The sequence below is a fragment of the Mus caroli genome, unplaced genomic scaffold (genome assembly GCF_978045245.1).
Source record: "Mus caroli unplaced genomic scaffold, Mus_caroli_1 scaffold_1, whole genome shotgun sequence".
In the NCBI taxonomy this organism is placed as follows: Eukaryota; Metazoa; Chordata; class Mammalia; order Rodentia; family Muridae; genus Mus; species Mus caroli.
In genome coordinates, this window is record NW_028227256.1 from 76,839,049 (window position 1) to 76,983,227 (window position 144,179).

General features: G+C 43.3%; 2 protein-coding genes across 2 annotated transcripts; one reads left to right on the plus strand and one right to left on the minus strand.

Annotated features, from left to right (window-relative positions):
• Positions 1-5,089: 5,089 nt before the first annotated feature.
• Mrpl44 (mitochondrial ribosomal protein L44) lies at positions 5,090-12,173 on the plus strand. Its single transcript, XM_021168298.2, has 4 exons — positions 5,090-5,381; positions 8,684-9,152; positions 10,252-10,430; positions 11,687-12,173. The coding sequence occupies exons 1-4, from the start codon at positions 5,203-5,205 to the stop codon at positions 11,859-11,861; spliced, it is 1,002 nt and encodes a 333-aa protein (XP_021023957.1). The 5' UTR covers positions 5,090-5,202; the 3' UTR covers positions 11,862-12,173.
• Positions 12,174-24,561: 12,388 nt separating this feature from the next.
• On the minus strand, positions 24,562-87,388 carry Serpine2 (serpin family E member 2). Its single transcript, XM_021172390.3, has 9 exons — positions 87,207-87,388; positions 51,340-51,620; positions 46,766-46,993; positions 41,088-41,285; positions 32,964-33,162; positions 31,591-31,691; positions 29,615-29,701; positions 26,953-27,036; positions 24,562-25,203 (listed from the first exon to the last, which is right to left on the minus strand). Exons 2-9 carry the CDS (start codon positions 51,596-51,598, stop codon positions 25,166-25,168), a joined length of 1,194 nt encoding a protein of 397 aa, XP_021028049.1. The 5' UTR covers positions 51,599-51,620; positions 87,207-87,388; the 3' UTR covers positions 24,562-25,165.
• Positions 87,389-144,179: the final 56,791 nt, after the last annotated feature.

Below are 144,179 nucleotides of genomic sequence, written 5' to 3' on the forward strand. Positions count from 1 at the left end.
GCAACTGCTAGATTCTTGGACTTCCATTCACAACTGCTGCTGACCATTGTTGGGGAGTTGGACTACAGACTGTAAGTCATCAACAAATTCCCTTACTATAAAGAGACTACCCACTGGGGAAGATCCAGTAGACCTTGGCAGATTTACAAATTCAACATCTTCCCCTAGTCCCCATAAGAACCTGCCCGGCAGGGGTTCCTGGAATGCCTCTCTATGCAAAGGAGATAGTCCCAGTACTTTAAACTATAGCCAATGAAACTTATTCAGAAGAAAAATACTTCCCACCCTCCAAGGGTCATAGATAGCTCTGGTTCACCCCAAATAAAGTGTATGAGTACAAGCCCACCCTGAATAAAGCTATGCACAAAAGCTAAGATTGTCTAAGAGAGCAGTTTTGTTGAAGGCCATTGGAGAAGGCCTTTGTCTAAAAGAGCTGTAACACTAAGATCCTAGGAGAAACTCCATCCGCCAGTCGTGTCCCCTGTCCCCTTGTGTCCCCTGCTCCCAGCACTTAGGCACTCACTCCCAACTGGACAGGAATCTTGCAGCTCCCACCTGTTCCAGATTCCACTTTATCCTTCCAGGCTAGTGTGCAGCCACATCTGAACACCCTGAGTGGGGAAGAAGCTGAGGATTCAGAACCACAGCTGGCACTTGACATGGGGTATAGCCAGCTGATGCTTACCCATGGAATATTTATGTTGCCATTTCACCCAGTTGATTTGACACCAAGTAAAAAATTACTCTAAAACTTGGTGACTTAAAATATAGCCTTCAAAAGCCTAGGATGTAAGAGCAGAGAATCTGCTCCTGAGGTTTTAGTCAAGGTATTGCCTGGCACTGGTCACCCCATTTCTATAAGGGTTCCCTCAACACAGCTACTTCATGCAGAAGGTCTCCGTAACTACTACCACATCAAGACTTTTGCAGTATAATGATGCTGACATCAGATTTCTATTGACATTTATAGATTTCTAAAGATGTATTTATTTTATCATTTTACGTGTATTGTGTACTACATCTGTGCCTGTAGAGGCCAGAAGAGGGCATTGGATCCCCTAGAGATGGAGTTCCAGATCGTTGGGAGCCACTAGTGAGCTTTACTGGTTTTCCACTTTGGCTATTGTATCTGGAGTCAACTTTCCTAAAACTAGACTTTACAAATATGACTTCAGTAGAATAGTTTTAATTCCTTATCAAGACTTAGTTATTCTGGCTTTTAACCAGTTTTAACTCTAGTCATTTTATTTTATGGCAATTATATCTATCTGCAGTTTTCTTCAGGAGAGAATTTAAAGAACATTTTGGATCTGATTTCTTAGCTAATACAAGAGATGGACCGACTTCACATGGTTATAATTGCTAGTGTGCAGGCAAGCCTACTACAGATATCACCACCTTTGCTATTTTTTATCTTTTTGTGCACTGTATACCAACTGCTCACGCCATCACTGAAGGATTGAGTAAGCAAGGTCCCCAATATAACGGCTTCAAAGAGTAAAGTATTCATCAATGGTTAAAGCAAACTCTCAATACCTCACTCTCTTCTTCCTCAATATGACTCTGCCCACTGTTCACCTGATAGTGACCAACTGGAAACCAGAATGTTGACCCTTATAAAGCTTTGATCAAATTGGGATGGTTCCACATTTAAGAGCACTGGCTGCTATTCCAGAGGTCCTGATTTTAATTCCCAGCACACACATGATGACTCAGAAACATCTATAACTGTAGTCTCCTGGGAACCGATGCTCTGTTCTGGTGTGCAGATGTGCATACAAATGCCCAAATACATTAAGTACATAAATAAATAAATCTTTAAAAATTTAGGAACAACAGATCATTGTTCTTAGTGAAGTTCTTAATAGAAAAAATACAACAAAAATTTATTGTCCCTTCAAGTTTTTGGAACTGGATCATGGGCCCAAGTATTTGTCTTCTTACTATGTTAATTGAAACACAATTTTAAAAATGCAAGTTTTCTATGTTGAGATTTGTAATATCCCCCTAAAGCGTATGTGATAAAAATTTGGTCAGTAGTCCATTGCACTACTAAAAAAAAATAGTGGAGCCTTCATTAGTTGAGGCCTAGTGGGAGATTGTCAGTTACTGGGGATGGGCCTTTGAAGGAGATTTTGGGGCCTCTGACCTTTTCTCTTCATGAACTCTCTCTTATGTCTTAGGCATGAAATGAACAAGCTTTGTACCATTATACATTCTGCCATGTTGAATTACTGCCTTACCATGGGTTCAAAAGTAATTGTTGTACCTGATCATGAGCTAAACTCTCAAGAAAAACAAAAACAAAACAAAACAAAAAAACTTAACAAAACTTAGAATGAATCTCTCAGTAATAGAGAAGGGGGGGGGTTATTAGAATGGCTTATAAGCTGTGGTCCAGCTAATCCAACAATTGCTGCCTACAAACAGAAGGTCCAAGAATCCAAAGGTGTTCAGCCCACAAGGCTGGATGTTTCAGCTGGTCTTCAGTATATGCTGAAATCCCAGAGAAGTGGGCTCTAATGCTAGTGAAAAGATTGACTTGCCAGCATTAGCCAGAGCAAGCAGACAAGGAAGGCAAGCTTCCTTCCTCCTTCTCCTTTATACAGGCTGCCAGCGGAAGGTGTGGCACAGATTAACAGTATATCTCCTCACCTCAGAACTCTGGGTTAGCAGTGAAAATTCTCATTTCAAGTCATTTCATTAAGAAAAAAAGAAAAACCCTCGCAAATGTGTCTGGTCATTTGGGTTTTAGTTAATTCCATATGTAGTCAAGTTAACAACCAAGAATATACTAGTTTTAAGTGATTACATCAGTGGATTGACAGCAAGCTGAATGTAGATGTTAATTCTGAGCTTCATGTGGGTCAAAAGTGGGAGAAACTACTTGAGACATCACAGGTTATTTTTATAGTTGTTGTTTCTGAGAGCCTCAGCACACAGAGACATCACTTTAACTGAAGGGACTGTGGCAACCTGGCTCTAGCAGGCTTTGTCCTTCTTCTCCATTCCCTCTGCCTTGCTAAAAACCATTAGACTACATTCCTAAAGCTAGCCACCAAGGTCTATTCTTTTACTTGGTCACTTCCTCTTCCTAAGGCTGACTGCCAGAGTCCAGCTACGTAAGTATTGAAGGCCAGCAATCATTAGCCCCCTTTGGCTCATCTAATTAAAATACCCAATCAAAATGTATCATCCATCCTAACACGACCCCCCTCTTTCTCTAAAATTAAACTAAAACATTTGCTGCTGTTTTTCTGCCAGAGTCAGAAAGCAACAACTTTAACTTTTCTTCCCCACTTAATAAAGGATCTCTCTGTGAAAGCAGGTGTTTGGGTGTAGTTTGTTCCTAATCTGAGGTATGAAGGGGGAACTCCCAATGTGTGTGGATCTCCTTCATTAACTTTATTAAGCTTGAGATTACTGTTAATCCCACAGATGTGAGGAAAAAGACCCCTAACTCAAATCATTATGGCCAAATTAATTAAAGAAAGCAATTGATTAAAACAAACCTCTAAAATTTGTGTACATTGGCTACCTCTCAATAAATGTGGGGTTCATGAGATCCTCATTAGATCTAGGGAAAATAAGGGTTTTTTTGTAGTCCAAGAGTAGGGGGTTTCCAAATGGAGGATTTGACAGGCAAATAGGCAGAGTTGCAGAAGCAGAACACGAGCATAAGAAGTTGGTTGTAATAACCTAATTACAGTTAGTTATTAGAGTCAGAGATATGGCTGCAAAGGTGGTCATAACAAAGCAGTCATAACAACAGGTGGTCATAATAACCTTCTGAGACAATGGCATGGTTGGTGTTTCCTGGAACAGGCAGTATAGAACCATTTGTAGTTAAGGTTACTGGTGCGGCATAGCTGCATCCTCGGGAAACAGAGATTTAATCATAAACAGGTACCGAAAGTAGTTTGTCTTTACTGTAAGATAGCTTTCAAGTCCAATATGTAGGCAGGCTGGCTCATCAGCCACATTAACCAGCTTCAGGTTTTTTTCTACCAGTAAATGAAATATTGCAGAAATGAAAATCCCTGTGATTTCTTTGAATCCAGTTATACGATGGTCCATGAATTTTCAATGCTTTTGATACCATTTTGAACTGTTTTAGAGAATTTGCTTCAACCGGTTATCTATTGGAAGCACTTTCATAGGTTTAAATAAGCCATTCAGATTCTCCATCTTGAAGAAGCTCAAACTGGGCTGCATGGTCCTAGCATTGAAGACTCTAACTAGGCAGTAACATGTCTTGGTCTGTATTTCAAAGCAGGTGAAAATGCATGTCGGGGCAGGAAGAGAGACACTAGTCTTGTTTGGAAACCAATTACAATAACCAGAGAGAGGCAGGATGATACCTACCGTGGAAATAAATTAAAACATAATTTAGTAACCAGAACAAGCTGTTTGTGAAAGTAGGCACAATTAAAGACCCTGGAGTCTAACTGAGTGAGTGCAGGAGAATTGTTTCCCTTGTATAAGAACCATACAGGTGCCTCGCAAGGAAAAGATGTTCACCATAAAAACTATGGGAAAAGAAGCAGAGACGCTTCCATTTCTGACTTCAGGTCTTTCATTCATATTTTGTTAGGAAAGTTGCAAACGTTGATACAGATTAAAAAAAAACTTGTAATTTCACTGTTAATATTTTTATGCACCCCTCCTGGTCCCAAGTCTTCCCCTGTGGGAGGGGGGTAAGGTGGGAGGAAAGTAGTTGTTTTAAAATACAAACTTTAATTTTGGTTAAGTTAAACACACTTCTGAACGTGCTTTTGTAAGCGACACTTTTTGGGAAAGGTTGGGTGAAGCCTTAAACTTTGAAAACATTTCCTCAGTAGTGGCTGGAATGATGGTTTGCAGCTTTTAAGACTGGATGTAAACAAGAAATGTGTTTCTTGTGAAAATTTAAGTGTTTTATTTAGAACTTAAAAAACTAGTTTTTGTTCTGCTTTAATGAGAAATAAACACAAGCGAGACTGATAGGGTCAAGCAACTGTTTCTCAACAATTTCTGCACCCACACTTACAGAATGGGCAGAAAGAAGCACGTGCACATGCGCAGTACACTAGCCATGCTCCCTCTTCGGTGTCCTCCAGAGTTCAGGCCTCTCTCTGCTGCTGCACCAGTTTCCGGGGATCCGCGTTCGGGCTACACCGCTCCGGCTGTCTTCCTTCCGCCTCCCATTGCCTTGTTCTTGCCATGGCTTCTTCTGTATTCCGGTTGCTGCAGCAGGGCCCTCGCCGCCTCTTGGCTCCGGCCGTCCCCACGCTGGCTCCTCCGGTTCGGGGAGTGAAGAAGGGATTCCGTGCCGCCTTCCGCTTCCAGAAAGAGCTGGAGCGATGGCGCCTGCTACGCTGCCCGCCGCCGCCGGTGCGACGGTAGGCGTCTCGGGAGGGTGGAGAGGCTAAGGTGGCGGCGAGGACACTGGGCTGCAGGCAACTGCGCTGGGCACGTGCCTGAAGGCGGCATGGGGCAGAGGAACTGGGCGACAGGGGCTGGGCTGTCCCCTGCAGAATCCCACTAGCTGAATATAAGCAAATGGGGTCGACCAGAGGGAAACTGTTTGGGATTGGGATTGACCCAATTTTGTCACTTCCTAATCTCAGGCCAATTGGGTATTTTTTTTAATTTTTAATATTTTTTATTACATATTTTCCTCAATTACATTTCCAATGCTATCCCAAAAGTCCCCCATAGCGCCCCCCACTTCCCTACCCACCCATTCCCATTCTTTTGGCCCTGGCATTCCCCTATATTGGGGCATATAAAGTTTGCAAGTCCAATGGGCCTCTCTTTCCAGTGATGGCCGACTAGGCCATCTTTCGATACATATGCAGCTAGAGACAAGAGCTCCGGGGTACTGGTTAGTTCATCATGTTGTTCCAACTATAGGGTTGCAGATCCCTTTAGCTCCTTGGGTACTTTCTCTAGCTTCTCCATTGGGAGCCCTGTGATACATCCAATAGCTGACTGTGAGCATCCACTCCTGTGTTTGCTAGGCCCCAATTGGGTATCTTTAAGAGGAATAGGATCATCAGTTCTACCATATTGCGTACCAGGGCAGACAATTTTAGTTTTGTGTGTAACTGAATTTCATGTCCATTGCCTGGAGTAAGAGGATAAAAGATTAGGTTTTTGATCTAATTAATCTTCTTGCCTGGGGGCGGGTGGTGGACAAATCAAAACAGCCAACAACAACCTCAACCAAAACCCTGCACATTTTTATAAAGTGCATCATGCTTATATACGATCCTGCATCATGCACTTTCTGTATACTCTGTCTTTGTGGGCAAAAGTACACGAAGATCAACTTCATTCTTTCCTTGGCATTTGACTTCCGTTAGATTGTTAGAACACCAAAGAAGCAGGAACTGTCTCTAGTTAGCTAGTTATTCCTGAGCTGAGACTTTGATTACTATTTTAATATTGCCCTCCAGGAGAATATTAATCCCCTTTACACTAACACCAGTGAGAATACACCTTCTATTGCACAATTATTGTGGTTTAATAAGCAAGACTCAGAATCATGTCTTAATTTACATTCCCTTGCCCAATAGACAGGTGGGTATTTTAAGATTTTTTTTTATAAGGTATTTTCCTCAATTACATTTCCAATGCTATCCAAAAAGTCCCCAATACACTCCCCCCCCCCAGTCCCCCACCCACCCCCACCCCTTGGCCCTGGCATTCCCCTGTACTGGGGCATATAAAGTTAGCAAGTCCAATGGGCCTCTCTTTCCAGTGATGGCCGACTAGGCCATCTTTTGATACAAATGCAGCTAGAGTCAAGAGCTCTGGGGTACTGGTTAGTTCATAATAATGATCCACCTATGGGGTTGCAGTTCCCTTTAGCTCCTTGGGTACTTTCTCTAGCTCCTCCATTGGGGGCCCTGTGATCCATCCAATAAGTGACTGTGAGCATCCACTTCTGTGTTTGCTAAGCCCCGGCATTGTCTCACAAGAGACAGCTATATCTGGGTCCTTTCAGCAAAATCTTGCTAGTGTATGCAATGGTGTCAGCGTTTGGAAGCTGATTATGGGATGGATCCCTGGATATGGCAGTCTTTAGATGGTCCATCCTTTCTTCACAGCTCCAAACTTTATCTCTGTAACTCTTTCCATGGGTGTTTTGTTCCCAATTCCAAGAAGGGGCACAGTGTCCACACTTTGGTCTTCGTTCTTCTTGAGTTTCATGCGTTTAACAAATTGTATCTTATATCTTGGGTATCCTAAGTTTTTGGGCTAATATCCACTTATCAGTGAGTACATATTGTGTGAGTTCCTTTGTGAATATGTTACCTCACTCAGGATGATGCCCTCCAGATCCATCCATTTGCCTAGGGATTTCATAAATTCATTCCTTTTAATAGCTGAGTAGTACTCCATTGTGTAAATGTACCACATTTTCTGTATCCATTCCTCTGTTGAGGGGCATCTGGGTTCTTTCCAGCTTCTGGCTATTATAAATAAGGCTGCTATGAACAGAGTGGAGCATGTGTCCTTCTTACCGGTTGGAACATCTTCTGGATATATGCCCAGGAGAGGTATTGCTGGATCCTCTGGTAGTATTATGTCCAATTTTCTGAGGAACCGCCAAACTGATTTCCAGAGTGGTTGTACCAGCTTGCAATCCCACCAACAATGAAGGAGTGTTCCTCTTTCTCCACATCCTCGCCAGCATCTGCTGTCACCTGAATTTTTGATCTTAGCCATTCTGACTGGTGTGAGGTGGAATCTCAGGGTTGTTTTGACTTGCATTTCCCTGATGATTAAGGATGTTGAACATTTTTTCAGGTGCTTCTCTGCCATTCGGTATTCCTCAGGTGAGAATTCTTTGTTCAGTTCTGAGCCCCATTTTTTAACGGGGTTATTTGATTTTCTGGAGTCCACCTTCTTGAGTTCCTTATATATATTGGATATTAGTCCCCTATCTGATGGTATTTTAAGATTAATGAATTAAAATTGGAAAAAGCTATAGAAAACAAATTTAGATTTATGATTTTAAACTTAGATCTATTTTTCTTTTCTCTCTCTTTTAACTTTAAAGGATTTTATTGTGGCTTTATTTTTCTCTAGGAAAAGACATTTAATTTTCTCTAGGAAAAGACATTTAATTCTTGGAATTGTGTGTCTGTACAATATACCTGCACACACCAGGCCATTGTGTGAATTACCACTACCACTGAATTACAACAGCCTCAACCCTCGCCTGAGGTTATGAAATTTTGACACACTCATAAGACTAATATTAACTTATATAACTGGAAATTCAAGTGGACATTTCTGAGCTTTAAATAAATAGGATATAAACTAAACATAATTACTTTCAGTTTGTGGCCTGAATCTATATAGTTATAAATTGTTCATACGCAGGTAGAAAGCATAATGTCACTGTTAGAGCAGAAAGAGAGAACTTAAAAACTAGCAGAGCCGCCTAATGTGATGTGAACAATCTGTTTAATATGGCAGTTAAGCCAAAGGGAACCCCCACATCTTATATATAGACAGTAATGACGGACTGCCAGTGGTTATCTGTATTACTTTTTGTATTTAGACTCTTAGAAACCGACAATAAAAGAAACAAACTTTATTTCATTCCGTTATGTAGTAAAGTTACAGCACACCTTATGTGGTACCATGCCCTCCTCCTTACCGTCTCTTACTGTCTCTGCCTCCTCAGATCAGAGAAGCCAAACTGGGATTACCATGCGGAGGTACAAGCCTTTGGATCTCGCTTACAAGAAACCTTTTCGTTGGACCTTCTCAAAACTGCATTTATCAATAGCTGCTACATCAAAAGTGAAGAGGCGAAACGTCAGAACCTTGGCATAGAGAAAGAAGTTGCTCTTCTGAATCTTAAGGACAATCAGGAACTGTTTGAACAAGGGCTGTCTTTTTCACATCGGTGCCTCACACAGTTTCTTGAAGACGAATTTCCAGACTTGCCCGCCGAAGGCACTGAGAGTCTAGTTAACTTTCTTACTGGTGAGGCAGTTGTCTGTCACGTGGCCAGTAACTTGGCTGTGGAGCAGTTGACTCTCAGTGCAGAATTTCCTGTCCCCCTGCCTGTCTTACGTCAGACTTTCTTCGCAGTGATTGGAGCCCTGCTGCAGAGCAGTGGCCCTGAAAGGGCTGCACTGTTCATCAGGGTGGGTAATGGTTAGATGCACTTGTTCAGACAGGCTTCATGTGGACAGAGGGGGACGTTTCATTTTATCATGCATTCCTTTGCTAGATCTTGGTACAACTGACTGTTCCTACCCCCAAAACTTAGAAAAGCCCAAACTATTTTTGTGGTAGCTTTGTGGTGGTTATTTCAGTTTTCTTTTGCCAATACCCTGGAAAGCAAATAATAAATGCTGGGTTGTGAGTGCTGCAGGTTTACGTTATCCTTAGCTTTTTAAAATTTTTTGTTTTGGTTTGATTAATTTTTAAGGAGAAAGTGTTTATTTTAGCTCAGGGCTTAAAGATTTATTTATCTCGAAAAACCAAAAAAAAAAAAAAAGATTTATTTATTTACTTATTTATTTAATGTACATGAGTACCCTGTAGCTGTACTGATGGTTGTGGGCCGTCATGTTGGTTGCTGGGAATTTGAATTCAGAACCTCTGCTCGCTCCAGTCGGCCCTGCTCAGTCTGGGCTAAAGATTTATTTATTATTTCTAAGTACACTGTAGCCGTCTTCAGACACAACAGAGGAGGGCGTGAACCACCATGTAGTTGCTGGGATTTGAACTCAGGACCTTCAGAAGAGCAGTCAGTGCTCTTAACTGCCGAGCCATCTCTCTAGCCCTAGCTCAGGCTTTAAAAAGATGCAGTCTGCCATGGAGGGAAGGTGTGTCCTTGTGGGTATGTCCTTAGTAAGTAGACAGACACATGCTTCTACTTTGAATTTCAATGATTTGAGTCTTGAATTCTGAGGCAGGAGTCAGTCTTCTGGATAATTTTCATAGGTTGTGTTGTTTGACATCATTTTCTTGAGGTTTGAAATTGAAACATTTAAAGTTCTATGATTTTTATTAAAAGTACAAACAACAACAGCCTATGAGCCAGAAACCGAACATACTCTATAATCTCAACGTTTTAGTGCAAAAAGTTTCAGATTCCGAGCATTTTGGGTTTTCAGGCTGTATGGGCTTAATATGCACATTTGCCATTCATTGCCTATCAGTTCTTATGGTAAAAATGGATTTTGAATTCTGGCCATAATATTCTTTGTTCTAATTTAAATGTTATTTTACGCACAGGACTTTTTAATTACACAAATGACGGGAAAAGAGCTCTTTGAGATGTGGACCATCGTAAATCCCATGGGACTACTCGTAGAGGAGCTGAAGAAGAGAAACATCTCAGCTCCCGAGTCTCGACTCACCAGGCAGTCTGGAAGCACAACTGCTCTGCCTTTATATTTTGTTGGCTTATACTGGTTAGTAAACATTCATTGTTCACTTTTTAACTTTGATTGGAAGCCTTGAAGATAGACTTCCAGTTTTTAAGTGCTACTTCTAACAGTATTAAAATTGTATCTCTGAGCTGGGCATGGGGGTACATGTCTTTAATCCTAGGCTAGTGTTCAGGAGGTGGAGGCAAGCAGATCTCTGTGAGTTTGAGGCCAGACTGTCTATAGAGAGGCCTCCCAGAACTGCACCGTGAGACCCTGGTGGGGCGGGGTGGATAGGGTCATTATCTGGTTTTTGTTATTGGTGACGGTGGTGGGCTTTTTGGTTTTCTCTTTCTGCTATTAATAGAAGACAAGTTATCTGTGTTTTGCTAGTAGTAACTTTTGAAAATTTTATGTGTGTGAGTGTTGGCCTGCATGTATGTCTGCACCACATACATGTGGAGGCCAGAAGAAGGTGTCAGTTCTGGAACTAGAGTTACAGATGTTTATTAGCTGTTAGGTTCATCCGGGAAATCCAACCTGGGTTCTTTACAAGAACAGCCAGTGCTCTTAAGCACTGAGCCTTCTCTCCAGCTCCTGCTAAGTCACTTTTGGACAGCTGTTTGCTATAGATTTTTATGGGATATAAGCTCACCTTATATTTTCTATATAAAAAAAATACAAGTTTTATTTCTATCTTGATCTGTTCTTGGCAGCAGCTTCAACTGAGCCTCAGAGTGGAAGACAGGAGCTTTGCTGTCTACCAAAGTGTCAGCACATTTAGAGCCTTGTAGTTTTGTTAGAGATAAACCTGTCTGAAATGGATCTCAGGTTTTAAGATTAAAGTGGGGTAGAGGTATAGCTCAGTGGTGGAATGCTTTCCTGAGACAGAGAGAGAGAGAGAGAGAGAGAGAGAGAGAGAGAGAGAGAGAGAGAGAGAGAGATCAATTCAAGCAGTAGATGTGGACATTGAGTATCTTGGATAAGTAGATTAAATTTTGTGCAAATATTTTTCCAATCTGTGTGAAGATTTTCTAATCTGAGGGACTTGCCATGTAGACCTAACCGTTTCAAACTCAGAGATCTGCCTGTATCTGCCTCCCAAATGCTGGCATCAAAGGAGTGTGCCACCCTACCCAGCTCTAATCCTTGTGAACTCCTGATCCTTGTGCCGCCTTATGCTTTGCCTTGGAGGAACTGGGCCTCGTAGGTTGTTGTATTTGGATGGGATGGGGTGGAAGGCATAACTGCCTCGTGTGCTGTCTTCCTGTGCTGTAAATCCCTGTCTGTTTTCTTCCTAGTGACAGAAAGCTGATTGCAGAGGGACCTGGGGAAACTGTACTCGTTGCAGAGGAAGAAGCCGCGCGCGTGGCCCTCAGGAAGCTCTATGGATTCACAGAGAACAGGCGGCCCTGGGACTACTCCAAGCCGAAAGAGAGCCCAAAGAGAGCAGAGCAAACCAGCGTAGCCAGCTAGGCAGCAAGTGGGCGGGGTGACATCATCACCACTGAGCAAAGCAGTGAGACAGGGCCAGAGGGGAAGAGCGCAGAATACGGGAGCAGTGTCTCGGTGCTCTTCCTGGGCCCTACAGCTAGACAAGCGCTTTCAGGTGACATCAGGTGACAGGGATTTGTTTCACTTTTTTTTTCTGTTTCTCTTACACACTAGTTTATTACTGTGTATAATTTGTACAGCTAGATGTATTTTATTCCCTCCAGCTTTGGAGTGTAGTCAAATACATGCCATATGTGAAGTTTGTTTTAATATGAATAAAAAGCTATTCTTTGAGATGTCTTTCCTTTCCTTATTGGTGCAAGAGAGGCTGGAGAGGTGGCTGTGGCTGGGAGTGCCACAGGTCTGAGAGCAAAGGTACAGGGCGAGGGCAGGCCAGGTCTAGCTGAAGGGACAGGACAGCTAAGCAAGTGCAGGTGGCAGTTCAGGCTACATCATCATCAGATACTCAGCTGAGCCCCAGCGACAGTTGGGAGTCCTCTGCCTATTGGTCCTTGGTGCCTATATTTGGTAATTAGATGCTAGGTATGGGGACCACTGTAGCGAAAAGTGTCTGCCTCTTCCTACTGTCCAGGTGAGGTCTTTTGGGCTTGAAGTTGATTTGGGCCACTTTGAGCCCCAGAAGAGTAATAGGCCGAGATCAGGGTTTTTTGTTCACCCACTCCTCTTCTCGCCTAGGCACCGTGGGCTGGCTGCCTCTATAAAAGGCTGTAAATCCTGCTGGCTGGCCATTTTTCTTTGGCGTGTGTACCGGTAGTCCAGGGTGATGTCTGCACTGGCTGTTCCCAGGTTCTTAGTGTTTTGTTCAGTACTGAAGTAAAAGCCAGCATTGATTGCAAAGTTGCAAGGAAATTTTCCGTAAAACAGTAGAAAAGATCAAAAGAGCCCGCAGGGAGCAGCAGACCACATGACGGAAGACACTCAGTCGTCACGATTATTGTTTGTGGTTTTCCACTAAGGGGTCAAGAAAAGGAGTAGCTGAGTTCCTAAAACGTGTGCGTGGGTGCATTGGGCAAAGAGGGGTGTGGGGGTTAGTCCATCTAGGTAAAGGAGCTCGACTAGACTACCAAGTGTATTGTGAGAGGAGGAGCTGCTCATAACCCACCCAAGTAGCGCCCCAGGCTGGCTCTCCTGCCTCTAGTGTGTTCAGGAGGTTCTCCGGTCTGGTATCCCAATATGTCACTCCCAATAGATTATATACTGGTGACTTCTCTGTTTGCAGGAATAAGCAGTCTTACTGTGTGTGCATGGTAGTGCCAGACAGATGGTGCCATTTATGTTCACACAGGTGTACAGTTATACTCCATCCTCAAAATGTAGTCGAAATCTGCTTGTACAGTATCCCCTGAGGACACGGAGAGGGGGCTCTGCATTTATGTGTTATTACTATTGTACAGGACCCATTTTGGTTCCCAGCATTCATGAAGTGACTCACGACCCTCTGTAATTCCAACTCCAGGGTGTCTGACACCCTCTTCTGGCCTCCTTGAGTACTACATGCATGTGCCCATACGTACACGCTCATATATACTAAAAAAATGGAATGCATCTTTTAAAATAATGGAGTCTCTCAGGACTGGGTACAGTCTTTGAAACTTTTACCCAAAATAGGCTTATTACAGAAGGACACAGCCTGCTCTCACCAGCTTCCAGGCCCACCTGTATCTAACAATGCACATTTGTGTGGGGGGAAAGAATGATAGGTGAAAAGGAGGGAAGGAAATACTAGTGAGCTTTCAAGTGCTTTATGAAAGGGAGGAGGTTCCAGTGCACGCCTAGGGCCCACAGAGAGGGAACCCATTGCCACCTGATAAAAGCCCAGCTGTTTTAATAGCTTTAAAACCTTTCCTTGCTTTTTTTCCCTCTGTCTTGTTATTTGATTTCTGGATAAAAACATAGAATCTGAGTCATCTCTGGCACTGGGTGGAGACATGACTCTGCACTGCCCTAAATGTCCGAAAGTTACTATCTAGTAGAGAACTCTCAAAGGACAGAGACAACATTCCCTCCCACCCCCAACACACAGCAAGAGTTAATTCAAAAGGGTCAGTTGATCATATAGACCAGAACCCATGCCTCAGGAAAACTCTTCCAGACACTAGAAGATACAGTAGTTAGCCTCTTAAGCGATACAGTGTCATATAGTGTCATTGTAATGGTCTCATCAGCCAGTCACCTGGGAGAGTTTTCTTCCTCAGTAGCCACTGTCATTATTACTCTGTAATAATCCCTGTCTGTCTTCTACATGAAGCCCTGTGTTTCTTCTAAGTTCATTTGACAGAGATCACAAGGGTAGGGGATGATTGCAGGCCAGAGCGAGATTGCTATAACATCGAGTTTGTTTTGTATTGTTTCTGGTCTCTATAGGTCTGCCCCACTTTGAAAACAAGAGCCAGAGTCCCCAGGCCTGTGACAAAAGTCTTCCCAGCATTCATTCTGAAGCTAGAAAGAAACGCCTTTGAGATGAGAGACAGTATGGTTTAATGCTGCGGTCTGAGCAAGGAAGGCCTCCAACAGTGGGGTGGAGAAGGCAGCTAGCTGCCCCAGCAGCCTCAGCCTCTGCTCAGTCACATCTCAACCCACCTGAAAAACAAAACCCTCTTGCTGAGTCTGGCCAGAGAGGTCGAACCTGTGTCTTGTGTAACAGACACATTATCAAAGCTAACAGAGACTGTTTCCAGAGGGCATGTGAGAAGAATCTACTTGGCTAAAGCAGTAGGTTTAGTAAAATGTTGATTTTTAATTTGTTGAATCCCATTAGTAGTTAAGGCTGGCCTGGAACTCATCTTCCTGGTTCACTGTTTCTGTTTTTAATTTTAGTTTTTTTGTTTCATTTTGTTTTGCTTTAACTTCAGTTTCAGTTAAGCGCAAGGATAACAGACCATACCCAGCAGTGCAGGTGTCGTTAGCTTGCCATCTCCATGAGTAAGCTTCACAAAAGTAGCTCGGAAACACCATGGAGTCAGTTACATCCATGTAACACAAGACAACAAGCATGATGAACAACGCCCCCCACCCCCAGCACGTGCAAAATGCCACACCCCACCTAGAATCTGTTGCAGGTTTCTTTAAGTAAGCATTCTTCTTAGTCTTTGGCGATTTCGCTGGCAAACTCAGTGAAACCTGAGTTCTGGTCTAGGACAGTTTGCAAAACTTTAACCTACAAGGCTGACGGAGAATTCAATCCCCAGTAGCGTCTGGTGACCTCGCTGAATTCCTACCCACACTTGTCTTGCCTATCTTTGGGTACAGGATCTCTGTTCACTTAGGTCTCTAATTTCATTATGATCCCATCTGCATGCTCCCAGTGCCATGCCTTCTGGTGACATGACAAGTGATGATGGCTACAGAGATGACTAGAAAGCATAATAAACAATGTGCGGGTATTCCTTCTCTTTGCCTCCCTCCCTGCTCTTCACTGTATAACAGTGGTTCTTAATCTGTGGTTGGAGACCCTGTAGACAAAGTGCTATCTCCAAAAATATTTACAGTATGATTTATAGCAGTCCAAAGTACAGTTACAAAGTAGCAATGAGAATAATTGTATGGTTGAGGGAATTGCCACAACATGAGGCTCTATATTAAAGGGTCACAGCATTAGGAAGGTTTAAGACCACACTGCCCTCCAACCTCCCAGTCTGCTAGGGATGAAAAGTTGAATTCCTAGTCTACTTCCACTTGCTTGATATTGGCTGAACTCAGAGAGAGGCAAAAGGAAGCAGTTTGGGTGTAAAAACCGGCTTGTGACACTTCCCTTCAGCCTTTCAAGCTGCTAAACCCTGTACATGGATGGATAGATCCACACAGGGAACAAATGTAACTACAGTATATATAAAATAGCCTGCAAGCAAAAAGAGCCATATTTTTCATAAGGAATATACTTTCAACACACTTCTAAGTAAACAGTCTTTGAACTCAAGTTGTTAGGCTATATTTATTTTAAATCTTTTTTTAAAAACCACTGAAATGCAGCGATGGGTTGGAACATGCGGAAAAATCAGCATTTTCCATAGTTCCATATGAAATCGCTTAAAATGTTGGATCCATCTCTACACAACTTTTCATGATCCTAGAATAAACTTGATACCTGAGTAAGAGGAGCGTGCGGGCTACAGGCTGTTGAGGAGAGCACTGGGCCACGTTCATCCAGTGCTGACCCAGAGTGCGGGCTCTTTGACCAATGCCTTATCCACACTGTCTAGGCAGTCATAAGAATCTCAGGGAACGGGGGGGGGGTGGTACGTGCCTTTGAGGCTAGCACTTGGGAGGCAGAGGCAGGCAGACCTCACTGAGTTTGAGGCCGCCTTGGTCTATGGAGCAAGTTTCAGGGCAGTGAGGGCTACACAGAGAAACTCCCTCTCCCCCCCCAAAAAACCCCACAAGTGTAAGGGAATTAAGGGAATTGTTGAATTATAAAGACAGTGATTATTTGGCACTGGAGAAAGATAGTCATTTATTACACTTTATTATGTATTATTATATATCCCCTGCCTTTTCTCACTCTATTTTTTTTTTTTTGAGCCCAAAAGTTTCTACACCAAAAGTGGAAGCTCAAACCTCTAAGCGTATGTAAGTCCTGTTACTTTGCCTATTATGGATGCATATTTTACTATATGCATATAAAAAACGGAAAACATTATTTTCAACGTCCTAGGTAGCCACAAGAGAATGTATTTTATAGTTCTGGTTAAGAAAGGTACAAACAAGAGCTATTTTTATAGCTTCGAATACCCAAGATACAATTCACAGACTACATGAAGCTCAAGAAGGAAGACCAAAGTGTGGGTACTTCAGTCCTTCTTTGAAAGGGGAACAAAATACTCACGAGAGCAAATATGGAGAAAAAGTGTAGAGTAGATACTGTAGGAAAGGCCATCCAGAGACTGTCCCACCTGGGGATTCATCCCATATACAGTCACCAAACCCAGACACTATTGTGGATGCCAAGAAGTGCTTGCTGAAAGGAGCCTGATATGGCTGTCTCCTGAGAGGCCTTACAAATACAGAGGTGGATGCTTGCATCCAACCATTGGACTGGGCACAGGGTCCCCAAAGGAGGAGTTAGAGAAAGGACTGAAGGAGCTGAAGGGGTTTGCAACCCCATAGGAAGAACAACAATATCAACCAAGCAGACCCCATAGAGCTCCCAGGAACTAAGCCATCAACAAAGGAGTACACAAGGCTCCAGCTGCACATGTAGCAGAGGATGGCCTTGTTGGTCATCACTGGGAGGAGAGGCCCTTGGTCCTGTGAAGGCTCAATGCCCCAGTGTAGGGGAATGGAGAGCAGGGAGGCAGGAGTGGGTGGGTGGAGGAACACCCTCATAGAAGCAGGGGGAGGAGGGATGGGATAGGGGGTTTTCTGGAGGAGGGGGGGCGGGAAAAGGGATAACATTTGAAATGTAAATAAATATAAAAAAATCAAAATATCAAAAAAAGAAGAAAAAAAAGGGGGACTATTTTTTCTTTTTTAGTCCTGGCCTGATCCTGACCACAAGATGGTGCTCCAGGCCTACAGCACAACTTAGGATGTCACAAACCTAGTGGGGACCACTGTCTTCCTCTTTGGAAAGAGAGGATGTGTGAGTACACAGCATATGATTATGTCACATGACTTTTCTAGGCCCCACACAGCTTTTCTACTCTATGGAAGTGTCTGCCTGAGCTAGCCCACTTTGGGATAGCCAAAGGATGCTCTCATTAGGAATCTGATGTGTGCATACTTCAACTTCATCGCTGATGCCGCGATGTGAGTGTTGGGCTCTTTATTCCCCCTTTCACTAGCGAAAGGGGAAACTGCACGGATGCTGAAAATATAAAAAAATTAAAGATTTTTAAAAAAATTTACTCTTCTACTGGAACGTCCACTCAGACACCATGAGCTCTCTAGACCTGCATTCTGATGTCTGCTGTTTCCAGTCCCTTCCAGCTATCCTGTACCATCTTTCCAATCCTGAGTTTGTAAAGACTTACAACTCTTGTAGTTGAAGGCCTGAGACCCATGGCTCTTGACATTGGGTATGGGAACACACAAAGTCCGTTGCTCTCAGCAGATACTGAGGATGGCTTGATTGGTTCTCATCTTGCAAACGAAGAACACCCTCCATCCCCTGCCCACACCAGAAGAAAATTCATGCAATCAAAAGCTTCAGGCCAGGAGTGGTCCTGTAAGTCTGACATCACAGACAGCACAGACACCACAGGAGGTGGCAGATCTGAGTTCAAGGCTAGCTTCAGCAATACAAGTTGGAGGCCTGCCAACTCTGGAAGACTCCAATATACTCCCTCTCTATTTCTTACCCCTCTCCCCTAAAGTCGTTATCACAGATCACAAACTGATTGTGGTGAATCAAGTCCCAGCACTCAGAATGAGAAATGCTGAGGCCAGAAGTTCACAAGTTCAAAGCCAGCCTGGGCTACACAGTAAGACCCTATTTCAAAAGAACAACAAAAAGTAAGTTAAACAACTCACAGTCACAGGCACAAACTTCTGAAAAGGGAATGCTCAATTGGTGAAGATTGCATTTACCGCTAACTCTTGTGTATTCAGCTGCCTGCCATTCACTAACAATACAAAACTAATGAGTTAAGAAGAATGTTGGGCTGGAGAGATGGCTCAGTGGTTAAGAGCACTGACTGCTCTTCCAGAGGTCCCAAGTTCAAATCCCAGCAACCACACGGTAGCTCACAATCATCTGTCGTGAGATATGATGCCCTCTTCTGATGTGTCTGAAGACATCTACAGTGTACTTATATATAATAAAGAAATAAATCTCTAAAAGAAAAGAAAAGAAAAATGTCCTTGGAGAAAAAAGTAATGGAGAATTATAGACTTAACTGTCCCTGGCATTGAGGAAAGACCTGCATGACTTGATTATTCATAGAGTAACTTTTTGACAGAGTCATGGTATATTAAAGTTGCAAAATGTTCTAGTAAGTTTGATTCATTCTTATTCTTTCTCTGCAGACAAGATGAGGTCATCTACAGATGGAGAAAAGGTTACTTTAAAACCTGAGAGTATCTTGCTGAAGATACATCCCCAAGGCCTGGAGACATTCACAGTGACCTGCAGCGGATGAGACAAAGGTGGGGAATGCTCAGCTGACCACACCAACACCGATGGACTGAGTACATAGAGATGCTTATGGGGAGCCTGATGGGTGGCCGTGGGGACTCAGTTCTTGGCATTAAGACAGTTGTCGCATCCTGGAAGGGCTGTTCCTCAGCCTGTCACATTCTTAGCTTAGAGCTGGGCTCACTGACTCCAGCTGGAGGCTGGGCTCACTGACTCCAGCTGGAGGCTGGGCTGCTAAAAGTTCACTTCTATTTTGCCACATGATATTCGGTTAATTAAGTGTTCATCAACAGTTTTGTGGGTATAATGGAGAACTGCCACTTCAATTTAGCAAGCTTTTCATTTAAATCACATCTGTATCTTTCCTCAAGACTCAAGAGAGAAGGGGAAAGTGGTTGGTTTGGCAAATGCTGGAGGGGATGTGGGTTGTTGGGATTGCAGATTAACCCAGTCACTCTGGAAATCAGTGTGGAGAATTCTCAAAACGTTAAAAATAAATCTGCCATCCGACCTAGTTATACCATTCCTGGGCATCTGCTCAAAGGCCCAACATCTTACTCCACAGATTCTTGCTCAGCCATGTTCACCACTGCTCTGCTCACAGCTCCATGGCCTTCATGCAATGAATGGACAGTAAAGATGTGCTACATATACACTATGCCCTTTATGGATACCATTCAGCTGGAAGAAGATGAGCTCATGGACAGGTAACTGCATATAAATGGGTGGAACTAGAAAATCATATTGAACAAGGAAGCCCAGACCCAGGGAGACACATACTGCATGTTCCCTGTCATCGGAGGTTCCCAGCTCAGTTATTGAGGTGTGAATATAGAACCTGGAGTAACTGCACAAACCAGGAACGTAAAATGGGGGCAGGGGGACTGAGGAGAGGGAAAATTGGGGTGGGGGATAGTTAGGAACAGGGGAGGGAGATAAATACAGAAGGGGAAGAGTAAAATAACCATAAGGATGTCTGAGAGTTATGAGGAATCAAAGTGTTATCTAGCAACCTAATACCTATAATACATGTGAGCTGCATATACATACATACATACATACATACATACATACATACATGTATACATAAATGTGCACTTTTATTTATTTTTGAGTCAGCATTTCTCTATGTAGTTCTGGCTGTCCTGGAATTCTCTCTGCTGGCCTCAAACTCAGAGATTCACCTGCATCTGCCTGGCAAGTACTGGGATTAATGGTCTGTGCCACTTTACCCAGCCACCTATATAAATGCAATGTTCTCATGCAGGCATACCTTGGCAGTAACCAACAGCTCTCTAATTGAAATTAAGACTCACTCAACAAGAGGGAAGCCGTGCCTGGTACTAGGAACCTAGCCAACTACCTAGGGATAGTGAAGTTGTGGATCCTGAAAAACGTACTACTACTACTTTACTAAACCATCATGATCCCCAACTATACTCTAAATATTACCCCAATACCCACAGATAAGTGGAGACCTCACCCCTCATCACTCATTTGCAGCAGGAGCCCATTACAGAAAACTACAACTAAAAATAAATAAGTAAATAAATAAATAAATTGCAGAGCTGTGAAACCCAGTCCCAACTGATACATCTACAACACAACTCCTGCATCTAAGACTCCATGAAGACTGTGGAAGACAGGGCCAATTAAGAGCCAGAGGTACAGGAAGTTTGCTAAGATAGTGTGTCTCCTGGAGATGAAGATTCAACACCATGGCTGCCTAAACATGACCTGAACAAGGAAGGCACCAACAGACATGCTAATGTAGAAGGAGGAAAGCTAATAAGCTCTCAACCCCAAAGAACTACAGGCAACCGAGGAAGCCTGAGAGAGGGAGAAAGACTTCCCCAAGGAAGAGCACGTTATCCAATAGCAAACAGTGAGTCTCAAAAAATACATAAAAGAAACATTACATATACCAAACATGTTGTGTTTACATAGGTAGGAACACACACACACACACACACACACACACACACACTAGCACTTAAAGAAGAGACCACAAATCTGAAAGAGAGCAAGGAGGCACATGGGTGGGCTTGAAGGGAGGAAAGGGAAGGAGCAAATGATATAATTATAACATCAAAAAAAATTAAAAACCTTTTTAAGAGTGCAGTAGTTTGGGAGTCTTCAGGGAGGGTTTTGTTCCCTGGAGATGTAATTGTCGAGTGCCTGCCTAGTACATACAAAGCCCCAGTAGCACATGAACTGATCATGGTGACCCATGGCTGTAATCCCAGCACTTGTGAGGGAGAGGCAATAGGCCCAGACGGTCAAGGTTATCCTCAGCTACACAGAGCTTGAGATCCTGTCTGAAAAAGAACAGCAATGGCTACCCACCCTGTGGCATCTTCAAGTAGATTCTCAGTAGGCAGAGAACACATTTCAACATTCACAGGAAACTTAAGAACATGCCTATCACCAGATCTCCTCTCTCCCACAGGTCACCACTGATGGGTCCTGGAAGGGAATGTTTGGTGCCCTGTTGACGCACAGAGCTACTGTAGTTCTTCAGACCCCTTCCGTATGAAGCTCAGAAGTCACTCAGTTCTTCATTTTCAGAAAACAAAACAAAACAAAACAAAACAAAACAAAACCAGCTACAATATCAAAAAGCCCAAAGTGACAGACATAAAGGATACTCCTTGGACTCTATTGTAAAGTTCTGGATGATTGGAATTTTTTTCCAGGTCACCTGTCATTATTTACTTCGTGGGACAAACTCTTGATAGGCCAGTAAGACATCAGAGCATCTAGCATATCTGGGTCAGTGTCTGTTCTCATTTTCCAGTGTCCCAGGCAAAATTGAAAGTACCCGTCTCATTAAGTGACAGAGAGTTATTTCACTGGCAGTGGGCTCCATTTTCCCCTAGGTCTACCATTTTGTTACTTTAAGAAAATTGCAGCTGGCTTCTTGCTCAGACTCAGTGTGGCATCTAATCTATGGTAAATCATTCGCTCAACCATGTCTACAGAGTAAAAGTAGTCTCTCGCAGGCCTGTAATTTTCCTAGCAGTCTCCGTATCTTAAATGGATCCCAGTTTCCCTCCAAGGAAAAGAGCTTTCAGAAAATTGATATTTTTGAAGACAAGGCCTGCAGACTCATTGGCTTAAATATGTCACAAGGGAAAAGGCTACACATTAAAAAAGATGAGAGGAATATTTCCCCTCTGGGTCCAGGGATTGCTAAGATTTGATTCTAGAAGTCAGCTAGGAGGGGTGTGTGTGTGTGTGTGTTGTATAGAGGGAAGGTAGAGCTGGAGGAGTTGGGAGACTAAACAAGAGGACAACCTGGTAGCCTGACAGCATGACTTTCCAAGTCCTGACCATCACTGCATTTTGAAACGTTACCAGACACTTCAGAATTTAATATAACCAATTAAGTATGGCCAATGTACTCTTGGAGAGTACACACTAAGACCATTCCAGCATCTCTATATAACACACTAGGACTATTCCAGCATCTCTATACAATATACAAGGCTCATTCCAGCATCCAGCCAACTCTGTTTTTTTTTTTTTTTTTTCTTTTGGAAGGAGCACTGATAGAGTTTGGAGTCCAGGTACTGTTTGGCTCTGTAGACATTTGAATATCTTCTCTCTTGGCCTCATTTCGATTTTGTCCTGCTTTTGTATCTCATAAGTGCATTTGAAGTGCAAGCAATTGCTATGCCAAGACTGTGTCTGCCCATCCCAAGTTTATTTGGGAAAAGAACCCCTCCTCAGCATTTGACACCTGGTAGACACTTGTGAAGTTTAAGTTTTAGGGGTCAACCTGCCTGGAAGAAAAAATTTATACCCATGTACATGGTGAAGCATTGCTCCTGGGTTTGTCTGCGAAGGTGCTTCCAGAAGACTGGCATTTGGATCAGTGGACAAAGGAAGATCCACCTTCACCTGGGGATGGCATCATCCCATCCATCAAGAGAAAGCTAAGCTAGGACAGTACAGGGAAGGCAACATTTGCTCTCTTCTGGAGGTGGGACACTCATCTCCTGACTGGACATCTGAGTCCCAGGTTCACAAGCCCTTGGGCACTGATAAGAGTTATATCATAGTTTCTCCACCTTGGGCCTTAGGATTTGGACTGAGATGTGTTGCCATCTTCTTTGGTTCTCCAGCTTACAGATGGTGTACTGCTGGAGTCTTGGCCTCCGTAATCATAGGAGACAGTTTCTGTAAACAAACCCCCTCTCCTGTGTCTCTCCCTGTAGCATACTAGTTCTTTACCCAGAAGGCTCCAGACAATATGCACATGAGCCAAGACCACACAGAGGAAGACAGTACATACCTTCATTCCACTGCCACTGCAGCTACACTTTTAAGTAATTCACAACGTATTAATGACTTAGGGTGGAATAAATCCCATAAGGACTGGCTTTAGTAGGCATTACTAACAAGGAGCACATTTGGTAGAATGTATGAACTATTCAAAATAGGGTTTTGGCATTGACTTCTCTTTCTTCTGTGGCTGTAAATACACACAATTAAGTAGTTGCAAACAACATAGTTTACTATGTTTACAAGTAACGATTATTGTAAACAACAAGGTGAAGTAGTGTTGAATATGACTGACATTTTGATGTAGAATAAGGCCTGGAGCTCCTGGGCTTAATAAAAACAAATTTCTTCAGTTTTTGACAAGAAGAGCTTTAAATAGTTTTAATTTTTTTTTTTTTTTTTTTTTTTACATTTGGGGTGTGTGTGTGTGTGTGTGCATATGAAGGCCAGAGAACAACCATTGGGAGTCAGTTCTCTTTGGTCCTCCACGTGGGTCCTGGAGATTGAACTCAGGTCCGTCAGCCTTGGCAGCAAGCTCCTTTACCTGCTAAGCCATCTCACCGCTCCAAAGTTGTCAACTCTTCTGATGACAGCCTACTTAAGACAGGACCTCATTTTAAAATGCCCTGTACATGGTCACATACATGTAATGTTTAAATCCCATGTGAAAAATTATCCCCTCCTGAATGAAACAAAAAATTGCAAATTCAAAAGAGTAACCCATTCCAGCTGATCACCAAAAACCAAACATTTACCGTGACTTAGATCTTTGAAGTTACAGAGGTCTCCAGAAATTTCCTTCTGTACTTTATAAAGAATAAAGTCTGTGGTGCTTTAGCTACTGCTCCAGTGAGCCACAGCTGAGAGTAGAGCTGGGATGGCTGTAACAGTCGCTGCTAGAGAAGCCCTATAAATGGAGAAGCACCGGGCCGAGGCACAGTGACTGCTTGCCATGTTGTAAGAAAAAGATCAGAAAAAGTCCAGGGGCTCTGAAGCTCCTTCAAGCTACCTCCGGAGAGAGGTTTCTACTTCCTACAGCAGTAGAAGGCTGAAGTAAGGGTTTTGAAACGGCTGTTGTTTTTTTGTTTTGTTTTGTTTTTTTCTTTCTTAATATTATGTTCTTCAAATGGAGAAATGGCCTCTTTTAATTTTTTTTTTTTTTTTTTTACTACTTGGAGCACTATTTTTTTTTTTTTTTTTTTTTTTTTTTACTTTATACAAAATACAAAAATGCCAATCCAAAGAGTACAGACCAGTAGTGACAGGCATGCGGCTTGACAGCAAATGGTGTCCAGCGAGACGTTAGTTTTCCAACTTTATTTTAGTGAACACATGCAGTATATAAAACAACGAGAGCAACAGCAACAGAAACAACACACGAAGAGGCTACGGCTTTTGCTAGCTCCATCCCTTGCCACCCTCAAGCCTTTGGGTGGAAGTGACAGGAAAAAGAATTAAAAAGGCAAATGATATTGTTTTCCATAAAAACATAAAAACTACTATAAAATGTCCTTTTTTTTTTTTTTAACCTCTCCTGCCACACTGATTAATCCTCTCCTGGAAAGTCACACATATAAACAGGAATGAAACAAAGATGTTGAACTTGACAGACAGCAAATACTCGAGAGGGTTGTTAACCTAGATAACTGATCAGTAGTTTAAAGAAATCTAGACATCGTGAAACCCGCCTGTTCATCCTTCAGTACAGCATCCCAGGCATCCAGCCCTTTCTTCTGACACAGCCCCGACCAGAAACACTTGCGTCACTTAACTGCTGCTATGAACCAGTTTCAAAAAAGAAAGCAGTGTATAAAAATATTTAACAGAACTATGAAAGATGTGGGGAGGGAGTCTCTCTTCAGAGCCAAGTCATCTTGGCTTTGCGTGGCTTTCCTTTGTCTGTCCTTCAGGGCTTGTTCACCTGGCCCAGGAACAAGATGGCACCTAGAGGGTTAAAGAGAAATAATGTCTGACATCATAAAATGAATCTGTGGTGCGAGATGGAGAGTGCTGCATGCTGGGGAGAGAAGGAGCCATGACTATCCTGTTGCTCAGCTGTGCCATTCCATAGAACTTTCTCCAAAGGCAGGAATAGTCTCCACCTTCACTGCGCAAGCGATGCCACAAGAACTACTCAAATGAGGAGCTGAGTTGAGGACAGTCTGACTAAGACGTTGACATTTTAATTATGTGTCATTTTAATAGAGTTTAGGTTAAGTAGCCACAAGTGGTTAGAAGCTTCAGTGTTGGACTGATCAGGTCTGATACATAATGAAGACATATCAAACATGAGATAAAAGAATAAGAAACTATACCTTCTGATTAAAATAACAGCCAAAGAGAACACGCATCAGCACCCATAGTGCATGGATGTGAAGACAACCTTCCCATAAAGGCAGGTTTGTACTTCACAATTAAACACAAAGGGGAGAGCTGTTACTATCCTTATCTTACTTTAAAAAGATCTATTCTGGTTATGTATGTGTGTGCCTGTGTGAGTTTATGTGTGCTGAATGTATGTGGGTGCCTACAGAAGCCAGGGGGCATCAGATCACCTGGAACTAGAGTGACATGCAGTCGTAAGCTGCCTGACATGGGCACTAGGGACAGAACCCAGGGCCTCTGCAAGAGTGATAAGCACTCTTAACAGCGAAGCCATCTCTCCAGCCTACAATCCTGGTTTTTGTTTTTTTGTTTTTTTTGGTTTGTTTGTTTTTTTTTAAAAGTTATTTATCTTTTAAAAATATTATCATTTAATTAAGAAAAATTTTCATGTAATATTTTTTGATCAGTTATTTTTTAAAAGATGACTTTAGTGGGCTGATGAGATGACAAAGTTGGTGAAGTGTTTGCCATGGAAACATGAGGACCTGGGTTCCAGCCCAGCCCCCACAGAAATAGACAAATGTGGTGATGCTTACTGTCTATAGCTTATAATCTCTCAGAGACCAAAAGGGTTTCAGGGGCTGGCTAGCCAGACAGCCTAGCCTAATCTTCAAGTCCTACGTCCCTATCTCAAAAAATCCAGGATAGATGGCACTGAAGGAATGACAAACAAACCAAATTTGACCTCTGTCCTTCATATATGAATATATGTGCACATGCATCCATACAGCTGTCCCCACTTACTTACAACATACACCCCTACACACATAGCACATACTCCATACATACATATATACATACACACACACACACACACACACACACACACACACACACACACACACACACAGAGTAAAGATCATAGCCCAATTTAATATAAGAGCTGTGGAGCCAAGATCTTTCTAATGGACAATTCCTAAGGCATTAAATCTGAGTGACCCCACAGAAGTTGAAGAAACAGAGTTTGTTGTGATATTTTTAAAACTATGAAAAAAATTTCAATGGATGTCAAAATTTTCAAAGGGCATGCTGCACCTTTTCATGTAAAAAACTACCACCTTCTTCCAATTCTACAACCCGAACAATAGTTAAAAGGTCCCACCAAACTCTGCAACACAGAGTTCATTTTCCTGCCTCTTTAAAGTGTGTGTGTGGTGTGTGTAGGGGGGTTATAGTATTGGTAGTGTCTCCTATAGCGGACATGAAGAAAACAGATTAAGGGCCACACTGATGGGGTGCAACACTAGCTGCAATGGATGGACCTTTCTGCACACAAACCGCAGGCGATAAAACAGAAGAGCCACTCACCTGTGGGATTGTGTCGGATGGAAAACAGGAAAGGCCTGTCTACTATAAACCAGGGCGGTGATGACCTTGCAATTAGGATTGCAGCTATGGAAAGAAGAAGAAATTATGTGTTATCCAGTAAGTACCAGGGCAGTGATGACACCCAGAGGCTGGCGTCTGAGGGTACGTTTGCTTTGTCTTCTAAGCTGGCATGCTATAATGGTCTCAATGGTCACTATTTATTGGGATGGCCTTTTCAGTTACTGTCTCACATATTCCATAAAAGCCCCATCTTCACAATAAATGCTCTTAGCTTTCATAGATTTATGGGGAGTGAATGACAAACACACTACAGCTCTTGGGACAGAGACTGGCACCAAATGAGCACCCAGAGAATATTTGCTGTTATTATAAGCTATTTTTACTCACACCATCTGCTGTGCTGATAAAGCCTCTGGACCTCTTCAACCTACCCACATCCTTTCTGCATATCAAAGGCCAGCTCAGAATGCTTAACTGTCGGCTCTGTGTCTTCTCCTTTGGTACATCATTTAGATGCCCTTTGTGACAGCAACACAGACTGCTCATCTGCACCTGCTATATTACACCACCGCTCGCTTAACTCATTGGCTGCAGATATCTGACTTAGAAAACAACTTTTTGTTATTCTTGTAATATAGTGGGGATAAAACCCAGGACAATGTGACCACTAAGCAAGTCATTTGCTACCAAACTACACCCTCGCCTGAAAGAAAGGTTCTTTAGACATGTAAGTCTTAGATCTGCCTACTTTGACCAATGGCTGGCCCTGTTTAAAAAAGACCATGGTAAGGCTAAGGAAAGAGAGAAGGGTAGTATAACTACTAGTGTCTGGCACACTGGCTCAGTATTTTGAAAAGCATAAGTGATGTGGCTTGCTCTTAGAAAAGGAATACTGGGAAGTCATGCTGGGCAGACTGCTTTACCCAGAATCACAGTTAGAGAGCATGCAGTGTAGACTGGTGACACTCCTCCATTGAGGCGCTAGGCTCCTTATATGACTACACATGGAGACAGGCACCTCACAGAGTCTACTAAGGACACAGAAGGACCTAAAGGTGAGGCACCAACCCAACAGGCCTGATATCCTTATTACCATGGGGAGGGTCTCCAGGGACATGACAAAACCACATGAGCACACAAGTCTCATGAGCACACAAAGACCTCAAGAGAAGCCAACCCTGCTGCCACTCCAACCCCAGACTTCTGGCCTCAAGAGCTGTGGGAAAAATAAACATCTGTTGTTTAAGTTCTCTGGTCTCTGCCATCGTTAGGGGACCCTGAGCTGACTAATTCAGCGGCCGAAGCCTGCTGACACACAGCCCCGGATTTGGTCTAGCATTCTGCCGTAGTGGTCTTGAAATCCCTAGTAAAATTTAGAACAAGGGAGTCTACATTCCCATTCATACAGAGCTCCTCTACAAATCATGTCCTGACTGGAATGGTAGTTGGCAAGATGGACAAATCATTTTAACATGAGGCCGTCACCTAGAGAAGACAAAGGGTATTTTTTAAAAAAAAAAAAAGAAAACTAGTATTCCAGGTCCTTATGTTAAGTGCTATTTTAAAGCAACAGGGAAAAAAATAAGCATTTATTGTGGAGGTGATAGGTGCTAACTCTGTAGAATAAATGATAACTTTGTTGCATAACTAGAAATAGTCAACTGCCCAGCAGGATGTTCAGTGAAACTAGTCTATGAGTTTACAATCTCATAATCCAATCTTCTTATCTCAAAACATGAACGATTGATGGTATTGCTGGTGCTGGTAGAGACAAGCTTAGGTCTTCCTTCCTTATAATCTGCCAAGGGGAGAGATGCAGATGTTCTAATGATCAAAGAAGGCTGCCCAGCAATCCTGGTGCAGTCCTGTAGACGATGCTGATTCTTCACATTGTCCTGGGGAGACTGGAGCAGCTATGCTCCTGTACTTGCTGTTGCCTTTCAATCTAAAGATGAGCCTTTCTGGTTGGTAAAGTAGCCAGATGTGCTTTTTCCTGCTGAGAGCAGGGACCAACATGCAATGGTACTAGGGCTAGGTCTACACTACCAACCCCTGGTTTGATAAAGTTGTATTAGAAGACTGGGCGAGCCATATCTACTCAGTTGCATGCCTCTCTGGTTGCTTTCTTGCTGTATTTGCAGACTTGAGGTTTTGGGCTGAAGACAGTGAGGGCTGCATGGCTGAAATAACATGCTAGCTAGCTCTTTCCAGGGAAATGGTACCCCTTTCCTAGATGAAATTCCTACACTAACATGATTTATTTTTTCTCAGTGTTAAGTGTTCAAACCCATAGCCTTGTGTATGCTGGGCAAGTACTCACACCACTGAGCTACACCCCTGATATCAACATTGTCGTCATCATCACCATCATCATCAAACACTTTACCCATACTCATTGGTGTCTCCAAGGCACCTTCCTATCTCTTCCTCAACATCCTTCTCCTCTTCCTCCTCCCTCCTCCTCCTCCTCATCATCATCATTATCATCATCATGATGAACTACTTCATCAGTTCATACTCATTACTGTCTCCCAAGGGTCAGCTCTCAAGACTCCCTAGAGGTCTGCTGAGCTGCAGAGTGAACCTGGAGTGTGTCTGCTTTCCTATTGGCCGTGGCCTTGCCACGTGAGCCAGCACTTACTTGTTGCTGCCGAAGCTTTGGTTCCATCTTCACTGACTTCAATTTTTGCTTTTTGCAAGATGTGAGAGACATAAAGGCTCTCTGACCCTGTTCCCAGAAAACACAAAATCAGCACTTCTTTGATGAGCATGCCATCTAGAGTTATCAGGAGTAACCTCAAAGCCACGGCAAATTCCAGCTTATGAAAAGGGTCAGAAGTAACTCGATAGTCCTGCAGACTGAGGGTCGTGAGTGGCTGTCACTTGCAGTAGATTTCAATTTCTGCTAAATGATTTGCAATTGTTACTTCTGGGATGGATTCCCAGACCCTAAATGTTTTAGTGCCTCTAATCACTTCAACTCAGATAATTATTAATTTTATTTTAAAAATGAAAAGAACAAAGATCTATAAAGATGCCATTTTTTTTTCCAGAAGTAGAAAGACAATAATATAATCTAACTCGACTGTCTATCCCAGAGAGGGTTTCAGATGGGGAAACTGAGGCTCACAAGGTTAAGAAATCTGTCCCTAGTCCCACGGTTAGTTATGCGCCAGAAGTGCTGGCTTTCATAGCCACACTATCTGCCAGCACAGCAATATCAGGAGGGAACTCCTGGGAAGGGCCAGGCACAGAACTGTAGCTGTGTCTTGGGGATCCTCCAGTGGATTCAGTTCTCTCAGGTCCAAAAACAACTGCACAATTCCCAGGGCTGCTACTACCCAAAAGGACACCAACTCTTGTCAGCATGAGCATGACGGGATATGGGTCTGATAAAAAGAACAAAAGAACTTCTCTCTCTCTCTCTCTCTCTCTCTCTCTCTCTCTCTGCCACCTGATTTTGCATTGTCTGCACAAATAGCCAGCTCTAACATGGTTAGCTGAGACCAGGTGACTGTTTATGTGGCTCAGGTCACCTACCAGGTTAAAGAGAGCAGCTCAAGAAGATTCAGGGTGCTTGGTCCTCCTACTTAGTATCCAGACTATAACAGGAGATTTTTGAACAAGAAGTGCTTCTTTCTCAAAGTTTATTAGGCCAAGGATCCCATTAAAATAAAGGGTGTGATTCAGGGATCTGGATCCGAACCAAGATATGCATTCCTAAGAGGATTTTGAACAGGTTATGCTAATGTGCTGGGCTGGGGACCAAGAATGAAAAGAGCATGGGAAGATGGATCAGTGGAGCTTCAGTTCCATCAAAGGTGTGAGGGTGGGTTAGGGGTGAGGGGGCAGGTGCTTCTCCCACAGGAGATATTTAGATACTCTTGAGCACGCAACTGGGGTTGGTAATAAAACTACCTCTCTACCAGTCAAGGGTTAAAATACACACCAGAGTACTTTGCATGTCCAAGCTATAGCTCGTCATTGGAAATTGAGTTCTAAATGTAGACGTCAGAGACCTGACCCATTCAAACAATTCCAGGCCTAATGGCAAATACACAAAGAGGATGCTAGGTATGTGTTATGAATAGCTGCTTGGGTGAAGGACAGAATACATTTCTGGATACAAGGCAAGCCTACAGTAGTTGCTCTGTGGAAGTAAGCTAAATGTTTGAGAATTCAAAAATCTTAAAAGTTTTTTTTTTTTCCAAACCCAAGGGAAAATTTTATATTTAAAAAAAAAAAAAGAACAACGCAGTCCTAATTAAGAGGCAAACTCAGGGGTTACACAGGTCCTCAGCAGTAGAGCACTTGTCTAGAAAGCACACAGACGTGGGTTCAAGTCTCAGCATCAGGAAAGGAAAAAAAGCCAAGTGTTTGGGTAAACAGGTAATACAGTAGTCCTTATCCTGGTGGTCCCTCAGGCCTCAGATGAGATGCAGGAGGAAAGGACGAATGCTAACTGAGCCGTTGGCACTCAACAGCATCCTTTGGCAATGCATCAAACTAAAATTAGCACAGGTTTAGGGCAACATACTCCCGATTTTCCTATTTCTTTTTTTGAGCAAAGAAGGACTGTAACATTTTCTTAAAATTTACATTTTAAACTTGACATACTTGTTATTTTTGTAAAATTTGCCTTTGATGGCTCAAACATCTCAGTAATGCCAAGGGCTTTCAGTGGCTCCTTCAGATCTGTTTGTGCCACAGCTGTGAACCTACAGGAAAGCAGAAAATATAGGGGAGGATTAAAACATGCTGTAAATGATTTGAACATGACAAAATCAGGGCATAGTTTGAAACAGGCTCTTTAAGTAAGACCTTGTCGTCACTCTGAACTGCAGCCTGACTTCTAAACCTAACAGTTAAACGCCAGGTAAGTAGACAACACACCCTCTTCTTACTCACAATGAGCATGGCCATCCAGGTGTGACAAGAAGACCATACCAGAGATTTAGCTAAACATTGTTGAGTGGCTTTCTAGAAGAGTACATTTAACATTTAAGATGTCTTTATTTTTATCTTTTAGGTGTATAAGTATTTTTCCTATATGCATGTATGTGCCTGTACATCTGGCCCCAAGGAAGCCAGGAAAGGGCATCAGATCCCCTGGAACTGGAGTTATAGATGGTTGTGTGACACCATGTGGGAGTTAGAGACAGAATCCAGGTCCCTTGCAAGATCAGTGAGGACTCTTAACCATGGAGTCACTTCTTCACCCCCTCAGGAGGAGGACTTCTGATATTTGTAGATTACTACACATCTACATTTGTAGATTATTACATTGACTATTCAAGACTTAAAAGTTATTAGGATTCTCTGTTTCCACTAAGGTGTGGATAGAAACTCTGGATTGTGGGAAAGCTGGTAATGATGAAAAGTTCACAGAAAGGAGACAGATTTCCCCCCCTCCACACACACACTGGAGAGAGGAGGTGTTCTTTGAACTGTTAGAAATGATGATGCACACAGGATTGGGTTTGCTTTTACCCTAGTCTCCAGTCATAACATCAGAAATTCCATCTATAATTTACTTGAGGGGTATAAAAGGAAAGCTGCCTTAAATACTGATGGAATACAGTCTCATGGGCCTTGCTTGGCCTTTAACAGCTTCTAGCAGGTACCTGAAGGATCAGTGAAGTTTGTTGTCTCCTTCGACTACTGTGTTCTAATCCATACCATATGAAGATATGTATGTATTTTTCAATTCTCCAATGGAAAGAGATATGTCAGAAGTTGTCACAGAGTCATGAAGACTTTGCACTCATGGGGGTTCTAAGGCCAGGGCTGCCCGCTCTCCTTTAGTATCCTTGTTGTCTCACCACAAACAGGCACTGCAGGTTCTCAGAGAAAGTATTCAGAAAACACAGCCTGGTTTTCTCTAAAGCACATTTTCCATAAGACCATCTTAGCACCCCGTTTCTAGTATACAATCTGATAGCTATCCCCTGAGAAGAACATCCTTTCTTTTTAAGGAAAGGGGCACTCACTTGGGCAGGACCAGCTGCATCCTCTTGGGTACCATGGTGTTCATCCAGCTATCAATGGTCTTGGTAGTGATGTGAGGGATGATGGCAGACAGTGGGGTGGAGCTCTCTGTTGGCAGGGCGATCAGCATGCTGATGCTCTCACCATGGTAGGGCAGCTCAATGAAGTTGTACCATAAGCCATTCGGGGTGCTAGTAGACCCTAAAGAAACCAGAGGCAGATCTAGTTTATGCCTAATGACTTCTGAGGGGGGAGGGGCGTGGCTGGCGGTCACCAAGGAAGCTGTAGGAGAGAGACAGTAATTCAGCCTGCAAAACTCCCTTTGCTACAAATAGCTCCCTCAGAAGGACAAAGATAAGGACAATGACTTCTTTCTTCCCTGGTGCAGAATTCTCTGTCTTCAGTCTAGACAGAACGCCTCTGGGCACCGCTAAGCTCACTTTCATTCTGCTGAGTTGAATGTAAGTAGACTATTAGACTGTTCGGTACTCGCCGCACAGTGCTTCCTAAGAAGTTAACCTTTATACGGGCAAAAGAATAAATTAAAGCTACTTTTGAGTTTGCTTTGTTTTGTTTTGTTTTTTACATTCTACTTTATTTTAGAAAATACATGGCCTTGTATTTAAGGTATACAATATGACAGTTAAGGCAGGACACGGCAAAAGCATTTCTACGGTAGAGCCAACTAGCACACCCATCATTCCTCATAGTTTCCGGTTTTTAAATAAAAAAAAAAAGGAGGGAGCTAAGTGAGTAGCCCAGTTTCTTCTCTCTTTCCCAATTACAGATGCACTATGACCAGCTACCTCAAACCACTGCCACCACCAATTATAGGTATAATAGACTATATCCTCAAACCACGAGCCAAAACTAAACCCTTCCTGCCTTTAGCTGCCTTTGTCAGAAATTTTCTTATAGCAACAAGAAAAGGAACTCACACAGCAACAGAGAACAGCCAGAGACAGCAACTGTGCAGTATGACCGAGCAGTCAAAAAGTCCTTGTTGGCATTCTAAATCGATGGGACAATTTCTCAAGCATGTGTTAAGCACTAAACCTTTAAAGATGAGCTCCGTGAGCTTGAGGAGGTGCCATGGTCTCCCCATGCCATCCGTCTACACAGATGGAAATATCAGAATATTAAAGTATGGACCACGAGGTTGCTGAGATGATCAAATGAAAAAAAAATTATAGATGCAGTAGTAACTAGGGTACCCATGGGCCCTTTTCTTCCCCTATATGAAGTACAACAAAGAGAGAAAAGAGGCAACAAGTTCTTAGTATTTTCACTGTTTTTTTCTTGGTGGCTGGCCTTGTTTGTTTGTTTTTGAGGCAATGTTTCGCTGTATAACAGCCCTGGCTATGCTCTGTAGACCAGGTTGGCCTCGAATGCACAGAAATCTCCCCGCCTCTGCTTCCTGAGTTCTGGGATTAAGAGTGTACACCACTACAAGCTGGAGAATTTTGAACAGGCCACACCTCCAGAGAAGAAGAAAGGAGATCAAAGAAAGAAAGAAGCCAGCAAGAGACAGAAAGTGAGCAAGCCCTGTTCTGTCATAAGCACTTTTAGCTATAAAACACCGTCAGCTGAAGGCACTAGAAGAGCTGCCGCCATCATCTTCCAGGGACAGCTGGGATCTCTTCTCCCCAAGCAGAGATTGCACTGAGTTGTAGGACAGCCAAGGAGCCCAGTGCCATCGGACTCAGCTCTGAATTGCTGTGAGCTCACACCAGTCTGGATTCCAGGCCGGGACTACCCAAGAAGCAAAATGAATATACTTCGTCTTTACTTTTAGCCTGAGTGATAAAACGGTCTCAGTAGAAACTGAAAACTCAATGAGAAAGTGGGAAAATACCCCCCACTTCCTAATGAGCCCTTTAATCCTCGAAGAAGACATCAAGTCTCTGGCTCTAATGGGGCTAATTTTTAGAAACTGTGAAATGCAGGAAGTAGTTATTAAATTATTGCTCTGGGGCAGAAAAGGAAGACCTGGAGAGAGCAATTGCTGCAGAAGTGTGTATAATTCAGCTAAGGAGGATTGAAGCTGTGAGTGATGCGAGTATGAGTATGAGCTGGAGTGGGTGGGAGCTGGGGCGGTAAGCAGGCTCACACCCAGCCTTGACTGGATACACCATTACTGACCAGTAGAACCAGCACAGTTAACTATTCTGTGTAGTCACACATTCACTGGACTTTGACCTTTTTCTACCTCTTCATTGGACCCCAGGACTGGGTGACCACTGTCAGCAGGTAGGCTACATCTGCCCATATCCATGCTGAGCTTGTCATCTTGAGAAGTTGGGAGATGGATGGAAACCTGTGCTCTCTCTTCCATCCCAGGGACTACAGTACAGCTTCCCCTGCCCCCCATAGCCTTTTACAGAGGGCCAATATGAGATTGAGAGCACAGGTTTAAATTGAAGAACCCAGATTCAAAGCCAATCTGAATAGCTCCTTCAGTCAATGACGTTAGTAAAACTCTGCATGACAGTACACACATGCACGCGCGCATACACACACACACACACACACACACACACACACACACTCAGCCCAAGTCGGCACATAGCACCGACTTTCATACTGATGGGAGCAGCTTTGTGGTCACTGACCCATTTCTGAAACACAGTCTTGCTGGAGATTCCAGGCTGACCCCAAGTACGAGATCCTTCTGTCTCAGCTAGATGTGGGGATGACAAAGCACAGGACATGAGGTGTTTAGGTGCCTTACGTCTTGAAGGACTGGTTGGTTACTCCTCAGAGTGTAGACACAGCTGACTTACCATGGGAAACCACCCTGCAGCAGAGGGTGTGACATCTCCCTGTTAGGACAAGTCACACAGGAAAGGGTATTTGGAGCCAGGGCATGGGCCTCTGGCTGTCCCATAGATATTTCTTTTCAAGCGTCATATCCTAAGCTGTCTAAAACCTGACATCTGCAACAAAGTGCACTGTGCTCTTCTGGGAGGAGGATCTCTGTGGTGTGTAACACATGAAGCTGCCTCCTCACTCAGGAAAGGAACAAGGAAGCTTTCTCTCTTAGATGAAAGATATAATTAGTCAAGAGTCAAGTATGAAAAATGTGGATACTTTTCCTAGAAGATCCATTAGGCCTAAGAGCTTTTATTCTAGAAAGGTCCTTGTCATTCTTTGATCCCTATGGTAAGTCCTACAAGGAAGGACATAACTGAACTCACTGAAAAGCTACTAATGCTTCATGGTTTGTAAAGTCAAGGAGAACAGTTTAAATACTTCCTATGAGGAAAGCATTATAAATGGTTGTCCCTGTAATGACCTTTAGCTACCAGTGGGTTTCCTCATCCTACTTGAATAGAAAGTGAAAAATGTATTTGGAAACAACAAACAGATCCTCTTGAGTATGGTTGTCTACATCACAGACTGGAGTCCAAAGCAGGCCTGGAGACAGCTTATGGGGAAGAAACAAGGCCCAAGAACTGGGTGAGCCAACAGAAGTGCTCTATTGGGAGATCTTGCAGGCAAGAACAGAATACAACTAGTCTTGGGAACTACAACTTAGTAGACAGCCAAAGGGGATGTACTATAGGTGGATGAATATGAGCTGAAAACAGAGAAAGAAGGAAACTGGTCGACAGTGGAATCATCCCAGTTGGTACAGTGCCTGTGACAGAAGTATGAGGGTCTGAGTTCAATTCCCAGTACCCATAGAAAAGTCCAGATAGGGTGCCAAGCTTGCAATTCCAGTTCTAGGGAAGCAGAAAGAGGTGGGTCCTGGAAACTCAGTGACCACTCAACTTAGCTGACAGTGAGTATCAGGTTCCGTGAGAGACCCTGCCTCAAAAAATAAATTGAAGAGTGAGTGATTGAGGAATATACCCAATGGGGACTTCTGGCTTCCAGACACACCCTCGGACACAGGTGCACCTGCATAATATGAGATGTGTACACACACACACACACACACACACACACACACACACACACACACAGAGCAATATGATTATTTGTTGTGTCCCCCCCTCCCCGGGATAAGGTCTCTATAGTATAAATTCAAGCATTTATGCTGAACATTTTTAATAACTTTGATCAGCAATTCCCATTTAAGCAAATTTCCTGTAGGAATAATGATAAAAGCCTTCACAAATGTATGCAAAAGAAAAACTCAGTGATTATTTATTAGAGGAAAGAAGCAACTGACTAGCCAGAAAATATTATGTAAGTTTATACCATGAAATAATGTGCAGCTAAAAATCAGTCTTGTAAATCCTAACAAATTACTGAAAAAATATTCCATGATACAGTAGCTAATGAACCAGATAGATTACGGAATAAACACTGCAGCGTAATCCTGTGAATGCAAAAAGGCTTCAAAATACATTTCACATATTCATAGAAAAGGTAAAAACTATGTGCCTAGCACTTAATAGAGGCTTTTCCCCTAGGAAGTGAGGCTATTGGAACCATTTTCTTCCCACTTTATACATGTGGCAGCTGGCTTTGCAGCAAGCGAGCCTGAAATGCTCTTTCACTAAATAGCACTTCAAAGCTCTTTCTAAATAAATAATAATAATTAAAAAGGGTCTCTTCTTGAAGGTCTCTCTTAAGAGGCACAAGTCAGAAGTATTTCTCTCCCTCTTAATTTTCTTTCATGTTGCCAGGCGGGTCTCCTCAGAGACACCAATGACATCTTGGGAGAGAAGAAAAGTCAGATTCTCTCTGAACCGCAGTGTTTCAGCAAGGGGGCCAAGACTTGGCAGAGGCCCAGAAAACACCCAACAGAAGGCCCTGTGAGTCATGTGGGTTCTGCCCACAGCAGCCTCTTGAGTCCCGGCTGGTAGTGTTGGCAGAAGATAAGTATATATGGGCAGAAAGGACCAACAGGCTAAGGGGTCTGCAGTCATAAAAATAAATGCCTGATTGAGCCACTGAAGCCTGCTGGACCCTCCTCACAGGCCTATGCATATAAGCTGATCTTATTCTGATAAGCTGCTGTGGTGGCAACCTGTGGATCTAGGGGATGTATGACAGTCTCACATCCCACAGCCCAGAAGGAAGCCAGACTCCAAGCTGGAATTCCAGCTAGACCCAATGACAGACACAGATAGGAGGGCAAGAAGGATGAGCCCAGGCTGCCCACTGTACTGACTTGTAATGACAAGAGGCAAGAAGAACACTTACATAGTCTATCCTGAGCTCTCTACAGCAGTCACAGTGGGCCTGAAGCAGTCATGCCATCAGGCTGGGTCATCTAAGCACATCTTAATGAAGACATTCTATAAGGCACAGGAAGAACATGGGGAAACTGCTACAGATAGGTTATAAATGGTGGTCACCACTCCCAGCTTTGTGGGGTGGGTGACCTAGAGGGAAAGAGCCCCTGATTGCATGCTCAGGCTGGGAAGGAGCTGAGACCCAGAAGATTTAGAAAGCTGCAGCCTTGGTGTCATTGAGGGCAGAGACTGGGAAGTTAAAGCCACAGCCTTCTCTCCTCTCTCTTTAGTCACCTGCTGTTTCTATACTGGCCACTCCCATAGGAAGCCAGGGACAAAGGGAGCACCATCAGGAAGACTCAGCTGCAGACCCTGAGGTGAAGGAGGTAGGAAAGGAGAGGGAATAAGGGAAGGGAGATAGAGACACTCATTCTCACATTCTCCTCTCCCCTCCCGACCTCCCTCCCTCCTTGTCTGTGTGTCTCCTTTCTCCCTCCTCTCTCTATCTGAACTGATAAAATAGATTTATATCAAGGATGCCATTTGGTAGTAGTCTTTGTCTAGCCTGCCCAAGGTCCTGGGTTCAATCGTTCACATCTGTGAACAGCTGTATGTTCTTGGACAAATTGGTTCTGAACTTTGTATATGCCCTTAACTGTTTCTCTTTGAGAATAGATTATATAGTCAAGAAGAGCATACTATATTCCTATAAAAATTTTCATGTCTGAGTCTCCCAGAGGAATATCTAAAGAAGCATCGTATTTTAATCTCTTGTTTTGAATTGTAGGCCCACTGTATAGATTTTATTTTAAAATAAAGCATTTCTGCCTGGCTATGTACTAGGATGCTGTCAGAATCCCAAGGTGTTCTCCAGCAGCCCAGCCCAGCAGGGAGGGCTCAGTGTGACTTGCAGTGACTTTCAGGCAAAAGGAGCTACTTCCTATGCTCAGGTATTTGGGATAAACTTCCTGTGGCGTTTAAGTACACGATATTTTTCAATGAACACTTATCGAATAGTACATTTGGAAAATGTGCTCCCAGAAGACTGCTGGCTGACAAGATAGAAAGTGTTCTGATAATACACTCAGGAGCCATGACTTAACTTCTACCACAGGGAGCCAGCGCCATGGTCACCTGGATGTAAGGGTGATTGAATATGCAAAAGGACATATTTAGGGGCTGGAGAGATGATGGCCCAGTGGTTCAGCCCAGTGCTCTGCCCTTGTAGAGGATGAGAATTCAGATACTCCAGCTCCAGGGTATCAGATACCCTGGCCACTGTGGGCATCTGTATATAGGCATACACAGAATTAAAAGACAATTTTTTTTTTTTAAAGAAAGATACAGAGAAATGAAAGGGACTATTTGGGACCCAGGCGCCAGGATAGACTGGAGAATTGAAAGCTGACATATAGACAGGAAAGAGGAAACGTAAAAGTCATGGTTATCTGTGCTATGGAAAGAATGTTATCTATAGGAGACTCTTTCTCTATCTATAAGGTTGATGATACACGCTCACTGAAAAGAAAATTAAGGGGCTGGAGAGAAGGGATGAAAGCTTGCTGTGTAAGCAAGAGGACTTAAATTCCAATCTCCAGAAACCACATAAAAACTGGGAGACAGGAAGATCGTTGCAGCATTTTGGCTGTTAGCACCAGTGAGAGATCCTCTCTCCAAAGAAAGAATGTTAAAGGCTACAGAGTAGGACTCAATGTCCTCCTCTGGCATCCACAGGATGCACACCTGTACATGCACACCTGTACACACATACACACATACACACACACACACCCCCCACTCACACTGACATGCATACATCCATACACAGGACATTTCCATTTTAAATACGGAAATCCTACCACTGTGAGCATTTTACTGAGCCATTCCCCAAGACATAACTGTATAGACAAATGCACAGAAAGAATTTTTGTAAGCATGGTTCATCTGCATCTGCTGTTTTATAACCTGCCTTCGGAAATCAGATACACAATGCATAATCTTCCGATTTATGTAGCTCTGAATCTAATTACCTCCTGCATCCCAGAGCACAGTCATGTCTCAGGATCTACAGCGTTTAGCATGCTAAAACCCCTCACATTCAGTGTGGTCTTTCCATGTAGCCTATATCAATCCAACTGAATATTTTAAATCATCTGTACTCATAATACTTCATGCAATGTGGATTGCCACACCATTATTCTGTTTAAGGACAATGACAAGGGAAAAGATATCTGTCTGTGTATGTTTGATATACAGCCAACTTTTTTTTTTATATATATATTTTCCATCTGAGGTAGGTTAAATCTGATGATACAGAACCCAGGGCTCTGAATGTAGCTTTGTATCAGGCTTCTATTTATTTGCCAGTGTGTGACTATTTTCGAGCAGTCAGCTCTCTGGAGTGTGGCTGCTGGGAAATGATATAGAGAAAGTCCTTCAGATAACAGGTCCCCACCACCAGTAATGCTCAAGGGGCCTGCCCATCTTATGCAGTAGCCGTAAGTGGGATTTATTAGCTTTCCTAATTTCTGTGAGAAGTAAAAGAGAAATAATTTTTATTTGGCAATGTAAGTGTGCTAAGGGTGACTTGATAGATTCCTTTATATGTTTAATGTGTGTATGTGTGTGTGTGTATATACATATATATGTATATAGATAGATAGATAGTTAGTTAGATAGTTTTGTTAATTATCTTTTCATTCTACATTTTCAACCCAGAAGCCTACACAGGTGACATGTTAATATATAACATTTTTACATGGTTTTAAGAAACCTCCCAGAAACCTCACCCCGCTCTGGAGTTCTGGCATTCCAGGTGTGAACCATGTCTCCCAGCCTTTCCCCCATACAAAGATCTGTTTTTGAGGAAAGCGTGCCAGAGGCCTTGCCTTTCTGCTACTAGCACATTAGAATAGACCTCACCCAAACCGCACTCACCGGAGCGGAACACAGAGAGCTGAGCCAACATGGGTACTTGGTAGGATTTCCCATCACCTGCCACGAATGTCCGTTTCTTTGTGCTCTCGGGTTGAAACCGGGACTTCCACAAACCCTTGAAATACACTGCATTAACGAGGACCAGCCTGGTAAGGGCACCATCGATCAGATTTGGGGAAAGCAGGTTATCAATCATGCCTGTGAAGAGCAAGGGAAGAATATCAGCCATGGAGGCCACACCAAAGACAAAGGGCAGCTTGCTGCAAAGACACAATTAAAAAAAAATTTTTTTTAAAGACTTAAATCAGACATTCTGATCTCATGTAGTCCAGGTTGGCCTCAAACTCTATGTAGCTGAGAATACTTGAACTTCTGATGCTCCTGCCTCTAACTCCTGAGTGGTGGGATTTCAGGGTGTGGCACTGTGTCCATTTGACACTGCAAGTTGGATTAAGCAAGTACTCTACCAACTGAACTATGGCAACAGCTTCTCAACTGGATTTCTAAAGCACACTTTTTACACTAATTTTTTTCTCATTCAAATTTGAAAATTTTAAATAAAACTTAACATAAAATTGCTAACAAACAAACAAACAAAAACCTTTACTAAGAGTTAACCAAACTTCAGCTCAAGAAATCACAACTAGTTCCAGAAGTCCCTTGTTTTAGAAAATGTTTATGCATCTAGAATAAGCTATATTTAATTAGGGACTGTTTTAGATGCTTTTACTGACAACTGTCATGTGGCTGCTCATGAGGGTCCTAGGTGCTCATGAGAAAACTTGTTTTGGCTTTTCTTTGTTTGTAAGCCAGTAGGCTCATGACGTCTCCAATCGAGAATCGAGTAAAAGTTCTAGCTTGTGAAATGTCAGAGTTAAATTTCCTTTCTTCGAATTGTTCAGAAATGCTTGGAGTCAATCCCCGGGCCTCACAAGCCACCTGACAACTCCAACAAGAACTGAAAAGGAATACCATGTCACTGTTTAAGGGCAGGGCACAGAGGAGATGGAGTTAGCCTATAGGAAATGACTTTGAAGGCAAGTATTCTCCTGCTGGGATGCAGGATGCTACACCTCATTACATCATTAGTGAAGGAACAAACAGGCTCTTCCCACTTCAGAGTGTTGGAGGGGTCCTTCAAAGCCAGCCATGCTTGAAGTCCAGGTTTCTTGGAAGGTTTAAAGGTGTGTGTGTGTTGATCAGGCATTTCTTATTCACAAAGCTTTTAAAATTTAATACAGTTGATTTTGGTCCATATATATATATAAACAAATAATATACATTCAAGTTATAATACACAAAATGGTAAGAGTAAAATCAACAGCTTCCAAAGAGGCCAGATGTCTAAATTTAGCTGAGAACTCCATGTCTCTTACAACGAAGCTCAAGAGTGAGGAGTCCTAATACTGTCCCTGGAATGAGCGGCATTTTGGTTTGTATATGCTCAGTCGAGGGAGTGGTACTATAGAAGATGTGGCCCTGTTGAAGTAATGTAGCCTTGCTGGAGCAGGTGTGTCACTGTGGGTATGGGCTTTAAGATCCTCATCCTAGTTGCCTAGAAGCCAGTATTCTGCTAGCAGGCTTTAGATGAAGATGTAGACTTCTTAGCTCCTCCAGCACCATGTCTGCCTGGATGCTGCCATGCTTCCTGCCTTGATGATAATGGACTGAACCTCTGAACTTGTAAGCCAGCCTCGATTAAATGTTGTTCCTTATAAGAGTTGCCTTGGTCCTGGTGTATGTTCACAGCAATAAAACCCTAAGACAGAAGTTGGTACCAGTGACTAGGGTATTGCTGTGATAGGTCTGACCCCATGCTTTTGTTTGGAAGAATGTGGATTTGGGGACTTTGGATTTGGAAAGCAGTGGAATGCTTTAAATGGGGCCTAATGGGCTATCCTATTAGGAATATGTAAGACTTTATTACTAAGAATAATTTCAATTGTGCAGACCTGGCCCAAGAGGTTTCAATGAAGAATTTCAATATGTGGCCTAGAGTCTGTTTTTGTGGTATTTTGGTGAAGAATGGGGCTACTTTTTGCCCTTGTCTGCCTGAGGCTAAGGTGGAGTAACTCAGATTAATTGCATTGACAAGGGAAGTCTCAGAAACACCCATCATAGACTTTGTTCTCTGGGTTAGTCTCACGAAAAGCATTTTAAACAAGTGTAGCAAGCTGAGAAAGGAAAAATATAAAACATAGTTCAAGTATTAAAGGGTTACCAGGAAGTGAAATGGAGTTGAATCCTGTGTTCAAGGAGATAACAAATTAAGGGAGTGGGACTTTGGGGCAAGATCCTACCCAGCTGAGTTAGGATCCAGGCATGGTGGGACACACCTTTAATCCCAGGAGATAAAGCCAAGCAGATCTCTGAGTTCAAAGTCAGCCTGAGACAGAAGAACAAGTTCTAGGTGAAGAAACTTCCCCTGCCCTGGTACCAACATCTGCTGGTATTCTTACGAAGCCTGAAGCTTCTGTGCCTCTTGTGTGGTGACACACAACTGTGCCGGAGCTCCACAGGGAATCAGGATGGTAAGCATTCCAGGCTGCTGCAAGCATGGTGGGCTTGGGGTGTCTGTGATGGGAGGATGAGAGAAGCCTCTGTATCAGGGAGAAACTGAGGCTGTCATGGACCCCGAGTCAGCCCTGTCACAGGGTGAGCAGAGGACCCTGGCGCTAGCTCTTTCTGTGGGAAGCTCATCTCTCCAGAGGAGCTTAGCAATTTGGGGGCAGGGGCTGTTTGTCTGGGGATCTGTGGGGGTGTTTTGGTTGAGCTGGCAGTGGTCAGGCATGCCACATGTTCTGTGGTGTTCAAAACAGTCCCACACAATGAGGTGTGCCTCACTTAAAAAAAAAGATATATTTTCACTACTTTTAACTATGTCTTTATGTGTATGTCTCTGTATGGATATGAGCACACGAGTGTAGGTACCCATGGTAGTGGGTTGTTGGGATTCCTCTGGTCCTGAATTCACAGGTGGTTGTAAGCCACCCAACACGGTTGCTGGGAACCGAACTCTGGTCCTCTGCAGGAGCAGCAAGTGCTCCTAGGTGCTGAGCCATCTTTTTCAGCTTCTACTTTTAACTATTTCCATTTTGATTGCTGTGGGACCCGTTTGGAAGTTCACCAGGAATTCTGCGCCGTGATGTTTACAAGTTGCATCAGGCGGTGATGACAGGTGGCAGTAAGATCTGGGAGTCACCCTCTTCGAGAAGCCCCATGTGGCTCACTGATTTCCAATTATGTCATGATAATTGCTAATGACAAGAGGTGAAAGAGAGTTCTGCTAGTTATTGTAGCAGAAAAGTCTCAGAAACAGCCTGGTTGGGCTTATACCTAACAGTGAGATCCAGAAAAAGTCTCTTGGTTTGCCTAATTTTTAAAAAAATGTCACCAGCAATGGTGACACCTTATGGCTCCTCGGGTCATGGCATAACACACCTGACTTACTTGAATAATGCCAGTTCACACTCATCCTACAGAATTTGGCAAAAGATACCTAAAGGAAAAACATGTATCATGGATTCACATGTAGTTGGACTCAAAGTTATAGCTATTTAACCACAACTATAAATTCCTGTGGCTGCCATGATATTAATTTTTAAAAATAATCTATAGATTATATATTATCTATGATAATATCTATAGGTAATACCTATAGATAATACCTATAGATATTATCATATCTAATATCTAATAGATAATCTATAGATAATAGATATTATCTATGAATTTTGTCTCAAGCTAGAAGGAGGGGGTTTGAAGGCTAAGAATGTAGCTAATTGGTTGAGGGCTTGTTTAGCTTGGTGCAAAGTCCTATGTTCCATCAGGAGCCCTGCCAATAAACAAATGAACAAACTAACAGAGGGAGCTGGGTCTGATGGAGCTGAGAAACCCTGCTTGAGGTTCCCAGCACCTCAGGGGTCAGGGGCTCCATCAAATGGTACACCAACATGATGTACTGTTACCTTTTTACGGTTAAAGAAGGCATAGAGTGCAATGACATGACATCGCATAGCCATCATCAGGACCAAGAGTCACTTTTGTGTGTATCTATTGCTGACTGCAACCACCAGAAATGCAGGATCCAGCAGCCTAAAATCAACCCGAGACATACACGGTCTCCCGATTGCAGCATGGTTTTGGGAGTGGACTCCAGATCATACAGCAATTGAGAAAGCCACTGGTTCTCCTCCACTCCCTGTACATCTTTCTTCTCCCTCTTCATGAGCTCCTCTGAGGTGATCACATTTTCACATGTGTACATGTGTGATGATGGGTGGTGGAGCCTGACTGGAGGTACCCTGCTCATCCCTCAGAAATTCTTCCCCAGTAAGCCAGGGAGTTAGAGAACTGTTGTAACTATTCATTTTTAAAAAATACTTTCCTATTTATTTTAATGTACATGAGTGCTCTATCTGCAGGTATACCTGCAGCCAGAAAAGGGCATCAGATCTCATTATAGATGTTTATGAGCCACCTTGTAGTTGCTGGGAATTGAACTTTGGACCTCTGGAAGAACAGCCAGTGCTCTTAACTGCTGAGCCATCTCTCCAGCCCCAGGAACTGTATTCTCAAATGTACCTCTGGGTAATCTAAGGTCATAAGAAGCTTGATCCCAACGGGCAGGGTTTACCAAAAGAGTACATTTCCAATCTTAGTGATTCTTAGGGTTAGTCTGACTGTCACCCGAACAGAACCCAGAATCATCTGGGAAGAATGAATTAGTAAAGTATTGTCTTTTACTTATTGACAGTTTTAATTGAAGCAGGAAGATCCAACATGAAAATGAACAGCACCGTTTCCTGGTTTTATGGGGACTGTGTGGGAGCAGGGAGAGCTGAGAACCGAGCTTGCATTTATTTCTCTCTGCTCATGAGTAGGGACATGCTATGAGTAGTTAGTTTAGACGTTGGCCAGACTTCCCTGCCATGATGGTCTATGATCTGGAATTGTGAGCTAAACTAAACCCTTTCCTCCCAAAACAGCTTTCTGCCGGGATAGTATATCATAGAAACAAGAGCAGCACAGCCTTGTTTGGTTGTGGTAGGCTCCATACTCCTCCTGAAAGTCTCTGAGACTTCTGGCCTACAGGTTAGTAGGTTAGGAACACCAAATACTGGCAAACTCCTCCATTTAATGAGAAGAGACATCTCTAACAAGCAGTCATCATGTGAGGTTAAAAAACGCCATAATGGGGGGGGGGGGGTCAAAACGGTGAAATCACAGGCCAAACGGAACCAGTGAAGGGCACCCACAGCTGGGCAATGGCAGGTGAGACTGGGGTTATGAGAAAAATAAAGCCAAAACCAAAGCATGAGAGGGATGCTCCAGGGCAAGGAAACACTAGGTGAAAAACCAGGCAACCCAAGCAAGGAAACCAGCCAAACAGACACAAGCCTGTGGGTGAGGGCTTAGGGGGCGGGCATGGCAGTCTGAGGAGAGATGTGGAGGGCAGTGTTCTTTTCTGCTGTCTACCCTGCAGGAGGAAAACCCTACCAGTGACCAGTGGTAGCCATGGGAAGGCAGGCCGACTCACCCTGGCCCATGGAGAATGCGGAAATCCAGGTAGTTCTTGGTGGAACAACCTCTGGTCTTGAGAACTACAGCCAGAATTTCCATGTCCTACCCTCTCGTTCACCAAGAGTGAACCCACACAGAATAGGAGAACCACTCACCCCTGGTCTCATTTTTGACCCAAAAATTGATGGACTCAGAGGCAGAGGCTGGGTCCTGGAAGTTCACATTCTGCACTTCACACTGAAACACGTCTTTGTTCCTTAGTGCAAAAGGCACTTCCATTTTAAAGCCATTCCTGAGAAACACAGCATTGGCCACGGTCACAATGTCTTTATTCTTCTTGGAGACAATAGCCTTGTTGATCTTCTTCAGCACTTTACCAACTCCTGAAGGAGAAATCAGAATTATGAGAATGTACATATTAAAAAAAACATCCTCTTGTTGGGCAGAGTGGGTCATACTTATAATCCTAGGAGTTGGGAAGCTGAGACAAGGGGATTGTCATGAGTTAAACTTGAGGTTATCTGAGGCTACATAGTAGGACCCTGTTCAAATAACGAGACTATGGAGATGGTTCAGTAGTCATGTGCTTGTTCCATAATCTATAAGGACTGGCATTCAGATAGATTCCCAGCACCCACATAAATGCTGGGCAGGCATGGCAGCCCACCTAAAATTCCAGCCTTCAGAAAGAGGTGGAGATGGGAGATTCATCAAATAGCACTGGCTAGCTAGACAAGCCAATTTGGTGAACTCAAGGGAGAGACTGTGATGGTTTTTCCATGCTTGGCCCAGGGAGTAGCACTATTAGAAGGTGTGGTCCTACTGGAATAGGTGTGGCCTTGTTGGAGTAGGTGTGTCACTGTGGGCGTGGGCTTTAAGACCCTCATCCTAGGTGCCTGGAAGTCAGTATTCTGCTAGCGCCTTCAGGTGAAAATGCAGAGCTCTCAGCTCCTTTCTGTCCTATGCCTGCTTGGATGCTGCCAGGTTCCTGCCTTGATGATAATGGATTGAACCTCTGAACCTATAAGCCAGCCCCAGTTAAATGTTGTCCTTTATAAGACTTGCCTTGGTCATAGTGTCTGTTCACAGCAGTAAAACCCTAACTAAGACAGAGACCCTGCCTAAAACCTTAAGGTTGGGGGCAATCAAGGAAAAAACTTGATATCTGCTTTCAATCTTCACACAGATGTACATGTGCTCTTAAACTCATACATACAAGTAGACATAACACACATATGCACACTCCAAAAAACCCCCGTATCATTTGAACCATGGCGTGTAAAGAACAACCAAACAGGAGTTATGAGAGGCTAAATTTGCTTTGTAATGGGCCTCTGTCTCTGGAAGCATGGATAGTGTGAAAATAAACCACACAATTTCTTTTAAGACAATTGTTCCTGAACCCAGCAGGCATGGTACGTTCCTCTTGTGATCAGCATGAATGCTGGTCTCCTCTGGGACTGGCATGAAAAAACTGAACTCTGGCCATGGGAGACATGAGTGGTCAGAAGCATCCTCATCCAGCTCCCTTGCCTAATATCCTTAAGCACTATTTCCTTTTCTTGCCAAGGATTTAACAATGTGATTTTTTTTTTCTATTTGGAGAAAAGAAAATGAATAAAATAAGCATTAGGAAGACTATTACAAATTGTCATGTGCTTCCAAGCAGAACACTGTGGTTTTTACTTGATATTGAGCTTGGAAAGCAGAGAAATTAATTTTATGGCAGCATAAGCTTTATTTTACAGGAGCCATTCATTCATGCTCCATTTAGTTTGGGGGCATGAAAAAGAGAGAAAAAAAATATGTCATAAGGATGAGACGGGTTTCCACAGGGAGCCGGATTACAGGACCGCACTAATCATCCGGGGGTTTTTCAAAATTATAGTGTCCTTAAAATTCCTGTCACAGTCACCTTGATGATGCTTCAGGGTTGCTTTGTCATTCTGAAAACGCATCTTCCTCAGCTTTCACGAATGCCAGGGCCACGACATGCCCTGGTCTACAAGGAGGACTTTACATCGTGGGTGGGTGGGGCTTCAGAACCTTCACTCACCTTCACAACATGCTATGGGGAAACCATTTTTACAGAGAACAACAAGCTTTGTGGGGAAGGAGGGAATAGGGTGTCAAAAAACACCTTTAAAGCCATGTGCCAACCCTGGCACTTTTGGCTTTACTCTCTCTACAAGTACAGTTCCTCCTTGTGATAACCAACTGCCAACTTGGCAGGATCTAGGACCATGGAAGAGTTCAAACTTCTAGGCATGCTTGTAGAAGAGTTTCCAGACTGGGTTAACTGAGGTGGTAAAACTCAGGCGACACCCGGGAGATCTCTGCACCAAGAGGTACCATCTCCTGAGCCGGCACCTGGGTACCAGGCACTTGTTTTTTACTTCCTGACTGGGGCTACATGACCAGCAGCCTCCAGTTCCTGCTCTCCTTTTCTCTCCAAACTGGGAACTGAGCTCAATCTTGCCTTCGTCCAGATACTTTTGTTCCAGCAATAAGTAAGACTAACTAATGCACTTCTCAAGGGAAAAGATCGTCTTCCACATCCTCATACACACTCCAAATAGTCTCACTTCTTCCTGCCTCGGTGAACATCAGCTACAGCAAATCCTCAGTCTGCGCTCCAAAAATAGCCTCCGACATGTTTAAGTATATATGAACCCTGACATCACATTCTACATCCGACTGTTGGCGGTTCTGGAGGGAGGAAAGGTGGAGGTGGACTGGTAGTAAACAGGCCAACATCAAGGAAGGCATAGATCTAAAATCATGGTGTATCAGCATTGGAACCAAACTAAACCTGAACAAAACAAAATGAGATGCAACACCCGCCAGTTGCTATTTTGGAACTGTGCTGGCTGACAGGCCCTGGATGGCAGCAAGAGCAGCCATAAATTTAAGCAGTGAGTCATAAAGGCGGGATAAATCACCAGAACTCTGAACTTACAGGGACAGGACATCATGGCCGAAGAATTCAGCCTTTCCTTACCTCTAACAGGTAGGCAGCCTGCAGAAGCAGGCCAAGTTTATACTGCCAACAGAGGGCACCACTAGGCCTGGTGTGGGTTCCACTGAAACACAAAGAAAGTGGGAGCAGCTAGAGCCAAGGAAAGGCGTTCCTCCACCACTGAACTAGCACTCTTGGCAGCAAGAGTCAATGCCAATGCAGTCAAGAGTCCTAGAATATCATCACTAGAGAAGGGAGGGAGAACGTGGTGAGAAGGCGCCTTCACTTTTCAGTGAGGTAACTGGCGCCTGCCTCATTCACGCTCAGTGTGTGTGACAGCAAAGATGAGCTCAGAAACAGTCCCGTTCTCTCGGGTGCCAGGGCTATGGAAAGGGACACAACATTAGTGAGCTAACCCTACAGGGAAATCCTACCTGCACACACAGGTTCCTATGGCTGAAAAGACAATTCAAAACAAGTTTTGCCTTTCAATAACACTGAGCCTCTCTCACCGGGCCTTACCTGCATCTGTTATTGGTTGTTTTTTTGTTTGTTTGTTTGTTTTTGTTTTTGTTTGTTTGTCCTTTTGTGGAACTAAATACCAAACACAGGGCTTTGTACATGTAAGGCAAGCCCCCTGGCACTGAGCTACATCTCCAGGTTCATTTCAACGTTCTGACACAGGGTTGCTATAGAGCCAGACTGGTCTTGAACTCTTTCTTGATCCTCCTGTCTGGCTTCCCAAGTGCTATGATTACAAGCATATGTTAGTTACCAATGTCCAGTGCCTGGGCCTTAGTGCCTTCTGTTCTTTTCTTTCTTCCTTTCTTATTTTCTTTCTAGGTCATTTAGCTTTTCACTTCTGATTTCTAACTAGCTTTAGATCAGCAGACAAGGTGGTTTGGGCAGATGCCTCAGTCAAGGCAGGAATGCCTTTCCATGCTTGCCACAGAAGTTCAGATCCCTAGCATCTATATAAAACCTGCCTGTGTGGTGGTATATGTCTATTCTATGATCCTAGCATTGGGGAAGCATAGGTAGGTGGATCTCCAGGGCTCATTGGCCCGCTAGTCTTGCTCACTTGGTAAATTTCAGCTTCAGTGAGAGACCAATAAGAAGCATGACAGAAGGAGACACCCAACATGCACTTCTAGTCTCCACACACTTCCTCACCCAGATACATACACACGTGAACTTACTCATACCAACCCCACAAAAATTAATGAACTTTTATAAATTAAAGGGACATTCCCTGTGCCTTCCATCTAGTTTTACTGAGTGGCGTGGTGACTGTATTGGGAAGTAGTCATGGGTACAGTTCTACAGAGTTCATTCTGATATGACTCAGTTTTCATTCACACTTGGTGCTCGCACAGTTCTGGGCACATATATCACTCCTGTAGACTCACTTCACCCCCATCCCTATCAATCCAGAGCAGCTCCACCATCATAAGGGTTCCACATAGCCAGTCTCTAGTGTGGACCTGTTTTATAAGGATGCCTATAACACAAAAGATTTTCCTTAAGAGAGAAAGCATTAGTGTTGATAGACAGAGAACACAAAGCCCAACAGCTACAGAACCTAAAGAGTAGCTCCTAATGTCGGGCATGCTATGTTCCCTCTAGAAGACCCTGGCCTCATGTTCCAGATGGCAAAGTATGATGTCTCTTGGCTGCCCTGCTTCTCTGATTAGGCAGAGACCAAGCCATGACCCTTCGCCTGCAGGATTGCGGGCAAGGCCTCACTGATGAAGGAGAACACACACACACCGTTTACATTATATCGCATCACCGTGGAGAGCTGCTTCTTTGTCTTGCCGTCAGCCCCGAGCTGCAGCATGCCCAAGACGGACGCGATCCCATGTGGGGAGACAACAATGTTCTCATGAGGCCGTGACTTGATGATCTGATTGAAGACCTGGATCCCTGTGTCGGAGCCTAGTTCCTCCAGCGACAGAGAGTTGAACTGGGAGTACACAGAGGATAAGGTCACTGTGGTCAAGATGAAGAAAGGACAATGCCAATTCATGGTTCCTTCCAACAAGGACAGCCTAAAAAAAAAAATCAGAACTATATCACTCTTTTGCAAACACAAAGGATGAGTACACTGTGCTCAAGTAGATCTCATTTCCTGTGCTCACGATAACAGAATGTTGTGCTAAGTTAGCCTCTAATGCATAGGGGTTAGACAGACAGGGCTGGAAAGAAGTCAACTTCCATCTGCTAGATCCTTAGTATGAACTAGACATCACGCTATAAACCATTATGTAATTCTTGAAACTGTCAATCATATAAAGCATTATTTTCAAGGGTCTTCTATATGCCAAGCTCTTTTCTAAGTAGTAGGCAGACAACTGTAAATCTGATGGGTATGACCCTGGTCTTTCTCAGCCTGTCCTTCTAGAGGGACATGGAGAAAATAAGCCAGAAAGCTATTAGGTAACTTCAGAGAAGACAAAAAGCCAGGGTCATAAAGCAAAGTGATGTGGGTAAAAGAAGGGCCAGGGGAGGGTCTCGTCATAGGGAATGCCACCTCTGCGGAAGGAACACAGTCGAGGACAACTGAAGATTGAGAAAAGAACCAGCCATGCATGGACGAGGGCAGGGAGAGCCAAGCGAAAGGACAGCAGCACAAAGGGCTTGGAGGAATAGTTGGGCCGTGTGACAGACGCCAAGGTAGACCCACAGCAAGGGTCACAGGAGACCATGTGGAGAGTTTTAAACAGAGGGGATTTTCTTAGGACCACACAGACTTGATTCTTTCACTGTACCACACACAGTGGCCTGTTAATTAAAACAAATTTTGGTGGTAGCTTTAAAGCTACAACAGGGCAGAACAATTGGTAAATCCATAAACGGTGCGGATGGCATTGCTTTCCACTGAGAACTTCAATTATGGCTGTTTGCTTTTAAATATGCTTCAGTCCTTGATTGCCACTGACAGGGCTTTCTCTGCCTACGACAGGAGGCAGGAGTTTATGTGTATTTATGGGAAAGCAAATGCTCCCATTAAGTTAGAACTCCACAGCAGCACTTAGTGAAAACAAAGGCAGAATTTGTGATGTTGCTAATTTGCTCTCTACTTTAGAGGCCTGAGGTTTTACCAAGGCACAACTCTCCCTGGGAGCTACTTTGATCCCCTTGTCACCTGTAGTAGGTTACAGAGGGAAGTCATTGAAGAGTCAGGTGACCAGGAGTGAGTGGAAATCAGTGACCTTGTGGGAAAAGAAAGACTGTGGGCGGGGCTGGGTAAACTGCTTCTTCCTGCCTTCCTTTCCATGTTTTGGGAATCTCCCACACTATGCGTGGCTGACCCTCAAAAACCACTTGTGGGCTTAAGCCCCAGGGACGAGGAGAGCAATTCTGAATTTTATTATTTTTCATTGCATCAAACCAGCGTTGACTGAATATGGTTGAGGAAATGCTTGTATTGAGTCATGAGCGTCCCAGTGAACTCCAAAATTTGTCCGAGGAAATGCCATCATCTAGGTGGGGCCAGGAACGTCAGCACAAACAGAACCCCCCCACCTGGCTATCAATATGTAATAAGCCACTAAGGATGTACCATTCAGGCACATGTTGTAATTTTCTTACACGTTGTGAAATAGGTCCCTTCTAAAAGTTCTCAACAGTTGGGGCTTCTCCAGAGCTTAGTTGTAAAAATAATTGTATAAACTCAGCCTGTCTGAATTCACAATCTGTAAGTGACCTACATACACTCCCACGTAGCCCTCTACTGTGGTCAGTGGTGGCCGTATTTTGACTCTGGCACCTTGGACCGGTTCTAATACCATGACAATTGCTCGAGTTTCCTGGAGCCTGTTGGACCTTGGAGGGCTTCCAAGCAGTGACCATGGGAGCTTTGCTCACTGCTCCTACAAGCTAGCCCAGATTTTCCTTCTTCACTTTCTCCCCGTGGGGGTCGAGTTTCCTTTCTGAAACTTGACATACCACAAACGAATCGCAGATACAGAGAATGTGTAGAATCCTTGTATCCGCCAACCTCGTCAATTTCCATTACTGACTCCTAAGAAACTCTGTTGGGTCAGGGAATGTTTGAATAAATGGTTGAGTTTGTACACCCAAAAGGCACAAAAGGACATGTTGTTTTTGTCACTGGTAGCTGAAAGCTGAGGGGGTGGGGGATGGGCGGGTGCTGAGGAGGACAAATGGAAGTAAAAATCTTAAGAGCCCCAATATCTTGGCATCAGCATGCACAGTCTCCCAAACAAAGTTACTCTAGTTACCAGAACTTTGCTCAGTTATGACTTTTTTTTCTTTTTAAGAACAGTTTCATTATACTGGGGGTGTTTTTCTTGGTTTCTTTGATGGGGGAAGTTTTTGAGAGATGTCCACATTCGGCTTCTTAAATGCACACTGGGCAGTTTCCAGGCTGTGTGAAACTTGGGATCAGGGCTGTTATTGATGGATGTTCTAGGCCTACTTCTGCTTGGCCAAATTTTCTCAAATATAAACTCACTTGGCTTGTACACACGTCTAAGTTCATGAGCCTGGAGGAGAGAGATGGATCCATAACTCACTCCAGGCTTGCATAAGTGCTAATAACAAATGATACTCATATGCTCAGAGATGCCAGTTAACACGAAATAAGTGTGGCAAGTTTTAAAAGGCTTCGTCTCAAGATCAGGGAGAGCCCAGCCATGGAAGAACGCAGCAACTTCCTGCTTACTTTCACTTTTAAAAGAAATCACTCTTCAAACTTTAGTATGAGAGAAAGACTAAGTGTGTGGCCCAAATGTACCGGGAACTGTGGATACAAAGTTCATAAATCTGTTCTCGACTGTCTCAATTTCTCGAATAACGTTTTTACAACAATAAAAAGCAATTCACGTGCTTTAGGCCATCCCTGAGGGAGATCATATGCCTACCAATAAAGCTGCTGCCACAGGCACAGCCTTCCGAATGCTGGCTTTCTCCTGCTCCAAGGCTTTCTCCCTTCCCAGTGAGGGGAATGTTCCTGAAGAAATTGGGTAGTGCTCTGAGTGTTAAGCATGGCTTAGTGTGGTAAATAATGGGCTGCTAGCTTTGCAAATGCCAGACTCAAAATGCATACTTGAAAATGTGTCACTTGCCCATGGCAGACGAGAGGGAAAAGCATGCCATAGACCCTATGGCTTCAACTGTTACTTCTACACAGGCAGAGCTGAAATTTCTGCTCATTTCACTCTCAAGCTTTCGGCGGCTCGCTCCCACATTTCCGTCTGATTGGTCATGGCACTCCTTTGACCTAGGGGGGTGGGATGGGATCCTCCATCGGTGGGCTATAGAGACCATCAGTTTCCCAGTTCTCCTCTTTGGGGGCTCTTAATGGCCCTGGGCTTCCCTTTACTTTTCTGTTGTTCAGTTTGAGACGAGCAGAGCTCTTTCAACTCTTCCAGACAGTGTTTTAAGCCTTCCCTGATTGCCTCTGATGCCTTCTTCACCCCCTCTCTGCATCTCTCATTTGGCTTCTTTTCAAATTATCCCACCTCCTTCCCACTAGACAGGAAGCTCATAGAAAAAAAAGAACCAGCGGCCTTTAGAGTCCTGGGGCCCACAGGGTCTATTTAGAGCTGTATCATGGGTATGCACTAAATCAGAGGCAGAAGTGAGGGTAATCCCACTGCTCAGAGCTTGGTTTGAAGTGTAGAATTTCCAAAATATTTTAGGAAACTAAAATTCAGGAGACAGCACATTCAAGTCTGGATTTAGAGTTACAGGAAATGTGAAAAAAGAGAGGGCTGGTTCTGCTGGGGCCCCAGTCTCACCACAAATGTCTTGTTTCAGGGCTGCCCCTCTGGGGCCTGGTCATATGCCTTGATTTCTGCAGCCCTCACTGCCTTCTGCCTGAGAAGCTGCTGTCTACCCCTAGCCTGCGATGCATAGGGACCTGGAAACAGAGCCCTAGACAGCCTCATTGCTGACCTACTAAATAAGAGAATATGAGCTAGCCCTGCAAACAGTGGCACTTGTTTTCTACTTAACAAGCTATTTTTATATAAAACATACCTTCTCTACAGCACAAGCAGATGATAAATACCATGTCCATGTGTTCTACTTAATATAGCAGGTTTATGGAAATGGACTAGTGTGAAGAGAACATGACAGAGATCTACAGGCTCTAAGACTTTGTTGCTTCTCTGCTCTGGGGGACCCAAGAGTGTCTAAAGAAAGAACAGTAGTCTATCCTCCACCACTTGCTAACATACGCTGGAAGAGCTAACAATAATAAACTACATGTGAATGCATGCACACACACAACACACACACACACACACACACACACACACACACACACACACACACAGACGTATACATACTGTATTATGGAAAATTTCAAAAACACATAAAATACATGGAAAAATGTAAGTCAACAGTATTTGACATTTAATAATGATAATGACCAATTCATGGCTTATCTCTTGAAAGACAAATATTATGCTGAAGCAAACTATAAACATATAACAGCACTCAGAATCATTCTAATATATATCCTAATTAGGATATAAATTCACAATATCATTATCACCTAGCAAAAGTCAGTAACTCTTCAATATGTCAATTATCAAGTGTTCACACGGTCCTGATTGTATTCTATTATATTTTGAATTTTATATGAATCAAGGTAGTCATAAGCTCTAGCCATTACAAGTCAATAACCCTCTTGCTTTTTAAGAACATCAACAACACAAATTCTTAAGATGCTTTATCTTTAGCTTTGGTTCTAATGCCACGGGAATTTGGTAACTGCATTCCTCTGTCGTATGTAAAATGGATAGAGTCAGAACAGGGTTGTTGACAGCAGAGACAGTATGGTGTGAAGAAGAGAAAAATTTCTGCCTGGAAGGCTGTCAAACGCCCACCCCACCCCCCACCCCCCACCTCCAATCTAGAGGCTAAGCAGCTCAATTCATTCTTTGGGTAAGACCACTTTGTTCTTTTTTTTTTTTTTTTTTTTTAATATTTTTTATTAGGTATTTTCCTCAATTACATTTCCAATGCTATCCCAAAAGTCCCCCATACCCTCCCCGCCACTCCCCTACTCACCCACTCCCACTTTTTGGCCCTGGCGTTCCCCTGTACTGGGGCATATAAAGTTTGCATGTCCAATGGGCCTCTCTTTCCAGTGATGGCCGATTAGGCCATCTTTTGATACATATGCAGCTAGAGTCAAGAGCTCCAGCCAGGGTACTGGTTAGTTCATAATGTTGTTGCACCTATAGGGTTGCAGATCCCTTTAGCTCCTTGGATACTTTCTCTAGCTGTAAGACCACTTTGTAATCGTGTTGTCCAAAGTAGTAGGGTAAGGAGACTGATCAACTGCTCTCTTTGCTTTTGTTTCATGATTGTTGCCCAGGTACCTTTTTTATTAGGGGATGCAACATGGTACATGCTGTAATAATTAAGTTTCCTCCATTCACTGGTAGGAATATAAATAAAAAGAAAACCTGCATAGCTGACTACTCTGAGCTTGTGTGTATGTGGTGTTAAAGCTGGGACAAATGTGCAGAAGAGTTCTCATTTTCAAAAAGACTTTGTGAGAAAATTCTGAGTTCACTAGAGTATTGTTTTGTTTTCCTGTCATTACAAACTCATATTTTTCAACATCTTCTAGGGGCTTGATCCACTGTAAATATTAATTCTTGTTGAGACTCAAAATAAGTCACTTCAAGTTGATCCTTGAAACATCCAATTTGATGGCATAGTGTCCTCAGCTTCCTTGTCTTCTGTTCCTTGGGTTCATACAGTCAGTCATTTCTCTGGCTCTTTTTAGAGTAAAACAGTATTTACAGATTGTAGAGCAAATATCTTGTGTATTCTATGGATGCATTAATTGTCAATTAAAAAACTTATGGCCTATAAGAAAGGGTAGAACAGAAGGTGGGACATCCAGGAGGCAAACCAGATTCTGGGATAGAGCCAAGCAAAGGAAGTTGGCCAGGGGAGATGTGACAAGATGGACACATGGTACCTGGGCACATGTAGTGGAGTGGCAGAATGTAGGTTCAAAGTCTTGGGTTATTTTAAGTTATGATCTAGTCAGAGTAGAGCTTAGCTACATGGTCAAGGTATTTGTAAAGATATTTCAGGTCTCAGTCTTATTTCTGGGAGTCTGGGGCTGGCAGGAAGAACTGGACCTAAGAGATCGCATTTCATAAATCCCATAAATGATAGCAATATTGGGAGACAGAGACAATGAAGCGCCCACATTTATTTATGTTGTTCTCTGGGGTGTATCTAAAACTTGCTTGCACATGAATTGTCTTGCTTCCCAGGGCTAAGAAAGCCATAGGAGGCTCAATGGCTGAGGCCAATATAAGAAGTCAGCTGACATTAAAAACTGGTAAGACTGACCAAAATACAGCACTGATGGGTAAAATCAGAGTTTCCTGAATTCTTCCTATCATAAAAAGAAGGGTCACAACAATGCCACACACCTGGAATGAGCAACTGACAGTACCGCAAGGAAGGTTATGTTGTGTCACACACACCCCAGCCCCCCCAGCACTGTATCTCTCCATAACTACTTCTCAGCCTGACAACCAACCAACTGGGAAAGCTCTGCGGTTCTTCTGGTCTCTGTTTCTAGGATCTTAGTTCTTCAAACCTAGATGCTCCCTCATTGATTGTCTCTGTCCGCATTCTTCTGAAGGTGGCATGATCAGTAAGAACACACCTGCAGCCGGGCGTGGTGGCGCACGCCTTTAATCCCAGCACTCGGGAGGCAGAGGCAGGCGGATTTCTGAGTTCGAGGCCAGCCTGGTCTACAAAGTGAGTTCCAGGACAGCCAGGGCTATACAGAAAAACCCTGTCTCGAAAAACCAAAAAAAAAAAAAAAAAAAAAAAGAACACACCTGCAAACTACCCTGCATGAGAAGGATCCCAGCTCCCTACAGCTTCCGTTGAGGACAGTTCCTCAAAGGAAACATTAAAACTTACACGGGTCTGTGACGCTCAAGCCGTTGGGCCATGTATTTCCCAGTAATATTTTTGTCAGTAGAAAACTGTTTCAAACAAACTCTCCAGAGTGTTTCACAACAGGTACCCTCTAGGAGTCAGGCTGTGAAGATTTAAGCAGGGGAAACTGTTTATCCACAAGTAACTGGAGCTAAGATTATGAAGCCAAGGAGAGGCCAGCCTTGAATATGGTTCCATGGAAGTGAGATTTAAAACCATTGTAAGTCATTCCTGAAATCATATGCCCCCAGGCTCTGTCTTTGTTGTACAAATAAGATCACATTCTCTTAAGATAGCTGAACCAGAAGATGGAGCAAGCCAGAGCACACCATAGCATACATCTCTGATAAGTCCCCAGCAGGCCATATGAGTCAGCATCTTTACAATTCAGGGAGGAACAAACCAGAGATGTCAGCTGGAGCTGCTGTGGCTTTAAAATGCTTTTCCAGGTCACTATAAAGAAACTATAAAGTTTCTTCATACCTTTTAACCAGAATCCAACAGGTATGCATGTATGTTCAACCAATTGGGTCAAGAACTGACGTAAAAATGCTTAGGATAGACACCTTTCAACCACTGAAATGAACAGAAACGATGGCTTAAATAAGGAGGATATATAAGGTGGACTCTGACACCCAGCGCCTTTTACCTGTACATATTTCATTCTGAAACTTTCCTTTGGGAAGAGGGAGAAGCTAAAGAAAAGGATAGTTGGGGATTTGTCTGCTGTGTACTTCCAAAAATACTTGTTCAGGAACACTCTTTCCCCCTATTTCCTTCAAGTTTTTGGAATAATTTGCTGAGGGCTCAAATCCAACGTCTGTGCCCTCACCAGGGGATGCAGAGTGAATGAGCCTCTTCATGAAGCTTGCTTTCTCCTCTGGTGTGTGCCTTCCTTCCCAGTTTCCTTGGATGGTTTAGCAGAAGAAATAGAGTGGCAAGACATATTTGGGTATGAGGTATAAAAAAAGAAAACAGTGGTTGTTAGTGGTGGGATGATAAAGGTGGTGTATATTCTCCACCCCCTCAATCCTCGCAAAAGAAACACACTCATAATGGTAAGATATGCCTTTAAGTGTGCAGACTTTGGCCATTAAATCTATAATGCTTTAGATGGGTAATTTCCTCATCTGGCATCCAAGAGAAGGTCCAGGACTATAGTGATACAGACCAGTGACTCACAGTCTTTATTGCTGGCATATGCAATAGTGTCTGGGTTTGGTGGCTGTTTATGGGATGGATCCCCAGGGTGGGGCAGTCTCTGGATAGTCCCTTCCTTCCATCATAGCTCCAGTCTTTGTCTCTGTAACTCCCTCCATGGGTATTTTGTTCCCTATTCTAAGGAGGAACAAAGTATCCACACTTTGGTCTTTGTTCTTGAGTTTCATGTGTTTTGCAAATCATATCTTGGGTATTCCAAATTTCTGGGCTAATATCCACTTATCAGTGAGTGCATATCATGTGAGTTCTTTTGTGATTGGGTTACCTCACTCAGGATGATACCCTCCAGATCCATCCATTTGCCTAGGAATTTCAAAAATTCATTGTTCTTAATAGCTGAGTAGTACTCCATTGTGTAAATGTACCACATTTTCTGTATCCATTCTTCTGTTGAGGGACATCTGGGTTCTTTCCACCTTCTGGCTATTATAAATAAGGTTGCTATGAACATAGGCTATGCTGGTGCCTGGCAAATACAGAAGTGGATGCTCACAGTTATCTATTGGATTGAACATAGGGCCCCCAATGGAGGAGCTAGAGAAAGTACCCAAGGAGCTGAAGGGGTCTGCAACCCTATAGGAGGAACAACAATATGAACTAACCAGTACCCCCCTGAGCATGTGTCTCTAGCTGCATATGTAGCAGAAGATGGCCTAGTAGGCCATCATTGGGAGGAGAGGCTCTTGGTCTTGGGAAGATCATATGCCCCAGTACAGGGGAATGCCAGGGCCAAGAAGCGGGAATGTGTAGGTTGGGGAGCAGGGTGGAGGGGAGGGTATATGGGACTTTCGGGATAGCATTTGAAATGTAAATGAAGAAAATATCTAATAATTAAAAAAAAGAAGAAAAGAAAGAAAGAAAGAAGAAAGAAAAGTGTAACAGATATTCTTTGGAAGATACAAAATAATCATGAATTCACAAATATTTCAATAAAAATGCAAATCATTTTTATTATAACATAATTAACATCCATTGTAAAAACTATTTTTACATTTCAATTATTTGTGGGAGGAGAACGTGCCATGACATTCATGGAGATCAGAGGGAAATTTATGGCAATCATTTTTTTCCTTCATCCATGTGGTTCTGGGTTGAACTTAGGTCATTAGATTGGGTGGCCAGTGCCTGGCTGAGCCTAAAATACATCCCTCTCAGTCCCCTCTTTTATCTCTTGTTGAGACGTTGTTTATTCAGTCTGTATTCAAAGCCAGACCATAACTTCACCGATCCCTTGAAATAACACTGGCACTGTCTGTGGGTCCTCCACTTACCGATGAACGACCAGCACTCTTTAAACTGATGCTGGCAAACCACGAAGGCCAAGGTTTTGAAGAACAAAGTGACTGAAAAAATATTTCTGAAATAAAGACGTTTCTTTAAAAAAAAAAAAACCAAAACCAAAACCAAAAAACAAACCCATATACTTGTTAAACAGGAAACTCCATCAACCCACTGTAAGAGAATAAAAGATCTGGGTCTAAAACTGATTATGTCTAGAAGCAAAGTCATCGCAATAAGTAGCTCGCCACACTGGCGGCGATTCTAATTGCAACCTAAATCTCCAATGGAAGCAGCACTGTGGGTAGCCTTTTAGCAGCTCGGCATACTTGCCCTCTAGCTTTTGTGTGCTCTGTTGCTAACTGTTTGCACCTGCTACCTTTGGACACCTGCCAGCGGGAAGCGAAGCCCACTTTGCTTAGTGGGCCTTAAGTGTTTACAGACACTATTTCCTCCCAGAAGGCTAATAGCCATTGACTCCTGGTCTTGCTGTAAATGACTCTGAAACGCCCGTAAGCTCTGTAGTGGGACTTGGCCCAGATACATCTCTTGCTTAGCGTCTTCCTTTTCTAATCCCCCCTCTTCCCACTCCGCTGCTGGGTTTGTTTGGGAGGTGCTTCCTTACCGAATCACCTTGTTGCTTCTGGGAGAGCACAACCTAAGCCACCCAACACTGAGTGGTAGTTAATGACACCCACTCCACAGTGTCACTCACTGTGAAGAAAACAAAACAGTCATATATCAGCAGTAATTGGTTTTGGCTAGTTTGGGCGCTATTTATTTTTGTAGCTGAGACACTTTTGGTATAACAGCTCAAGCTGGATTCAAAATGCTCAATCCCGTGTCTCTGCCTCCCTTGTGCCGGAACAGACATACATCAATTGACAACCCAAATTATTTTCCATATAAGCAACTATGCAAAAGTTATACCTACGTGCAACAAGACTAACGGACATTGCTGACTTAGCACTATACAACTGTTTTCGATGACATTTCTCTGCATATTGTTATGTATTTTGAAAAGTTTCAGAAAAGAAACAGCGCACTTAAACACTTAAAACAGGGTCTTTTTTACTCCCCCTGCTTATAAAAGCACACATGACAGGAGCTGGGATTCTACATCAGCCGAAAGGTGAAGGCTGGATGCAAAGTGAACAGAGAAAGCTGCCGAGCACAGGAACGGTACCTAAGTCAGAAGAGCACGAACACTGTAATAACGAGGAGATATCGACGGGAAAAGGAAAACTGTGGACACACAACACAGCCAGCTCCTTTCTCATATTCCCAGGTGAATGTTACAGGCTGCCCATGTTCTTCTGTCAATAGAGGCTCATCTACTCTGATGAGCAACTTGATCTATTTGTCTCTATAACTCCCTATCAGACATTTAAAGGCAGAGATAATTACTTATTAATATCTTATGTCATATGTTTAGTATAGTACCTGGATTATAGAAGGAATTCAATACATGTTTATGAAACAAATTGTAATTCAATAGAAGTTAACGGTTCTGTTCCTATTTTATGTGATGGCGGCAATTAAATTCTTCTGCCCACTTCTAACTTGCTTAAAATCTATACAACACACTCTTTAAGTACTTGAGAATAATAGCCATCATTAACTGGATGCATATTACTACAGTCTGAATAGTTTATCTTCCCCAAATTCACTTATTGAAGTCCTAACTGGGCCATGTGATGTTTTCAGAAGTTGATTCTTGCTGGACATGGTAGTACATACCTTTAATCCCAGCACTCCTGGGGGAGAAACATCTCTAATGAATTCAAGGCCAGCCTCATCTACATAGTGAATCCAGGCCACCCAGGGATATATAGGGAGATGCTGTCTCTATCATTATCGTCATCGTCATCATTAGAGAGAGCTAGCCCTGATTGATGCATGAGAAAACTAGAAGGTACTGTCTGCAAGCAGCAAGCCTTTACCAACTACTGTAGATGCCAGTGTCTCAACCTTAGACTTCCCTGACTCTTGGACCATGAGGAATAATTTTGTTGTTTGTAAGCTTGCCAGTTAATGGTATTTCGTTACAGCAGATTAAACGTACAAGACATCTACTAAGCACCAGACACGGTACTTTATATTGAAAATGCAACTTAACCCTCTATTGGCTAATATGCCACACTGACTCCTCTGGTCGAGTTTAAAGGCCAGTGGAGGAAACAGAGAAGAAACGCTGTGTTCCTCTACCTGGGCTTACCTCACCAAACACTTGGAGCAAGCAAACAAGTGACCACAGTGTTCAAGAGTGCTAAACTGAACATAATGTTTGTTACTCTAGGGTGGTGGCTTCCATCCAGGGTAGGGGCAACTCTGTCCTCAGGGGTTATTTGGGAACACTTTTGGTTGTCTCACTTGGGTAAGCCATGCTATGCTGTCTAGTGGAGACTGCTCCTTAGGGGTATAAACACTTAGGGTATAAGTCAATTCCCATAACTCATGCCTGAGGACTCTAAGAAAACCTATGCACATTTCCATTCTGCCCAGATCATCCTCCATGTTGCTGGCTTCCCATCATTGAGAATCATAGGCAAAAGCCATGCAGTACTGACACCAATTTACAGCATGATTCTCTCTGGAATTTTTAACCTGAAACTTCCCTGTGTAGAAGAGAAAGGAATCCAGCCAATTACTTCTGTGCATCCTAGAAGGGGAGGTTTATGACCGGCAATTATAGCTTCAGCCTGATCGTTCACCCCATCCAATGTGTCAGCTCCAGTTTGCTGCGGCCCCTGGAAGAACTTTGAGGCTGGAAGCAAAGATACAGGCATTCTAATGAGCTTCTGCTTCCAGCAAGAAGCATGGGGAGGCAGTAAGACCAGGCTGACTCACCGGCAGTTATATCCTTAAACTCACCGAAGAGCAGCAGCAGGAAGCCAACTGGCATCCCATCTTCTGCCCTTGGCCCACCCTCCTGCTCACTGACTCTCAGCTCTCAGTCCCTTGGGAACCATTTTTTGCTAAACCAATGCTATGCTATCGTTCAAGTTCAGAAATCAGAACTGACAAGTAAGGAGAGAAAAACTGGGAACCCCTGTACCCCTACCCCTTACATTATGTTTCACATCTCTGTATTTAGTCCCTGGCATTTCTGAATCCCTTTTATCCAGTACCTGCAGAGTTGAGCCACTTGGAGTCCCAACCCCCACTTTGCTTCTGGTTAGCCAGGAAGGACAGACTACTTGGCAAATAAGTTCTGAATTAGGTCTCCAGATGACCCAAGCCAAATTACCTTAAAAAGTGAAGTGTGTGTGTGTGTGTGTGTGTGTGTGTGTGTGTGTAAAACCATCATTATAGGGTGGGATGCCTTCTTTGGCAGAAGGAGAGACCAGTGAGTGGGTAGGTGACATCTGCACAGAGATAATTTGTTTGGGCCGTGAGGCTCAGCTTTGAGAGTGCTACTAGAGGATGTGGGCTTTAATCAGGCAGGAACCCGAAGGCCCTCATGCTCCTATTTCGGTCAGTGCGGGTGGTGAGCAAGGAAATCCACATTCGACCATGCAGAGAGGGATTCAGACTGCTGGGGCTCCATTTCACTGCTAAAGCTCCTTGGCTCCCCTAAAGTCAGGTAGTATTAAGAATCGTTTTACAGCCAGGCGTGGTGGCACATGCCTTTAATCCCAGCACTCGGGAGGCAGAGGCAGGCGGATTTCTGAGTTCGAGGCCAGCCTGGTCTACAAAGTGAGCTCCAGGACAGCCAGGGCTATACAGAGAAACACTGTCTCGGGGAAAAAAAAAAAAAAAGAATCTTTTGATATTAAGTATAGCCGTCCATGCCGCTATTCCTCAAATCCTAAGGTAGCATGCTGGGTTCCCAAAGAAGAACCAGGCCATGGTGTGAGTACTCTTTATCATCAAGTGATAATGGCACTAACAAGGTGTAGTTGCTGTCACAATGTGCATACCAAATCGCTGATCAAATGAAGGTAATTAGCATCCTCCTGCAAGGTTCTCAACCCAAGTGGTCTGGACTCTTGGACATCATTGCTAAAGACATATGTGCTCTTCGGAAACGTATAAAGGTAGGTAGGGAAGAGCTGTGGCATTGCCCAGGAGAGGTCGGGGACACTGGTAGCCACACAAAGCCCTCCAACAATCAGGAACTGCCCAGTCCAATCTGTCAACAGAACTGAGGTTGGTGCAGTGGCCTGCTTTTAGAGAAGAAACAGACTTTAACTAAACCATCATGTTAACCGACGCTATACTTAAATTCATTTCTACCTATCTCTGGTACAAATGAGCTGAAAGCAAGTAGGCTATACAGCAAAGGAAGCCAAGGTACACCCACCCAGAGAGGGACCAGAAGCTGTCTGCAGAAAGCCCCATCCTCCTCAGTACAGACTGGAGAATGAGCGGTATGTAACTAGCCCAGGGGCAGTGGGAGAATTGAGAAAGCTGTTCGTTAAGACTTTGGTCTAGAGAGTAAAATGCCTTTGATACTTTCAGCACTGTCTTTCTCTTTTCAGGCCATTCGCATCTTCCAGTCTTTGCAAGGCACAAGCGATATTCGCTTGAGTGGAAACCCTGCGAAGCAGGCATCTTATGGGCAACGTAGCAAGCCCAAGCCAGAGAGCAGATAACAGAACCTCGCCTGCATTTGTCCACAGTCCAGTACCGCCTTTTCTCAGCCACCAGCCTGTGCACATTGTAAGCGGCAGGACCCCAAATCCCAGTCTTTTTTCAGATTTCACACTAAAAGTATCCATTAACAATAAGAGGGAAAACAGAAGGTCTTAGGGTTTCTGTGAAGAGACACCATGACCAAGGCAACTCTTATACAGGACAACATTTAATTGGGGCTGGCTTACAGGTTCAGAGGTTCAGTCCATTATCATCATCGCAGGAAGCATGGCAGTGTGCAGGCAAACATGGTGCTGGAGGAGACATGGGATCTGCATCTTCACTGAAAGGAAGCCAGGGGCAGACTGTCTGGAGTATAGCTAGGAGGAGGGTGTCAAATCCCACCCCCACAATAACACACTTCTTCCAACAAAGCCACACCTAACTTCAACAAGGCCACACCTCCTAATAGTGCCAATCCCTGGGCCAAGCATATTCAAATCACCACACTGATAACCTGAAAAATTAATAATAATAATATTCCAAACCTTTGGGTCTTCAAAAAAGATCCTGTAAAGAGGCTAGAGATATAGCTCAGTTGGTAAAAGTATTGGGTGCTCAAACATGACAACCTGAGTTTGATCCCTAAGCATCTGTGCAAAAGCTGGGTATGATGGTGTGGACAGTCACACAGTGTTAGGGAGGCAAAGACCCCCGTGGCTCACTGGCCCACTAGTCAGCCTAGCTCATGGTGTGAGCCCCAAACCAATAAAAGACCCTGTTTCAAAACACAAATTGAGTAACTCCTAAGGAGTGACACCTGCGATTGACCTCTGCTTTACACACACGCTCGCGTGCACACACACACACACACACACAAATACACACAAATACACACAAATGCACACAAATACACATGCACATAAATCACATATACACGGCCACACACATGCCCACACATGCACACATACACATATGCACATATACATGCAAGCACACATATAAATACATGCACATATACATACCTGCACACACATATACACACATGCACACACACACACACACACACCTGTAAAAAAAACCAAGAAGAAAACTGTTACAATATGAATGACTGGTAGACTGCATATATCCATGTCAATTTGCTGGTTGCAAGGTTGCTTCATTGTTATGCAAAGTATTGTCTTTGTATACATCTGGCAAAGGTACATGAGGTATTGTAGTGATTAAAAACCACAATGTGTTTTGGGTTCATAGGTTAGCTCTTTAAAAAAAAAAGAACAGAATTAGGATTTATTTTTATTTTGTATATATGAGTGTTTTGCCAACATGCTTATCTGTGTCTGGGTGTATCTTGGGTGTCTAGTACCCACAGAGGCCAAAAGCAGCATTGAATCCTCTGGAACTGGAGTTACAAGATGATTGTAAGTCACTTTGTGTGCACTGGGAATTGAACCCAGGTCCTCTAGGAAAAACAACCTATACACTTAACCACTAAGCCATCTGCTGAAGAGCTTACGGGTAGTTCTTAAGGTCTGTATCAGTGTTGGCCTCTGCCATCACCACTGTTTGCCACCATAGACAGAGATGATGACCTCATTCTCTGAGGGTCTACAGACCACCTCAACCTTAACCTTAACCTCAAATAAAAAGATTCAAACAAAAAGGAAGTCACCTGATTTATTTACCATGGTCTTTCTTTACCATTGCTGATATATTTCCTATATTTCTTCAATACAGGAGGGATTCAAAGGTCTAGGGTATAACATGACAAGACCCTTGAATCTGGGCACTTTGAATCTAGGAAGATAACATAAGGACCTTTGTCCTCCTTGGGACAGTAGCATGCTGTGCTGCTCCATTGACAGTCCCCATGACAGGGTTAGAAATGACTGCAGAGCACCTGGTCAGCTTGGGAAACGGGAGGTGGGCTCTGGCAATTTTCCTTGTGTTTTTTTACCAAGGCTGCCAAGCACATGAATACGAAGTGTTTTCCTACCAGCCCAAAAGTGAAATAGTGTGCGATTAAATTCAAGCAATTTTTGAAGGTTTTACTGTAGTAGGGCCAGACAAACCCTGTCTCAGTGGTCTTGAGATTTAATGGAGGCTGTCTGGTTTTAAGCTGACTCTCAGAATTGTTTTGTTTGTTTAGATGGGTGGAATAACATGAAACAGGAAATGCTTGACAACTACTCAAAGAGAGGGCCTACAAATAACATAGCACCACACTAAAAAGCCTGGCAGGGTGACCCTGGAACAACAGGCAATCTGGGTGAAGAGGCTTAAGTGTTTGTAAGCAGATCCCAAAATACAGTGTTCCTGCATACAGATATCCCCTTAGCAATTTTCACGGAAATCCCAGGAGGGGGAAATTTGCTATTTGCCAGACCTTAATAAACAGCATCACCTATCACCTAGTCCCCACCTGTACTGGCTGGTATTGTGTGTCAACTTGACACAGCTGGAGTTATCACAGAGAAAGGAGCTTCAGTTGAGGAAATGCCTCCATGAGATCAAACTGTAAGGCATTTTCTCAATTAGTGATCAAGGGGGAAAGGCCCCTTGTGGGTGGTGCCATCTCTGGGCTGGTAGTCTTGGTTCTATAAGAGAGCAAGCTGAGTAAGCCAGGGGAAGCAAGCCAGTAAAGAACATCCCTCCATGGCCTCTGCATCAGCTCCTGCTTCCTGACCTGCTTGAGTTCCAGTCCTGACTTCCTTGGTGATGAACAGCAGTATGGAAGTGTAAGCTGAATAAATCCTTTCCTCCCCAACTTGCTTCTTGGTCATGATGTTTGTGCAGGAATAGAAACCCTGACTGAGACACCACCCAAGAATACAAGCCAAAGGTCTGGCAACTGTTTTTTCCCTTATCCTAGTAGAATCAGCAATAAATTCATTTTCGCCCTGTAATGCATTTCAAATATCCTCCCCATCTCTTTGTCCCCAGTCTAAGCCACCAACTTCTCTGGAAGAGAGCACTGACTTCCTGTACCCAAATCACCACCCACATTGCTCTTGGACAACTGAGAAGAAAAGCAGGCCATGACATTGTGCCTGGGATCTGCATCAAAGTCTCCAATGGCTTTCCAATGCTCTTGTTAGCAACTGGAGTTTGTCTTGTAGCCTGTAAGGCACTACTTGGCCAGGAGCAGGCTTTCTTTCTCCAGATACATACTGAACCCACCAGTCTCTTTTCAGCATCCGGTTTCCATGTTAAAGTTCTTCCCAAATGAGACATTGGCCTGGTCTCCTCTTGATCCCTTCATGTGCTCTGTCTATCACTCTACGCTAGCATCCAGAATGGCACATTGATACCCAGGTGTTGAATATACAAACAAGGCATTAAAGAAGCACCCAGGCCTCTGAAGACCAACTCAATTCGATGGTGCACCATGGACCATTTCATACAGTCTAACATATTTGAAAAGTGCAGTGATTTGATGTGCCAGGGTGTGGTAATACCGGGGGTGGGGGGCGCTCCCACTTCTCAGAGGAGAAAGGGAGGGGGGAGTAGGGGGAAGAGCTATATGAGGAGCTGACTAAGAGAGAGGAGGCTGAATCAATACATTAATGAAAAAAAGGGAGAAAATGAATAATGCCTTAGAGCTGGGAGTTCCTGTTGAAAGTAGCACGTCACAGCTAATCGGTCTTCTTTCTCCAGTGGGGTTAAACCTAGGTGTGAGCCGTGAAGAGCCAAGTCTGCTGAACTCCCATCCAGCCCACTCTAACTAAGGCACTATTGAGCTCACAGCCACCTCCTCTGGAATGCAAAATGACTTCCTAGTTTTACCTGCCACCCTGCAACAATATTTTCAATTATTGGTTAAATTGCAAATGCCCCACGAGTCATTTAAATAAATCTCACATATATAAAATAGTCGGTTGTTCTCTGAGAAATTCCCAGCTGTAAAAATAGAGCCGTACTGAAAAATTTTTTTTTCTGCAGCTAATTGAAAATACCACACATATAATGCATGATTTAAAGCACCCAGGAGGAATTTCAATTTGCATTCCCTATTTTAAATGTACAATCAAATGCTATCTTAAAGTGCTCCACACATTTAATTCAATATAGCTTGCCTGAAGTCTCAGCCACTCCTAAATTTTAGTACTGTGAATTAATGACTGGAGGTTTTGAAGGCTCTGAGTGACTTCTAAAAACAATGGCTTGAAAGGGGCTCTTTTTCTTGAGAAAACAAACGGTTCATAGATTGGACTGGTTCAAACCTGTGGGACCCAGAGAAGAAAACATAAAATGGCTACAGGATCTCTGACAGGAGGAAGGCACCGGGTATAAGGTCATCCTCACTAAGGAAGCAACACTGAGTTCTCAGAAGTGCGCAGAGCTAGGCTGGAGACTTAAAATATGTGATTTGGGGGAAGGACATATGATGAGCACCTTCCACTTCTGAGAACTTTGTGGGGTTACGAAGTAGCCTGTGCACTTCCCAAATTAACAAAGCACCAAGAACCCTCACAATGGATGAATGACAGAGCCCTTCAAAGGAGAAAAGAAACAAGACAGAACATGGCATGTAGCAAGAACGCCAGGCCAACGGGGGCGGGGAGGGGGCAGCTACCTGTCTTTATAAATAGCCACAATGTTTGACTATTAATGTCTCACCATGTAATAAATAAGTAAGAGACAGTGAGAGCAGGACGGGAAGCTGTTGCTTCCCCTTAACAGGCATGAGTGACCAGCATTGGTGGTAACTGGCAACTAAGAGTTACCAACATAGAATAAAAAACATTAGAATGGAAAGTCGGTAAACACAAGAGGCATTAAATATGTATCTACCAAGGCTGTCGACATCCCAGTCACACTTTGACTCCTTATCTTTGGTCTATAAAATATGAAAAATGGCTGAAAGAACTCACAACCTAGAAATTTCAATAACCTGTCCCCAGGGGTGAGGCATTTGTGGTATCTACAGTTGTGCCTAAAAATGGAAGGGATACAGTTGTGTGTAACTTTTGATAAGCTAACTACTCGTGTCTACTGACAAGGAAATAGCCTACATGGGACTATCTTGGGTTTTTAGTTCTATGAATTGAGCCACTAACCTAAACAATCCTTTATTTTATTTTATTTTATTTTATTTTATTTTATTTTATTTTATCTTTTAATGCAGCCTTGACTCCCCTGGAACTCACTCCGTAAATCCAGATAGCCTTACGGATCCACCTACCTCTGCCTCCCAAGTGTGGAGACTAAAGACAGATGCCACCACACCTGGTGACTTGCACAACCTTACTAATCACTCCTCCCATCACAAGTAGGTTCCCCTGAAGATTTGTTGTCGTTCTGTGTTGGTTTGGTTTTGGATTTTTTAAACAGACCTTGCTACGCAGTCCTGCCTTGTGTGTAGTTTGGTAATTGGCCAGGCTGACCTGAAATTTATGGAGATGCTCCTGCCTCTGCCTCTGAACCACCACACCATGGAGTATGCTAGTCAGACGAAGGACCCTGTTTATTAGTCATCTGTCTGTGAAACTGGTCATTATGAACCCCTCTAACTCCAAATAACATTGAACATCCTGACAAACTGGGAGCCTTTATTCCATTCTTCATGCTGTGGATCCCAATAGGACGTGCCACCTCAACATCCTCTTTTTCTGAGATGCAAGAAACATGTGGCACCAGTTCACCATTTACTGTATCCTTCTTCCTAAACCTCTGGCACCAGATAGTATTTATTATCTTTTCCCCAGGGCAACCCAAGGAACAGAAGCAAAAGCTGAGCCTGTGATACAGAAGCTGAGAGAAAAGGGGAAAGAAAAGATCCACATAGCTACATTAGACTCCTAAGACACCCATATTCCAGAATAGATGCAGAAACTAAAATTCAGGCATTAAAGAAAATGTTCTCTAAATCCATTGATGGCATCACACTTACAAAATGGATTACACCAGGAAACATGGACCCAGGGTTTCCCATTTGTTCTTGGAACTGCCATGGCTGCTCTGAGGAAAGCTGTGGCAACAGCTGTGATAGTTAGAGTCTCCTTTTCTTCAGGATGCTCCTCATCACCATGTCTCCAATCCATCCACCCAGGCTTGGTACAGCTACACTTCCTAAACAGAACTTTCTGGTGAATTATAGGAAGCAAAGCAGTTGGGAAGAAAGAATTACCAATGTATAAGTAGGTTGGAGCAAATTATATTAGCCACCTTCCAAAATAAATTACACACATAAATAAATGTATCTATGTGTCCAATGCCAAGGATCTAGAAATACTTCCAAATAAAGAAAGAGGGTGAGCAAAGGGGAGTGGTTCTTGTAGGTCTGAGGATTTAGCTCAGGGGTAGAGAGCTTACCCTGTGTGTGAAAGGCACTGTGGGCTTGCTCTCATAATACAAAAAGATAAGGGAAGGTCTTAGTCTCTTCCAAGTCTTTCATTACAAAGAAGGTGTGAATGAATAAATTGGGATAGAGGTAAGAAAGGGGAGGGTAAGACGCAGGGGGAGGACATGCCTGTGGTTGTTCGAATCAGAATGTGCCGCACAGGCTCCTATATTTGAGTGCTTGGTCCCCAGTTGGTGGAACTGTTTGGGAAGGGTTAGGAGGTGTGGCCTTGTTGAAGGAGGTGTGGCCTTGTTGAAGGAGGTGTGGCCTTGTTGAAGGAGGTGTGTCACTGGGGGCAGGTCTTGAGGTTTTTAAAAGACTTGTGGTTTGTATCCTACCTAGTCGTTACCTCTCTGTCTGCTCCTTGTAAGATGTAAGCTCTCAGCTCTTCCTACTGGCATGCCTCTGCTTCCCCCATCATGGTCTCCTAACCCTCTGAAGCTGTAAGCTCTGAAGTAAATGCTTTCCTCTCTAAGTTGCCTTGGTCTCGGTGTTTTATCACAGTGACAGAAAAGTAACTAAGACAACATTCTATGTGCATAATAAATACTCATATGAAAAAATAAGAATAAATCTATACAGAATATACGTGTATGTGTTTTATCCATAAGTCATCCCCACTATGAAACTTAATACTTCTTCAAAGCTTAGAAACCACTTGAGGTGGCAGATAGGAAACATGGTCTAACATTCAGTTTCTTCCCTTGGCTTGCCTCAGCTTCCCTTGTTACAGTAGATGCTGGCAGCTTCTGAAGACATATAGGAAGGAGAGACAAGAGGGACATTTAGCTATTTCCTACAAGAAGTCTAAGCTCACAAGCCAAATGTGCAAACAGCAGCTGCCTCATCTTTGCCTCCTTTCACGGATCGCATACCTGCTCTGTGATTCAGTTTCCCCACTCTATAGCGAGTGCTAACCGGCTTCGTCCACCCTGTACCTCAGAGAACTGCTATGGAGGGAGGATGACGTAAATCTGAGAGCAAGGAATTCTAAATTTAACAACAAAACAACAACAAAACAACAACAACAACAACAACAAAATGCCCCAAGAACTTAAAGTTTACCTTCTTCCTTTATCTAGCTGGAATAGACAGTGTACCAGGGAACGGGTAGGGTGGGCAGGCTGGCTGAGCTTCTTGTCAAGGTGCATATTATAAAGAGAGATGATATTCCTCAGCAAAGAAGGTGGCAAGTGGTTTCACTAGAGACTTATAAAGACCCAACTGGGTATACAGTCTTATAGACATGTCATGTCACCCATGAGATATGCAGATGATCTATATCCTGATCATGGCACACAGCCAGACAGACATGTAGGGTGTGTCTCCCTCAAGGCTGGCATTTCAAGTGCTTCATCCAGAGATGGAAACCCGCCTGCCTCCACCTATCTAATCCCTCTGGCCCTTTCTATGTTCTCAGATGGAAATAGTACTGGTGGTTGGTGAACATGCAGCTCCTACGCATTGTCTTTGACTTTCCTCCTAGATAGCCCAGATGCAGAGCTGATTTTCCAGCACACCAAACACCCTTCTCCACACTGTTTAAAAAAGGGGTCTTTCCTCCAGAAGATGCACTGTCCCATTGGTGGATTTCTAACTCCCAAGTGTGGATGACTATCACACATTTCTCAGATAACCTAACTCAGTTTCCTCTTTTCCCAGTGAAAAGATCCTCGCTGCCTTTACAAATTTGGGCCCACTAGACTAAACAAACTTTATGACTAAGACATGAAATCACATGTATTCTGAGCTAGAAATAGCATTTTCCCTCCACCCCCATCTTCCATGAAGCAATTTATTTTGTCCTCTCCTTGGCTTCCAATACCTGCCATCGTTTCTGTTCTTCCCAACTATGTTCCTAGGTACTACATCTCCTTACCAAGGGACATGTCATAGGCACTGGCCCTGACATGTTGGCTTGGGTCTATCAGAGGTCTCTGCGGGAATGCCAGTACAATTTTCCCCCATGGAAAAAATATCCTTGACCCCTAGGGCCAATGACTGACTGTGTTGTTGCTAAAAAGTGACTTTTAGTAGTCTTTTCTTCTGACAGAGTAGGCAGGGCCTCAGCTGTGCTGGATAACTTGTCAACTTGACACAGGGTACAGTCATCAGGGAGGAGGGGAATCCCAATTGAGAAATGCCTCCATAAGATTGGCCTGTAGGTAAGGCTGTAGAATATTTTTAAAGTAAGTGGTTGATGGGGAGGGTGAAGCCCATTGTTGTTGGGGCATGTTGTTTGGGCTGCTGGTGGTCCTGGGTTCTATAAGAAAACAGGCTGAGCAAGCCATGTGGAGCAAGCTAGTAAGCAACACCCTTCCATGGCCTCTGCATCAGTTCCTGCCTCCAGATTTCTGCTCTGACTTCCCTCAGTGGTAGCCTGTTACCTGGAAGTATAAGCTGAAATAAACCCTGTCCCTCTAAGTTGCTTTGATCATGGCGTTTTATCGTAGCAATAGTAACCCTAACTAGGATACCAGCTAATCCACTTCCCCATCATCATAGCCCCAGAGCTGGATGATATTTCTTGGCTTCTTATGAAACCTCAAGAAAACTAAAGACGAAATACGTAGCAGAATAGGAGAGATGATATATGCTGTTCCCAGGCATGACCCATCATGCAATGCTCCATCATCTCTCTACTGTCACCATCTCAGATCTGATCAGCATAATGACTGATGAGCCCTGGGAGCCATGAAGTATTAGAAGGCTGAGTTTACATAGCCATACCCTCTCTGGGCTTCAGGTATGTGGAGAATGACCTCCTAACCATGCTACATATTTGGGCATTATCTGTCATCGCAATGAACATGACCATAACTACCCACATTCAATTAGTTGGCAATTGTGGTCCTATAGCTTCAGCATGTCTCTGCCTCCCTTAAAAAACAACAACAACAACAACAAAAACAAAACCAACAAACATAGCCGTCATTTCATCGTGAACTTTCAACAATTCTTCAAGTACAAGATGATTAGCAGGATGCCAGGCTAATGCCATCTCTCTCATCTATTCTCAACCAGTTGCTCGTGAATTTCACTTAGCTATCTCCCTCTGTGAATACTGAATAATGAATTTATTGTTGAACATAACACGGAGATGGACTGTATTCGATAGCAGCCCCCTTTCCCTGCTGGACAATCTTGGGGAAGTTCTTCACCTCACATCCAGGCAGTCTCTAAGCTTGAAGCCTCTTTCACAAAGGAAGTTTCCATTGCATCGCCTGTGGATGGCTTATGGCAGCACTGCTTAGGCACGATCTACTTACTGCCTGGTACACCTTGCCTGGAGACGCGCACGTGTGTGTGTGTGTGTGTGTGTGTGTGTGTGTGTGTGTGTGTGTGTGGTGTGTATACAGTTCCACATGTGCCTGTTCATACAACCAGGCATACTGAATAAAAGTACCAGCTTCCTATGAACAATGCTTCACACTTTCCACGGTCATCCTCTAAAACATTTATCTTTTTGTGTACAAACTAACTTTTCTGTAAAGGAGCTATCTACCTGTAGTTAGCCAGAAAGAGCCAAACAATTCTTGGCAGAAACAAATCAATACAAGACAACTCTACAAACTTTATGGCACATGGAATTTTGTGAGCCTACAAGTAAAAGAATCAAAGATAATATTTCCCACAGGGCATCTAGACGCGCGCATTCATCAGCTAAGCACAGACTTACCTCCCAGACAACCTGGTGACATTTAAGTCACTTCTATGCATGAAGGGTTTCTCACAAGCACCATGAAGCTTCCCAGCTAGCTAGCTGTCTAAGGACTGTCTATCGCTGTCCTCATGCCACAGAGGAAATCCTGTCACTTGCCTGTATTTTTCAGGAGGGTGGGGGGAGTCTGGGCTCCTCATCTACAGAACCACCCTCAGCCACAGTCTCCTCCAGACCACTTGACAGATACAGCAAGGCCTTCCTGGCCCATGGATCCAGAAACATCAGTGGCTTCTCTGCTTCTCTAGATCACAGACCACTTCAGTAGACTCCTTTTATAAGAGACATAGAAGGAGAAGATTTCAGCGTGGGCTTCTCAACAATTCAATCCACACTGACCACTACCCAGTCTGACCTGCCAAACACCTCATTAGTGTCATTAATTTTGTCCATTTATGACTGACACAAGGATGGACTAAGAGCAAGATGAAGGTCATAGGATCAAGTCTGCTCTGGTGAGGGAATACTGATTAGCACAATGTATGATAATAAAAAGCAAAACAGCTCCATGGAACTCTCACCATCTTCTGAGTGCACACACCTGTATGGATTCATGTGTTTTTGTGTGGTATACATGAAGGTGTGTGCAGCTGTGCATGGCCATGTGTCCAAGTGTAAAGGTCAAAGATCAATATTAGATGTCCTCCTCTATTGCTTGTTGGTTTATTTTTTGGTATGGAGTCTCTTATTGAACCTCAAACTTAACCATATCCACTAGAACAGATAGTCAGCTAGGGATCGGCCTATCTGCCTGCCGAATTCTGTGATGATAAACACACATTGCAGATTTTACATGGATACTGGGGACCCAAACTCAGATCCTTCCACTTGTGCAGCAAGCACTTTACTGACAGAGCCATCTGCTCAGCTCCTTCACTGTTGCTTTGGTACCCTCTAGAACATTCTGTGGTTGCTTCTCTTCTGCCACTGTGATATGCCACTGTTCTTGGTTAACTTGAACAGAGATGTGTTTCAACATAAGTGGATGAGACCCTCCAAGGTTGACATCTGTCCTGTCCATACACCAGTGCAGGTGCTCAAAACCCAGCCCTTGAATTGAATGTAAGTGACAGGAGGACTGTCATTCAGTTTCTGGATGTTATGGGTGGGGCACATACATCATCAAGAGCCAATTTGTAGAATCACTTCTACTTTTGATAGATTCCTCTTCAGGATGATGGGAGTAAATAGAGCCTGGTAGGGTGGGGGACATAGATTGGTCGTATATCTACAGGGAATGGATGAGAACTGTATGTAAGCCAAAGAGTCCAATCACCAGTAGAAAGCAGGCAGGGAGGTCTGTTGTAAAACTGTACCCAGACTTGACATATGGAGAGTAAAAGGTAACAGTAACGAGAAAGGGGAGTCCCAACACATCCCTGATCTTGACTTGGATTTAAGTCCCTGCATTTTCTAGTTCTTTCAGTGAGAAATGGGGCAGACACGAGCCCTCCCAACAAAAAGGGAACCCCCTGACTGTATGTACTTTCCACCTGTGCAAACAGAGCACAGAGGTGAGTACTTGACATGGGCTGCACAGCAATGATACGTGGAGTGGGGATTTAAACCCAAGTTCATCTGACTCCCAAAGTGTCTTCCTGCCCAGCAACGTGCCGACCTCTTATCTGAGCCATCTTGCCTTGTTGCAGAAAACAGGGACTCAGAATAAAGTATTCCCTCCACAGGGACATACGGTTCTAGTCCCTTCAACGTATCAGCACCTGAACAAGCTGCTCTGTACATCTAAGACTCATGGTTTCTCACTATGAACTCTGACCCACTCGTACCTTACTATTAAGGGTTCTTAAGGTTCATCAAACTCAAGTACAAAACGTGCCTCGAAGCACTTGACATACTGATCATCAGCAATCTTTCACTTCCTTCTTCTGCTTCAAGCTTCTTTTCAGCTCCTCTAAGTAAGCCAGGCACAGTAAAAAGGAACTCAGAAGGCCATGACAGGCTTGTTGGTTCCCACATGACACATAGGACACGCACAACTAGAACAAGGAAGGAGGAGCATGAAATCATAACCAGCACACAGACAAAAGGTGTGCTTACCTTGCAGAAAAAAATTTTTTTAGTCAAATAAGCGACGGAAACCTGTAGGAACAACTGTGTTTTCAGCCCTTCAACTATGCTGAATTAATTCGCATTTGTATGATCAGCACCTTGATATCCATAATTTACCACCTTGCTGCAAAGGAATAGGTTTATTATGCATATCTGAGCATCTTTGGCCAGTCTTCTAAACTGTTATCTCCTCCAGTATGTCGTACTAAGAAATTAACATAGACTTGGCAGTAGATGATGTGAATCTCTTAGCAGATTAATTTCAGAAAGAAAATTCGTGTCTTTAGAAAGGAAACTCTTTCTATAATTAAGTGAGCCACCACACCAAACCTCCATGACATCTTCTAAGCCATCATCAGAGCAACAACTCAGATACAGGCAACATAAAACTCAAGAGTGTTGTATTCAGTCTCAAATGGCTGAGTGCCAGAAAAACCCAAAGACAACTCTATCAACTACAGCAGAAAATGCATGTCTGGTCTGGGAATACCTGCGAGTCAAACATTCTTAGAACTCTTGTGCATTTAGGGAGTCCAAACATAATTAAATGACCATGTGTTCTAAATACATTTAACACAGCTTTGAAAATGGTTGGGGAAACACATTTCGTGAGTTGGGGAGATGATCCTGAGTCAACCGTTGGCTACAGAAGCACGAGGAGAAGAGCTCAGATTCCCAGAATCCTCTTCAAAGCCCTGGGAGGTGTGGTTCATATGTAACCTCAGCACACACTCAGGATGTACATACAGGGTATTGCTGGGGCAAGCTGGCCAGCTAGATGAGCCACTATCAGGTTCAGTGGCCGACCTCACCTCAATAATATAGAGAGCCAAAGAGATGCTTCTGTTGACCTGAGGCCGATCAGAGGGCTTGCTGCCTACTGAGCATCACAGGATAAAAGACGAGAGAGAAAGGATGCCAAATCCACAGATCAAGTGACACATGAGGTCAGAGACACACAGAATAGGAATTCTGGGGAAGTCAAAGCACTCACTTATGCCACTCTGGCAAACACAATCCAAAACTATGACCGTGTCCTGTTAGACTCCATCCCTACTATTGTGTACAGCACCTAAGATGACATTCTCCACTCTGTCCTCAAGACACCCAAGAGCTGGTTACCGCCATGCTCAATTCTCAAACCTGGGGCTTAGGAACGCTTAGAAAACCTAGCTATGTTCTCCTGCTTGCAACCAATAGGATTGGGATTCAAACCAAAGGCTACCACACTCCAAATCTAGAAGACTAAGATAACGGGAAGGAGGAGAAAGAGAAGAGGAAGGGGGAGGGGAGGATCTCTGCTACGTAGAAGTGACAAGTTTTGAATAAAGTATAAAGTTACCCCAAACAGTTGAATTTAAAAAAAAAAAAATCACGTTACACACGGCCTTTGGTCTTGCGGCATTTTTATCCAGCTCAGGCTAAATTGGTCCTCACGGCTGAGTGTAAATACTTTCTGGCTTCTACACCCAAAGGTCAGCCCTAATTTTAGACCTCAGTCTCGGAGGGGATGGGGGTGGGGCAAATGGCTAAGGAAAAATCTGGGAGGCCAAATGACACTGGCTCACCACTTCAAACAACGTCAAAGTGTTGGCCTCCTCCTGCCTCATAGGCCTGGGAGATCATGCCCCATGGAAAAGGCAGGAGCTTGGAAGGAAGGGTGCGATTCGGAAGGTTTTCTTCTCGAGAGGATGCAAACACTGCTCAGAAGTGATGTAAGTCTTTGGGATCCACGCCATCAGCTCAGGTTCACAGACTTACAGCCCTTCCTCTGTCATGGTCGGACACAGGCTGTGTGGCCATGGACACAGGAGCTTTTGCACTCTTCTTCCATAACTAGATTAGTGGAAGAGAGATTAGCACCTATCCCAGAGGTAGGCAGCATGGTCAAGGAGCCCACAGAGCCTCAGCCAACTGGAGATAATGTACCTGCTTAGCACACCTTACCCCAGCCTGATCCCACAGCATTGGACACCTGACTCCGATTCAGCTACTATTGTTCTTAGTAGTAACTGCAGCCATTGGTGCAGAGAGAGGCAATCAGATTTCCTCCCAGCATCCCCCCCCCACCTAGAACTGGCAGGAAAGCTCCTTCCCTCTTCATGATGGGGCTCTAGAGAGATAAACCTGGGGCGAGCTGTATTCACGTGAGGGAAAGGTAAGAGTGCAGAGACAGAGGGTGAACCTCTAGGCCCCGAGTCTCTTGTTTCAGTTCCAGATCTGAGGGTCAGGAAAAGCAGAACCCCTATGGAACACATTTCTGCTGGGGTTGTTTTGATTAGGGTTTTGCACTGTAAGGGAAAGGTAATGTGGGTGTTAACAGCTATTGGTATGATCTGAACAGAGACCAAAGCTTCAACTGAAGAACTTCTCAGGTCGATCCATATTCAGAATATGAAGGAAAAACAAACAAAAAACAAAAAACAAAGAACACCTTTTACCAGGAAACATTTCCATTATCCCTAGAGGGTGTTCCTGGAAGGAGGATGTAATCACTTGCTTTTGGAGACATCTCCATTATTTCTACAGGACCCCTTGCCTTTGTAGTCACCTTATAGGCATTTAAGGCTCTTGTTCTGTGTTCACTAGGGCTCCCCAGGATGGTCAGGCATTTGACCTTAGAGCCACATTCCCAGCTTCACCTTACTCAATGCAAGTGCATCTTGTGTTTGCTATAATCTCTCCTGCTACCCATACCTGTTTCCAGGATTTTTCTTATAGCTATGCTTGTTGAAATTCCTTAGAAGAGGATGGACATAAGGGTGGCAGGGTCCTGATGCTATTTTTGGTATGCTCTCAAGAGAAATTCCTTAACCAAAATCCTCATTTGGTGCTGTCAGTGAGCAGAGACAAAGGTATAAAAACCAAGTGTATCTACCAAGATTTGCAGCCACAGCAAGAAAAGCCTGCAGCTTTCTCAATGTGTGTGTGTGTGTGTTAATGTTATAACTTTGTCCACAGTTTCTTCCTTCTCAGAATCAGCTGATAAGAATAGAGTAGCACAGTGGATTCCCATTCTCCATCATTTATCTTCTGAAGAAAAGATAAAGTCTAAGGTCAAACAGTAGCAGAGGTCTGGCTGTTCCTCTTCCGATCATGAACTAGAGTGTCCACCCAACCTTGAGAGAGAGAGAGAGAAAGATGCAAAGATAAAGTGGAAGACATATTTGTCAAAGTTCATCGACAGGATAACAAAGGAGGAGGTTGCTCAGGCTTGCTGGTGCCCATTCCTGGCAAACAGGAATTGAGTAAGGATGCTGACTTCTCCAGCCTAGGTTTAAATCCAGATCTAGAAATCAAACAGTAAAATAAAGCAGAGACTTGTGGGCTCTGTAAAAGATCCAGCCTATTCAGTAGAAGATGGCGCTTCTCTAAAGAATAATAAAATAGTACTGAGCTTTCAGCATCCTTAAGACAAATTGGGAACTTACAGATAAGAAATAACCTTAAGATGCAGTTGACTGTGCTTGACTCCCTTTAGTACCCAAGGGTATTTTTTTTTTAACCAACATTGATTTCCACCCCAGGCATGCAATCTATTCACGAAGAAAGATGGTTTGGAAGAGAGGACTGGGAACATTTATATATGGGGAGCAGGCTCACAAAAAAGATCCAAGCACAGGGGCCCTAATTCATTTAACAATTTCATAACTGCCTCTGAGTAGAAACATCAACTAAATCTTCCCCTTGGCTCACAGTGCTATTTCTAAGTTCTAACGCTAAACGACCTCAAAGGATTGGAAAAGAAAGAGATGGACAGGAACGCCGTGCTCTGTAAGCACAGAATAACGTGCGCAAGATCAAAAAGTCACCTAGACTTGAGAGGTATGAGAAAGCTAGATTGGGAAGGAAAGCCAAGAAGGTATAGATTTTTAAAAATCTATAAGACATTTAATAAGACACGGTGGGCATCATTTATTTCAGTGAAGAGCCACTGTATACAGAAGGAGACTGAGTTCTACATGGCTTGGCTGTCAGCAGCATAGCCCAGACCCTTTACAGCCCAGGGTCCTTTTCACCATATTTGGCTGAAGAGAGCCAGCACCAGGATGAAATAAGCAAAATTACAAGGGAAGAAAAGACAAATAATGTCACCAAGAAGGTAAGCACCATCATCAGCGAGGCTAGGGGAAGTAATCCCCAATGCATCTTCCCTCCTAGACAAACCATGGGAGGCAGAGTGCAGCCCTGCCAGCGGATCTCAAGGAAGACAGGAGTGAGCTGAGAAGGAGCAGGAGGATGATTCACGTGGACGCAGGCAGAGCAGCACTTTTGTACTGCCTGTGTTCCCTGATGCTCCTCCTCAAAACACATGGTCACTCAGGACACTTTAAAACATTAAGACAGGAACGCTTGCCCAGCAAGCTCAAGGACCTAAGTTCAATCCACCAGAGCACATTATTTTATTTAAAAATAAAATAATACAAAAACTGCCAGGCATGGTGGCATTCACCTGTAGTCCCAGTTAGGGAGGTGGAGACAACAGGATCCCTAGGGCTCTCGGACCAAGCAGCCTTGGCGTAACTGGTGAGCTTCAGGTCAATGAGAGACTCTCATAAAATAAGGTGGCTACCACCAAACAAACATCTGAGGTTGTCCTCTAGCCATCGCATAGGCAAGCACACATCCACACTGAAAAGTATAAAAGCCTATGTGAAAAGGAGGACCACAGCCAGAAGTTGAGGTCTCTTAAAGGCTTCCCCTTTCAGCCTGAAATGCAGCCACTGTTCCACACCAGATTGGAAACCAACTTCTTAAAACATGATGGTTTCATTCACACATCTATTGAATGACACTAGGCTGCACACCTTACTGGGGCAAATACAATGAAAACAACAGTAGATAAAGCATTTGACTGCAAGGCAGCAGCTGGCACCATGGAGCTGTGTATGCAGTGTGTGTGTGTGTGTGTGTGTGTGTGTGTGTGAGAGAGAGAGAGAGAGAGAGAGAGAGAGAGAGAGAGAGAGAGAGAGAGAGAGAGAGAGAGAGACTGCATGTATGCCACCAAGGGCTAGAAATAGTGATTACCACGAATGGCTTTTGGAACAGGAGGTAACTAGAAAAGGTGAAATTAGCCAGACAGTCAGAACAGAAGAAGGGAATAGAAGGCAAAGATACAGCAGCCCAGGGCAGGAAGATGCAATGCAGCATCCTGGTCTGTGGACCCCATGAAACAAGGGAGGCAGGAAGGGGAGATGAGAGCACAGATATGATCAAGTAACCAGATGGCCACCAGCCCAGTGTGTTCCCGGAATATTATGGAAAGTTCCCTGAACACCATGGTCACAGACCCTGTGTGACCTTGGGAACTGCATACCTCTGGGATCGTGCCTGCATATTTACAGTCTCCTCAGTATTGCCTGGGGGTGTAAGTTAACCAAACCTAAAGGAGTGACATATGTGGAAACAGCAGAGACTGCAGTGTGGACACAGAGCAGGTGGTACCAGAAATCTGTACAAGCCGCAGTGAAAGGACCCTGAAACACTTAGAGACAACCCCCTCATCAAGACAACTGAGCACTCACCTTCCAACCCGAGGGATCTCCTAACACAACAGTGCCACTCAAGAGTGGTGTCCAGCTCCACACCAAGAAGGAGATACTGGGTTGTGTCAGGAGGGATGCAGGCCAACGGACAGAGGTTGTAGTGATCTGAGCCAGTAGCAGCATGGAAGACAGACAGGATGCAAAGCTTGACGTGGGAAGCTTACAGTAAGCCTCTGAGACTCCCAGGTTGCCAATAGCTGCCCCAGCCCCATTATTAACTTCAAAGCCACAGGGCTGATGTAAGTGTTGAGGCCACAGGTCCACATGGACCAGAAAGCATCTGTCTATCACAGACATCCACTAGAAGCTTAGCATCTGCAGAGGGGTTCCACAGTGAAGGCAAGCCTCATCATGTTCCATGTCTTCTGTCTTTTATGAGAAGCAATATACTCAGGGTATCTCCAGCTCTCTGAGTATTAGTTCATTTTCTGTACATTTCATTCAGGCCATTTATAAGTCTGCCTGCTGAAAGCGATGTACCACTCACCATTTTGCAAATAGATTTGGAGGCTTATGGGATCTCACAGCACAGAGAAGCAACTGGACTGTGACTTCCTAGAGCAGGATCTGCAGAAATTAGGCATTTCTGGAGACTACCACCTATATACCTTGAGGAATTATGTAGTCATTAAAGGATACATTTTGGCTAATGAGGCACATATGGGGTGGACATAAAAAGTCAGAGGCTGATGAGATGGTTTAGATAAGTGGTTCTCAACCAGTGGGTCGTGACCTCTCAAGGGTGGGGTAGGGGTCAAACAACCTCCTTATGGGGTCACATATCAGCTATCCTGTATATTAGATATTTTCATTATGATTCATAATTGTAGCAAATTGCAGTTATGAAGTAGCAACACAAATAATTTTAGGTTGGGGGCCACCATAACATGAGGAACCTTATTAAAGAGTGGCAGCATCAGGAAGATTGAGAACCACTGGCTTAGAGGGCTGAAGGGGGATGGGGGGTGGGCAGGGATGAGAGGATCCGTTAGGCTCCCTGAGCAGTCTAGTCTGCTTGTGGAGATCCAAGCTAGTGAGAAACCATATCTCAACAAACCGAACCAAACCAGAAGGACAGTGTCTGAGAAAGGAATGACGCTTGTGGTTGGTCTCTGGCCTCCACATGCATACAAACACACACATGCACACCTGCATACAGCAAGCAAACACAGAAAGTCAGTCTCAGACCTCCAGGCTGGTAACCAGTTGAAATATAGGAGAATGCTCTTAGCTCAGATGTCAACCTGAGACTCATTTCATCCTGATGATAAACGAACCTGGGAAACTGGTTCCACCAAAGACTCTACAGATAGCCTAACTTGAGAGAGGCAGAGTATTGGGAAGGAAAACCAGAAGGGAAGATAGCTATAGAAAGGCATGGAAGAGAGTACCTGGACTCAAATGAAACAGAGGCCAGCTGAGCATCCCGGAGATTGCAGAGGCTGGTTGAGCACCCAGGAGATAGCAGAGGCCAGATGAGCACCCAGGAGATGGCTCATGCAGGAAATAGTAGGTTTTGGGTTTTTTTTTTTTTATGTTCTGGAGAGACTGGCAGGGGCTGAGGGCAAGGGAAACTGGGGAAGTGGGAACTAATTTAAGAAGCACGGATCGGTCTGGTGATCACCAGGGATAAGGTAAAATGCCAGGTCAGGGGAGGTTAGAACAATGCAAAATTACAGCTGATAGAGACAGGGTTCCTGGTAAGAAAATGCATAGAAGGTAAGGGAGAGGAGGAAGATTTCTGAGCAGAGGGAGCTGGGATTCAGGATACAGCTGGGGACATTAGTCACTGACACTAGGAGCCTTCTCTTTCATCTTCTGCAAGTTCCCAGTTCAACTTGATTATTTTCCCAGCCTTTCTATACCACAGTAGTTACCATCGATATGCTTTTCTGTCTGTTTTTCCACCATAAGAATGATAATCTCAGGAAGACAGGAGTTTCTATATTTAGCACAGGTGAAAAGTCCACCCTCCTCCCCACCCCCCAAAAAACCTGAAGGCACATACAGGCCTGGGGAGACAGAGCAGATGGGTAGGTAGGTAAATATGGAAATGCTTATAGGGTGGCCCAGAGGTGATGCATGGAGTAAGTCTGGTGGCCTTTATTTTCTCAGAACCATGGGTTATTAGGTCACCTGTAGAGCCTGAAGCATGGAAGGCAGCAGAAAAAAACCTTTGTATTGAAGACTACAATGGGAGAGCCAGTTTGTAGCCTGAGGGAGGGGGAGGAGCCTAGAGTTTAAAGATAATGGTGTGTGTGTGTGTGTGTGTGTGTGTGTGTGTGTGTGTGTGTGTAGCCCTGGCTGATCTGGAGCCCACTATGTAGATCAGCATCGCAGCCTCCCACACGCTGGGATTTTTGAGCATCTATATCACTACATCCAGCAGATGCCAGAGTTTTTGACATTAGAAGTGCAGCACCCTCAGGTGAGGGCAACTCTTGAACGTGTCCAGAGAACAACTGAGTAAGTGGAGTGTGAAAACCACTGGACCTGACATGGTCACAGAATCGAGAGCCTGCAGCATCACCACCACAAGAGGGGAAAAAGGCCAAAGTTCCAAACCCTGTGGGAGAAGAACTGGCTAGAAGACGGCAGCAACTCTTCCATCCTAATCGTCTCTGACCACTGTCAAGTCACCTATGTGTGAGGCCGAAAATTAGCATCCTTTAGAGATTCAGCAATTTCTGTCTTACCGTGCTCATTTGTCAAGTTCATGGGAGAAAATTTCTGCCTAGATTCTTTCAAAGAAGAAGGAACGATGACATCGGCTCATGACCTTCAGGAGTCACCCTTAACTGAACAAAATTTTCAAACACTATTCTGAAAAAACAGCTAAAACTCCATTGTTGACGGTTCCATTATCTGTGGCGAAGCTCTTGAGATTTTTTTTTTTTTTTTTTTTGCTTAAATGTTGCCAACAGGGTATAATTACTGTTTTAGAGCCACAGAAAGTGTTGAAAGCACCTTCAATTTTTAAGTGTGCTTCAGATACACAAATCGGTAATGCTGACATTTCTCCCATTATCTGTATTCCCATTCAGATACAAAATCTCCAAAGTACAAGATGATCAGATCAATTGTTCTAGAACAGTTCAGAAAAGTAAACTGCCTCCTGGCTTGAAAGAGAAAAGTTAAACCTTCAAACACCTTTTTATGTTCATGCTAAATATAAGAACGTTCCCAGCCAAGTAGTCAAAGCAAGATCCAGCGGCGTTTGGAGATTTCTCTGGAGAGACACGCGGAGATTCTGTTTTGTTCATTAAAACACTAAAAATCCTCAACAGCACCTTCCCTAATACCTGAAGGTGGAGTGCTGTCTTATGTAATAGCAGCTTTCCCTCTCTGCTCATCGTGGGGGCAAATTAAATACCTAATTCCTCCGAGGATTTCTGAGTACTTTCACCTTACCTGGAGTCACTCACCGGCCTCGCAATTCCCTAGTCTACAGATGATGAAAATAAATAAGAAATCGCAAAGAGCTGCTACTGCATCCTAGGGACAAGCCTGTTGCAAAGGCCAGTGTGAACTGAAGTCCTTCCCCAAACCGCTGCCCACCTCCACACTGCACAGGCAAAGGTTACAAGTGAGAGCCGGTCGCCCGGGACAGGAACCCGCGCACGGGCAAAGTGTGGGGTCGGTGCTACCCGTGAGTGGCCAGTCGCCTCAGGGTTCAGGGTCACGGTTTGCAGCCCTGCTGGACCCACCGTAGCCACGCCGAGCTCGGCGAGCGTTCCGTCAGCCTCGGGCACACCTGGACGCCCAAACCCTCGGGGACAGGGACGCGGGAGCCAGGAGCGCTCGCAGCGGGGGCCCGAGGCGGTTCGAGAAAGTTCCCGCCCCAGCACCCGGTCGCGGTGCTGCCCCGGGGACAGTCCCCGGCTCCCCTCCGAGCAGCGGGAACCCCGCAGCTGCTACTCACCCGTCCTCGCTTGGATCCCCAGGTGGCGGCCGGAGCCGGGAGGGAGATCGGCGCTGCGCGGCGCTGCGCGGCGGTGGGGGACAGGCGGCAGTGACGCGTGCAGCCCGCGCTCCCGTGCAACCACTGCACTAGCCGGCCGGGCGGCGCGGGGGCTTTATCGCCGCCGCCGCCGCCGCCGCCCCCGCCCCTTCCTGCCTCCCCCGCCCCCCGGCCCGCCCCGCCCCGCCTTCCCGCCGCCGCCTTTGTGTGGCAGCCGGCCGCAACGTCTCTGCACCGCAGGGGACTTTAGGACGCCCCCCTGCCCGACCCGCGGTCGCCGGATGCCGCCCTCTCGCGGGGGCTGGGGGGGTTCGGGTCCCCAGAAAGCGCCGGCCAGACGCGCCGGGCTCGAGGTGCGGCGCCAACCCCGGGTTGAGCTGCACGTGGGTCGTCCGGATGAGCCTATGGGGAGTGGAGAGGAGTGGGCGACACAGAAGCCAGTCGTGTGCCCCTGAGACGCAGGACGCGTTGTCTGGGGGTGTTGGGGGGTGACAGTGTGCAATCCTGCAGGTGATGGGGATAACGGAGCTAGGACGTGGAGGTCTAGAACAGGTCCTCCCTTCCAGGTGCCCCAGAGCCAACTTATCCCTGCTTAGTGGATGAGCTGGCTGTGGGATTCCTAGGCACATGACAAGCAAGGACATGCAGAAAACTGACCCCTTGCTTGTGGTGACAGCATGAAGTACTCTCAGAGCTCCGGAGATCCAGGTGTTTTGAACCTACACCTTCAGCCCCTGAGACCTTATCAGTAGGAAACTGCTGCAGATCCAAGGCCAGCAACAGATGGCTATTCTGTCTCATGGTCTGTCACCTGAGTGTCCTTTTCTGCATTCTTCAGTCCTCTGCTCAGGTTAGGTTTGTAGGGACTTTCATGGGTAGTCTCTGTTGCCTTTGATGCAACGCCCTTCCCATCAGGCCCCATGTTTGGCCCCAGTGAAGAAAAAACAGCTGTAAATCTCCTTAGGGCTGTGAAATAAACTGCACCCAGTGCTGGAGCAACTCAGGATCACTGAGCAACCACACTGGCACAGCTGTGTCCATGACAGACACTCCCCCGCCCGTGTGTGTGTGTGTGTGTGTGTGTGTGTGTGTGTGTGTGTGTGTGACTTGAAAAACTGAGAGCAGCTTTCCAGATGAAGGCATTAGGGACTGAGGGTGTGGCTAGGTGGTAGGGTGCTTGCCTCACATGCACAAGGCACTGGATTAGGGTGCAGTGCTGCAGATAGGAGGGGAAGCAGACAAGAAACGACTAGAGCAGTGGTTCTCAACCTTCCTAATGGTGCAGCCCTTTAATAGGTATGGTTCCTCATGTTGTGGTGCCCCCTCCCACCATAGCACTATTATTTTCCTTGTTACTTCATAACTGTGATTTTGCTACTGTTATGAGTTGTAATATAAATATCAGTGTTTCCGGATGATCTCCGTGAAAAGGTCATTTGACCCCTCAAGGGGTCATGACTCACAGACTGAGAATCACTATACTAGAGAGCCAAGTTTGAAGTGTGAGTGAAGGCAGATACACAGAGCTTTCTGGTTTCTCTGCATCTGCTTCTATCTCACCGTCTTCATGCTGACACCACTGATTGAGAGAGTTGTAGGCACTCGACTGAGACCCGCATATATTTTGTCCAGTTCTTTCTCAGGGCTGACATTTTGCAAAGCGTTTTCCTAATATCACATGGATTGCGTGGTTTGTATCTCAAACACCATTTGCCGTTCCAAATTTTCAGGAAAGTCAACTGGTTTTGGGAGAAATGGACAAACATTGAAGGATTTGAGTGTCTTGTAATGTAGCTCATGAACCTCTTATTTTCCCAGTTAGAGAATAAATAGGATTTAGTCCAGAAATTCTCAGCCTGGGGGTCATGACCCCTTTGGAGGTCAAGGACTCTTTCTTTCATAGGGGTCATGTATCAGATATCCTGACTATCAGATATTTACATTTTGATTCATAACTGTTGCCAAGTTACAGTTATGGAGTAACAAGGAAAAGAATTGTCTGGTTGGAGATCACCACAACCCGAGGAGCTGTATTAAAGGGTTGTGACATTCCGAAGGCTGAGAGCCACTGGTCTGGACTCTGTCAGATACACCCACCACTCGGGAGTCTTCACAATTTGCTGCTTTCCTTTACAACATCACGACTGACCTGCCCTTCCCTTGTCTCCCCAGCGGTGTGGAAGGAATGGTTTTTTGAGCAATGCTGTACTTGACTTGTCAGTTCTGAAATCAGGCAGGATACAGTGTTAACTAATAGACTAAAATAAATCCAGCCACGAATGTTCTTTCTCTCTCTTTGGCCACTGGATGGGACGGATTGTGAACTTCCCCCCAGAGGAAAGGAGTCTAAACAAAGCCTCATTCTGCCAGCGGGATCTGCTAGGAATACCAACAACACTTGTGACTGAGTGTGCGTGGGGGCTGCCTTTGGTCCACCTTTCTCATGCCCACAAGGCAGGATAGCAGCAAAAATCCAGGGTACACTTGACACACCATTCACATCACCAGGCACTTGGCTATCCATCATCGGTACACAGGTGGACCCAGAGAAGGTGTGTGCCTACCTCTGCTGGAGGGCTCAAGCTGCAGGTTTTCCTCTCCGTGTCCAACTCTTCTTGCAAGTATATTTCTCAAAGACCTGTGCTTCCATGGGCTATGTCTCTGTCTCTGAGTTGTTTGAGCAATACAAATCACTTAACACCTACCTGGTTCTTTCTTCCCCAACTCCACATTCACAGTAGAATTTCATTTCATCCTTCAATTGTGTGGCTTTGCCTTAATCTTCAGCTACAGCTTCAAGCTATTTAGTCAAAAAAAAAAAAAAGTGACCTGGCACTTAGCCAGCTCTAGCCAGGATTCTGAGTTTGGCTTTGTGTCCATAAGCTGCAGTTGGGAGAGACACAAGAAATTCCCAAACAGAATAAAACAAATGATCTATTTAGTCTCGTTTCCTCTCTTGGATGGGGTCCAGTGCCGAGTGCTGTGGAATAAATGTGAATCCCCCACCCCACCTCCACTGCTCCCCAGCAGACCCACATAAAGTGACCTTGTGTTTGAGTAAAAGCTGTCCTTAGCTCCCAACTGGGTGATGGTGTTTTGTCTGGAAGACTGAGGGAGATTATGATACTAAGATAGTGACAGTTTCTTCTCTCCTATCTACCCTCTATTTAAAAGATATTATACCACAGAGCTGCTTGTTACACAACATTACAGATGCAAATCCTGTTTTGTAAGACTGTTCCAACCCAGAGAAAGGAGACTGGGCTATAACAGTTCACTTACACAATTACCTTCTGAGGCCCTTGTACCGATGTTTTGTCCCTGTTGAGCTTATAAAAGACATTTGTCTTTTTATTTCCCTTTAAAGTTGGCTTTCAAGTAAATCCAATTTCCTCTTTCTGTAACTTCTGAAACTGATTAAGGCAGAGGGTGGGTTTGCTCTTTCTTATTGTCTACTTTTCAGCAACGGCTTCAGAGCACAGGCATTACTGAGTGCTAGGCTGGGTATTACTTTCGGCTTACATCTCAGCAAGCACAACAGAATGTGCAGGTTTTAAGAATCACTGTGGTTCCCAGTGCTTCAAGGAACCGAGCGCTTCTTTAATCAGCGCTCAATGGATGCTACCTGACTACTTCTATGAGTTTCTTGAATCTAGCCACTCGGGCGCATCACTGGTCTCTCCTTCCCCCTCTCCACCAACTGTTCATGGCTTCCTTCTCTCCCAAAGTTACCAGGAATATTGCTGAAACCTAGATTTTAATCATTCCTCATGATCTCCCAGCAGTAGTGAATTCACGTGCTTTTCCTGTCTGTTGCTATTCTTCTAATTCCTTTGCTTGCCTGTATCTTTCCCTCCTCATCCTCCTCTCCCTATAGATGAACCTGACTGCCATTGGCTGTATGTTTTCTATGCTCCCAGACTGAGATGCACACTGATGAATATGTAGCCAGCCGTAACCCATTCTCCCCATCTTTGTGTCTAGTGCAGCACTTCTCCTGCTTCATGTACTGTCTTTTTGGGAATAGAACTCAAACCACCTCCATCTCTCCTAGATTACCATACAACCAAGTTAACCGAATTCCCTCCTGGTACTTCCAAGGATTGGGAAGACTAGCTAGAGGTTTGCTCATCCCGACTTAATGAGATCATGCATTATCTGGATCTCTGGACTGTTCTTGTCTCTCCCCTTCCAAGTAGAAGCTCAGGAATGTGTATTTCTGAGAGCTCGTTCAACTTTAGAGGAACATTTATTTCTGTAGTATAATTGGGGACACTTCACTGACTTCCTGGATACCTGTGATTTTGTTAGCTCTGGATGAATTCCAAAACTGTATTTATAAGTGGTTTGGATTATTTTTCTGAGGGCATGTTTATGTGTAATGTATGTGTGTAGTATATATGTGTAATGTATATGTTCAATGTATAGGTACAATGTATATGTGTATGTATATGTACAGGTGCAATGTATAGGTGCCATGCACAGGCATAATACATAGATGCAGTGTATATGTATGTGATGTATATGTATGAACACACACATACACACATATATGCATAGTCACCAAATGCCTAGTAGGCAGCTTCACTTACTATTTTACCATCACATTCCACTTAGCAAGTCTAAAAAGAAACATGCTACCTCTGTTCATGTATTACTAATCTTGTCGCCAAGACAAAGCATCTGACAAGAGCAATGCAAAGAGGAGTTTGTTTTGGCTCATGAGACCAAAGGTACAACCTGTGATGGCAGGAAAGTCAGGGCAGCAGAAACCTGAGGCAGCTGATCACACTGCATCTGCAGTCAGGAGTCGAAGAGGAATGAATGTCGGGGCTCTGACAGTCCTCTCTGTTTTATCCAACTTGGGACCCTAAGCCCACGGAATGATGCCACCCACATTTAGGATGGGCCTCTGTGAACCTATTCCAGACAATCTTTTACATTGTCTAAAAGTCTCTTGCCATGGTGACTCTAAATTTCATTCAGCTGACCATCAAGATGAGTCATTGCCATCTCCAAATGAGTTCCCCTTCACATGCTTGCTAATGGGAATGACTGAAGCCATAAAGAAAAGAATGAGTTCACACTCCTCCTTGGCCCTTAATCACCCCATACTCTGTTAGTCCTTGGGCATTGTTTCTTCCCCAGATTGCACTTATTCATTTCTCTTCCATGTTTTTTTTCCCCAATGAGTTCACACCCCTATTACTTAACACCTAGAGCACATGAAATCCCCCTTCCTACCCTGGAAGCTTTCAGAGTCTGTCTACAGCTGCTTAGTCTTTCTAAAGTGTTATATCTGTCATCTGCTGAGATAGCACCCTTCATGTGACTTCAGTTCAATTCTCTGAAAAGGCAGTCTTCTGCAGAGGGGATAGGTACACACCCTGGCATTTGAATGCCTGTGTTCAGATTCTTAGCCTTATTGCTAAGTAACTTAATTTCTGAGTCTCGGTTTCCTTCTCTTTTTTTCTTTCAGAATGTGGAATATCTATAGAACTCATAGGTTCAAGTGATGACCAGTTACAAAGGGTTTAGCAGAGCACCTGACACATCCTAATTGCTCAGAATACAAAAGTACCATGAAAGCCCCCACAGTCTCCCATAGCCTACGTTTGGAGTATCTCCTTTCTTTCCGCTATATTCTTTAAAGCCTTATCAATCATAATTATTTACCTATGATTACACTGCCTTTTTTTCCTATCAGTGTGCCATCACTCAAACCATTTTTTCTTCCCCTATGGCCCCCTTTCTCATCCAGGAAGTCAGTTAGCCTAAATCGCCATAGTTTAAATAACAACCGTCATTTGCTCGTTTGCAGGTCTATGTATCGGCCCCAGAAGAATCCAGCCAGGGTGGCTGGTGTCTGATTCACTCTGTGTTGTCTGACCATACCAGCACAGCTGCAAGTTGAACCTTCACTCTCATGTGAGGCTCCTTGGTGGGGGTGACTGGAATTCTGTTTTGGTTTTCTCCAGTGTCTCTCATCTTTGTGTTCCTTCTTTCATCTTATCACACTTTATGTTCAAAGGAATCTCCTCTCCGTGGTTTTTCCAGGAGCTAGGCTTCGTGTTATAGTTAAGACCTCCAGAGAGCTGACCAAGGTTGAAAGGTCTCAAAAAGACTTGTCTTGGATTTAGCACCATGTCACTTGTGTGGCCACAATTCAAAGCAAGTCATGAGCTATCTAAGATCCCAAGAGGAAAAGTTGGTTCCACCTCTTGCTGAGACGCATGTTTGTCTGCATGCCATGGACTGAGTAGTATATGAATGAGCGTTTATTTGTGGTAGCTGGGACTCTAAGAACAAGGTGTTAGTTGTGCTGGGTTTTAGAGACTATGTACTTTACAGATGGCTGGTTTCTCACTGTTTCTCACCTCTCAGAAAGGGGGGAGAGGGAAAGGGGGAGGGATGAAGAGAAGAAGAGTTGGATGGAGGGAGGGAGGGGAGAGAGAGAGAGAGAGAGAGAGAAGTTAAGGTAAGAAAAATTTCTTTTGGCTCATAGTCAGCCATGGTAACAGAGGCACAGCCATGTTCGCGGCAATGGAAAAGCCCTTCAGAATCTTCTCACATCTCAGTGAACTAGAAAGCAGAGCTCTCAAGCTAGAAGTGGGGCTGGTCCTAACCCCCACAGGTCCACATTCAGTGATGCAACTCCACCAGCCATGCCTCCTTCCCTAGAAGTTGCATCATAGTCTCCCAGACCTGGGATCCCAACACTAAACACTAAACAAAGTATGCAAGCAAAGCAGTGTGCAAGCACAGATCCTCGGGATGGCCCACATCACATGGAAACCATGGCACCAGTGATTTTGGTTAAGATCTCACACGTAAAGCCTCCTTTAGTCTTAATTACCCTCTTAGGTGTTCTGTCTCCAAAAAACAGTCATATGAGTGAGTGTAGGGCTTCAAGTTATAAAATTGGAAGGACCAGAAATTTGGTTTCTACTAAGGTAAATCACAAAAATCACCTTTCAAGGGGTTTGTACACCACCTCTCTTTCTAAGACTGTTACAGTTTTTCTTTCTCAGCCAGTATTGATCTCTCCCCATCACTCAGCAATCCCATAATTGAGTGTCAGCTACTCACTGCATACAATCATATTCTATCTTCAAGACAAGGATTTGGTTTCAGATAGCTCTATTTTTTTTAATACAGTTCCTTCAACTGAAAAGACTATCATCAGTCATTATGAAATAATATTATCACAGAAGACTATAATATGATTATTGGATGAATGGACAGTCCAGTTCATTTCTCTGTTCCAAAAGAGGTCTTGGTCTTGTTCAGTCAAAGACCAAGTGAGGCTTGGCAGCGGTATTACTTGCATATTTTTATTCCTTCTTTTGTTCTAGAAGACTTCCACTTTTAAGCTTTGAATGATGGAAAGAACTCAAAAGACTAGACACTGCGATCCAGAAGATCTGTTCATTTCTGTCACTTTCTTGGGATCATCTGGATGTCATTTAATGTCTTTGGGATGCAGTTTCCTTAAGACTGAAAAAAGAAGAGGATGAGGAGGAGGAAGAGGAAAAAGAAGAGGAGGAGGCAGCTTTTTCACAGGGAAACATACTGTAAACTCCAAAGTACTTCATTATTATTATTATTATCTATCCAGAAATACAGTTGTCTTTCCCTGTCCAGCCAAAGTTGTTGTTGCTGAATCTGTTCTACATCAACTTCTATGGTCTGTATGTTTCTGTCCCTTTAAAGTTCACATGCTGAAAATTGTTGACCAATGGATGCTATTAAGAAGTGATGTCTTGCTGGGTGGCAGCAGTGCACACCTTTAATCACAGCATTTGGGAGGGAGAGGCAGATGAATCTCTGAATTGAGGCTAGTCTGATTTTCAGAGTGAGTTCCGGAACAACAGAGAAACCCCATCTCAACAAACAAAACAAACAAACAACCCCAAAACCAAAAACCAACCAACCAAACAAACAAAAAACCCAACCAACCAGCCAAACAAACAAGAGATGAGACATGATTAGACCATGAGGATTCTTCATGAATGGACGTATGCACTTTTAAACAAGAGGCCTGAGAAAGACCCTTATCCACCTTCTCTCAGATGCTGTAGACTCCTGTAAGATAGAGAGGAGATGAAGATGGCCATCCATGAGCCAGGAAACAGACCCTCACCAGACTCTGACTCATCTGGCACCTTGTTCCGAGAGTTCTTAACTTCCAGAACGGTAAGATAAAGGTTTCTGTCCTCATAGGTCATCTGGTCTAGGTTATTTTGTAAGAGCCTCCCAAGCAAACTCTCCTAACCTACCTTTGATTTTGCCTGGAACATTGCCAAGCAACAAATGATAACATTTATTATGGATTTCCGTGGGCAAAAGAAACAAGTGTTGCAAGATGAGATGGCTAGTTCTTTACAGGAAGAAAGAATTTATCCCCAAGCTCTTGACTTCATGCCAGTCCAGAAAGCTTTCTAAGAACAGTGTCAGTTTGCATACAGATGTTTGGGCAGACCCCATGGACCCTCAAAGTTCATTCAGTTCACACAGAGAAGTCAAGCTAATTCCCAAGATAGCTTTTGAGTTAAAAATAGTCATGATCAATGTAATTTGCCAGTCGTTAAGACCAGACTCATAGTGCTAGCTGGCCACAGGGCACAGATGATCTGTACTGTGACTTGTGGTACTGCCATACAGCAATTCTTACTTTTCCAGGCCACAGGGGTCTCAGTTGTGAAGAGGTAACTTGCTCCCACTTATCACCATTTTGGTTTTAATGAAGGTAACACTGACCCCATGTTTATGAAGCTTGGAAGAAAGACTGGCTCTTATTAAAGAACAGAAGCCAATTATTGTTATACCAGACTTAGAGAGCCATGGTGACTTTTAAAAGCAATTATCACACAAAGAAACAGCTAAAGGGCCCTTCTCAGGCTCTCCAGTCTACTTTTTAAGGATAAACAGCTGAGTGTGATCTAATGCCAATGAGTCATGGGGTAGCTCTATCTGTAACATCTTAGCATTGAGAATACCTTCAAAGACTTATAGAATGAGGAAGGAGCCTTACAGATCTTCAGGCCACCGGGTTAAATTGTATTCCACAGGGCGTCTACGGAATCATCTTGGAGATTGTTGTTGAAGAATGCGCTAGGGAATCCATTCTTCTTATCTGTGCATGGGGCAGGCATTCCTGTGAATCTCACCTTGTTACCAAGCTTGTTGTTTATGCAAGGTGATCAAAATTGACATATGATCCCCATTTCTAGAGATGTACACCCTTCCCATCAACCTCAGGGCAGTGTCTCAGGCCAAAATGTGCACCCCAGTACTCTGCGACAACAACCTTTTTTTCTTTTTAAACAATAAAAACAACAACAAAACAATGCTTAAAATGTTCAGTTGAGCCACATGAACATTAAAGTTTAAGAAAGCTGATGATCTCACTTGCCTGGGGTCACAAACCAATTGACTTGTTCTAGGACTTAGATAAGGTGAAGAACCTGTGCCTGGGGCCAGTTAGATCAGTGCTCTTATATAAGCCCTCTCCTTTCTTAGCCTGCAATTTCAGGGAATTTCCCACATACCTTTGAGCCTCCCATTATTTATCGTTGAAGGAGTAGTCAAACTACCACACAGATTCACTGGAAAGTTGGAATGAGATTATTTTTAAAAACCACACACACACATACACACACTATCCAGAAAGCTTTTAATCAGCAGCTATTATAACCACTATTTTAATTTAGATTTCCTGATTCTGCACTGCCTCCTAAGTGTTCCACATCATGTGCAATAAATGGGAAATACTCTGTTAGATAAATGCTGTCTTTTTGAGGCTATTAGGTCTCGTTTAGACTCCATGGTTAGAAGGAATGGGGATAAGAGAAGGAGTGTCCAGAAGAAGTAATCAGAATGTGGTCAAGCAAGGGTTTCAGGCTCTTGTTCTGTGTCTCTTCTTTGCTTGGCTGGTCCATAAAGGCTTGAAGAGCCAGCCAGCTGCCTCACCACAGACAGGCCGGGAGTGAAGCTCATGCCCACAGCTCAATCTCCTTAGCTTTCCAGTGCTGCTCACTGCTGTGGGCTTCCTCTCTGTCCCAGCCTTATGCAGGCTCCTTTAAAAACAGTCTCCTAGGAGCCCCGAAACCTGCTGGGCATTCCACCCAACAAATGTCATCCCCATTGAGACTCCTAGAAAACTGCCCAGCTGAGGTGATAACTGAGTTTTAACGCTGGCTACACTTTCTTTCAAATGATACTTGCATTTTAATAATATCTTTTCTTGTCTTAAAGCTTAAAGGCAAGATGTGTCTTTCTATTCAATGATGCAGATTGTATCTTCATGGGGATGAGTATAGAACCTTTTGCAATTTCTTTAAAATTTCTAATCCTGAGGTTGCAAACAATAGATCATACCATCTTACATTACATTAAACTTTCTCTGGAGTCTCTCCTCTCTCTCCCTTCCTTCCTCCTTCCCTCCCTTTCTCTTTCTTTTCTCCTTCTCTCCTATTACTTTGTCTCACCCACTCCTCACTTACAAACTATTTGGCATTACCAGCTTAATAACACTGGCTTCAGAGTCAGACTTTGTGGGTTCAAATCCAAGCTCTGTCACAGTTTGTGTAACTCTCCACCCTCATGCTCACTTCTCTGACCTGTGAACCGGAAAGGAGAGTGCTCACAGTGTTACCAGATTGTTTTGAAGTTTGTAATACTCTGCAGTTAATTGTTGGAAAGGCTGGAGGTGTATGACAAACACCTTATGAGTTACGGATGTGAGCCACACGCCAACCTGGGCACTGAGGTTGCAGAGAAGAAGGGCCCCATTTCTGTGTGTGGAGAAGAGGGAGGAGAAAGGGAAGATGGTCACAGTAAGTTTGGAATGGGAATCATCACAGGATCTGTACCCGAAGTCCTAAATCTCCTAGCGGTGTCTGGCAGATTTGCCTTTAAGCTTCCTGGCAACTGGTGTCTAAGCTGAGTTAGAGAATCATGACTGTCCTGGGCACTAAATCGCAAAAGCATCTCCACGGATCTTCAGGAAGATGGCACTATTCGATGGTAAGAAGTAGTAGATCAAGTTGATGTTATGACATCATGAGGCCCTCCACGAGCTGATAACATTATACCCAGGCACAAACATAGAGTTCTGTAACCTAGGGAATAAAAGCAGGATAGTGGTACCCTCCGGGGAATTGGGCAACTCAGAGCCTTAATCCTGTTGCCTAGACCAAGTGTTATTTATTTATTTTAATTGCATAAGTGTCTGAGGTCAGAGGATGCCCTGGAGCTAGATTTTCAGGGGGTTGTGAGTTGCCCAACATGGGCCCTGGGAGCTCTTCATTAATGAGTCACCTCTCCAGCTTCCCAAACACGAACTTTAGAACATTAGTTCTCGGCATTTTTTTTTAAATTCAGCATTTAAAATTTTGTACCTTGTAATAATTTTTAGGCTTATAGCAAAGTTGAAAGGGTAATATTGAGAGTCCATCATTTGTCACGGTTTAAAAATGAATCATGCTACCCCATCAGGAACAAAATTCCACCAGGCTTGCTTGGATGTCACCAGTACTTCCTCCATCATTTAATTGTAGCTCCAGGTTCCCATAAAAGGTACTCATTGCGTTTAGTCACCGTGTTTCTTTAGTCTCCTGCAGACTGTGACAGGCTGTGACAGGCTGTGACAAGTTCTTAACCTTTTCCTGTTTTTCATAATCTTGACAGTTATGAGCCAATAGTTGTATCGTGTTAGGTATCTCTGGACTTGTGTTTGTCTAGTGTCCTTTGTTACTGGATAGGGATTGCGGGACTTGGGGAGCACCACAGAGCTGAGCCTCTCTCTTTGTCTCCCCACATCATCTTGGGGCTGCATGAGGTCAGGACGCTTCCTCTTGGTCATTTGGCTCAGGCGGTATCTGCTGTGTTTTTTCACTGAAAGCCACTGTTTCACCCTTTTATCCTCTATAATTTTAAAAGAATTTTAATGCTTTTACTTTTTTAGGATTGTTTCTACATTAATCCTGCCTCCTTCTCTCCCCTTCCAGCTCTTCCCCACCCCCTCTCAAATCCATGATCTTGTGGTCTTTTCTGTAGCTATCACTGTTATGCAGTCCATATATTCACAGGTAAATGCAACTACTAAGTACTATTTAAATCTGCTTATCTGTGCATGGGTTCTGGGTTGACCATCAGTGACAGGATAACCTTATGTGGGAGCTTGTCCCTGGAGGAGACTGCTTCTCCTTCTGTCAGCAAACATTAATAGCCTGTACCTCTTCATCTAGGAGTCCGGCTATGTAGAAAGTCCGCTTTGCGCACTGGCATGTCAACGGGTGTTGTCATTAGCTTGTGTTCTCATGATGCTCACGGCTAAGTCCACCTCACATGGGTGGAGGTTAAAGTGTCTGCAGGTGGGAATATCTGCTTCTGTTAAATAGAGTTATTCTGTAGTAAAGTTGTGTCTCTTTTTACCTATTTAGTTCAGTCCTATATTTATATCAATATGGACTCCAGCATGCTTACACTTTCAGGTGGGATACAGAACCACAACACCACACGTTTGTATCATGTTTTCACTCTCCAATTTCCAGACTCAGCCACCGAGGCCTCTTCCTACATCCCTTTCACGTGCCCTAAACCCTTTGCCTATTGCCCCTCCCCCTGCCCCCTTCTTTTGCCTTTTGGACCAAGGTGTACCAGGCTTACGGATAATTTATCTTCCCATCCCCAACAAGAAGTTGATGTTATGGTTCCTCTCATTAGCAAAAAGGCATGTAGAAGCCTGGATCTAGACACTATGTGTGCTTATTGCTACCAAGATACACAACAACTTTAAACAGTGCAGTTTTAGTGCATGTGTCCAGTTGATGGGCAGAGTGGGGGGGGGAGGGGCTTTTCTTCTTGCTGTGTCAAAATAGCCAACAGGAGTGAACTAGAGGGAACAGATTAATATAGGATCATGGTTTCAGGTGATACAGTCTATCACAGGGAGAAGGAAGAACAGATGACTCACAGGCACATCTGAGTGGATCAGGAAAAAGGAACACCAGTGCTCAGCTGCCTCTTCCCTCCTCCCACCCCTTTTCTTCTGTCCCAGACCTCATCCCATGGGATGGTGCCCCACCAGGGTAGGCTCCCACTTTCTAATATGATCATATTTGAAACAGGATGTTTAAGAAGCCTGAGTAAGGCCTTAATGCAGCAACACTGTTGCTATGGTTTGCATGTGCATTGTCCCCTCCCCAGGCTCATGTGGTCGCATACTTGATCTTTAGATGGTGGGATCTTTTTGAACAGGTTAGGCACCTTTTCAGGGCAGGATGCATGGTTGGTGGTGTAAGGCTACAGAGGCTGGATGTTTGGGAATTAGAGCCAGCCCTGATTCCAACCTGAGCAATTTGCTTTTTGGTTCACTGAGGAGACTCTGACATGCTCCTATTGCTGTGGGCACCACCACGTCTTCCCTGCCAGGACTGCCGGCAACTGTGAGCCTCAGCTCTGCTGTTCTTCCTTATGCTGTTTCTATCAGAGATTCTGTGGCAATGGTTTCTTCTTAAGACGATAGAGATGTCAGATCCTGATCTCTCAGATCTTTTCCCCGTCGGCCATCTTTTCAGCAAATGTTCTCACAGACACACCCAAATGTGTGCATCACTAACGCACCAGATGTTTGTTAAGATCATCCAGCTGGCAACTGAAATGAACCATTATCAACTAATCGTCTTGGTACCTCTTCAGCCCCATGTCTCCAGTGTCAAGACAGCATGACTTGCTTTACTAGTAGGAAAGGTTTTCATGTCTCAGCACCTGCATATTGGTGAAGTTTTATGTCTCCTGCTTCTTGTTCACTGGGAAATATACCCTTAAGCACACCAGGAGAGGATTATCAGCTCAAGAATATTCTCACTAATACATACCTAATAATACATCAAGATGGGTATTCAGATGCTAAATTATGGACACAGATGAAAAGCTGACAATATCCCCATGAGAACTTGTGGCAGCCTGCAGCAAACTGGCTGTCAACTAGGCAGAGTAGAGGTAGTTATCTTTGGTTGCCTCCCCCTTTCTACTAGTAGAATCTGTACTCTGTTCAGGTAATCTGTCTGTCTACCTCTCTCAGACTGTTTTAGTACAGAATCCCTATGAATCCTGAGCAGTCGTGAGAATTCTGTCATTAATTTCCAGACTTCACTGACACATTTGTTTTTAATAAACATTAACTAAGATATGGTAGCCACAGGAAGGTAGGTTAAATAATTGCACACACATGCGCAATAAAGAAAGGAACCTGTCAAAAAAAAAAAAAAAAAAAAAAAAAAAAAAAAAAGAAAGGAACCTGTCAAGAGCTGCATTGAGGATGAGTGAGGACCACAAGTCAGCCTATGACCAACTACAACTTAACCATGATCAAGGTGAAGTCTTCACTTAGTGATGTGTGAACCAGGTCTTAAATGAAGTCGGGATGGATGAAGGTGGTCTTGGAACTCAGGATGGCAAGGCCACAATCCCACATGGGAGGCATGGGAGTAGAGCTTAAGATGATCTGTGGTGCAGAGGAGAACAATCGGATCAAGAAGAGAAGGAGTGGAGCGTCTAACAGTCAAGAGGTTGTCAGAGTCCAGGGGACATCAGATAGATCCTGGAGGCTGTGGTAAGATATTTTCTCTGGATCCTTAAAGAAAGAATGTAACAATGATGTTTGATGGGGGGATGGTAGGCCAATATAGCATAGTCTCTCTTTCAGATGGTTTTAGGACTCAGTTTGCCATAGTAGCGTGTAATAGTACCAAACACTATCAATGAAATGCAATTAAAGAATCTCATCATTGTATGTGACTTTTAAAAAGATCACCCCCCCCTAAAAGGATATTACAACTCCTTCAATGTCTGCTTCTCTGCAGTGTCCAGTCTTTTCTGCAATTGACCGAGACAAGGGTAGTTAGTGCTGGGTAGGAAAGATGTAAAGCCATTTTCAAGTCTAGTTCTTTCTTTTCTTTTTCTTTTTTAGATTTGTTAATTTTATTTATGAATGTTTTGCCTTTCTGTATGTCTGTGCACCATGCACCATGCTTGGTGCCCATGGAGGTCAGAAGATAACGTCTCCTGATGGTTACAGATGGTTGGGAGCTGCCAGGTCAGTGCTGGGAATGGAACCCAGGCTATCAGGACGCATTCTATACCCTGCTCCATCTTTCTCTAACCTCCTGAGTCTGGTCCTCAAAACATTCAGTATAACCTTGTCACCCATAATGCCCTTAGAGGACATGCAGTTTCAAAATGTGTAGGTGAGCTAGTGGAGCCAGAGGTGGAAACAGGGGAAGGTAGAGCCTCAGAAACAAATCCCCCGCTGCAGATGCTGAGCACTAGAAGGGCATGCAGGTGGGGATGGGATGTATTAGTCCTTTTGATCCTCAGGAGTGTGTGAAGTCGTGTGGACCTCTGTGCCCTGGGGCCTGCTGTCAGTCAGCAAGAATACTTCCTGCAGCCTGCCCCTCATTTCCTAAGGCTAGGCAATAAAGCACGCGACTTTGCTCTCTGTGTCATAATGAAATACTCACTCAGCCGTCTACTGTTCAAGAAGTCCAAAATCCACAAACATGAAAAGGCAAGGAAAACACCAATTTTGATTGCACCAAATTTGAAAATCCTAATGTCAGTGAAAATGGGGTTTAATCTGGTCTGGCATCAGAATTCAAGTGGTCCAGTCTGGTGGATGAGGGAAAAAAATTTCTGTGTTGTCATAGTAGTCAACATGAATGAATACTATCAATTTTAATACAATATTACTATTGATACATGTTGAGGGATGGGGTTCAGCCCACTGGAGAGATTAAGGGATAGACAGGGAGAGACAGGATGTTATTTTTGACTTCTGGTTCATCAGACAAGAGAGGACTATTGGGATACCAGAAGGACAGTATGAAAGGGGTCATAGTTCACAGGCAGGAAATACATAAGGGGTACACAGACTCTTGGATGATTTTCTATGAGTCCTGTCTTAGGACCAGATATGAGCCTGGCTCTAGAGTTTGGAGGCTGCAGCATCATGGCCTGGCTTATATATATTGGCTTGTAAGCTTTGTCTGAATAGCAGCAGTTAACGGCAGGTTGCTTGTCTTAACAGTGGGCACATCTCGGCCTATTGAGGTTCTTGCAGGCTTGGTAGATTCCCAATGCCCTCTCTAGGGCTCCTCCCTCCCACCTCTTCCTGCAGGAAACCAAGAAGTTGCTCCCAGACTAAGGACTCTTTTGTTCTCCTCCCCCAGCATTGGGGTTCATTGTCCTTGAGAGTACAGTGATTTCATCCTGGCCTCTGGAGCCACACCCCTTCATCTGCTCTAAAGCTCCTGTAAGTGTAATGATGTAATGTCTTTATCCTCTGAGGTCTTCTTCATACACAGCAGAAAATGAAACAAAAACAAAAACAAAACAAAAAATACCCCGCACCCAAACCATAACTCACTCTCTAAGGTTAGGGTCGATAAGACATCAAATAAGATCATGCATGCAAAGCACTGGGTTGATGGAACACCAGCACATACAAATCCTACTTGATATCATTGTTATTTTTAATGATTACATGCTATGGTTGGGATCCAGTCCAATAGCTGGGCTGTTACCCTGCCTGGCTCTAATTCCTTTTTGTCAGGACTCCTGCCTCTTCCTCACCAATCTGGGATGCATGATTCTAACATCTCTCCGGGCAGAGAAGCCTTAGTGAATTCCGAGAAAACTCAGCCTTTGACATTTGTGTGAAAGCACATGTCCAGGCATGTATGTTTTATGGAGAGGGGACTGTGAATGACCGCTGCATGGTTCTTCCTGCTGTTATCATGGCCACTCTCAATACACAGCAAATAGAATCTTGACTTGCCAGGGCAGACAGCCTGGTGATTATTTCATTCAAAAAAGCTTGTTAAAAGCTCTGGAAACAGATCTGATGAAGGAAGGTGCTTAATTGTTCCCCTCGATTTATAGCGAGCTCCAGAACAGGTTTAACATCTGCAAGCATATGAAAACTATAGAAGGGATAGTGACATGTTCTCCATCACTACTGATAATACATGAGTAAATTCAATAAATTCTAGGAGTAAGCAGGCAGTTCAGATGGCTCAGTGGTTAAGAGACTATGTACTGCTATTGAAGAGGACCTGAGCTCAGGTCCCACACTTGTGATGGGTGGCACACAACCACTTGTAACTCTTGTAACTCCAGAAGCATCCAGTGTCTGTGGCCTTGCAAAGGCTTCTTGCACCCATCATCACACACACAATTAAAAATAAAAGTAAGTATGTATTTTTTTAAAAATCAGTTTAGCTGCCAGCCAGAAATGAGTATAGAGGTCACCCACTAGAGGAAAACCAGCTTCTAGAATACAAAAGCTTAGGCCTGGTGTGGGGCCACATACCTTTAATACTAGCACTCAAGATCTAAGGGCTAGGCAGACCTGAGTTTAAGGCCAGCCTGGTCTATAGAGACAGTACCAGGATAGGAACAGACTGGGCTATGCAGAGAAACCCTGTCACAGTGAGGGGAAGAGGGAGAATAAGAGGGAAGAAGGAGGGAGGGAAGGAGGGAGAAAGGGAGAGGGAGAGGGAAGGGGAGGGGGAGACAGAGGGAGGGGGAGGGGGAGACAGAGAGAGGGAGAGGGGGAGGGGGAGGGGGAGACAGAGAGAGGGAGAGGGGGAGGGGGAGGGGGAGGGGGAGGGAGAGGGAGAGAGGGAGAGGGGGAGAGGGAGAGGGAGAATTGGATTGCACTAGGCTTCCTGGAAGGCTTATTTATGGCAGGATGAAGGGATGTAAATATGACAAGTGCCCATTCTGGGCCTGCCTGCCTGGCTTCCTAGAGAAATCATAACCAGCAAGGCATTTTTTTTCCATGTTGTTTTTGGCCCTTCCTTTGGTTGTAAAAACCATTCTATGCCTTTTTTGCTAGTTTAGTACCAACTGATGTCTATTTTATAAGCAAGAAACCTTAAGAGATACTCTGATCCACTGTCCTTCACATGATGATCACAGTCTAGCCAAGAATTCCCCCATGTTCTTGAAGAACCAATTTCTTCTTACTCCAAGGCACTAATGATATCAGCATGAATACCCGGGACATGTGAGGAGGAGTCATCCGATGGTGACATTATTTTTTAACTTCCTATTGCAAGCAATTTGTCTCAAGGTATGTGTTTGTTGACTTATTAGCGGATCCATTGTCAGCAGCCCCATGCTATAGCAATGCCTTTTAAAAGCCAAGCTATGATAGATCTTGTGGGGATAGGCTTTGGATGTGATCAAAGTAGTTCCTTTGGCAGTGACTCAGAGCCATACACCCTAACTTCAGAACAATTTATGTGCAAAATGGCTGGAGCCAAACAAATATTCTCAGAAGGGGAATATTTTCTTTGTGGCTGCAGCCAGCATGTAGATTTCATTGCAGTTGTTGGGAGCTGGTGACTTACACACTGCTGCTGTTTACACATAAACCTATCTGAGGTTATGACCAGCACTTCTTTGATGCGCTAGGCACCACTCTCTGAAAACCCCTTAAGCAGTGAGCTCCATCTAGTAGCTGCATGAGTGGTAGAGAGAATAATTTGCTTTAGATTTGAAGGAAAATTGCGGATTAAATTATGGTGTGGGGTATAAACATGTCTACATTTGTTGTAGGAAGTGTCTGAGCAGTATTTACATTTTGATCTCTTATTTTGGTAGTTATATATAAAGGAAATGGTAGCAAATTAATTCCAACATTGCTATTAGAAATCTTTAACTTACAACTTATAAAAAAAACCAGCTTCCACCAGTTGGGAACAAGAATTTATTTATATGCATTTACCGTGTCCTCTTGGCTTCCAGCTTTGATTTTTTTTTCCCTGCTATTTCACTAATGCTACCTCATGGTGTCTAACAAACCAAAGGCAGAAAGTAGTTAAACCTATCAAACCCAAATTAGCTCATAAGCCATTGGGTTGACTGGATTCATCTGTTACACTTGGCTAGGCATGGTTGTGCAACTGTAAGCATGAGAAGTCTAGCTTCTTTCTTTCATTCTTCCTTTCTTTCTCTCTCTCTCTTTCTTTCTTTCTTTCTTTCTTTCTTTCTTTCTTTCTTTCTTTCTTTCTTTCTTTGATTGCTATCGCATGTTTGGGTTGTTTGACTGGCCTTGAAAGTTCTGGGCTGGGATAACTGGACTTATTTCACCATCTGCAGTCTAGTTTGTTCGCATGACCATGTCAAGGTTAAGAGAAACAATGGAAGGAAAGGAATGAGGGAGGGAGGGATAAAAGGAGGGACAAAGGAGTGAAAGAGAAATAGAGAATGCCTGAGAGACAATACCACATTCTCACGAGGCACTGTAAAGTGACTAGAGACCTATGTAGCACAGGTTAGTCTGGTCTCACATGAAAGAACGTTGCAGCCTTGCCATTCTGGTTCCTAGGTGTAATGTCAAATGAAAAGATGGGTAGGATGGGGAACCAGGAAGGATGTATTTGGAAAAGAAGAGTTCCAACAGGGTGCCTTAGAAGGTATTGTGGGGATTTGGCCCAAGAGACAAATGGATGTAGCTTTGGTACAGAGAGGACATGGCGGCGAGGGGAAGCGGGGTTTGGAGTGGAGTCTTTCAATTTAGGAATTTTATCCCTTTTGATATTCTATGAGCGATGCAGGCAAAGAACAAAATTTCAATTAAAGTTACTTTTTGGCTACTGGGCCATGCATTTTTAAACACAGCTGTGCAAGATGGAGCTGTGTGGAGTCCCAGGTCTTATTTAAATTAAGCATTTAAATTTCTAAAGAAAGTCAGTTAACACACACAAAAAGCTCTACTAAACTGGGGAAAAAGCAAAAACATTGATTCCCTTTTTCCCCCTCAGGAGAAGAATCAATCATATTTAGACATTTCACACTCCTGCCTTCAGCTTTTCGAAGGGTTGAACATATATGGTGTTCTTTGAAGACTTAGTGAGTTTAGATTTTTCGTAGAAAAAGAAATAGAATAGAAATTCCAAGAGACATTCTATTGACTGCTCCTTGGTGGAGAATGCTGCCCATTTGTTCGTGCATTTGACAGCTCCTCTTTGAATAGACATTTCCATGCAGATCTTATCATTGCCTGATTCTAGAAAAATCCCTGGAATGAACAGAAACGTCCTTGGAAGTCGAAGTTCCAGGTGTGATAGGCAGCCCAGTCTGTACACTCATCCAGTGACTTTTGATATTGTTATTTTAGCACAGGAATTCCCTCTGTATTCCTGGCTGGTCTAGAATTCTCTATGTCTACCAGACTTGCAGCAATCCTCCTGCCTCTACCTCCCAAGCATTGGACTATGAGCCACCACAACTCTAGACCAACTATGTGAACATGGACTTATTTTTTGGTCTGGCTAGACTTGTTTTTAGTGATAAAATAGAATAATAATTCCTTAGCATGAGATTATAGAAGATTTCAAGATAGAGTATAATCAGAATATTTATTTTAGATGCCTCAAAAGACACAGTACGCTGCTCTTTACTGAGCTGATGTCAAGACAGTGCAGATTCAGTCAATACACCTGGTTAATATACAGTGCCAGGAAGCCACCAAGCCACAGACCTCTTTTATTCTTATTACCATTAGGAGGAAGCTAAGTAAATAGCAAACTACATAGGTGGGATGGTAAATGGGCCACTGGGACCATTTAAAAAACAAATCAGTCATCAGGTACCGTTTTTATTTTCCATATTTTTATTACACATTTTCAATTTAGTTGAGGGGTAAAGACAACAGGAATCAATAAAAACATCAAGTTCTAGCCTAAGATATGGAGCACCTTGCTGTCCTAAACAGATAAATGAATGAGAAAATGTAGTAGCTCTGTTCAATGGAATTTTGATCAGGAGTAAGGAATGAAATTACAGTGGATGGAGCTGCAGATTGCCATATTGAGAGAAATGATACTACTCAGAACCTAGTGTATGTTTCCTCTTGTATGTAGAATCAATTTAAATGGCTTCATATACATAAGACATGGAAATAGAAAGGGGGTGAGGAGAGGAGAGGAGAGGAGAGGAGAGGAGAGGAGAGGAGAGGAGAGGAAAAAGGCATAAATGGAATGGGAAATGGAAGCAAGAGAAGGTGATGGAGATGTGATGCAAAAGCCAAAGGGAGGACCACAGGAGCACAGAGGGACTGGTGATGGACACAGAAGGACTGATGGACACAGAGGGACTGATGAGCACAGAGGGACCGATGATGGACACAGAGGGACTGATAGACACAGAGGGACTGATGATGGACACAGAGGGACTGATGGACACAGAGGGGCCATCAGAGGGAGTTGATGAGAGAGTGGAAAAAGAGGACAGTGTTATTGGTGAACAGAGTATAATTGTGAATACATGCAAAGTATCACAATAAAACTTACTAATTTGTATGGCAACTAAAAATAATAATAATGATGATGTCCACAAGGTGAGGAAAGGAAATTAATGCTGTAAGGACATTCAAATATTAAATATGGAGCTTAAAGGCAGAGAGAAATAAAATCCAGCCCAGGTGAAGTCAAACTGGAAAGTGAACCAGGTTTTCACGACATCAAGGCAGCAAAGAACACTTTGAAAGATGCCTGGAGGTGGATCTACACCAGAAAATACTATAAGATGTGAGAAGGCAGAGGGCACAGGGTTTTGAAAGCCAGGTAGAGGATCCTGGGTCAGGTAGAAACCTGGAGTTTCAGCAACCATTTCTGAAAGAGTGAGAAAAAAGCACGAAAATTAATGCTGACTGATATTTCCAGAGTCACATCCCAGAACTTGGGGTCAGCTAGTCAGCAGAGAATATTGATCGGAGATAACTTCATATAGGGGTGGTGATGGAGGAAGAAAAGGAGGAGGGGGAGGGGAAGGAGGAAGAGGAGGAGAATGGGGGGGTGTTGAAAACTCCTCATAATTATGACAGTGGAGAGCTACAGTTTCATACAATAACCCACATTATCCAGGCTGACCATCATCACTATTCTGGTTCAAACCAGGACTGGGGATGAAGTTTTGGAAGGCAAGTGTTCCCCAGTTGGATGCTGGCCGAGTGAACCAAGATGAGCTCTCCTACTGACAGCGCCCCACAAGTCACATCACTGCCTAGTAGTTGCTTACAGACAGTGTCTCATCCCTCAGCTATTTCAGGAACAGAAATAGAAGCAGTGTGCCTCCTTCGGAAGATTGTTACGTGGCTGCAATTTGTCTTATACATGATCACTATAATAAAGCAAGAGGACAGTTTTTCTCCCTATTCTTGGGCAAGGGCCAAACAGAGAAGGGGAACGTGGGATGGAACAGCACAGGTCAACCCCTCAATTACCAATGTTCATTTGTGCCTTCCCCAGCCTGTCAATTACAGGTAAACTAACCCTGCAACGCTATAGGGAACACTCAAGGTCAAGCAAGTCTTCTGATTCAAGTGGCCGTGAACTTGTGCTCCTGGACTTTTCTGCCAGATAAGGGTGAAAACCCAGATGTTTGCTTTCTTTGACGTCTAAGTAACTGACCAGAAGACAGAGCTTCAGAAAAGTCTCTTTTTATTTCAGGTGTTTCCATATGGAACAAAAGCTCTGTTGCGCTGGGGAGGTGATTCTGTGGTTAAGAGCCCTGGTTGATGTTCCAGATGACCCAGGTTCTGTTCTCAACACCCAGGTCAGGTGGCTTCCAAACACCTATAACTCCAGTTTCAAGTCATCCAATGCCCTCTTCTGGTCTCTTCAGTTCACTAACTGAAGCACCACACACATCCCACGTCCCCATACTTGTGCTCTCTCTCTCTCTCTCTCAATCTCTCTCTCTCTCTCTCTCTCTCTCTCTCTCTCTCTCTCTCTCTCTCTCTCCCTCCCTCTCCCTCTCCCCCTCCCCCTCTCCCTCTCCTTCTCCCCCCTCCCCCCCTCTTACACACACACACACATGCACACATGCAAGCACACACACAGGCACGTGCGTGCACACACATGCATGTACTCTCTCTCTCTCATACACACACACATTCACGGACACAAAATTAAAAATAAAATAAATATTAAAACAAAAAGCTCTGTCATGCATGACTGGGGAGTGGGGAGCTGGGAGAGAATAAAGGAGACCCCTTTTATTTATGTATCAAGACCTCTGCTGGCTGTTTAAGATTGCAGACAGTGCCAAGTTCTGCATAGACTACATTTATTCCTACATATTCAAACCTCTAATAAACTTCAATCTGCAAATGAAGCCCAGTGAGATATCAATAACTAATAAAAAAACGTACAATACAATGTACTATTACATACTATACACTGTTGTGTACCATAACAAAGGTTACATAAAAGTGGTCCCTTCCTCTCAAAGGACCAAGACAAATAATACTTTTGCATCACAGTTACCATGGATAACTAAGACTGTGCAAAGTGAAGTCAAGCATAAGTGTGGAGGGCTAGAATTAAAGGCCAGTCTCACAACCAAAATGTGAAGAATAAGAGTGTCATTGTCACTGCTGTGTCACTTTTGAAGGACACTGGCACTAATAACAAGAACAGAAAGTTGCCTGCAATTACTTGATTTTTTTTTTCTGTAAGAATCACCATTTTAGATACTTTTTTTTCCCCAAGACAGGGTTTCTCTGTATAGACCTCGCTGTACTGAAACTCACTTTGTAGACCAGGCTGGCCTCGAACTCAGAAATCCCCTTGCCTCTCCCTCCTGAGTGCTGAGATTAAAGGTGTGTGCCACCACGCCCAGCTAGACACTTTTATATAAAGCAAAATACAAGCAATTCCATTTTATTTATTGAAATGACAGACTATCATTTCCTAGTCTCAGGGAAATAAACACATTAGCCAATGTTATGAATCCTTGCTCATCTGGAATTGTCACATGAGTAGGAGAAGATGAATAACAAGTCCATGAGAAATGCCCTGTTGGAATACCAGAGTGTTAAAAAGAACATAGGAACAGGATGCAGAGAGACAGGCCTAGAGGTGGTGATGTAGGACTAAGGGCATGCCTCTTCAAGATGGTGATATCTGAGAGAACCAAGGATCTGAGGGACATGTAGGAATTCCAAGTGTAGGTATTCCCTGTGGAGGGATTAGGGCACTGGACAGTTGGTTCAGGTTGAATTCTATATGAAAACAAATGCTTCCCATATATGTCTATTCTAAACATTGCCTTGGATGTTGTTTAATGTTTAAAGCCATCAGTTTATGCAAACTTCAACCTGATCTGGGTGTGCAGTAACTTTATTCGTGGAATCTGGCAGCCCTGGCTACTCTCCAGGAAGGAGTGTGTGTAGCAAGGGCAGTGAATGAGCAAGGGAAGACTGACAGGAGGTGACATTGAAAGACAGCAGATGCTGTGTCACAGAGGTCGTTGGGATGATGTTTTCCTTTTCCTTTGAGGGTAATGGGAAGTTAGTCGGAGGTGTTGAGCATAGAAGCATAGATTTATTCATTTAACTGTCTAATCAATTGCATTCAGTATTCAGGTTTTCACACAAATTGTTGATCATCTATTGCATTGACTGCATTAGGACAATATTAGGAACCTTCTTTAGCTTTCCAGGTGCTCTCCTACTACATGAGGAAGGTAACACTTAGCAAAACATTAAGCAGTAACAGAAACATTTGGGGCAGCCAGGGAGGCTTTGTCCAGAGTACCATAGGTGGATGGATCACTTGGACCAGAAAAGCCTGGAAGAGGATGAACTAGCTGGCCTAGGAAGGATAGATGGGAGCCATTCTCTCTCCCTTCTGTGTTAAGCATACAGATGTGATCTTCTAAGATGTGAAGGTTATCTAAGTGTACTGGCAGCATTCCAGATTCTGCACCCAGTATCCAGTGATTTTCCAGTGCAATGAATTGTGGGGTGAATCAAAGGGCCAGTGAACTGGAACTTTGTAGACATAGTCAAAGTAGATCTTTTCTTCTTCTTCTTCTTCTTCTTCTTCTTCTTCTTCTTCTTCTTCTTCTTCTTCTTCTTCTTCTTCTTCTTCTTCTTCTTCTTCTTCTTCTTCTTCTTCTTCTCCTTCTCCTCCTCCTTCTCCTCCTCCTTCTCCTCCCCCTCCCCCTCCTCCTCCTCCTCTTCCTCCTTCTCCAAGATTAATTGATTTATTTAATGTATGAGTGCTCTGTCTGCATTATACACCTGTGTGCCAGAAGAGGGCATCAAATCCCATTACAGATGGTTGTGAGCCACCATGTGGTTGCTGGGAATCAAACCTCTGGAAGGACCTCTGGAAGAGCAGCTAGTGCTCTTAACCACTGAGCCATCTCTCCAGCCCAGACCTTTCTTCTTATACTCCACACACATAGCCCTGGCCTGCAGCAGAAGCATGGACCTCAGTAAATAAGACAGGCATTGCTTTTCTGTCAGGATTCCTGCTTCTGAGAAGTTAGCACCCACAACAATTCTTGGCAGACGATGGGAGCTGATAAATGTTGGTAGAATAAATAGCCGACTTGTGCATCAATTTGAAGAAAGCACCACGATGTGCTTCTGATCAAGTAATCAGTGCCATCAGTCAGTCTTAACATGACTCATTTCTTAAGCTGTCTGAAAAGGTATGGGAAAGACTGTGTTCCTATTCCTTTTCTGAAATGGCCAGAGAATGTATATTATTGTAGTCTGGATCCTAGACCTGGGTCTAGGATCTCCTGGGCCTCAAGACAGTTCTAAGAAGTAGTACATATAGGTATGTCCTTTAAGCCTGTTTTTTCACTGGATTAGTCTATGTTCATGTTAGTCCAGTGAAGTTAAATTGCTGTAAAGACAGCTAGCATCCCCAGAGAAAGTGGCAGAAACAAAGCCCCAGAAATTGCTTAGTTTTTTAAAAAAATATTTTTTAATTTTTTTTTGTGGGAACTAGCACCTTGGAGTCTTCAAGCAATAGGAATCTACTCTCAGACAGAACTAGAAGCTACATACCAAAGAGATGGGAACATCATCAGAGCCACTTTTCTTCCCAGGGTACCATCAGGTAGCTCCAGGATACTGGTGGCTTTGGGGCACATAATCTAAACTCCATTTCTTTAGTCACTTCATAACTCCTCTTCTGTTTCAATGACTTCACCAGTTCATTTTCATAAGGACTTTGACACTGGGTTTAGGGTCCACCCAGATGATCTTATTAGAATCTCCAATTACACCTTCAAAGACTCTGTCTCCAAATAAGTCTGTTCTCACAGTCTCCAGTTGTTAAGGCACGAAGATATTTTGGCACTGGGAAGATCAAACACTCATTGTGCTTCATCCACCCTGTTGTGTCCGGCCAGCAGATCACAGCCTGGGTTCTAGCCTGGAAAGGCATTTTGGAAACCTGGAAGAGAAGAGGGGCTAGGTGACGAGAGAAAATGATGCAGCTAAGACAGGCATTTTGATCAAAGCTCAAATTTACTGTTTCGCACGCAGTTATGAAGCAGGGGAAGGGGGCCAGATTTCTGCCAAATAATCTCGGGATCCAGTAGCAGGGTGACCACGTGTATGGCTCCAAACAGCAAAGCGGCAGGTTCCAGCAGTGGGCATGGCAGAAAGATTGAGCAAGCAGGTTTCAGGCTGGGGGAGGAGAGACTACACCACCCCACCCACCCAACAAGACAGTGGGAGAAGCAAGAGCAGGAGAAAACTTAGACGATCATGACAGTTTATGCTTTGTACAAACACATGCTACAGAACATATTATCCTTGCCCAGACTCAATCCCGCAGCATTCACTGTTCTCAGACACCTCGGTGGTGTCTACCTCCTTGTGCCTCTCACTTTCTACCTGAATGCTTTCACTGGTTGGCAAAGTGCAATGTTTTTGAACAGTAGATAAATCAGTCTAAAAATATGTATAGTAGTCAATACCACAGTTGGGACTTGGAACCTGGTGGATTCAGTTGGGGGTAAATATCTCTCCATTTTACTTCTTTGGTGTTGCAGTAGAGAAAAGCAAGCTGTACTCAGAACTTTGAAGGTCTCTACTGGGTTTCAGCCCTAACTGGCTACAGCAATAACTTCTCATTGACCAAACAGTATTGTTTTTCCTTTTTCTATACAGATAGTTAACTAGTATTGCTTTCCCAATAAAATAGCTGCATTCAGATACTTGTATCATGGTTTGCTTCAGAGAAGTTTGCATTAGAAGATGAGATCATATGCACACACTTCTACTTCTTAAACATACTTATTATTCCAGTGTCGTGGTAAGGACTTTGTCATAAGGCACTGATCCATTAACAATACCTGTTTGACTTCTACATTGCTATCATGTCACTGAACCAGAAGTGCAGAGAATGGAGTGTCTTGCTTAAGAATGAAAGCTAACATTTGCACTATCTCCAAAGGAGTCATAAAAGCATGCCCTTAACATCCCTGTTATATCATCTTTCTTTATTCAAGTACCTCATGGTCACCAAGAAATGGGCTCTGAGACAGACAGGCACATAGAAAGTACATTTTGGAGTGTTGCCAATGTCAATATTCCTGGGGTAACGAACAAAGCGTAAGTGGACAGAGGGAGAAGCTGGACTGTGACACAGTCACAGAAGCCTCATTTTATTTCAGTGGAAGGTAAAACACTACAACATTGCTTTATATTTTTCTTGCGTGAGACAAAAGGGCAGATTCCTTGTATGTTCCTGCCATTAATATTCAGATAGATGTTCTCTACCAATGAGGAGAAAACATGACTCTGTATGGCGACTTTGCCTAACACGGGACAGTTACAGAGTGCCAGTAAGCTGTGAACCTTCCTTTATCAGTACTTCAAGTACTTAGGCTCTGGGTGGCTCGCAAACATCACTACATTCTATCCCACATGGTGCCTGGATCTGTGTTTTATTTATTGTAATAATCTGTGGGAACAACTCTTTCATAGGTCTGGTTGATCTTTGGGATTTGTATAAGAAAATTGGTTATGAGAGGAAATATAAGCCTTATCCTTACTGGTCTTGAAGCTGGGTTTATTTACTTATTCTAGATTTACCCCATCCTCAGCTACATCTTATGTTTGGTAAATTTACTTATGGTACAATTTAGACCCTTAACCCCAAAGATTCTAAATATTGGTCAATATGCCATTCTCAGGCTATTTATAGCTACCACACTTATCTACTTACTATGAATGTTAGACATGAGAGCACCAAAAGTTCAATGCATCATGTAGAATCCAAACATATTCTCCCTCATCTCTACTATGTAACAAAGCCTTCTCTTTATGGCCATGATTACTTCTGTCAAGATGGAAGGCAGCTTACTTTGCTTCTTGTTGGCAAAAGAAGCCTAAAGTATTGGGTACAGCCCAATAGCTTAAAAGTTAGCGGGGTTTTCTTTAAACGTTTGGTGAAAGTATTCATTCTGGGATCCAGAACCTTTAAATTATACTAGAATTATAAAGACCAAAATATATTCCTGGGCATGATGATGCATGTGTCAGGAGAGGAAGGCGTGCTTCCACTTCTACCTCCTTGTGGTGGTTTGAATGAAAATGTCCCCTCTAGGCTCATATGTTTGATTACTTAGACAGTCTGTGGAACTGTTTGGGAAGGATTAGGAGCTATGACCTCCTAATTGGTTGAAGAAAGTGTATCACTGGGGGTGAGCTTTGAGGTTTTCAAAAGTATTTTGAAAGGTACTCCTAACTGGTTCTCTCTGCCTCTACTTTTGGATAAGGATGTAAGGTTTCAGATACTGCTCTAGCACTATGCTTGCCTGTCTGCTCCCATGTTCCCTGACATGATGGTCGTGTCATTCCTTCTCTAAAACTGTAAGATCCCAATAAGTTGTTTCTTCTATAAGTTGCCTTGGTCATGGTGTCTTATCACAGCAATAAAAAGGTAACTAAGACACACTTAATTCTGGAGTTGTGCACTCTACTTACTAGAAATCCAACAAAATATGGACGTCACGACTTTAGACTTTATGTTAAATTTTAGAGAAGGGTATTCTTGTCAGGGAACCATGCACAAGTTTGAAATTCTACTGCTTCTTTGAAAGTCCTTTCTGGCACCCTGTTAACTCAATCATTTCTGCATAATAAAGTAAAAAATGATACCAATATTCTGTGATCATATGACCAATCTCACACCTTTATGATACAAAGTGCATTCTTTATTCAATGTGGTGTCAGTAGACTAGATGTTCTGTCAGTCTTTTGATATCACTGCTGGTTGAGGCACAGTGGGAAGGAAGGACAAAGCCATGTACCCTAAAATGTATCTTTAATATCTACTAGCCTTTTATGGTAGAAAGAGTCTAGTTTGGTCACTCTGCTACTCTGTGACAAGTGTCCTCAGTGGATGTTGTCATATCAGGGTATTATAACAAAGCTTTCATTTTTGGGTGCTCCAGAGATACTAGAATTTTCTTGATTTAAGATAAGAGAATTCAGTCTTTATATCTATGCTCAACAGCCAGTCATTGAATTCTAGCTGTGCCCAATAATACCTTGAGAGTGACAGTTATGACTTCCACCAGCTGACATGCATTTTCCCCAAAGCACCTCACCTGAAAGCTTTCAACTGTCCTGGCAGGGGTGAAGAGGTGGGATCTGGAGGTATAGCATTGACTAGGGCTCATTTATCATCCCAAAAGTTTGTTCTTGTTCCCTCCTTGGAAAAATAGATTGGCCTTGAATGGTCCTCACTCGGGGAAGTTAGCAGATTGCTGTTGTTTTTAGTAGGAGCTATTTCAGAGGTGACAGGAGGAAGGAGGAATCCACAGAGTTAAATAACTGAGCTGGCAAAGGGATGTAAACCTCTTGCAATAATCTTTCTTGGGAAGAAGAGGGATTATGTAGAATTTACAGAGGATGACATAGACCACCCTTCTTTCCCTCCAGTGAGTGCCCTTCTAAAATAGGAGGCTCAGGTTATGAGGGAAATTTGGAAGAATTTTTCTTGTGTGTAAAGCTAATTAGTCCCCAGGGGAGCTGAGTCTGTAGCCCTGGCTTCATTAGTACCATCCCTGCTGAACCAACTGGCTGGAGAGCAACCAAGCTTCAGGCAAGCATTAGCAGCTAAATCCTAGATTACTGGAGGGGTCAGGTTATTTACTAATTCAGATGGGCAAGGAGGCTTTATGTTAATGTTATATACAAAATGTTCTATCCTAGTGTGTGAGAACCAACACTAGAAAGTCAGAGGGTGGCTCAGCAGAAACTTTGAGAACACATTACTATTTGTGCCCCCAAAACCTGATTTAAAAACAGTTGAATGAAGAGGAGCATTAGGACTGAGGGACATTTTGGTGGGATACGTTTGAAAAAGGCCAGTAGATACAGATGAGCTCAAGTCTTCCATATCATCTGTTTTAGGATTGTGATAGCTGCCAAGAGACATCATTACTACAGCAAATCATGTAAAGGAAAGAATTTAACTGGAGCTGGCTTACAATCTGAGGTTTAGTCCACTGTCATCATGGCAGGAAGCATGGGGCCACATGGGCATATATGATGCTATAAAGTTAGCCGAGAGTTTACATCTGGATCCACAGGCAGCAAGAAGAGAGAGTGACACTGATCCTGGCTTGATCTTCTGAAATCCCAAAGCCCAGCCCCAATGATAGACCTCCTCCAACAAGGCCACACCTGCTCCAACAAGGCCACACCTCCTAATTGTGCCATTCCCTAGGGCCTTTGCAGGACATTTTCTTTCAAACTACTACAGCATCAAATCCCCAGGCTGTGAGTGATGGTGCCCTCTGAGCCTGCTATGTCAGTTCTACATATATTCAGTGTAAAGTATGGAGAACTGAATTCACTGTATTGTACATATAATGGATGGGCAGTTTGAAGGCTCGTCAGCTGATAAACTACTTAAATTCCTGAGCCCTATGCTTTAGTTTATTATTTTCTATGACTGTAAGATCTATCCTCAGTTAATTTGGGGAGAAGTCAAGCCTTTAAACAGGGATAGTAATAAAGCCTAAGCTATTTCATGCCATATGTAGAGGAGAAAATGTGTAGGAACATGATTCTCATTCTAAATCGTAGAAAAATATCTTTCCTATGGTATAAGAAGCATTACGTGTGCCAGGTCTGGTGGGAGACTGAGGCAGGAGGATTGCAGGCTCAATGAATGCCTGGGCGAAAGACTGAGTTCAGAGTGAGACCCTGTTTCAATGTTAAAAAAAATAGGGGGCTGGGGATATAGTTTAGTGGTAGAGCACTTGTCTGGGGTTTGTGAGGCCCTTGGTTCAATCCCCAGCGAGGGAAGAAAACGTTAAAACCAACAAAAAGCAAAAAGAAGTATAACAGAAGCAGAATTAGAAGCTGACCAAACAAAATGGAGGTCAAACAGGAAGACACTATAAACAGCTTCCTTCTCTAAAGAGAACGTAGGTGGTCCACCAATCAACAACACTGAAATTACCTCTGAATGCCCGCAAGCTGCTACTGCTGCTTGTGCCTCCCAGAATGCTTCCAATGGCTTTCTCATTTTTATCCTCTAACTCTCTGAATGCAGACGTCAAAACGTGGAGGTGGGTAACCACTGTCTCTAAAGGGGGCTATCATGGCTGCCTAGAAGATTAGAGAAGCTCCTCTTTTGTGCACGCGCGCGGGTGTGCGTGCATGTGCGTGTGCAAGTGTGTGTGTACGTGTGCCTGTGTGTTTCCAGAGATGATTGACATGTGAGAGTGACTGAGGAAAAAAGTTTAACCTGAAAGTATGTAGCACAATTTAATGGGGGATCATGGGTTGAATCCAAGTGGAAGAAGAGGAAGCCAATTAGTGTGTGCAAGCTCTACTCTGCAGAGAAGGATTATTAATGCCTACCCCTGGGCAGCAAACTGAGTTCCACCAGTCTGAAGACTCACCCTGATGACTTTCAGGGCATTCCTCAGGCTTCAGTCTCACACTGGGGCAACATCAATGGCCTTTCTTGTTTTAAGGCTTCCAGTTTCTTGGACCAAGCATCTCTGAGTTCTCTGGTGCTTCTGCACGCAGATGGCTGTTGGAATCAGTGATGATGACGACAGCGATGACAACCTATCTCATTTACTTGCATATAAACTCTATGAGGATAGAGTAAATGTTTGCATTATTTCTCAGTCAAGTTCCCACGTCAGACTGGGAAGTAATCCTTATTTGTTGAACAAATGCACAGACTTGATGAGACAGTTTATAAAGCAAGCACAATGCTTCAATTTAGAGTCAATGTTTGGAACTTGGTTCTGCCCCTGCCAGTGAGCGTCTTTCTGAGTAAGACTTTCAACCTTTCTGGATAGCACTGTGAAACAGAATATCAGAAATTTATTCTAGTTCTAGAGTTATGCGTCAGAACTGACTGTACTTCCTGGCATTTTGTAGTGTGTCTGTCCACAATTGAGCCTCACATAGAGCGTTCCTAACTGGTTTATGTGCCTTAGATTTTCATAGAGCCCCTTTTTCTGACCTGAGGCATTTCTATGTCCAAAATTGAACAAGTTCTTATTGGAAAAATATGTCCATGTAATTAAATTCCAGTAGTCATGATTTTCCAAAACCACTTTACAGAGAAAATATGACCAGTCCGTGTAGAAATCCCCAATACAAATTAAATTAAGCATTGGGGTCCATTTGAAATGTCAGAATGGTTACAGATGATAAAAGTAATTCCAAGCTTTTTGGTCTGTTAGAAAATTTCAAGTTCTCGAAGGAGGAAGAGTGTTTATCGGGGTATCAAGACTTTCTTTTGTGCTAACAGAGGAATTGAAGTGTTTAGAAAGCCCCTTGGCAGACTCCTTGCCGACAACAAAGACATTGAATCTCCATGATATTTGTTCTCTTGGTGGAAATGTGGTGGGAGCTCACACCACTGGGTCTTAAAGATATGCATGTCCCCTGGAGCAGAGGGGACACTCATGTCATTTTCTTAAGTAGAACAAAGTCATGTTGGATTTTCTGGGCGCCTGTGGGATCATCAAGTCTTTGGGGATATTAAGATGTTTTCTAGTTCTTAACTATTCATTTCTTCATCTTTTACCCCACCAGTTACTTGCAGGAGTAAATAAATAACCTATTTTACTTAAGTCTTAGAATCTATACATTTTTTTTAGCATGACCAATGATTTCCTAGTGAGTCAAAATCAAATATTTAATGGACAGAATGGCATAAACACAGATCACAGCACAGAACTAGTAAGCTGGAGGCAAAGGTGGCAGTCTGCAAATGGCCTCAAGTGTAAGGACACAGGACTTGATTCCCTGAGAAGGGTTGGCTCAGAAATGAGAGTCACACAAAGTGGCCAGGCTACTATGCAAGGTTGTGGATACACGCTGCCTTTCTTCAGAGCATGCTGTGAAATATCTTTCCCCACCTATCTGAGCCCACGTTCTGAAATTAAAAGTGCTTCTATGTTTTGAGAGCTGACTGGAATCCTGTAAACAGCATATACTAGAAAGGGCAGACCGTTCAAAGGATGAATTCCAGCTCGGTTACTGAGACAGGCCTTTCAGCCAAGGTACAGTGGTTAAAGGTGGATTTGCTAAGACCTTAGCATCAAACCTCAGTAAAGGCAGAGGGAGAAAGAAACACTCCTACTTGAGTAGCTGCATCTGCCAGTTGGTCTGTTTCAGGCATGAGTGTTTATTTGCATGTTCACCCTTAGCCTCATCAGGATGAAGTGGTCCTCTGACCCCCTCTTGGTTCATTCCTCCTTATGTCTTTGCACTCTTCTGTTTTTCATTTCTAACTCTGTAGACTCTTATGAGATACAGCCAGGGTATTATAAGACTCACCTACCCCCTTTGAACTTCTAGTCACAATGGATCCATTTTATCTAGGTCTAGAACCTTCTGGAAATGTATTAGATATTCATTTGTTTATATGTGTTATAGTTCTTGTATGTGTTACTTATCATATATATGATAGAATATATGTGGATAACAGGCAATACAGAATCTCTCATAAGAGCAGAGAAATAGATAATGTGTTCTCTCTTTACAAATTGAGAATGTCATAGACAACACTATGCATATTTATCTGGTGGTATGCTGTTTTCAGTCACATACAACACTGTCAAAGTATTTTTGGGAAAAGTATAAATAACTGGCAAGGGGACATGAAGCCGAGGCCCTGAACTCCTGCCCCAACCCCCAGCTCCACACAATTCCCAATTTCTGCCAAAATGCATCATGTGAGCCTGGAGAGCTAACCTGACCTTGCTTTTCTCAGCCTAGAGAAGGACCAAAGAAGTATAGGTTTTCTCTTTCTTCTGGTTTATTTCATTCTTTCAATTTTTTACTTTCTATATAGTGTAGACATTGTACCAGTTGTTGAGTGGGCATTCGCTGATGAAACAGATCCAGGTTTTCATGGGCTAAAGAGTCTGGGGCCAAGAGTAAGACACAGATATGCTTTCTACTGAGATTGCTCCTCAAGGAAAGCCAACAGAGCCCCGAGACAGAGAATGACTGCTGAATGTCCTCTCATAATAGATAATAGTTTCTAGAGCTTGTCTATGGAGGGGATAAGGATGGAGAGAGGGGGACTGTCTTAGTTAGGGTTTTACTGCTGTGAACAGACACCGTGACCAAGGCAAGTCTTATAAAAAACAACATTTAATTGGGGCTCGCTTACAGATTCAGAGGTTCAGTCCATTACCATCAAAGTGGGAGCTTGGCAGTATCCAGGCAGGCACGGCGCAGGAGGAGCTGAGAATTCTATATCTTCCATCAAAGGCGGCTAGTGGAAGACTGACTTCCAGGCAACTAGGGTGAGGGTCTTAAGCCCACACCCACAGTGACACACCTATTCCAACAAGGCCACACCTCCAAATGGTACCACTCCCTGGTCCAAGAATATACAAATCATCACAGGGACCTATCAGATCCAGGCAGAGGCACCAGGTAGGAAAACTGCTATGCTTGGCCAAGTCAGAATACAAAGAAAAATTGTAAATGAGTTCCATTCATTGATCCAGTGGGGTAATAAATAAAAATTTTAATTTTATGCTAACTGGGAGAGAGAGGCTGAAAGAAAGGGATAAAGGGAAGAAAGGAAGGAGGGAAAAGAGGGAGAGGAGGAGGGAGGGAGAGAGGGAAGAAGGGAGGAGGGAGAGATATTGATTGATTGATTGATTGATTGATTGATTGATTTGACCTGGCCTCACATCTCACTAAACAGCTTTCACTTCCATCAAACCCTTTCAGGAAAATAAGCCATAATTTCACCAGGTGGTCTTTCCATTTACCTCCAAGTGTTGTCTGTTTCTTTTGAGGAACATCCAGTTAGCTCTCTGGAGTCATCAAATTACACAACAGCAAACTTTGGATTCTTGAGCAGATTTTCACCAGGAAGAAAAGGCAAAGTTCACATCTTCACATCTGCCTCTGTGGTGAGAACACACTGCTAAATGTATTGCTTAATGGTAATTAATTTTCATTTTCAGTGTGTTACAACTTCATTACCTAATTGGACATTTCCAGACAACTCTCAGTTCTCATTCACAACCACACGCCAAACAAATCAAAAGCTAAAACAAAACAAAACAAATCAAAACAAAAAAATCCCCCAAACAAATGAACAACCTAAACAACAACAAAAACAAAACAAACCCACAACTCCATTCTTTATAGGTTGAGAAACAAATATATATATTTGTTTATGGATATATATATTTCATGGATTTCAAAAGAGGTGTCCTACACTGCCAGGGGTGGTGGTGGTCTGATTTTTAGCTTGTAGAAACAGTTCCCGCTTCTTTCTGAACAAACAGAAGAACATGGTGGGGTTGTTGTAGCAAGGTTATTGAAGCTGAGTCCAGAGATGGGATGCCAGAATTAAACTCTAGAAGAGGAAGACTTACAGGAGGGAAGATGGTTTGGCTCATGACCTCTGTCTTTACCTTTCTCTACTGTGTCAAAGGAAAACACTGCTATGTGGATAATTGGTGGCCCTGGATATCCTAACTTCAGACCTCCGTCTCACAGTGCTAAGGTACTGAGCTGCAAAGCCACTAAGTGGCTTTTAGCTTCCTCAGAAGTGACTATGCAAGAGTTCCATGGATGATCTACAAAAGACCTTGGTGGATGAAGTATGCAGAAGTCAGTTTTAACACTTACAGACTTGAGTGCTACTTAAGGAAACACGAAGAAGTTTTGAGGAAAACTCTTCTATCACAGAGCCATAACTGAATTTTGGCAGTCAGCTTGGTCTGGAATATCTGGAATTCTGTTTTATAGAATAGTATTTTTTTTTCTCTTCCACTTTGGGCATTTGGTGAAATAAATGAATATAATATTGCAAATCTCTAGGGGCAAAACAGAGATTATTCAAGATATACAAAAACTCAAACTATTTGCTTAATAGATGAAAAAAATCAGTGATTTATAGAAGTTCTGAGATGCGGTCAAGGTCTCATGAAAGTCTGGTAATCATTTGAGGTGGCTTAGTCATTGGGACTATGCTCAAGTATACAGCATTTGTCACAAACTCTGCCCAGGACCCAGTATTAACCTTTCTCAAATTATGTATGTTGGGTAGAAAGATGTTTTGTACAAAAAGAATTAGCTAGATAAATGAGTTTAGGAAATAGTTTACACTCTCTAGATCTTCTTAGAGCATTCTAAAGATCCATGAACAATACAGTATACACAGAACTGCAGGAATATATATATATATATATATATATATATATATATATATATATACATATATGCACACTGTACTCTGTATGTGTCCCTCTGTCTCTCCCGCACCCTGTGTGTGTTTGTGTGTGTGATTTACATATCTTTTTTTTATAGTGGCTCATTATGTTTGAGCAGCAAAACCTTTGCAGAAAACTTACCTGGCTCAGAAGCCTCCGGATGAGCTCTAAAATGCTTCAGGAGCATCATTCTGACCAAGAGTCAAAGTGCAAATTTATCAGAGAAGTTCAAAGAGTCCTAGCCTTTAAAAAAAAAAACTAGCCAGCACAAATATTAATAGAAAGGTGCCTGTAGTTAGGGCAAATTTATAGGATCTATTGGCCAAATGTAGGGAGAAAGACTTAAATAAACACTTGGTGTTGGTTATGCCATTTAAATAAGTTCTTAGGTACATTTTCAACTTTGTTCTAAGTATGTTGGGCCAGATGAACTTTTATTTAAAATGCCTAATGAAAAATTAAACATTTCAGTGAGGGGGAAATTCTGAGCATACTGCCTGCTTCCTTTTCTTCTTCTTCTTCTTCTTCTTCTTCTTCTTCTTCTTCTTCTTCTTCTTCTTCTTCTTCTTCTTCTTCTTCTTCTTCTTCTTCTTCTTCTTCTTCTTTCTTCTTCTCCTTCTCCTTCTCCTTCTCCTTCTCCTTCTCCTTCTCCTTCTCCTTCTCCTCCTCCTCCTCCTCCTCCTCCTCCTCCTCCTCCTCCTCCTCCTCCTCCTCCTCCTCCTCCTCCTCCACAACTTAATGAAGTTCAGCCTGTGGTTCTTGGAGCCAACCAGACAGTTAACTAGCTGGGTAAGCTTGAAGGCTGATCTATGAGTCAGATGGCAAAGGCAACTCTACAAGGGTGTGCCTAGCTGGTGAGGTGGCATTAGGAACCCTAACTGGACCAGTTAGCCAATGCTTTTAGGGGGTTTCCAGTGAGACTGCTAAGTGTCTTAACTTATAACCAGATCTCATGAATTAGGAACCAAGCAAGAGTATAAATGAAAAAAGCAGACACTGAGTGGTCAGGGCTATTTTGAGTCAGAGAGCACCCCTAAAACCTACAACAACATATATATGAGAAGCGGAGATAGTTCAGTTGATAAACTGCTTGTCAGGAAATCGTGAGAACCACAGTTCAATCTCCAGAAGCCAGATAGAAAATCTGGGCATGGTAGCTGGACCTTGCTCTCCTAGAGCTAGGGGTACTTCAGGGTGGAAAGGCAGATCTCTGGGACTCACTGGCTAGCCAACCTAGCCTACTTGGTATGTTTCAGACACACTCCTAATGTGATAGTGCCTGAGAAATGACACCCAAGGTAGACCTCTGACCTTTATCTGTCTGTACTTGTACACATGTGCCTGCACAAACATGTACACACACACGCACACGCACACGCACACACACACACACACACAGCTAAAATGGCTCTAGAAAATAGTGGCATTTTGCTATCTAGTGAAATCAGGGAATGAAATAATTGGCTTCTCAACATGATTTATGATTCAGGATGACAATCTCTGAGCTTTATTTTATAAACAATATGCAAATTTGTCCTTCCTGTGAAATTAGCAGGAAAGGAAATATATTTATCATCTAAACAAGGCTGGTTATTATCAATTCTTCTGATGGTTAAGAAAACCCCAAAGGAGCCCTACAGTACTCTTGGAATATCATTGTGACCAGTAATCAAACTGTGCCAGAAAAATCCAAAAAGGTTATTTTGAATTTGACAGGATATGAAAGTTTTTTTTTTCTTTATGGCCAAGTTAGATCTGTAGAATTTTTCAGCCAAACCACAATGCTATAATTCAAAACAACACAAGGCTGATAAAGAGTAAGATGATTCAGTCATCATAAGGGAAATAAGATTCTTTAAAAGAATAGCCAGGGAGCTGCTGGGCTGTAAGAGGAAAGGTTGTCATAGGCAGGTATTCTCTTTTAGGAAGATGTATTAAATAGGTCAAATCTCCATCATCAGTAACAGTAAATGTGCATGCTCTCCTACACACAAAAGAGCTGTGATCCTTGTATTCTCATTCAAGGACATTTCTAAATTTTCTTCTGCTAGAATTTCAAAATAGGAAAATCCACTTGTGGCTTCTCTAAGAGTAATAATTTTTTTTCTGTCTTTAGCTTGTTGTTGTGTCATGCATGGGTTATACAGCACAGAAATAATGTATTCCCTGAAAGAACAATAGGACTGTTGGCATTGACTTTGCTCTTTCTGTAGACCAGGAGCAAGACCCTGAGCTAGGAGCTTTCCATATAAGGGTATTCACTCTATGGCCAGTCTTACTGCACAGGCAGGCAGATTAAGCCTCAGAAAGGGTAGATACTTCTCACAAGGTCATACATTAGAGCCATATGTGCTAGGATTCAGATCTAAATCCCATGTTTGCAGCAGCACCCTCTGTAATGAAATGTGAATATGTGGAAATTCATATGTCTGAGGAATAAGCAGTTTTGGAGAGGATGGCTGCGATCTATGGGAATCACTAGGTTGTCATTGAAATTTGGATAGATAAATTGGAAAGAACACTGCGAAAAGAATGAAAGTGTGTTGTTGAGCAAAGAAGGCCCACTGCAGGTTTACAAAGGGCTTCAAGCCACCTTTCCTATCTGCACTACAAGAAGTGATCAGAGCTTGTATGTATTAGACAAGAACATGTCTGACAACATGTAGGGAATGAATACAGCCCTCCAGAAAAATGTGTCCCATCTCTAAATCCTAGAACCTCATGATATAATCATATTTGGAATAAGGCTCTTTGAAGGTGCAAATCTCCAGATGAGACCATCCTAGACCTGAGTGGATTTTTAATTTGAATGAGGGGCCATTGTAAGTGACAGAAAGAGAGAACCGACACATATACTCAGAGAGAGAGAGAGAGACAGACAGACAGACAGAGACAGAGACAGACAGAGAGACACACACACAGAGAGACAGAAAGACAGAAAAGCAGAGACAGAGATAGAGGTGAGACAGAGAAGAGGTCATGTGAAGACAGAGAGGGACACTGGAGAGTTATATCTTTAAGCCAAGGAACACCAAGGATTGCAGACAAGCTCTCCCAACAGTTTTCAGAATGAACTGACTTTGTTAATGCCTTGACTCTGGACTTCTAATCTCCCATTCTATGGGAGAACACATTTTGATTGTTTTACCTTAAAGTCCATGGTGATCTGTTACAGTAGCCCTTGGTGACAACTACCAAGTTTCTCTCATAGTTGTCATTGACAATCTACTTCCTATAGCTCAGATTCCACTCGGGACATTCTGATTTAGATGATGGAAATATATCCCCTAATTCTGACATCTTTGCATGTGTATTCATGTATGTCTGCATATATGTAGCTATGCACACACATGTGTAACTGTCTATATAGAGGCCACAGGTTGAGATCATGTATTTTCTTTGACAGTTCTTTACTTTATATCTTGAGGCATGGCATCCCACTTGCTCTGAGGATGCTGCCTCTATGTTCTAAAAGCTGGCACTATAGGCAGGCTGCTGTCCCTATCTGGCATTTGCCTTCCTGCTTAGGATCTAAACTCTGGTCCTCGTGTGTGCATGGCAAGCATTTCACTCACTGAGCTGTCCCCATAGGCTCCATTGTGCACTCTCTCTCCAGTGAGTTTTTTATTTAGTTGTTGTCAAGCAGGTGTAACTGCCGTGAAAAAGCAGACCATTACTTTGGATTCCGCGCCAATTCATCACAAATTTTCTTTTAAGTCATCCTGGGCTCTAAGTGTTCACAGATTGTTCAGTCTTGGTTTCCTGGTCAATAAACTGGAACTGTGGTGGTGACGGTTGTAGTGGTTGTTCCCCTCCCCCACTATTAGGCAAAAGAGTGGGTACTCTGCATCTAAGAAGTGTTAGGTGAACCCAGTATAAGTTACAGGTAACCCAGATACTTTGATGTTCATTTCTACCGCAGTTGTTATGGATTTATCTGTTGATGTTAAAGAAGTTATCATGATCACATAAAGGGTTACTGATCTGCTGTGAAAATATGACTCGGACTAATGATGTAATGCCCTGTGGGTACCTTCTGTAAACCTGCTATGGAAACAAAGCCCAGAGCGCTTAGAAGATGCTCTGAGATAGACTTTCAGTGTTGCCACAGACTCAAAAACACACACCATGGATCTGTAATGAGAGCGGAACCACTTTCCCCCAGTGGTTTGGACTCCCAATCTAAGCTGCACTCACAGGTTCCTTGGGGAGAGCTGAACTTGAATGTAATGCACCAAATATAAGGAAGTAAAAAAACAAAAACAAAATAAAAAACTCCCACCCATACTAGTCTAGTCCCCATCTGTGCGCCTTCAAAACCCAGTGCCAGTCCTGCACATTTGCTTCTTGCTCCACTGTTGTCTTAGAGGGTTTATGTTGTGATTCCTATGATTTTCCACCCCATCCATCTCTTTAAAACATTTGCTACTTTTTCTAGGAATGGGGAGACATGCTAAGCATCCAACAGGGGAAGGAGCAGTGTTCTCTCTTTACTTGTGTATGCATAAAATGTGTCCCCAGTTTTTCTCATTCATTCAACTCCCTCATCAAATATGTATTGATGATGTCTTTTAGAGATTGTAGAAATGGCAGTGATTAAAACAAAGTCTCTCCTCATGGAGCACACACACACACACACACACACACACACACACACACACACACACACACACAGAGAGAGAGGAGAGAGAGAGAGAGAGAGAGAGAGAGAGAGAGAGAGAGAGAGAGAGAGAGAGAGAGAGAGAGAGAGAGAGAGAGAGAGAGAGGAGAGAGAGAGAGAGAGAGAGAGAGAGAGAGAGAGAGAGAGAGAGAGAGAGAGAGAGAGAGAGAGAGAGAGAGAGAGAGAGAGAGAGAGGAGATACTAACAAAACACACATAATAGATAAATTAGAATCATTCAGGTAGAGATACAGGTGTGGAGAAAGTTCACTACAGGAGGTAGATAGAGGGTGCTGTTGGGGCTGCCATAAACACCACAGGTAGAAGGCTGCAGCAATGGAAATTCATTCTCTCGCTGTCTTAGAGGCTGGAAGTTCAAGGTTAGGGTACTGCTCCATTTGCTTCCTAGAGAGAGAGAGCTTTCCTCCTGGTTTGTAGATGACTTCTTGCTGTATCCTCACATATTGTATGGGGAGGTGGAGGAGAGAAAGAGGGAACAGGAGAGAGAGAGAGAGAGAGAGAGAGAGAGAGAGAGAGAGAGAGAGAGAGAGAGAGAGAGAGAGATGTTTCACTCCCTCTTCTTACACAGGCATTGATGCCATCAGGTTAGGGCTTTACCCTTAGGTTTGTTTAATCCTAATCGTTGACTTCTGACAGCAGTTGGCACCATTGTTAGTCCTGTGCCTTTGTCAGCTTAGACTTTTAGCCCAGCCAAGTCCCTTGGATGCCTGTATCCCAAGATCACATAAATGGGAAGGAAAGACTGAGCCAATTCATCCATAGTATTAGAGGAAAATAAAATAGCTATCCACTAAGCCATTATTTTAGGGTGATTCTTGAATGTATTAATAAAGAACTGAAATATCACATACTCTTTCTATTGCCTCCCCTCCTTTCCCTTGCATCCCCATATCTTCCTTCTCTTCCTCTTCCTTCAGTTTCTCTTCTCTTTCTTCTCCATTTGTCCTCATATGCCACCATAATAGGCATTTTCATTAGTTTTTACATAGATTTGGGTCACATACAAGGACCACAGGATATATTCTGTATCTTAGAAAAAATATATAAACTACCCATATATCACAGAGTGAGATGACATGGATTTAGGATGGCTTTGATAATTCCTGGCATGCTACTAAGATAGTTATTCCAAGATGAATCCCGGGAAGAAACATTTCACTTATCTCCCTCTGAAGACTGGAGGGAGATAGACAGACAGACAGACAGACAGATAGATAAGATATTACTGAAGAGATTATATTATATTCCTACTGTACCATAAACTTTAGAGCTCACATTCTCCAGGTCAGAAAGTGATCTTCTTAGTGTCTGAAAACGATTGTCAATGGATCAGTTAAGTGGTGTTCTTGCCTGGGGTCTCTAAGTGAAGGACCAGCTATCAAGTTCATTTAGAATACTTGAAGAATTCCATGCCATACAGTTGCAAGAGTGAGGTCCCATTTCTTTCATGGTGTCAGCCAGGGACTGTTCTCAGCCTCTCTGCATTGCCCGATTCATTGACACACAGTCTCTCCCATCTTCCCACCAGCCAGATGCGTCTAATTCTTCAGCTCCACGTGCCTGAATTCTGTGACAACTGGGAGAACACTGAAAGTGGCTCATGATCTTAAATCAGGTCCAACTGAACAATTGTCCTGTCTTAAGGTTCACTGTGGCACATAGCATAATCTGGTCATGGGTGTGTGTGTGGAAATCCATTCCATTGACAATCTTGGGGATTATACAAGTGGGTAAATGGAGTCATGACAGATAATGTTGGGAACATCTTAGAATTGTATAGGTATGGCACAACTTGATGCTTATCACTGTTTTAAAAGAGCTGGCCAAGTGATTGGGGGCTGAGACCTAGTTGGTCAACTGACACCTGAGCTCTTTCAGTGAGTGTCTGGGTGAATGGGCGTGGCTTAGAGCCATACACCTCCCCAATGAACTGACTATGAGCCCTGTTGGAAAGGGAACTAGGTGTAAAATGGAACTCAGCCAGGCTCAGAGAGACATTGTGTGCAGAGGAGTCTCTTGAGGCCTGCAGCAACCAAGGTGGACCACCTCCCATGCTCCACTGCTCCTGCTGGGGTTCATGTGCTACTTAACTTGCACACTAATTCTAACTTTGACCTCCAATGTAGAAGCTTCTGGAAGAGGAGCCTCTTTGGCCAGGACTCTGAGTCCTCAGAGCTGCAGAGCAATAGGAATTGTCTGGCCATACTTCTATTCTGGAAGAAAAGTTTGAGTAGCTTCTTCATTTTTTTTAAATGAAATCTTAACTTTGCACAAGAAATGTACTTTATAATCCATGATTAAGAATAAGTATTATGGAGTTAATTTCAGTGTTATCATGTCTTAGTCCTAGATATATGTGAATAATTTCTCTTTCAAAACAATGCAAAGGCATTCACAAGTTCCCCTTGTTTTGTTGCAGGCAACACACAAATACACACACACACACACACATCTCAAATACTCCCTTTTCTATGTCTAGTTTATACTATTCTCTAATTCTGTAAAGTCTTCTTGGTTATCATGAGCAGAGTTATAGCTGGCTGCCTCCTGGGTTCCAGGAACTTTATGGAGAATTTGATTACCTACTTCATTTTATAGCATGTCTGGACAGCAACAGATGATAATTAACCCGAGTTTGCGTTTATATGAAAATATAGCACATAAAGGTAGACATGAATGATTTTTACATTAGTGATGCCAGAGTCAAAGATTTAACTATGTATTCATATAGAATCGGCTTCTACATCATTCTTTTCAAAAGTGATTTCCCTATCTCTTATCCTTTCTCTTTCTCATGAAAAGGGACTTTACCATGCCTTCTCATTAATGAATGAACAGTACCTTTTGGGCCAGAGACTGGAGGTAAGGAGTGTAACTTTGCCAATATCTAGGAAAGATGCAGATTGCAAAATGCAAAGTGTAAAGCACCTGGGCTCGCTCCCTGTTTCCCAAGAACTCAAGCTTAGGTTTACATCTGTGCATACTATTCTGTTTGTGTGAAATGGTCTTCCATATTTCTGAAGGGTTCAGTGATTTCTATCATTTTGATGGTGTACACTCACATTCCTCCTCCTCAGTGCTGCTGCTTTCAGCCCTACCTTAACTGGTTCCTTGTGAGGCCCAAAGGACTGGGGGGAGACAGTCTAGAACAAGAGTAAGGTCAGATATGTCCAACCCCCAAAAATCTCATCCTGGGAGAGGCAGGAGTAGTGCAGTTTCCTTCCTTGCCCTGGGCCTGCCTGTCCCAGCCTTCTGACCCCCACAGCTGCCACCCCTGAGGCAGACAGGTAGCCTGGTGGCCAAATTACAGATTAAACTTCCTCTCATGTCCAGCAAGCACCTGGAATGCCTCTTCATGCAAATGAAGCATTGGCCAATGATGTACATTCTCCTTGAAAACCTCTATCCACACCCCAAGGTTAAGAAAGCCCTTATTATCCCCAGTAAAGGAGAGCTGTTTCACTGAAAACATCTCTAGAGAAGGCTATTTCTCCTGCCCTTATGTCGGGGACTGGGGCATCCTATGAACCCACCTGGTCTGGCTAAGCTTCCTTCCTTGCGGTCCAGCCTTGTGCGCAAGGGTGCTCGGATACCCTGAGGGCAGAAGCAGAACAGCCCCAGCAGTTCCTTATCACTGTCATGCTTCTTTAGAACTTCTTAATAGTATTTATAAGTGAAATGATGGGATTTATAAATTTCTTTTTATCACCTTAAAACATTCATGCTATTTTAAATTAGCTGGCTTAGGACAGAACTGATAACAAATAAGTTGTTATATACCCCCAATACTCTAGCTATCCACACAGTAAGTCAGGGTCAGACTGCTCTCCTGAGCTTAACTAATTTGCTTTTGTATGGTCATGGTCCTCAGCCACTATGGGATAGGAGCAAAAGTATCCAAGAAGGAAATGGGAGAGGTAGAGAGATAGGGAATCAGAGACTACTATCCTTGCATAATGGTGGGTGTTAATTTCCTCCATCCCACCAGTATCCTATTCAACCAAATCCTCCTGGATCTCCATGGGAATTACTCCTAGAATTGGAAGTTTTAGCAGAGGGGGGCTGCCATCTGTTCCATGGAGAGATGATTGATCATTCTGCAGAGTGGAGAAGTTGGCAATGGTGCAGATAGGAGGGTGGAGTGGGTTGGACTTTGCATGGATTCCAGAGGGCCTGGCTCATCAGAAAACACGGAGTGTTGCACACTATTCCTTCTGGAATGTCTAAAGTCGGGGAGCTTCTTGGAAGTAGTGATGAGGCCAATGGGTGAGGCAGGCTGCGGCCTGATTCTTTGTAGGGCAAGTTCTCCTGTGACCTTTAGCTGGTATTGGGGATTCCTGCTGCACAGGAAGAAGTTCACAGGGGTTAGAAGAGGGCACATAACCAAGTAAGATTTGAAGCATTCCTATGTGCTTGTAGAGAGTTGGAATAGGCTCATTTCTTCTAAAACACAACACCCTCATTAAGGCTGGACCCTGTCAGGATCAGACAGTCTAGCAGACATTATTACAAGAAAGATTTAAAGAACCAGTTCAGCTCAGCAGTAAGATGTGATCACCACAAGAGACTTGATCCCTGTCCAATCAACTTCAGTTAAGGCAGACTATTTGGTCAATTGGTGTCATGCTTTGCTGACTATTTGTGCCAAAAGGAATGCTTGACGTAGTAAGACACATATCTAAGATTTTGCTGATGCAGATGGTTTTTTAGATGCGAAATAGACTGTAAACAAGAGAATGGCTCAAGAGAAACTATCATTTGTAAAAAGTGTGCAGTGAAGAAGTCTCAAAAATAAAAAAAAACCAAGTTTCTGCATGGAGCTCTCCAGTAAATGTGCATTGTAAATGTCAGGTGCCCAAAGCTGAATGAGCAAGACATGACCAACAGTCAAATCAAAAGTGTATATTGGGAACAGTAATGGTTGAATATGATGAACATTTCTTAAAAAAAAAATAAGAGAAACCAAAGGCATTATATTTACACTTAGTGCTTTAGCAAGAAGGTGCAACCCTGGCTGGGGAAAGATAAATCAGAATTTCTTTTATCTTATTTTTGTTTCATCTCTAGGCAAACGTGGAAGTGCTTTTGGAAGGATTGTTAATTTGCATCAGTGAGAAGATCTTTCAAGTGCTTGGAGCAAAGCTAATAGGTGTTTAATTCTGGCCAAAGTTATGTATAAAGTTAATAAATACTCTAATTAAAGGGCTCATAGATATATCTCCCCCAAAACACATATCCAAGAATACTTATGGCAGGAGAATTGTTTATGGTCAGAAGTATGGACGTTATAGCAGCTCAGTGGTAGACTGCTTGCCTAGCGTGTGTGAGTTCAATCTCTAGCACACATGTGCACACACATACACACACACACACACACACACACACTGGACACAAGGCATCAGAATGTAGAAAAGATTGCTGTAAATACCATACAATGAGAATGAACAACCATATGCTACAATTTACAGAACAATGAATTTTGAAAACATTATGCTGTCTATGGTAAGACAGAGTAAAAAAAAAAGTCAAGTATTGTGTGTATAAACTGCTAACACGATTGCTCCATGGTATGGGAAGGTTTTATTGTAGATATCTAAGAGAGAACAGCCAGAGGTATTTGAAGAAGTCCAGAGCAGAGAGAAAAGCAGACTGGACATGGCTGGGCTAGGGAAATGGGAGAGGAAAGTGGAGATAGAAAGAGACAGAACATACTGTGGGAGGCAGAGAACTCATGACAGCAGAGAGTAGAGAGCAATGAGAGTTTAAAAGACCATGGGGTGGACAAAATGTGCATACTACAAGGAGAGGTAGGCTTTGTGTCTAATATTGTATAATTCATATACAGTTCAAAGCAAGGCAATTCCATTTGTGTTGTTAGTCTGGATGGGGTTATAAATAATTTGCCCTTGGGGTATAAAGGCTAGAAGGTGTAATGTTTTGGATACCAGTGGAGGAAGTATGAATTTGTAAAATTATAAGAGTGTGTGTGTGTAAATGTATAGTTTTCTGTAAGTACACTAAACTACAATGAGATATTTGTCTTAAAAGGAAGTAAAGAAACATTTCCAAACTCTTCTGAAGTTATTTAAAAATTATAAAGGTGAGTGTATTAATCAGAATTCCTTCCCTTATCTAATCTATCTACTTATATGTATGTATATTTATATCTACCTACTATCTATCTACCTATCTATGTATCTATTAATCTATTTTTGTTAGTGTTAACTGTCCACTTGACAGAATCTATAATCACCTGGGAGATGGACCTCAGGATTTCTTCCGTTGTTGAAGTTTCCCCCAAGATTAAACCTTTTACATGCAGGGAAGCTCCTTAAGACATAGGCTGTTAAATAAGAGGAAGCAACCAGATGCCTTAAGGAGTGGTGAAACATTACAGCCTGCAGGAAGCTCCTTAAGCTCAGGAAGTAAACAACTTAAAGGATTCAGGAAGTCACTGACACTGACCACATTCACTAGGCTCCTCCCTCTCCAAGCATAGACAAGCTGTAAGGACTGCTGAGAGACACCTTCAGACCAGCCAAAGGCAGAAACCAACCAAACAGCCTGGCAGAGGCTCAGAAACAACTAAGCTACCTGGAAAGGATGTTCTCCAACCCGCTGAGCTGTCTGCAGGTTGTACAGTGTGCTACAGGTGTCCAGCTTTTACAAACTGTTGCTCATGCCTGGGGTGAGCTTTTGGTGACCCAGCTGTCTTTGAGTCATTTCTGTTCCTGTTAGTAACTCGATCAAACTCATTGATTCACTACGTTGGACTTCAGTGACAACTATACTTTGATCTGTCATCAGTTCCCTGTCTGGGTGGGTAGAAGCTTGTTTACGTCTCCTTAAGACTAGTGTCCAACAACAAGGAGATTATCTTGATTATATTAGTTGGTATGAGAAGATCTACCTTAATTGTGGATGGGGCCATTCTCTGGCTCAGGATCCTCCTGTATAAAATGGAGAAAAACAAGTAAGAACAATTTATGCATCTGCTCCTCTCTGGCCTGAGTGAGGATGTGATGTGACCAGCTGCTTCAAGCTCCTGATGCCTTAGCAGGATCATACCTCAGAACTGTGAGCTATTTAAGGCTACCCAGAGAATTTTATTGACATGCCTCTTCTGCAGTTCTCTTTGTCACCAATTTTCCTCTTAAGTAATTGGTCCATTCATCAAATCAATGTCAACAATCCATGAACTAGTAGATAATTATGTATTGGCTATTTCTACTTCTAAGTGAAGTGGAAAACCAGGTGCACTGCAAATTCTGCTGTGGTGAGGTTTTCCCTTCACCGGAAGAGGGATGTACTGTTACAATCACCCACTTTTATGTGATGCCTGCACTTTGTGTGAACCCATATATAAGTCAGGCTCAGTATTGTCAATCTGCTGGTGACAGAGGAATCTCTGTGAACTCATAGGTCCAAGCTGGGAGGGAGAAGGCAGTGCAATAGCAGTGGGGGCCATGAAGATGTGAGCCACATCTATACACAACTCACTCATGCCTTCAGGATTGATCATGCCCAATCAGTTATATTAGATTACATTGGATAAATCTAGTACCTGATGGAAAATCCAAGTTGCAAGATAACTCAGTGGCCTATAGCTCAGGACCTTTAAAAGCTATTTCTTTAAAAGTAAGTAGTTAACATAAAGAAGGCTGGGGCTTTGTCCTATAATCCTGTGAGGCATTCCTCCAAAGATAATGGCTTGCCAAAAGCTTCCAAACAGCTTGTCTACCTTCAGACACCATTGCAACTCCTCGGTCAAATGGCCCATGCTACAGAGCAGCGTGCCAGCATTTTGGACCCGTGTCAGAGTTTTCTCTAATTCTGGTCTCCACACAGCAATGTTTCAGGACCAAATGGGTAAATGGGCCAAAGGAACATCCCAATGGGGTATATAAGTCACTTCAAAATCTAAACAGATCCTCTAGGCACCATGTTGTTCTTTTGTGTATCAAAGAGGCAGATTCAAGAGCATAACTGTTACCTTGGGAAAGATCTCTTTCTCAATATGCCTCATACCATGCACTCTCTAAAAATTACATTGAGGTAAAAGGTCCCTGAGTTTTTGTAGGATTTATGTCTAGTTGTCTGACACATATCTTTTCTTTCTTTTTTTTTTTTTTTTTTTTACCAGTGCATTGGGAATAGAAGCTATTCCATGCACACTGAGTACACTGAGTACAGCCAGCATAACTCCCAACATAACAGACCAGTGTGGTATCTCATGGAAGGACAGTTTAGTTTACACCATGCAAACTAAATTATGGCAAAGGGCTATAGAATTTGTACATCCTTGAAGTAGGATATTGATAATATAGTACTAAGACAATGGAGAGCCAATTGCTTCTGATGGCTCTTATTGTCATGGATGGCAGAGAAGGCATTTGCTATATTAATAGCTTGCAATGCAATAATGATGTGTTTGTTCCTTTACACAGGTGCTGAAGTGACTTCCTGGTGCAGGAGCTGGAATTGGAGACACCACCTGTGTGATCCGTTGTTCTCCACGATCTACTTATCATCTCTACAGTGGAATACAATTGTGGTGGAAGTTACTGTCCCTATGCTCCTCAAGTTCTTAGTAGTGTCATTGTGACTATAATCTCTCTAGCATGCGGCTTTGCCATTGATGTGTTGTTTTTCTAGATAGAGATACAAGTGGCTTCCACTTTTCTTTTCTCACCTCTACGACACCAGATTCACAGGCCAGGGAATCATGATGGGGATTACACCAGCTGCTAGGGTTGTTCATTTCAATTACGAATTGTGGACCTGGGGGAATAAACAGGAGCTGAGTTTGGAAACCTCCTGTGCTCACTGTGATGCAGATCTGAGATAAAGTTCTTCCCTAAGCCCTTACTGGTGAGCAACACTAGCATTTGTGGGTCTCTTGAAACTGTCAGTTCAGAGATACTATCCAGTAGCACACAAGGCTGGATTTTTTTTTTTTTTCTCAATGCAGAGTTACTCATAAGTCCCTTGGGAGGACCGGGAATAAGATGAACAGTATGCATTTTTTGGCAGCAGATCAGGCTGTTTTCCTCAAGAAGATTTGGCCTCTTCTTCATTCAGAGGATTCTAAGTCTGAAAGGTAGCTGGCTCAAGTGCAGAAATTGAGAGACAACCTTTGCATTTTTCTGTTGTTCAAAGCTCTCTTCCTCCTCCTCCTTTCCCTCCTCTTACTTTTCTCCTCCTCTTTTTACTCCTCCTCCTCTTCCTCTTCTTCTTCATTTTTTGTTTTTGTTTGTTTGTTTGTTTGTTTCAAGACAGGATTTCTCTCTATACCCCTGGCTGTCCTGCAACTCACTTTGTAGACCAGGCTGGCCTCGAACTCAGAAATCCGCCTGCCTCTGCCTCCCGAGTGCTGGGATTAAAGGCATGCGCCACCACACCCGGCCCCTCTTCCTCTTCTAATAGACTTTGTTCGTCTATTTGTTTTTCAAGATAGGGTTTCTTCACATAGCCCTGGATGTCCTGGCACTAGCTCTGTAGACTAGGCTGTTCTTGAACTCACAAGAGATCCAGCTGTCTCTGTGCTGGGATTAAAGGCATGTGCTACTATGGTCTGGCTCAAGTTCACTTCTTTATTTACTTACCCTAATCTTTTCTACTTATGCAGTTCAAATAAAGCATTGGGACTTTTCTTATCTATTTTGCTTCTAAGCATACCTCATCAACATATATCAACGTGGCAGTACTACATACAAATCTACATAGAAACATTATGCTTTGATTTTGCTGTGTGTTACGGGCACCAGGCCCACACATCTTACCATGTTCGAGGTTCTGTTTCTCCTGAGACATTGCCCTCACTCATACAGTTGATATACAACAAGACCAAGCATTCAATTTGTGTTGTAGTTCACCCTGTCATGGGATGAGAGTCTGCATGTGGATTTCCTGAAGTCTCATCCTCATGATTTCCCAAGGTTAGAGTCAGCTTCAAAGGTGGCCATTGCAGTAGGCTTTAATCCCTGCTCTTGAGACGTAGATGCAGAGAATTACAAAGTTAAAACCTAGCCTGGAAACATAGAGACCCAGTCTCAGAGAGCAGGGCACTTTTAAGCACATAACATTTTTTTTTTCAATTAATTTGAGCAGTACATCTTAGTACATCTGTTTCTTTGCCACTTTTTCTGGTGACATTCAGAACAGCCATCTAAGCTCATTACATTCATTAGTTTTTAAAAAATAAAAGCTCAAACGTTTATGTGCAGACTTTCCCAGATCCTCTCCTCTTGTAAGTGGTTGATTAAAAGTACCTAGTGGCAACATTTTATGCATCTCCAATGCCAGGTCTTGTCTGATGGTATTCTCTTAACTAATGAAAAGAGTCGTTAGCAGTCCGAATCTCATTAGAGTGCCAATTCCACAAATTCACAAATAAATTTGGACAGTTTTTCCTTGAAATTTGGTTCCTTTTGAACCACTTTTGTCACCAAAATCTGGGTTAGTCAATATCCTCCAGGGAATCAGGACCAACAAACATGTCCTAAACCCATCTATGCAAAGTTGGTTCGTACAACACTGGAGGCTGACAAATACCAATGCATAAAGTTGAACAGAAGACCCAGAACAGCAGACTGAAAACAGACTAGAAAACTGGGAATGGATAATGTTTTATCCTGAGGCCAAAGGCAAGAAGACACCAGCATCCATCTCAGTGGGCGCTCAGTAGTTATTCACATTTGTACATTTGGCTCCTTTCTGGACTTGAATGAGTGAATGAGACCCATATCACTCAAGACACGATAAAGGCAATGTGACCAAATAGCTGTGTACCCCATTGCTCAGCCCAGTGGATACACACAATTAATCATCAAAGAGAGAAAGGCAGGAGACAGGGTTTGAAAATGGACTCAAAACTGCTGGTCCCCTTGTGCATATCTTCTCAGCTTCCCTTCAGTATGGTGAATCTCATCCATGCTTGTGCTGCTAATGTGTTGGCTTTGAGTTAATTAACAGGGAGGCGATCCTTGCTGAGCTGACCTAATCAGAGGATCCTTTGAAGGAAGATAAGGAGAGAAGGGTGTGTGTGTGTGTGTTACTGTTGTTCCGCAAGGCAGTCATCAGCCATGCTATAAACTGCCAGTAGAAACTGCTGGTGGCTTCCAGGAGCTGAAATTGGTCCCCATGTGACAGCTTTTGAGGAGACAGGTAGGTTACAACAACAGCGCAATGAATTCTGTAAATGTCTGTGAACTTGGAAGATGACTGCAGAGGTTCGTGGAGATTCACACCCTTTCTGACACTTTAAAACCTGTTTGTCCTGACCTGGAAATTGAAGAGATAAATGTGCTACATTTAGCCACTAAATATATGATAATCTTTTTTATGCAGCAATGGAACATTGATACAGTAAAGATATTTTTATTGCGTACAAATGAATATGTACTTTAAAGTGTTGCTCACTAGGCATGGCCGCACACATCTATAACCTTAGCACCTGAGAGGAGAAGGCAGAGAAAGCAGAGTTCAAGATCATCCCTGACTATGTAGAACATTTTAGGCTAGCCTAGGCTACCTAAAACCCTGATTTACCCTCACAATGTATCAAAAAGCAATGTTTTTTTTTTAAATCACCAAAACAAAACAAAATAAGTAATCCTATTATCATCTGATCAAAAGCATGTTGCACATAACACAAAAGTGTCCAACATAATTATGGGAAAATTGACTAAATATTAGCGTATAAAATTACAATCTCCCCTTCTAGCAATGAAGTCTGAACAAACAAACAAAACTTGCATTAGGGTTTTAAACCACAGAGTTATAAATGTTAATATTTATAATGAACACGAAGTTCAAACTATGACTAGGAAACTACCTTTAACATGGCCAAAAATTTAATTAAAACATTAGTTTTCAGCAAAGAAGTTTATGTAATAGCAAAATTTTAAACATGTCTCCAGAAACAGTACCTTACTGTCAGGTTAGGGTAGGGGGTAACCCTTGGCTCTGGCCTGTAATGTTTGTGGGGGGGGGGTTCTATGAGACCTCTTTAGCCTATGATCCATCAAGATGTAACCCCATTTCTGATAGTGGAATTTTACTTGGTGACATAAGATATTTAATTGGGAACATTGTCTCCTCCATTATATGGCGACTCTATTGAAATTCTTTTCATGTATGTATCTATTTAGTATTTCCTATATGGGAAAGCACTACCTTTTCAAAAGGCTTTTAGTGTTAGATGTCCATCTCCGTATTCTCTCCTTTACTCTGTCCTCCCATCCCGCTCCCCATTCTATTCTAGTTCTCTCCTTTTGTCTTTACAACATTATATTGCATTTCCCCTTCCTTAAAAGTTCTCCTACTCCCCTCTGGACCCTTACCAGCTCCCCAACCTCTCTGATTATTCTGATTTATACATGCATATCTAAAGTTTAAAAGCTCACAGTCATATATAAAAATGCAATGTTTGTCTTCTGGCTCTGGGTTACCTCTCTCGTGATGATTGGTTTTAGCTCCAACCCTTTACCTGCAAATTTCATAATTTCACCACATATACTATCAAACATGGAGGCGTTGGGGCGTTGCCCTTACTGGCTTGCATTCATGGTGCTGGCAGGTACTATACGCACTGCTAGAGAGGAGATGCATCACCCTTATGCCTCACCTGTGAGTCCTCTAACTTACACCAATGACCTGCCTGCAAGACATACTGGTGTAATAGTGGCTCACATGTTATGGGAGTAACCAACCATTTTTTTAAATTGGATTTGAGATCCACTCTATGAGATAGACCCCATAACTGGCACTGCTAAAGGATTCGAGGACCTGAGATTAGATAGATGTCGAGCCATAGGGGAAAACATACTACTATTATTCTGCTAAATGTCATAGCAATAAAATGACTTCTAATAATATTCTGCTATACACATAGATTAGTACATTGCTTCACCCTCATCAGAGGAGCTTCTGGCAGCGAGTGGTAATTAACACAGAGAGCTGTAAGTCAATGTGCAGGAATGGAGAACTCTGGGGAGACAGTATCTGTCAGATGCAACAGGGCTGATATTCCTGTGAACTCATAGATATTGTGAAAGCATGTATAAAACCATTACTAATTCAGACCACATAAAATTCTAGCACAGAAACGGGAAAGTAGACACAAAGCTTCACCCCTAACCAAGAGTATTTGTAATTAATGCCTGCTAAGAAAGGGGAAAATCAGCCTTCCTCAATGGAGTGAAACCACACTCCAGGGCAGGCTCCACGTTCAGAGTAGTTGGCCAACCCATAACGGACTCTGTTTTTGTGTGTGTGCTCTTGCTTTGATTTACTACTTTTTTTTGTATTTACTTGCATTTAATTTGAGAGAGAGAGAGAGAGAGAGAGAGAGAGAGAGAGAGAGAGAGAGAGAGAATATCCAGTTAGGTGAATTTATGTGGGTAGGGAGGAGGGGAGAATCTGGGAGGCATTGAATAGAAGAGAAAGAACACCATCAAATATATTGTATGACGAAATTTAAAGGTAATAAAAGAGGGAACCATTTCAGAAGGGTTTCTAGGAAAAACCATTCTGTAAAAAAAAGCATAAAGCTTGTTTTATTGTCTAATTTAGGGTAACAGGGTGGTAGTAACCCATCTTTCATTTCTTAGAAATTGTAATGTTTTGGGGCTATGCCATCTCCCAGTGTTTTCCTTGTAGTGCTGTTGATGTAGCACAGGATCTTGAATATGTTAGACCAGACCCCAGGAAGGTTGCATCTCTAGGCTTCTCTTCACTTTTACAAACAATTCTCCTTATTAAGAGAGTAAATACCTGTGCTGTGGACTGGCATCTGGTCCTGGCCGGAAGAGCAGATTAACCCACTTTGGCACAGGCTCCCCTGTGTCGCTATTCCACACTTAGTCCCATGAATCATCCTGAGCTGCACCTACAATTTTCAAATCTGTGCTTTCCTGAGGTCCTCCAAGGAAGGTCATCTCTGTCCTACTTGTTTATGAATCGCAATCCAGTCTCATCCACTGGTTCACTGAGATCACTCACAACTTCTCTCACTTTGCCCTTCCCCATCATTAATGGATGGTTTTAAATATGACCTTTACTTAATATTAAATTTAAATGTGCTCATTGTATCTCTTTTCTGTGTTGTGAGTTTACATCTTTTCTAATGTCCTTGACATAAAAATGATAGAGGCACAAGAAGGAGAGAGATACATCTTTTCAATTACCTTAAACTTACTTTAAATGTAGCTACTGATTGATTCTATCCTGTGAAACCTTTGCACTTAGTGACCTGATGTCTCAGAACTCCAATTCCTCTGTCTGTAATAGGGGTGCAATAAAACATGCCCTTTCTGCTTAGAGATCACAGGGAATTATTGCATCCTTGCAAAGAGACCTTACAAAGCACACAAGCTACATGTTTGTATGGATAGCTCCTCATTTCATTGATCTCCTGGGTTGTTAAAGAAGTTCCTCAAAGACTATACACTTGTTCTCTTCTAAACCTATTTCCTGCAAATCAAAACATAACACTATTCTTTTAATGGCCAAACACCATTGATTTAAAAACAGGAGTTTCATTTTAGATCAGTTTATTGTGGTGTTTTCTTTTTATTTCATAATATCATGAGCTATATAGTAGGTGAGACCATGCTGGATTCCTTTTGTAACCAATAAGAAAGCTTATTAACTGGTAAAAGGAAAATATATGCACTTCTTAAACCTCTAATCAATGTGCTAATTAAACACAAACAGCTCGTTGTTGCTGTCAGACCATAAGGATCACCTGCTGTAGCTTGTTCTTCAGCCTACAAAGGATATATGTGGTTGTTTCCACATCTGCTGTTCCTCCCCAGACAACCCTTTTCCTAAAATGCTTTCCCTTAGGCTTCCTAGCTTGCCTAGAGGTGAATTTAAAATTATCACTGTGACTAAATTTACTTCTCTCATTTGCAGCAGAGACTCTATGCAGCTTATGTTTTTTGGTGATTAATAACAAGCTAAGGCAACTTGCCTGTGGACTGGAACCAGATTTCCTGTCCAGCCATTGAGGCATTAATCTGAAAACATCAGCAATAGACATTAATCATTAATGCTAAAATGCAGTGGTGTTACTAGGCAAAGGAATAGAGGGAGTACAGAGGATTCCGCTGCTAGAAACAGAAGAACTCAGCACCCATCCCCAGGCTCTCAAATCACACTCCTTGAAAAATTACTTATAAACATTAGCTTATTACTCCAGGTGTGAAAAAAATTAAAAGTTCTTACTAATTTATATGCCAATTTTGGCCTTCATTAGTAAGGGTGGGCATACTGAAACCCAGGGTGTTTGAGACAGTTTGTAATGCCTATAGAACACAGTTTTACGGGTTGTTGATTATTTCCACAACCTAACCCTACTTCACTCTAGAAATTCTTGGTGTTATTTTTATTATTGTTTGGTGGATTGAAAAAAAACTACCCACAACTAACATAAGAGTTTTCTATGTTTTATTTCTATTTGTATTAATAGAGCAGAAAAGTCAGATTGCAAGAATTTATGACAATTAATTAGCATTTCCATTCCGATATATGTCTTTATTCAAATAAAAGTAGAAATCTTCTTGGTCAATGCTAAACGCAGCTTGTGAATCGACTTTGGTGTGTAGCTCTATGAGCTCTCAGAATTTGAATGGTCCACCTCAAATGTCTACTCCTTGAGTAGCCATCATGTGGGTGATAGGT

Coding starts and splice junctions, on each gene's coding strand:
- Mrpl44 (XM_021168298.2), top strand. CDS start 5,203: ATGGCTTCTTCTGTATTCCGGTTGCTGCAGCAGGGCCCTCGCCGCCTC. Junction 5,382..8,683: donor CCGCCGCCGCCGGTGCGACG/GTAGGCGTCTCG, acceptor CTGCCTCCTCAG/ATCAGAGAAGCCAAACTGGG. Junction 9,153..10,251: donor GGGCTGCACTGTTCATCAGG/GTGGGTAATGGT, acceptor TTTTACGCACAG/GACTTTTTAATTACACAAAT.
- Serpine2 (XM_021172390.3), bottom strand. CDS start 51,598: ATGAATTGGCATTGTCCTTTCTTCATCTTGACCACAGTGACCTTATCC. Junction 33,163..41,087: donor GCTCTCTGTGTTCCGCTCCG/GTGAGTGCGGTT, acceptor TGGTTTCTTTAG/GGTCTACTAGCACCCCGAAT. Junction 31,692..32,963: donor ATGCAGCTGGTCCTGCCCAA/GTGAGTGCCCCT, acceptor GCTTTCCTGTAG/GTTCACAGCTGTGGCACAAA.